This window comes from Mobula birostris, chromosome 13 (assembly GCF_030028105.1).
Source record: "Mobula birostris isolate sMobBir1 chromosome 13, sMobBir1.hap1, whole genome shotgun sequence".
Taxonomy (NCBI): domain Eukaryota; kingdom Metazoa; phylum Chordata; class Chondrichthyes; order Myliobatiformes; family Myliobatidae; genus Mobula; species Mobula birostris.
In genome coordinates, this window is record NC_092382.1 from 80911960 (window position 1) to 81056138 (window position 144179).

Here is a 144179-nt window from a genome sequence, read left to right on the forward strand (position 1 = left end):
ATGGCAGAGGAATTTAATAAGTACTTTGGATCTGTCTTCACTAGGGAAGACACAAGCAATCTCCCAGATGTATGGATGGGCCAAAGACATAAGGTAACAGAGAAACTGAAACAGATTGACATTAGGAAGGAAACTGTGATGCGTAGACTGATGGGACTGAAGGCTAACAAATCCCCAGCTCCAGATGGTCTGCATCCTAGGGTACTAAAGGACGTGGCTCTGGAAATTGCGGATGCATTGGTGACCATTTTCCAATGTTCCTTAGATTCAGGATCAGTTCCTGAGGATTGGCGAATGGCTAATGTTATCCCACTTTTTAAGAAAGGAGGGAGGGAAAAAACAGAGAACTATCGCCCTGTTAGCCTAACATCAGTAGTGGGGAAGATGCTAGAGTCCATTATTAAAGATGAAATAGCGGCTTATCTTGATAGCAGTGATAGGATTGGGCCGAGCCAGCATGGATTTACCAAGGGCAAATCATGCTTGACTAATCTATTGGAGTTTTTCGAGGATGTACCTAGGAAGATAGACGCGGGAGATACAGTGGATGTGGTGTACCTTCACTTTTTGAAGGCATTTGATAAGGTACCACATAGGAGATTGGTGGGTAAAATCAGAGCTCATGGCATTGGGGGGAGGATATTGATAGAGATAGAAATCTGGTTGGCAGATAGAAAGCAAAGGGTAGCAGTGAATGGGTGTTTCTCGGAATGGCAGGTGGTGACTAGTGGGGTGCCACAGGGCTCGGTATTGGGACCACAGCTGTTTACGATTTACGTCAATAGTTTGGAGGAAGGCATTGTGAATAACATCAGCAAGTTTGCTGATGATACTAAGCTGGGTGGCAGTGTGACATGTGATGAGTATGTTAGGAGATTTCAAGGTGACTTGGATAGGCTGGGTGAGTGGGCAGAATCTTGGCAGATGGCGTTTAATGTGAATAAGCGTGAGGTTATTCACTTTGGGAGCAAGAACAGGAAGGCAGATTATTATCTGAACGGTGTAGAGTTAGGTAAGGGAGAAATACAAAGAGATCTAGGAGTACTTGTTCATCAGTCTCTGAAGGTGAATGAGCAAGTGCAGCAGGCAGTGAAGAAGGCTAATGGAATGTTAGCCTTTATTACAAAGGGAATTGAGTACAAGAGCAAGGGAATCCTTTTGCGTTTGTACAGGGCCCTGGTGAGACCATACCTGGAGTATTGTGTGCAGTTTTGGTCTCCAGGGTTAAGGAAGGACATCCTGGCTGTGGAGGAGGTGCAGCATAGGTTCACTAGGTTAATTCCTGGGATGTCCGGACTGTCTTACGCAGAGAGGTTAGAGAGACTGGGCTTGTACACGCTGGAATTAAGGAGATTGAGGGGGGATCTGATTGAGACATATAAGATTATAAAGAGATTGGACAAGATAGAGACAGAAAATATGTGCCAGATGCTGGGGGAGTCCAGTACCAGAGGGCATGGATTAAGAATAAGGGGTGGGTCATTTAGGACAGAGTTGAGGAGGAACTTCTTCTCCCAGAGAGTTGTGGAGGTGTGGAATGCGCTGCCTCAGAAGGCAGTGGAGGCCAATTCTCTGGATGCTTTCAAGAGGGAGCTAGATAGGTATCTTATGGATAGGGGAATCAAGGGTTATGGGGACAAGGCAGGAACCGGGTATTGATAGTAGATGATCAGCCATGATCTCAGAATGGCGGTTCAAGCTCGAAAGGCCGAATGGTCTACTTCTGCACCTATCGTCTATTGTCTATTGTCTATAAATCTGTTCCATCATTCAATCACTGTTGATCCTTTTTCTTGATCTTCTTCTCAACCACAGTTCCTGGTCATTTCCATTGATATCATGTCCAATCAAGAAGCTATTAATCCATGCCTTAAATACGCCCAGCGACCTGGTCTCCACAGCTGCATGTGGCAACAAACTCCACAAATTCATCACCCTTTAGCTAAAGAATTGTCTCCGCATCTCTGTTAAAAAGGGCGACCCTCTGTCCTGTCGCTATACTCTCTTGTCCTAGACTCTCCCGCCATGGGAAACAACGTTTCCACATCTACTCTGTCTAGGCCTTTCAGCCTTCGAAAGGTTTCAACGAGATTCCCCACTTCATCCTTCAGAACTTTAGCAAATCCAGACCGAGAGCTGTCAAACGTTCCACGTATGATAAGCATTTAATTCCTGCAATCATCCTTGCGAAACTGTTCTGGACTCTCTTTAATGCCAGAAAATATTTTCTAAGATGGCCACCCAAACTATTAACAACGCTGAGAGTGAGGCCTCACCAGTGCCTTATAATCCCTCACAATCGCATCCTTGCACTTATATTAAAGTTTTCTTGAAATGAATGCTAACATCGCATTTGCCTTCCTCACCACTGACTCAACCTGCAAGTTAGCCTTCAGGACGTACTGAACAAGGGCTCCTAGGTCCCTCTGCATCTCAGATTCCGGGATTTTCTCCACGTTAAGAAAGTAGTCGAAAGAATGAATCTGATAAGAGTGCACAGTGGAGTAAGGGGATGAGACAGGAACCAGAGGGGGTGATGGGTAATTACGAGGACGGGGAGGAGAAGAGAAGGATGGTAGTAGCTATCTTCTGCTTCTGTACCCTTCCACTCCAGTTCTGATGAAGGGTCTGAGGTCAAAATATCCGGCGTTTATTCTTCTCCACAGATGCTGCATTTATTATCTGCATTTACACAGTTTATTTACAGTTTACAGTCCTGATGTTGACAGTTTACAGATCCTGTAGACCATAGACCATAAGACATAGCAGCAGAATTTGGCCATCTTGCTCATCGAGTCTGCTCCGCCATTCAATCATGGCTGATCCTTTTTTTCTCCTCTTCAGCCCCATTTCCTGGCCTTCTCCCCGTAACATTTGATGCAAATCCAATCAAGAACCTATCAATCTCATCCTTAAATGCACCCAACGACCTGGTTTCCACTGCTGCATGTGCGAACAAATTGAGCAAATTCAGCACCCTTTGACTTAAGAAATGTCTCCGCATCTCCGTTTTGAAAGAGCTCCACTCGATCTTGAGGCTGTACCCTGTTGTCCTCGACTCTCTCACAATGGGAAACATTCTTTCCACATCGACTTTCCATCTCCAATACCAACACAGATAAATAAATAGATAGATAGACAGATATTCATATCTTCACTACTATGAACTCGGTATTTCATTTATCAGCTCTGTCAGAGCAGTTTGTTCTACTCTCAGCCCGTCTGGGTTATTTTTGAAGAAGAGTGATGGTGTAGAATGTGTGCCATGTGAGAAACGACGCTGGGGAGCGTTTCATTGTTGGGGTATCGTCCGGGATCGGTTTCGCTGGATGCCGTGTGATTAGCCTGTATATTGATCAAGTGGGTTGTGTGCTTAAGTCTCTCTTAAACTATTAATCGTAAGAGTGATTGCGATATATGGTTATGGATGATGCAGGGGTGGAACGGAAGTTTGATAAAATGGTGGGCAGAGACTTTGTTCTAGTTTAGAGTCAGGGTCTCGGCCCGAACGTCGACCATACTTCTTCTTATTGATGCTGACTGGCTTACGGCGTTCCACCAGCATTTTGAGTGTGTGACATGGTGATGAAATTAAGTGTCTGCACAAATACGTTTATTTATGGGGTAACTTAGCCCAAGTTCAGAGCGCCGTTCATGAGCGAAGTGAAATACCTGCTCATGTCATTATTCAAATAATTACTAAAAAAATCTATGCTCTTCACACTGCAGTCACGGTGTTTACTACCTTGACACTACAGAACTGGCGGTCATTGGAGAACGTGGCAGCGGCGAGAATAAATCTAGTGTAGAACACGAACGAGTCACGGTACTGAACAGACCGCGACCTACAACTGCTACCAATTATTCAACTCACCGCAACTTTTATATTTAATTTTTCAGCATATCCGCGCTCTCGTCACCGCTAAACAACGTGACAATGAATCCGATAACACAGTGTAAATGCACATCCGTCAAAAGCCTTTGCTTCTCGGTGACAGAGAGGAAACGGATCATCCAGCCGAAGTGTTGCCATCACAAGGTGAACGGGCGCAATTCACACTGAGCCTCTTGCGATCATATCGGGCCTGGTGCAGATTGGGAGAGATTAGGCGGTGCTATACATGGATTTAGCTGATTGCATCGAACAGGCGATGAACAAACAAATCCAAGAGTACAGATGTGCGAACTTCAACTGTAAGTGTACCTGTGGCCAGTGACCTGGTATCAAATTAGTAATGTGTTTACCTGCCCAGGGACTGTCTGCCCAAGCTCCAGTTATCATCTGCAAAATTCTACTTCTAATTATGACGATCGAATGAGCAGGGATAAGATCATCGTTAAATAAACAGCTAAAACTTTTGGATAAGAATTCTACGAAAAAGAAAGTCAACAGCCTTCAGAAGCTAGAGTAAACATTGCACTTGTCCTTCGTATTAGATAAACCAGCTGTGCAGACATGCTTAACGCCACAGAACTCAATCATTCTATTCATAATTTCTATAGAAAATCCAAATTGCCCTATCTCTGCTAAGGGTCAGTCGCAGAGTAATTTGTGGGACTCTAAATCTGAATCAGTATTGTATTCATAGTAATGTATAGGATCTTTCATGCGTTTCTATTTTAAAGCATGATTTTGGTGATTGATGATTGCCACTTTATTATACCTGTGTAAGTAATCAGATTGAAATAAACTGTCGCAGGATCCTGGAACATCCTTCTCTTCGCATTTACCGCTTTTATCGCCGTCAATCTATTGGCCTTTTATTGTGTATCGTTTTTGTGTGTTAAACAACCGGTCTTGTATTGCCACAGAGGGGAATTCGGTTCTTGTGAAAAGGACTCCAATCCTGAGCCAAGCGATCGACGCTTCCTTAGAGTGTACTAAGAAAGAAAGAGTATGGAGAGAGGGAGAGTCTGGGGAGAAAGAGACGGGGGAGATAAAGAATAGGATGGAGAGAGACTGGGGGAAGTGTAGGAGAGAATGACCGATGGAGTTCACAGAGAATGGCGTGACAGAGAGGGAGTGAGAGACATAAAGAGGGAGAGGGAGGGAAATAGAGGGAGGGAGAGAGAGAGAGGAAAAGAGAGGGAGAGGGAGAGGGAGGGGAGAGAGAGAGAGAGAGAGAGAGAGAGAGAGAGAGAGAGAGAGAGAGAGAGAAGGATAGGGAGAGAGACTAATTAACATTTCCCCCCTCGGCAATTCTCGGAGGGGACGGTTTCGTAACTGCCAGCAGGGGGCAAGGGGGCAGAGTCCCCTGGGAGGACGCGGACGGCGACGCAGCGGATTTTATATCTCCTCTGTAGTCAGAGCTGGAGTCACAGCCGGAACTCAGTGCAGCCTGCAACCCGGCCGGACGAGAGTTCGGGGAAGGTTAGGGAGAAAATATCTCCCTCACCGCCCCTGAGCGAATAGTTGGCCCGGTCTGTGGTCGCCTACCGATACACCGCGCATGCGGACCTGCAATATTGTCGCAATGAATGTGATACGTACACACCCTTGCCCTGCAATTTTTTCAATCTGCACGATTGCCTCCCACCCCTCCTCCGACCTGACCCTCACTCCCTCACACCGCGATGATTAACCTTCCCGTCCTCTGCGATTCTAGGAAGGCTACCAGCAGGGGACGGAGAGTCACGGGGAGGACGCGAACAGGGACACAGCCATCTTCCGATCTCGTCTGGAGTCGGAGCTAGGGTCACAGCTGGAACTCAGTGCAACCTGGAGCCCAGCCGGACTGGAGATCGGGAAGATTCGGGAGAAAACATACCCTCCCTGAAAGAAAAGCTGGCCTGCCCCATGATCGCCTTTGTTTTGAAGCAAACCCCTACACTCTCCGTCTCTTTATACTCCCTATTAAAGAAGGACACCTGCCAGTGCCTAGCATCCCGTCCCGGAACAAAATAAGAACACATCAATCTCCTGCCCCGCCTTTCAGACCAACCGCTGGCTACTGACCCGCATGTTAAAGAAGCTGAGAGGACGCAAGGAGGGGGAAGACCCTGGTTTACTATTGAGGTTAGCAACACACATCAAAGTTGCTGGTGAACGCAGCAGGCCAGGCAGCATCACTAGGAAGAAGTACAGTCGACGTTTCGGGCCGTGACCCTTCGTCAAGACTTTGCCTGGCCTGCTGCGTTCACCAGCAACTTTGATGTGCGTTTCTTTAACTTCCACCTTCTGCAGATTTCCTCGTGTTTGTGTCTGTATAGAGGGTCATCGTTCCCTTTTGGGATCCCGGTGGGCTCCCCATCCCCATTCCCATTAGAGAGGCACATGCTGATACCCCCTTGTGAGGATTTCCGGGTCGACTGTGTCCTGAAGACGAAGGGGCTGTTGGGAAAGTATGAAAGGGTCATGTTCCTCCCCTCAGTGGAGTGATCCTACAGCCGGTGTCGAACAGGAAAGGTACAAAATGATTCACTTTAGAAAGACGAATGTGATGGCAGAATGCAGGGTTAATGGCGGAGTTGTTAATTAGAAACAGCTGGTTTTGGGTAAATCCACCTCCGACCTGCAGACGGTGCTTAAAAACCATCTGCACAGAGTCTGGGACAGGTATGTTCCATTCCGAAGGACGAGGACGGCAAGCTCAAAGAACCCTATATGTCGAGTGAGGTCATAATTGTAGTCAAGAAGAAAGAAGAATGTATGGAAATGTTGAGGAGCTCAAATCAGAGTGTTGGAGGATTATAAAGAAGCCAGAAAAGTACTGAAGAAGGGGGTTTGGAAAGATAGAAATTTCTTGGCAAATCTGGTTAAAGAGAATCCCAAGGCATTTTATGCGTTCATCTGGAGCTGGACGATAATTGGAGAGAGGGTGGAACCACACAAAGATAAAGATTAGTGGAAGAGTTTGCTGGGATGCTAAGGACGTGATAGAGGTGTTTAATGAAGACCTTACGTCAGTATTTACCAAGAAGGACATGGAGAAATGAGACATCAATGTTGAGAGTATTGTCTGCTAGGGTATTTGGAAGCATCGGTAGTGCTGCGTCTCTTATACAGCATTAAGTTGGATAGGTCCCACGGTCTCATGGGATATAACCTAGGTTATTGAGGAAAGCAAGAGAAGAGATTGCTGGAGACTTGCTGAAAAGCTATGTACCCCGCCCCCCCACCCCCCATAGTCATAGTCATAGTCATGTCCTGGAGGACAGACGAAAACGTAGTGTTGATCGATCATTCAAAAAGGGAACCACGGATAACCCTGGAAGCTGTAGAGCAGTGAGCTTGGCTTCAATAGTAGGGAGTTACTAGACAGAATTTTTAGAGATAGGAGTTATGAGCATGTGGAAAACCATGGCCTACTGAGAGACAGTCATCTTGGTTTTCTGTGGAGTGAGTTGAGTCGTTATAAACTTAACTGGCATTTTTGATGGGTTGACAAGACTGATTGACGGAAAATCCAGTTCTCCATGTTCTTTGGACGCATTATAGGAAGGTCTTTGACAGGGTACCAGAATGGAGACTCAAACAGAAGATTATGATGTTGAATTGGCTGTTTGGTTTCATAACCAGATTTCTCATTGAAGGTAGTCTGTGATAGTCGAGGCAATTTATTCTAGACGGAGATCTGAGATCAGTGGTGTTCCGCAGAGATCTGAGCCGGAATCTCTGCTGTTCCAGATATAGGGAGGGGGCGGGTATGGGGAGGAGAAATGGCAATTGGTGGTTAACCCGTCTAAATGAGAGATGTTGCACCTTGGCAGGGCAAATATAAATAGGCAGTACACTTTTAAAAGCAAGACCCTTAACAGTGTTGATTAGCAGAAAGATCCTGGCAGTCTAGCCTTTATTAGTTGTGTCATTGAGTTTAAAGGTCATGATGCAACTTCCTACACTATGGTGCTTTACATTCAGTTTTGATCATGCCATTATATATGGAGGTAAAGAATTTGGAAAGAGCGGAGAAGAGTATTTACCGGGATGTTGCCTGGACTGTAGAGGGCACGTACTACAATGCGTGGCTGGCTAAGGCTGAGGTGTTTTAACATAATTTGATAGATGTTTATAAGATTACGAGAGGTACAGGCAGCGCAGACAGCCAGAATTTTGAACCCACTGTTGAAATGTCTAACACCAGAGGCTATGAATTTAATGTGACAGGGGATAATCTCAAAGATGTAAGAGGCAAGCCCTTTTATACACAGATAGGCCGATGGCTGGATTAACCACCTGGGGTGGTCATAGAGACAGATATATTAGATACTTGTAGATTATGAAGACATGTAGTCCTCTTTTATTGTCATTTAGTAATGCATGCATTAAGAAATGATACATTAGTTCCTCCGGTGTGATATCACAAAACACAGGACAAACCAGGACTAAAAAAAGCTAACAAAACCACATAATTATAACACATAGCTACAACAGTGCATAATACCATAACTTGATGAAGAAGTCCGTGAGCACAGTAAAGTTCAAAGTTTCTCAAATGTCCCACACCTCACGCAGACGGGAGAAGGAAGAACTCTCCCTGCCATGCCGACCACAATCCGACTCTGAGTCAACCGAACACTTCGAGCTCTATTCAGATCTCCGACACCGAGTACTGAGTGCCACCTCTGTCCGAGCGATTCGACCTCTTTCTCGTTCGGCAAAAGCAGGCAAAGCCGGGGATTTTGAGGCCTACCCTCCGAAAGATTCCCGACCACAAATTAACGACAGCAGCGGATGGGCGTTTCAGAAATTTCTCCAGATGTTCCTCTGTGCTTTCACGTCCAGAGGGAGATTATGTGTGGAACGGACAGTTAGCTTGTTTGCCGACATTAGCTGTCGCACACGACACACATGCAGACAGACCATGTTGCAACTTTACAAACTGTTGGCTGGACCAGTAGGAATTGCGTGTGCAGCTCTGGTGACACTGCCACAGGAAGAATGCGTATGTTCTGGAGAGGGTAGAGGGAAGTTTCAGCAGGGTATTGCTTGCGTTTTAATATTTCAATTGCAAGAGAATGGATATGATGTGCACATTTTCTGATTTAGAGTCCTGGCCCACAGATCAATTATTAATTTCCCTCCATAGAAGCCGCTTGACACATTCCATGTTCTAGATACCCTCTTGAAATGCCGTGGGATTCATTGTAATTCTACTCGCCAATGACATTACACCAATCTCAATATCTCTCCGAGTCTCGCTTCAAGTTATTTTTTCCTTCTCCTCTTTTCGTCTGCTTTGTGCAGGCATTAGAAATGTCAAGCAGGATAGGGGAATGTTCCTCTTGCGGGATCTGGGAAGGCATCCAGTATCAGCCTCTTACATTCTGCATTGCGGAGTTGGAGCTGGAACCCAATAAAATCCGAATCAATCTAGAATCTGAGTAGGTGATAGGACATTAGAGAGATAAAGATATATTTTTTTTTAAAAAACCTCAGGGGAAGGAGATCATCATATGATCGAATTCAACCTGAACTTTGAGATGCAGAAGCTAATGTTAGATGAACCAGTATTACAGTGGAGCCAAGGGAAGTACAGATCATGAAAGTGGAGTTGACCAGATGTGATTGGCAAATAACTCTGGCAAGGATGGCGACAGGACAGCAATGGCTCCAGTTTATGGAATCAATTGGGAAGGGATAGGATATATGCATCCAAAGAGGAAGACGGACTCAAAAGTTTATCTTGTTAACCGTGGGTAACAAGATAAGTCAAAGTCAGGATAAAATTCGAAGAGACTACACAGAATGGATCAATAGTAGGAAGTTGAGGATTGGGACACATAAAAACACAACACAAGGAAACTAAAAGGTCATTAAGAAGGTAAGATGGAATACGAAAATAAGCTAGCCCCCAGTATTAAACAGGATAGGAAAAGCTGATGTTTCTTTCAGATGTATGAATTATAAAACTGAGCTGAGTGTGGATATCGGACCACTGGAAAATGATGTTGGACAGGTACTAATGATGAACAATGAAATGGCTGATGAACTGAATAAGTATTTTGCTTCAGTCTTCTCTGTGGAAATCACTAGCAGTATGCTGGATGTTCCAGATGTCGGGGTATGCAGTGTGTGAAGTCGGCATAACGATAGGAAAGGGTCTTGGGACATTGAACGGTCTGAGGGTTGATAGGTCTCCTGGGTTAGATGGTGCACACGACAGAGTCCTGAAAGTGGTGGCTGAAGAGATTCTGGAACACTGGTAGTGAGTTTTCAAGGGTCACTAGATTTCGGAATGCTTCTGACAGACTGGAAAGTTATAACTGTCATTCCACTTTTCAGGAAGGGAGGGAGGCAGAAGAAAGGAAGCTATAGGTCAGTTGGTACGAACCAATGGTTAGGAAGATGTTGGAAAATGAGGTAGCTGGATTATGAATAAATGCAATGTGTAGTGTGGGGAGGGAATTGATAGGGCTAATTTCAGTCAACAGGATGACACTGCGGAATTCCTTGTCACAGACTGTGAAGGCCAAGTCTTTTGCATATTTCAGGCAGAGGTTGGTAGATTATTCACTGGTCAGGGCAGATCATCAACCATGGGTATTTGGAGGCACATAATAAAACAGCCCATGTTCAGTATGGTTTCCGCAATGGAAAATCTTGCCTGACAAATTTGTTAGAATTCTTTGTGGTCATGCATTTTGGTAGAGGAACTGAAAGTTTGACTAAATAGGGAGAAAATACAAAAATAACTGAGGTGCAAGGCGACTTGTGCAGGATTCCTAGGTATGTTAAAAATAAAAGAGACATGAGAGCGGATATATAGGACGGCAAGAAAATGAGGCGGGGAATTAATAACGGGAGACAAAGAGATGACTGATGAATTAAATATTTTGCCGCAATCGTCACTGTGGAAGACATTAGCAGTATGTTGTAATGGTGAGGAAAGAAAAGTGGGTGTAGTTTACTGTTGCAAGATAGAAGGTGCTATTAAAGCTGAAGGTCCATAAGTCACTCAGACCAGAGGAACTACATCCAAGGTTTCTGAATGATGCAGCGTTAGAGATTGTAATGGCATTAGAAATGATTTTTCAAAAACCATTCGACTCCGGCATGGTGTCAGAAGACTGGAAAATTACAAATGTTACTCCACCCTTTAAGAAAGGAGGAAGACAGCAGCAAGGAAATTATAGACCTGTTATCCTGAGCTCAGTGGTTGGGAAGATGTTAGAGACAATTGTTAAAGTTTAGGTGATGGAGTACTTGGTGATACAAGGCAAGAAAGCACACAGTCAACATGGACTTCTTCAGGGAAAATCCTACCTGACAAATCTCTTGGATTTAATTGATGAGATTCAAAGTAGGATAAATAAAGGGGATGCAGTAAATTTGTATTTGGATTTTGAGAAGGCCTTTAAGAAGGTGCCACACATGAGGCTGTTTACAATGTTAATTGCCTATGGTATTACAGCAAAGTTGCTGAAATGCTTAGAGAATTGGCTGATTGGTAGGAAGCAGACAGTGGGAATAAAAGGATCATTTTATGGTTGGCTGCCAGTGACTGGTTTTCGCAGGGGTGGGTGTGGGGGGGCACTTTTTTATGCTCTGTATAAATGATTTAGGCGAAGGAATAGATAGATATTTTGCGAAGTTTGCAGATTCTACCAATATTGTGGCAGGGGCAGGTAGTCTTGAGGAAACAGATAGGACTTAGACAGATTTGGAGAATGGACAAGAAAGTAGCAAATGAAATGCAATGTTGGAAAATGCATGGTCATGCAATTTGTTAAAAGGAATAAATGTGTGGACTATTTTCTAAATGGGGACAAAATCCAGGATTCTGAGATGCATCGGGTCTTCGGAGTCCTTCTGCAGAACACCCTGAAGGTTAACGTGCAGGTCGATTCGGTGGTGAGAAAGGCAAACGTCATTTTAGAATTTCTTTCAAGAGGTCTGGAATGAAAGAGCAAGGATGTGATGCTGAACCTTTATGAGACATTGGTGAGGCGTCACTTTGAGTATTGCGAACAGGTTTGGGACCCTTATCGTAGAAAAGGTGTGCTGGTACTGTAGAAGGTCCAGAGGAATTTCATCAGGATGATTCGAGGAATGAAAGGGTGAAAGGGTTATCATACGAACAATGGTTGATGGCTATGGGTCTGTACTGGCTGGAATTCAGAAGAATGATGGGGGATCTCATTTAAACCTTTCGAATGTTGAAAGTCTCAGCAGAGGAGATGTGGAAAAAAAATGTTTCCCATTGTGCGAGAGTCTAGGACAAGAGTGGACAGCCTCAGGATTGGGGGACGCCCTTTAAAATCAGAGATGCAGAGATACTTCTTTTGTCAAAGGGTGGTGAATATGTGGAAATTTTTGCCACATGCAGTGGCGGAGGCCAAGTCCTTGTGTGTATTTAAGGCAGATCATGATAGATTCTTGACTGGACAAGGCATCAGTGGTTACGGGGAAAAGGCCGGGAACTGGGGTTGAAAAGGAGATTAAAAAAAAGGCATCAGCCATGACTGAATGTCGCAGCAGACTCGATGGGCCTCATGACCCAATTCTGTTTCAATGCTTTATGATCTATGTTTTGCATGGTGAATGGCATGACTGGAGCATTTCCGGTTACAGGTCCAATAACTCAAGGTGTTTTTCGCAGTGAATTCAGTGACCCAATTTGCTCAAAAATATTTTGCCCCCTTAGCACCAGCATAAGTTACTTCCTCTGAACTATTGATAATTCGGCTGTATGTGTAGCAACAGAACAAAATGTTAATGAGAAAGAACTCAATGAGCACACTGTGCCTCTGTCCATTCCATTTAGATTGACGATGCTTCTTGCTTTCGGTCCGTGGTGGAAAGCTCCATCTACAGGCAGTGCTCCGAATTACACACAACACGCAGAGAGTGAGTAACAGTGTGATTACTTTGCATCTATGACAGCATCTCCATACACTAGAATAAAACAAAAGATTGATTATGAATCAAGCATTTCTCATCCGTATTGCATTTACGTCATTCATGCCTGTGCAGTGGTATCTGGTGTATGCCGCTGATAGATTAATTAAGCAAAACACCACAGTTACATGGCATTTGGCCCAGTGAAAACATGACGACCTGGGTGCCAAGCAAGCTGGTCCCGACTTCTTGCTTTAGGCGCATATCCATCCAGTCCCGTATTTCGATGATACCGTGAGCAGAATTAGAGTTATTTACCCCATCGGGTATGAACCGCCATTTCATCATGGCTGATGTTTTCCCATCCCAGAACCGAAGGGGTGGGGCACGACATCACCTATCAGCTACTTACAATGCAGTCCCAACACTTCTAACCCGGCGTTTCACAACAATTCACATCTCCATTCACGCACAGACAGGACTAATGATCTCATTACCTCTACGACTCTTAAAGTCTCTCATGAGATTGCTGTAGATTTAAACAACCGACAGAATTTATAAGCCGGAAAACTACCCACCATGGTTTAGAACTGAGGTGCCCTCGCCGATGTGGCGAAATATCTTCTAGACAACACAGCAAGTCCAATTTCCTTTCTTTGCACTGCTTGATAACCCTTTCATTTGTTCTGACAAGGTGCATGACCATACATTCCCTGACACTGTAATTAATATGCCATTTCTTTGCCCCTTCTCCTACTCTGTCTAAGTACTTCTGTAGCTTCTATACTGTCTCAAAGTTACGATCCAAAAGGCCGCCGTTATAAACACTTTTTTCACTATCCCCTGATATCAAATTGAATACTCATCATCCTAAGTCCTTGCTTTTCATTACAGGGTCCATTGCCCTAACATTCATATCACAAGCCCTCCGTATAGTTGATTTCCATCACTTCACACTCACCTGTATTGAGATCATTTGTCCACTCCTCCGTCCAATCTTTTACGTAATCAAGTCCCTCATAACTGTCTGATATACCTCAGTATCAATAGCAGCTCCTACGTTGGTGTCATCTGCAAATTTGGATTAGATTAGATTCAACTTTATTGTCATTGTGCAGAGTACAGATACAAGCCAAAGAAATGCGGTTAGCATCTGACCAGAATTGCAAAGAATAGTTTTATTTACAAAATAACTGCGAATAAAAAGTAAGTGCTACAGCACACAAATGCAATAGTACTGATACAGTACAATATGGGCGCAATACTGCTTAGCGCATGTGATGATGTGAGCTTCAGCAGGGTCACAGCCTCAGGGAAGAAGTTCTTCCTGTACCTGCTGGTGCGGGAACGGAGGCTGCCATAACGCCTACCGGATGCGAGGAGAGTGAAAAGTCCGTGGTTAGGGTGAGATGCATCCTTGATAATGCTTTTCGCCCTGCCCAGGCAGCGTTTATAGTAGATGTTCTCAGTGGTGGGCCATTGGGTGCCGATTTACTGATCAAGACGTGTACTGTCCATCGAAATCATTCACCCCTGTGGCACAGCATATATCACCAACATCCGTCTATCACACATATTCACCTGGATCCATTTATTCCTTCCCAGGCCTTGCCCCACCATCACTCTCCCCGTACTGGCCACCTGCCTTCAACATTCACTCGGGACAGAGTACGTCGACCAGAAATATCGTCAAACGATTTACTTCGATAGCCACTGGTTGAAGCGCTGAGTTCCTCCAAAATTTTGTCCTTTGCATTATATGACCCGTATTAGGGAAGAAGAGCAGGATGTTACACAATATTGACATGCAACCTCAATACAGTCCTAAATAATCGTGCAATGTCATTTCCACTCCTTTACCCAATAACGCTTGGAACGAATACGCTGTATCTTTGACCATGCCATTGGAAGTATTTAGTTGGTAGTGGAAGCTTGTTGCCATTACCAACACCAGCTATAACAATCTGAAGGAACATTGGGACGTGCGCCTCAACTGGCCTCTGACAACCAGATCCAGCGTCTGGCCTTCAGGAGTGCCTTAGCTAATGACCTCGGCGGAGCCATTTCTGCTGGTAGGAGACGGGGCCGTTACTGCCGGCTGAAACACGGTCGCTTCGGGCTCATGGGACTCATAGGCCGTAGTTAGCAGCTCATCCAGGATATATAAAACTCTGTTCTCAAATACCCGCTGCTGTTCCCTCCCATCGGCAGGCTTGGGAGTAATTCAAAGGGAAAATCCGGAATTGGAGCCTCTTTGTTAGTCTTACGTTGATTTCAGTGGTGGTTGGCAATGTCTTCGACGCTGCTGGTACCTAACCGTATCGGTTTCTGCTGTATCATTGGGTTCAGCGGTTTCGTAAAGAGTGAAAGCTTGCTACATGGCAACAGCTGGCGCTCCATATTGTACTGCCCAGGCCTAGGTATCAAGACAGCTAGGACGAAATATCCTTGGTCAGCTCTGACTGAAGGAGGCCTCTGACTCAAACATACCTTTGACTTCTGTCAGTGCTTAAGCCATTTCAACACCTCACTCACTGTACTGTACACCCGACTAACACTCAGGACATTAATTCGACAATTACTGCTTCCTTAAAAATGTGAATACCTGGAAATGTTGCATTCTGTTCCTCATCCAAATTGTGGGTAGAGATTGGAAACAGCCGGGCTCAGAGGATTGGTCTCTGCAACACCCATCGGGTTTAGCTGCATTCTGAAAGAGGGTCTGGTAATTCCTTGTCTTTAAACATAGAGGCCCGAGAAACAGGAACAGGCCACTAGTCCTCTCCACACCACACTGATATACAATGAGACCCAGGCTGGTCCACCTTGTCCCCAACACCACTCCTCAAGGCGCGTGGCGGTTAACTTTACTCCCGTGTCTATCGCCAATATAGCGAAGCCTTTCCCTTCTTCCTCCCTAGGTTGGGGCAATGTCGTCCCAATTTCTTTCGCCGCCCTCTCAACGGCGCTAATTTACCTCGGAGTGAAACTGACATAAAACGTGGAACATTTGCTATCTACATCTTCACCGGAAATTTGGGGAAGGAGCACGAAGCGAGTTCTGCAGGAGTGTCGCCCTCTTGTCGAATCCAGTATCCCCACTGGATTGACACTTTTGGAAAACAAGGAGAGCTGGATAATACGCACGCACGTGACAACAGTTACAGGTCACCTGGCAAAAGACAGGCGCGTGGACTGATCCCGCGCCAGCCCGAGAGCGCGAGGGGATGAAGCTAAGTGGTTGACAGTGGGCGGGGCCGAACGCACGTGCACGAGTGCGATGGGGAGTCTGCAGACTGAGCGGTCTCTCGGTCCGGTACCCTGCTGCCAAGCTGAGCGAGTGTCGTAACTTCAACCCCCCACCACGGATTTCAAACGCAAAACTCATGCAAATATGTTATTAGGCCAATTTCCATTTGCTGTCAGTCAACTGAAAAATCACATGTGCCGTCGTTAGACCACTGTACACTCATTCAATTTTATTGTTTTCCTGTGAACATACTAATAGGAGGAATTGGTTCACTTGTCCCGTCGAACCTGCTGTTCCAAACAATAATCTAATTTCAACGTGATCGATCTGAATTGGCCTTTAACCCTCATTCCCGTGTGCCGTCCTTCTTATGGCTGTCTTGGTCTCGATTTATTAAACATCTTGGCGTGAATATAATTAAAACCATTGCTTCCTCTGGCCATTGTGAGGCGCTAAAGCACTCACAACCAACCCAGACGAAAAAGAAAGAAATATATATATAATCCGAAATTCGGTATTTTGAAAGCGGAGCAGTTGCTGGCTAAACAAATACCGCACCATTGCTCTCACACTGATGTTGCTAGTTCTAGAACAGTTTTTAAGCTGGAAGTAGGGTGTGAAAAGTATCAACCGCGCAAACAAGTTACTGCAGGAAAACAAACACCTCCCCCACCCCCCCCACCCCGCCGACAGAAGAGGCTTAAAACAGAAATGATGCCTTCTTGAAGACTGATTCCAAAGTCAGACAGCAGTTTGACTGGAAATAAAGTCCTTAATCAAATATTTTCACCGTAATTCCCAAAGAATATTCTGGCAGTGTGGGTTTCTACAACAAACCTCCGTGCAAGCAATCAGGCGAGGGAGATTTGGCTGATGTGGGAAGTGCGAGTTGCTGTTGTATGAGGCTCAGAGCTCAGTGTCTGTGCAAGCAGCGGCCCGTCCCACAAGCGCACATTCCAAAGAAATGGGAGAGGGCACTTTGCTGAAACCCAGTCCAACCCAGTTCCACGCTCACTTTCAACTGTGAAAAGGGTTGGTCTAACTTGTATGTAACCCTTTGCGCCACAAGAAAGACCAATAACACCCACAATAAGATGTACAATCACATTAACTAGGCTCTGGAATCTAGAAGGTTAATGTTAACGTTGCTGCGAGTTTACACCATTTTCCCTTAACATATGATTCCAACCACTGTAGATGTTTGTATCAATATTTCTCACTATTCCTTCAAATAAATCAATCTGTGGCACTATCAATTATAAAATCCCACTGCCTGTTATTCTGTTTAGTTACTTTTTAAGGATAGAGAGAGATCGGTGACGGGACCCTGGCCCGTGCGACATTGCAGCTTAATCTGCCGCTGTGAAAGTTACTTTCTGCACGAACACCTTGGAGAGTGTTTGTGAATGGAGGCATCCATGTCATTTGAAGTAATCTGATTCGATAATAATTAACTCCTTAACTTGGTCAGCTGAGGGCTCACTTCTCTCATTGTTCCCTTCCCGATCCCAACGGATTTAAAGCCAAGCCTCGCTCTAAACGCTGAATAATTGTGCAGCATTAGAGACAGCACCTAACTCTGATGTTTGGACTGAACGGCGTTAAATGTGGTCCCGGGTAATCACAGTCTGACTACCGGGTGAGCGACAATCTTCCTGCCCTTGTGTCCTCACCTATTACGGAGAGTTGCGTCTGAGCTGTTGCTCCTGAGGCCATTCGTCTATAAAATGTCCGTCGCTCATTACAGACTTAAAGGGCACGGTGAACCTCGGGAACGCTGAGCTGCGTAGTCTGGCTCACACTTACTCTCACCGGCCCGAGTCAAGCCCGACAGAGTGAGGAGAGGGGATTAGAACAAATGTAGCAACCGTAACCCGGAAAGCAAACAGGCTGTGTTAACTAATCCTCGCGGCCACAGGCAGTTTTTGTCTGGATTTCCTAGTGACATTCCCGCCTAGTTCTTACATTGCAAACAGTGCTGCGGAGTTTCTCTTTTTAACTGAACGAGTCCAGGCTGCAAATTTGGTCCAGCCTGGGTTCGTGAGGGTCTGAGGACCGCCCCGCGCGTAAAAATATCTAACCGAAGCACGTCAAGTTTCAGCTCAAACATCGCTCACCTGCCTCGGTACAGGGAACTGCCTTTCTGCTGATATTAAAACAAACTGTTTTGACAATATACTCCCATTCAACTGGAATCAATTTGGTCAAAGATTGTCAGATCAGTGGAGTTTATTGACATTCGTTTAATAACATCAGCATTAAGAGATGTCAAAGTTGCTGGTGAACGCAACAGGCCAGGCAGCATCTCTAGGAAGAGGTACAGTCGACGTTTCAGGCCGAGACCCTTCGTCAGGACTAACTGAATGACTTAGTAAGAGATAGAAGGCGAATGTACCAAAAGCATTCTTTCCGACTCTATCTACCTGTGACACTACTTCAAATGAAGTGTGGACCCATAATCCCAAATCCATTTTTTTTTCTGTAATACTCCTCAGTCCCTAACTCTTACTTCTGAAACCTACCCTCGTTATTTCTACAGCAGAGCAACAGCTTCCACTTGCCTGCATTAAATTACATCTGCCATTTTCACCTCTGTTTTGTAGTTGTTCCAGATCCTGCTGCAAGCTTTGATAGTCTTCCCCGTTGTCACCTATCACGGTGTCATCGGCAGATTTTCTGGTCCAGTTAACCACATTATAGTCCAGATCATTCTAAAAGATGAGAAACAGCAGTGGCCCCAGCACAGACCCCGCGGCCCTCCACTAGCCACAGGTCTCCACTCAGAGAGGCACCATCTAGTAGCACTCACTGCCTTCCCCCGCGCCGGCCGCCAATTGCATTGCTGAAGTGCATACAGACATCGTCCACTTGCTTGCCTTCATCGACATTCCCGGTAAATTCCTCGTAACCTTGCCGGAAAACTCTCTAAGATTACCCAGTACAGAACGCCACATTGACTATCCCTAATCAGTCCTGCCCATTAAAATCTCACGTGTACGGTCCTTCCATTAATTCTCTCAATACTGATGTAAGCAGCAACGGCCTACAATTTCCTGGTTGCTTTCTGACCCTTTCATAAACAGCGGAAAAATAAAAAAAAAAACTATCCACCAATCCTCCAGTACCTTACCTGTCACTCAGCATAATTTAAATATATATGCTGCGACACCACCAACTTCCGTACTTACATACTTCGCTGTCCGAGTTGTTTCCAATTCGGCTGAGAGACAGGATCCAACATTTCATGTTTCTTAATGACATAATACCCGTGTTCAAATTCTATTAATGAAAAAGCAGTTCTGAGTTTTATTTGAATGGACTGTATCTCCACGAGCTTCAACACTTGGCAATCTACTGGACTGGGCCTCACAAAACCCAACGAGATGTCAGTAGTGATGGACAAGGTTTTGTGTTTTAGGGTGTGGGAAAGCAGCAGGTCAGATGGAGCCCATTGTTGTTGAATGAAGTCACTCGCTTCTGTGGAAGAGTCAGAGCTGGTGAAGTGTTGAGGTGCGGAGGCAGATGTTGGAATGAGGCAGGAACTGAGGGAGGTCAGATGATATAATCCGAGCGTTATTTGGTGTAGGACTGGAAACATGTTTATTTAGGACGTTGGTGACATTGCATTGCTTTTGACACATTGGCCTTCTTGATTTTCTGGTTGACTGCCGATTACCAGTGGTGTTCCACAGGGTTGCGTGTTCGGGCCGCTTCTTTTTACGTTGTACATCAACGATTTGGATTATGGAATGGATGGCTTTGTGGCTAAGTTTTCTGATGCTATAAAGATAGGTGGAGTGGCCCGTAGTGCTGTGGAAACAAAGAGTTTGCAGAGAGACTTGGATAGATTGGGAGAATGGGCAAAGAGGTGGCAAATGAATTACAATGTTGGGAAGTGTATGGTTATGCACTTTGGCAGAAGAAATAAACGGGCAGACCATTATTTAAATGGGGAGAAAAATCAAAGTTCTGAGTTGCAGAGTTGCAACAGGACTTGGGAGTCCTCGTACAGGATACCCTTAAGGTTAACCTCCAGGTTGAGTCGCTGGTGAAGAAGGCGAATGCAATGTTAGCATTCATTTCTAGAAGAATAGAGTATAGGAGCAGGAATGTGACGTTGAGGCTCTATGATGCGCTGGTGAGACCTCACTTGGAGTACTTTGGGCAGTTTTGGGCTCCTTATTTAAGAAAAGATGTGCTGACTTTGGAGATGGTTCAGAGAAGATTCACTGGAAATGATTCCAGGAATGAGAGGGTTAACAAATGAGGAACATTTGTCCGCTCTTGGACTGTATTCCTTGGAGTTTAGAAGAATGAGCGGGGACCTCAAAGAAACATTTCGAATGCATGGACAGAGTGGATGTGGCAAAATTGTTTCCCATGGTGGGGGAGTCTAGTATGAGATGACATGAATTAAGGATTGAAGGGCGCCCATTCAGAACAGAGATGCGAAGAACTTTTTTTTTTTTTTTTTTTTTTTAGCCAGAGGATGGTGAATCTGTGGAATTCGTTGCCCCATGCGGCAGTGGAGGCCTAGTCATTGGATGTACTTAAGGTAGAGGTTGATAGGTATCTGAGTAGCCAGGGCATCAAAGGTTATGGTGAGAAGGCGGGGACTGGGACTAAATGGGAGAATGGATCAGCTCATGATAAAATGGCGGAGCGGACTCCATGGACCGAATGGTCAGCTTCTGCTCCTTTGTCTTATGGTCTTATAGTCTTAATTCAATATTTTGAGTACAGCAGACGGGAATTTTTTTGAAGTTGTTTTAGGCATTGCTCAAGGCGAATTTGGAGTATTATGTGCCGTTATGGTCACCTACCGACAAGAAAGAATAAAGGGAAAGAATACATAGAATTTTACAGTGAAGCTGCTGGTATGGAAGACATGAATTATAAGGAATTATTGGATAGTTTCGGAGTTTATTCCTTGGAAAGTAGAATATTGTGGGACGAATGTTAGATGTAGACAACAAAGATGCGGGGTAGAGTTGGGGTAAATGCAAGCAGACACTTTGCATTGAGTTTGTGTGGACATGCCATCAGAGATCATGGGTTAAGGGTGGAATGTGAAAAGTTTAAGAGGATTACGAGGGAACTCTTCTTCATTCAGAAGAATGTGAGAGTGTAAATGCTGCTGCCGGCACAAATGGTGCATGCGAGTTCGATCTGAAATTTTAAGATAATTTTGGATAGTGGTGCTATGGGTAACTATGGCCCGGGTGCAGGTGGATGGAAGTCTGCATTGCGAGGACTGTGCCGAAGGTCCTGCTTCCATTCTGTACTTTCCTTTGAATCGATAACTCCTTACTCATTGATTTACAATACCGACAACTGTTTGAATAAAATAAGATCCAAAATAAATATCAGAAGTTCAATTGTTCACAGGTTAAATCTCCAAATATAGTCTGACAGCGTGCTTGTGTTTGGAAGTTGTTTCAAACTGCCCGCCCACTGCTCCCGCATACTGCCTTTCGCCAATCTTTCGTACCAACAGTAATACACCAAATGCCGGGCGAACTCAGCATCTCAGGCAAGGTCTATGGAATTGAAGAAGAATTCGACCTTTCGGGCCGACACTCTTCAGTGGAACTGCAAAGGAGGGAAGAAGAGGCCAGGTAATTGATTGATAAGGAAGGTTATTGAAGTCGTTTCAACCTGCCTACTGCATCTGAACACTCCCTTTTGCCGACCGCTCGTAACGATGGTAACACAAATCAATGCTAGAATAACTCAGCCGGTCAGGCAAGATCTATGGAATTGAACAAGAATTCGACCTTTCGGGCCGACGCCCTTCAGAGAAGTGAGAAATAAAGCAGGGAGAATCCAGACTATTGATTGATTAGGAAGATTTGAGTTGTTGTGTGAGATTCGGAGCTCAGTATCTCCGCATGATCAGCTACCTCGCCCGCACATACCTGAGAATAGGGAGAGGCCGTTCTGCTGAAATGGAATGCAGTTTCACTCTTATTCAGGTGTGAACAATTTGTCTTTAATATTGCATTTAACCATTTCTGCTGTAGGGAAGAGAGACAGAAAATTTAAACTTATAAAGAAAATTAACAGGGGTCAGAGCCTGCACTTTATTTTAACTCAGACTCAAATCATCTGCAGTTGTTTAAAGAAATATTTCAACGATTAACTTAAATAAATCAGCCCATTGCGTCCCTAACATTTCGCCAGCAATATTTTAAATCTTGTTGTGAGGTTGAAGTTCAGAGTGAGGGAGTGAGGGCGGAGGGAAAAAGGAGTCAGAAGGAGAGAGAATGGGTGAGCAGGGAGCAGGGAAACGGCAGGATGTCTATGGAAGGTGGAGGAAGGGAAGCTCAAGATGGAAGAGCGTGTGGGAAAGTGCAGAGGGGAAAGTGCAGAGCTGGACTGAGATGAGAGAGGCAGAGGAAAAGAGAGATCGAGATGGCAGAGAGAGGGGAAGTGCAGGAGTGCACGGGAAAGTGAAATGGTTAGAGCGAGGGCTGTGGGAAAGTCTCACAAACCAGCCAGGGAGTTTAGGCCTGTGGCCCTGATATCAGCAGTGGGAAAGTGGGAAAGCACCGTATGTGTGAGTATTTTAATAGAGAGGACTGACTAGGATAGTCAGCATGGCTTTGTGTATTCTAAGCAATTTTTTCGTGCAGTCACGAGGTAAATTTCAAGGAGAGTTGATGAAGGTAATGCAGTGAATGAGGTTTTTATGGATTTTATCAACAGATTTTATGAAAATCCGGCATAACAGATTCATCAACAAAATCCATTAGCTTTGCATTCAAGATGAGGTAATACTTTGGGGTGGACATTGGCATACTGGGACGAGGCAGAGAGTGGTGGCAGATTGTTGCCTTTCTCAATGGAGGCCTGTGACGAGAAGACAGACGCACGTGTTGGTGCTGGATATGGAAGCAATCAAAAGACACTCATGTCGATGGAACACAAACTTACATTCCGTCTGGTTAGCCTCCCTCCTGATGGTGTGAGCATCGATATCTCGAAAATTCGGTAATGCCCCCGTTAACTGCAACATTCCTAATTTTCATTTCTCCTTTCTCTTCCTGCCTGCATACCTGAAACCCCAACTGCTTGCATTGCCAGAAATCAGAAATAAAGCATAACTCGTGTGGAGAATCGAAGGAACGACAGATATGAAGATTTTTTTAATCTATTTATTTTCAGCTAGAGAATAGTAAATCACTGTTATTAATTTCCCAGCCGGCTGTGCAGCTATGCTATTGGGTATAGTTATTAAAGCGAAGGTTAATATGTTTCTGATCAGTTAGGACATCAAGGGTTATAGGACGGAGGCAGCCGGATGGAGTTGTGAGGAATAGTAAATCAGCCACGATTGAATTTTGGAGCAGAATGGTCCGAATGGCCGAATTCTGCTCCAATTATAGGATGATGTGGAAAGTTTAAACACGATGCAGAATAGATTTACCGACATACCTCTCAGGTAAGACAATAAGTCTTATGAGGAAACGTTGAGGCATCTCTGTTTTTTGTCGAATTAATGTTCTGAGCGTTATTTGAAAGGACAGTTTCACCCCCAATTTGCGCGGTTGGCAATAAATTCGACTGGGCCTCACAAATCCAATAAGATTTAAGTATTGATGGACACGTTGCGGGGGTTCAGGTTGGGGAGAAGCAACAGACCAGATGGAGTCCATTGCTGGAAATGAAGTCACCCACTTCTGCAGAAGAAGCAGAAATAGTGGAGGGCTGAGGCGGTGAGGGAGGTTTTGACATGAGGTAGCTACTGAGCGAGGTGAAAGGTACTATATATATTCTAAACGCTATTGGGTACACAAGTGGAAATAACTTTGCTGAATTATTCAGAACATTACTGAGAATGCATTGATTTTGGCACATTGGCTGTCATAAATTAATACTTTTGAGTACAAGAGGTGGGAAAAATGTTGAGCTTGTTTGAGGCATTGTTCAGGCCGAATTCGGAGTATTGTGTGCAATTGTGGTCATCTACCTACAGGGAAGGCTACAGAGTAATAGTACAGAGAAAACTTAACTGGACGTTGTCTGGTATGGAAGACATGAGTTATAAGGTGAGATTGAATAGAATCGGACTTTATTCCTTAGAAATAAGAACACCAAGGAATATTTGTTAGAGGTACACACAAAGATGAGGGATAGTGATAGGGTAAATGCAAGTAGGGATTTTCAGTGTGTTTGGGTGGACTTACAATCAGAGGTCATGTCTTAAGGGTGGAAGGTGAAAAGGATAGGAAAAGGAAAGTTACCTCGCATCCGGAGTTTTTCCGGTTAGTGGACAATTTCCCTCCACGCCCTTCTGACGTAGTGGGGAACCGCATACGAGGCAATTGACAGTAGTGGTTTGCAATTGCCCTCTGCCGGGTGAGATTCCAAAGATATCACCAGCTCATAACCCGGCAAGGATGGAGAGCGTGCAGGAGAGCCGGCTGGATTCAAACTCGGGACCTTTCGACTAATGCCACTACGCCACCAGCCGAGTTAGAAAAGGTTAAGGGTATTACAAATGAACACTTCTTCATTCAGAGGATTATGAGAGTGTAAAAAAATGCTTCTGTGGCAAGTGGTGCATGCGGGCTACATTTCAAACTTGAAGGGAATGTTGGATAGTGGGGGCCTCTGTACAGGTGGATGGGAGTTTGCAGATGAGAGCCATGGGTCGAAGGGCTTGTTTCCATACTGTACGTTTCCATGACTCACTAACTCCTTAATAATTGATTCGTAACACACAGAAACGGATGATTAAACTAAGATCCAATATAAATTTCAGAAGTTAGACTGTTCACAGCTTAGTTCTCCAAAAAATATTCTAACACCGTGGTTATGTTTTGATGCCGTTTCAAACTACTTACTGCTTTATTACACCATTTCGCCAATCTTTCGTAACTATGGTAACGCAAAACAATGCCCGAGAAACTCAGGCAAAATCTGTGGAATGGATCAAGAATTCGACCTTTCGGGCCGACACCCTCAGAGAAATTAGAAATCAAGCAGAAAGAGTCCAGATTATTGATTGATTGGGAAGGTTTGGGTTCTTGCTCTGTGAGAGTCGGAGATCAATGTCCCTGTCTAATCAGTTGCCTGACCCCACAGTTTCCTCATAATAGGGGGTGGCCTTTCTGCTGAAATAAAATGCAATTTCACTCTCATTCAGGTGTGAACGATATGACCTGAATATTGCATTTAACCAATTCTTTTTAACCAATTCTGCTTCAGAAAAGAGTGATGGAATCTTTAACCTTATAAGGAAAACTACCAGGGTCAGAACTTGCACTTATTTTACACTCAGACTTCATTCAACGGCATTTGTTTAAAGAAATCTTTTAAAGATTAATTTAAATTACTCAGCCCATTGCATTCCTAACCTTTTCCGACCAACATGTTTAATGCGGATGTAATGGTGACTTTAAGAGGGAGAGTGAGGGTAAGCGCTATAATGAGACGGAAGGAGAGTGAGTGGGTGAGCAGGGAGAGGGAAAAGGGCAGGGTGTGTGCGAAAGTTGGAGAAAGGGAAGCTCAAGATGGAGAAAGAGGGTAGAGTGGCGAGCTGGACTGAGAGGAGAGAGGTAGCGAAAAAGAGCTTTACAGAGGGCAGAGAGGGGTAGTGTAAGAGAGAGGGAGTCGATGGTAGAGTGCACGGGTTAGTGAGAGGGATAGAGCGAGGAATGTGGGAAAGGCTCAGAAATCATCTGTGGAATCACAGGTCCCTACTCATGACATCAGTGGTAGTAAAGTTTGCAAGCACCGTATGTATCAGTATTTTAATAGACGGGACTGACTAGGGCTAGTCACGGCATTGTATATCCCACACTATGTTATAGAGTTTCCCGAGGAAGTAACGATTTTTTCCCCAGGAAATTCGACAAACGAACTGTATTGGATGATGGCTAAATTGACTTTATCAGGAGAATTTATCAAAGTCCCGCATCGGAGATTTGTCAGGAAAATCCGTGAGCTTTACTTTCAAGATGAGGTATAACATTGGAGTGGACATTGGTGTAGGGGCAGGAGACAGAGAGTGAAGGAAAATGGTTGCCTTTCTAATTGGAGGCCTGTGTCTAGTGGGAAGCTGCACATTTCTGTGCTGGATATTGAAGCAATGAGGCCACACTCACGTTGATGAAACAGCAACTTACACTTCGTCTGGGTAGCTTCTGAACTAATGGTTTAGAGTCTACCCAGACGGAATACCTTGATATATCAGATACCTTGAACTTCCGGTACTGCCCCCTCCCATTTCACATTTCCGCATTCTTATTTCTCTCTCACTCTTTATCTGCCCACCTGCAAACCCAACTACTGGCAGTGCCAACAATTGCAAATCATGTGTAACTCGTCTGGAGAATCGCAGATGGACAGAGATGATTGTGATTTATTCATTTATTAATTGATTAATAAATTTATGATGATTATTATTATAGCCAGAGAGTGGTAAATCTCTTATCATTTTTTTTTTCCAGCCAACTGTGGAATCAACGTTATTGGATTTAGTTTTGAAAGCGAAAGTTCGTATGTTCTTGATCAGTCAGGACTTCAAAGGTTACGGCAAGAAGGCAGCAGCATGGAATTACGAGGAATAGTAATTCAGCCATGATGGAACGGCGGAGCAGAGTGGCGGAAATAGCCTCATTCTGCTGCAATTATAGGAGTATTTGGAGCGTTTAAAGTTGACCCAGAATAGATTTTCCGAGATGCTATTCAGGTATGACAAAAAACCTTTTAAGAAAACGTTGATGGATCTCTGTTTTATGGATCTGGTAAGAAGGATTATGACATATTGCTTGATAGAAGAGTGATAAGTGATAAGAGGTTTTGGGATATTGGACAGCTAGACATTGTCGAGGACGTAAGTGGCTAATACGAAGGGCATAACATTAAAAGAATCGGAAGAGATTATAGTCTGGATGCGAGAAGCAACATTTTGTTACACAGAGATTGCTGCGGTCCTGGAACAGGCTGCCAGGGCTGGTGTTCGGTGCTGAGACATTAGGGACATTTCAAAGACATGTGAGCGAAAGAAAAAAAAATACAGCATTAAGCTGAGGGAGTCGTTTGGTTGATTTTGGAGTCAGCTGAAAGGAAGTTCGTATGCACATGAACTGAAGGCTATTAATATCCTAGCCGGAAGGCTTGCTAGTGCTGCTCGAGGTGGGGTGGGTGGGGGAATTGGTGGTGGGAGGGGGAAGGGTAAATCCAGACTTGCAAGCGATAACAACAAGGCTGCCGCAGAACAGAAAGTGAGCAGATTGTGGAGACAGATGCTAAGGCCTCAGGCAGAATCACGAATTTAATTCACATACATCAACGTTTCTGGTGAACTTTGATGTGTGTTGTTAGAATTTCCAGCATCTGCAGAATTCCTCGTGTCAGGAATTTAATTGTTGATCATCGTGCGAGTAATGTATTCAGCTGCAGATACCTCAATGTAAGAAGTATTGTACTAAAAGGCGGATGAGATCATGGCATGAATGAGCACATGGATTTACTATATTATCGCCATTAGTGGGATGGTTGCAGTATGAGCAGGACTGTCAGCGCAGTATTCCACCGCTCCGCTGTTTAAGATGAAGCAGAGGGGGAAGGAATAAATGAGGAGGGATGGCGTTACTAGTTAAGGAAGATGTCACATCAGGGTGGATTAGAGAACTCACCTAGTGAGGCGTTCAATGTGGAACGTAGTAATAAGAAAGGTACGGCCATGTTAAAGGGGCTTTGGCTTTGGAGCGATGAAGTATGATAGGTGTATTACACGGCATTACAGTCCAGCCAAGCGTCTGTGGGAGTTAGAGGAACAAATGTGAAGAGAAATTGCTCAGAAGTTCAGCAAACGTCAGTTTGTTATAGGAGCTATGGATAAATTTCCAGGTTTTGACTGGGACTCCCAAAGTGTAAAAGGACAAGATGGAATAGACGTTGTCATCTATTTTCTGGAATGTTTTCTTAATCAGTAGATAAAAGTCGCAAATTAGGGAGTGTACGATATTGATTTGCATTTAGGGAAGGAGGAAGGCCAGGTGGCACAATTTTGTATTCGGGAACACGTTGCATCCAGCAGTCCGAAGGACATTAGTTTTAAAGTAAATGTGCAAAAGAAAGCAGTTCGGGTTCGCGGTCTGCGCGCTTAAACCAGCGGACTCGAGGAGAGCCCAGCGTTCTTCCGTTGATTAAGATAGGCTCTAAATTAATCTGTGAAATTTCAGCCCTCTGAGCTTGCTATCAGTTGTGGGAAAGTTATAAAAAGGTATTGTTAGGGACCAAATAATTTAATTGTATCCGCTGCGGCCCCACCAATTTCCGCACTTACGTCCCATGGTGTCTGACCTATTCCCAATCGGAGTCCACAACTCGCCTAAGGGACAGAAAGCAACATTTCCAAGCTTTATGAAATATCATGTAGGCTTATATTTTATTAATTACACAGTAAATGTCAAATTTATATTCTGAGCAGTATTTGAATTCCCCGAAATTGCATAGTTGGCAATAAACTCCACTGGGCCTCAGAGAATCCGATGAGATTCGAGTCGCGATGGACACGTTCTGTGGATTCAGCTTTGGAGAAGCAACCGGTCAGATGGAGTCCAATGTTAGAAAGGAGGTCACTCACCTCGGTCGAAGAGGCGGTAAAGGTGATGAGCTGAGGTGGTGAGGGAGATTTTGAAATGTTGTAGGCAGTGAAGAAGGTCAAAGGTACAATGTATATAATCCAAGCGTTATTGGGTATACGACTGGAAATAACTTTGCAGGATTATTTCTGACTTTACTGAGATTGCATTGTTTTTCGAACATTGGCCTACATAAATCAACACATTGAGCACAGGAAATGGGATTTTTGTTGGTGTAATATAAGGCATTGCTGAGGCTGAATTTGGAGTATTGTGTGTAGTTTTGGTCGCCTACCTACAGGAAAGGATACAGAGTAAGAGTACAGAGAAAAATTACCAAGAGGTTGCCTGGTATGGATGACCTGACTGATAAGGTAACGTTTCAGAGTATTGGACTTGATTCCTTGGAACTTAGAGCACTGAGCGAAGCTTTGAGAGTGGTGCACAAAATTATGGGTGTATAGATATAACCATATAAACGTAGAACAATTACAGCACGGAAACAGGCCATGTCGGCCCTTCTAGTCCGTGCCGAACTCTTACTCTCACCTAGTCCCACCGACCTGCACTCAGCCCATAACCCTCCGTTCCTTTCCTGTCCATTATCTATACAATTTAACTTTAAATGACATCATCGAATCTGCCTCAACCACTTCTTCTGGAAGTTCGTTCCACACAGCTACCACGCTCTGAGTAAAGACGTTCCCCCTTATGTTACCCCTGAACTTTTGCCCTTTAAATCTCAAATCTTGTTTGAATCTCTCCCACTCTCAATGGAAAAAGCCTATCCACTTCAACTCTATCTACCCACCTCATAATTTTAAATACCTCTATCAAGACTTCCCTCAACCTTCTACGCTCCAAAGAATAAAGACCCAAATTGTTCAACCTCTCTCTGTAACTTAGGTGATGAAACCCAGGTAACATTCTAGTAAATTTTCTCTGTACTCTCTCTATTTTGTTAACATCTTTCCTATAATTCGGTGACCAGAACTGTACACAATCCTCCAAATTTGGCTTTACCAATGTGTTGTACAATTTCAACATTACATCCCAACTCCTCTACTTAATGCTCTGATTTATAAAGGCCAGCATACCAAAAGCTTTCTTCACCACCCTATCCACATGAGATTCTACCTTCAGGGAACTATGCACCATTCTTCTTAGATCCGCCTGTTATACTGCATTCTTCAATGCCCTATCATTTACCGTGTATGTCCTATTTTGATTAGTCCTACCATAATGTAGCACCCCACAATTATCAGCATTAAACTCTGTCTGCCATTTTTCAGCCCACTCTTCTAATTGGCCTAAAACTGTCTGCAACTTTGAAATCCTACTTCATTTTCCACAGCTCCACCTATCTTAGTATCATCTGCATACTTACTAATCCAATTTACTACCCCATCATCCAGATCATTAATGTAAACGACAAACAACGTTGTACCCAGTACAGATCCCTGAGGCACACCACTCATCACCGGACTCCAATCTGACAAACAGTTATTCACCACCACAGTCTGGCGTCTCCCATCCAGAAACTGCTGAATCCATTTTACTACTTCAATATAAATACCTAATGATTGAACCTTCCCAACTAACAGTCCATGTGGAACCTTGTCAAAAGCCTTACTGAAGTCCATATAGACAACATCCACTGCTTTACCCTCGTCAACTTTCCTAGCAACGTCTTCAAAAAAATAATTTAAAAAAGAGATTTGTCAAACATGGCCTTCCACGCACATATCCATGTTGTCTACGCCTAATCAGACATTGTCTATCCAGATAATTATATATACAATCTCTAAGAATACTTTCTATCAATTTACCCACAACTGACGTCAAACTCACAGCCTGATAATTGCTAGGTTTACTCTTAGAACCCTTTTTAAACAATGGAACAGCATGAGCAATAAAACAATCCTCCGGCACCATCTCCGTTTCTAATGACATTTGAGATATTTCTGTCAGAGCCCCTGCTATTTCCACACTAACTACTCTCAAGGACCTAGGAAATATCCTGTCAGGTCCCGGAGACTTATCCACTTCTGGTATTCCTTAAAAGCTCCAGTACTTCCTCTGCTTTAATCATCATAGTTTCCATAACTTCCCTACCTGTTTCCCTTATCTTACAGAAGTCAATATTCTTCTCCCCAGTGAATACCGAGGAAAAGAAAATGTTTTGCATGGCCCAAATCTCTTTTGGCTCCACACATGGCTGATTCCGATTCCACCCTGATTCTCTAAGGGACCAATTTAATCCTCCACTATCCTTTTCCTATTAATACAACTGTAGAAACCCTTTGGTTTTATTTTCACCTTACTTGCCAAAGCAACCTCATATCTTCTTTTAGCTTTTCTAATTTCTTTCTTAAGATTCATTTTATATTCTTTATATTTCTGCAGCACCTCATTTACTCCATGCTGCCTATATTTATTGTAGATATCTCTCTTTTTTCCGAACCGTGTTTCCAATATCCCTTGAAATCCATGGCTGTCTCAAACGCTTAACCTTTCCTTTCAACATAACAGGAACATAAAGATTCTGTACCCTCAGAATTGCAACTTTAAATGACCTGCATTACTCTATTACATCCCTCCCAGAAAACAATTTGTCCCAATCCACTCCTTCTAGATCCTTTCGCATCTCCTCAAAGTTAGTCTTTCTCCAATCAAAAATATCAACTCTGGGTCCAGACCTATCCTTCTCCATAATTATATTGAAACTAATGGCATTGTGATCACTGGACCCGAAGTGCTCCCCATCACAAACCTCCGTCATCTGCCCTATCTCATTCCCTAACAGGAGATTCAACACTTCTCCTTCTCTGGTTGGTACCTCTATGTCTGGCTGCAAAAAACAAAAAATCATGCACACATTTTACAAACTCCAAACCATCCAGCCCTTTTACAGTACTTTTACAGTATGGGCTTCCCAGTCTATGTTTGGAAAATTAAAATCTCCCACAATCACAAGCTTGTGTTTACTCCAAATATCTACTATCTCCTTACAAATCTGCTAGGATAAATGCAGGTTGGAATTTTCCACTGAGTTTGGATGCACTAACAATCAGAGTCTTGTGTTAATGGTGGAAGGTTTAAGGGCAACATGAAACAGTTTGCAGTTGGAAGGCGGGGCTGAAGGGCCTGTTTCCATATTATACTGTTCTACAACTCGCTGACTCATTCATCATTAACTGATAACGCAGATATCTGGATTAATGTCCAAATAAATATCATAATTTAAATTCTTCACAGCTGAATTCTCCCAAAATACTTTAACAGCGTGCTTATGTTGTGAAGTCCACTCAAACTGCCCACCTGTTGATCCCACACACTCCCTCTCGCCGATCATCCATAGCTATTGTAATACACAAAATGATGGAGGAACTCAGCAGGTCAGGCAAAGTCTATGGAATTGAATAAAAATTCGACTTTTCGAGCTGAGACGCTTCAGAGAAATTAGAAATGAAGAAGCAACATTGATTGATTAGGAAGGTTTTGGTTGTTGTTTGTGAGATTCGCAGCTCAGTGTCTCTGTCTAATCAGCTGCCTGGACACGCAAATTTCGTTCTGCTGAAATCAAATCCACCGTCACCCTTGTTCAGTTGTGAATACTGTGTCTTTAATACATTAAACCATTTCTACGAAAGTGAAGCCCGACAGAACGTTTAACAGTCTAAAGAAGGTGACCAGGGGCCAGAAGCTGCATAGTTATTTTTAACCCTAATCCAATCATCCGCAGTTGTTTTAAAACATATTTTTTTTTGCCATTTGAACAAATCAGACCGTATCATCCTTAACCTTTGCCACCTTTTAACTGATGTTGCTGTGCGGCTGAGAGTGTGATGGGGAGTGTGGGTGGGGGGAAGGAAGAGGCAGAAGGAGATTGCAAGGGTGAGCATGGAGAGGGGATGGGGCACGGTGTGTGTGGAAGGTGTAGATAGGGAGCTGAAGGTATATGAATATGTGGGCAAGAAGAGGGATTGAGAGTGTGCAGAGTAGAGAGAGAGAGGAGAGGGGTGAGATAAAGAGATATAGACAGTACAGACAGAGCGAAATTGTGAGAGAGGGGGAATAGGAGATAGAATGCACGGGTAAGTGAGAGGTATAGAGCGCAGGATGTGGGAAAGGCTCACAAATCAACCAGAGAATTATAGGCCACACTAATATTTTGAAGCAACGACTTATATTTCGTTTTCGAAACAAAAGAGTGCAACAAGATTTACAAATAAATGACTCCGAATTGCTTTTACATAGAGGAAAAACAAAATGGGCCAGTGACTCAGAATGTGAATCCGGCCCAATGTGATGACAAAATATAAAGCGTGAAGGTTTCTCCTTTTCCGCCGGGTCACCTGTGATATCAATCCACAAATAAGTACAAAAGCCCAGGGCAAATACTGTACCATCATGTTTCACTGTTATCTTAATCATTCGTTGTTAAATATCTCCTATGAAATGTTTATCAGGTATAAGCAAGTCCATAACGTTATGTTGAAAGGAAGTCCGGTCCACATCACTTCAGACATATCCCCCTGTGTAGGGCGCTTTAAATATCATTGATAACAGCACATTTGTGATAGTGATTCTGCAGTATGTCAGTTGTGACGGTTTTATTCGCTACAAATGGCGAGCACTCAGAAGTAAACATATGGCCAATATTTTCTGACAACCAGTGACAGTGTGGTGGGTTATGACTGGGCATTATCACTGGCAGTGTGATGTGCTGACGAGCATTTTTATAAAGATGTGCGTCACGCCCTGGAAGAAGACTTTGTTGCTATTTTAATGGTCTATATGGAGAAGCCGTGTTTGTAGAACATAGAACATAGAATAGTACAGAACAGTACAGGCCATTCGGTCCGCAATGTTGTGCCGACCCTCAAACCCTGCTTCCCATATAACCCCACACACCACCTTAAATTCCTCCATGTACCTGTCCAGTAGTCTCTTAAATTTCCCGAGAGTATCTGCCTCCACCACTGACTCAGGCAGTGCATTCCACGCACCAACCCTCTCTGAGTGAGGAATCTTCCTGTAATATCCCCCTTGAACATCCAACCCCTTACCAGAAAGCCATGTCCTCTTGTATTGAGCAGTGGTGCCCTAGGGAAGAAGTGCTGTCTGCCCACTCTGTCTGTTCCCCTTAATATCTTGTACACCTCTATCATATCTTCTCTCATCCTCTTTCTCTCCAAAGTGTAAAGCCTTAGCTCCCTTAATCTATGATCATAATCCATACTCTCTAAACCAGGCAGCATCCTGGTAAATCTCCTCTGCACCCTTTCCAATGCTTCCACATCCTTCCTATAGTGAGGCGACCAGAACTGGACACAGTACTCCAAGTGTGGCCTAATCAGAGTTTTATAGAGCTGCATCATTACCTCGCGACTCTCAAATGCTATCTCTCGACTTATGAAAGTTAATACCGCATAAGCTTTGTTAACTTCCCTATATAACTGTAAGGCAACATTCGTTTAGTTTATAGCTGGAGATTTCCGATGCGTCGGAATGTGAGCCGTCCAATGAGCGGGGTGTGCTTTTCTGTTGTGTACTGACGCCGTTGTGAGCCGGGGCCTTTTGTTCGGCGGGAGACGAAGAGAGAAGACGCAGGGGACAACCAGTGTCAGATAGGACCCGGTGGGAGACCATTTGTTCGAAATGGATTGCGAGCGACGATCGGAAGGTGGTGAGAGTTTCCACGCAGACCGAAGTCCAGTGCGTGAGTGACAGAAAAGTTCAAGATGAACTCCAACGTGTTCACATTTGACTGGTCAATTATAATACGCCCTTTTTCTTTCTTTATTTCATTTCTTTAACGACCCTTTAGTTAAGTAACATTAAGTAAATATGATTCCTTTAATCACATGCAGTGTGTTGACTGTTATTTCTTGGCACTGATATACAGCAGCGTAGCAAATTACACCGTACCCACACAAACCAGGGTTTGGGGTGGCAGAGCCATCACACGGGATTGACGGGAGCAGAGTGCGTATTTCGTAGACTTAAACAGACAAATAAACAGGGTCGGTCAGCGATACTGTTATCGTTTTATGGGTCAGGGTTTTATATGTAGTTTAAACTTTGTCCATCGTGAGACTCGAGTAGCAATGGAATTACCAGTATACTGAGAGAATGTTCTGAATAAGAAATGGTATTCGCTATGCGAGAGACCGGGTGACCGAATAAGCTGTGATAATTACATTGCAGTATTGATGGAACTGGACAAGCAATGACATTTTCTATGTTGCCGGTGGTATGTCAGAGAAAGCACTGATAACACCAGCGAGGTCTGTGATGGCCCTGCAGGACAGTGACAGATTTTCTCATTGCTGTAATGGACCCATTGGAAGGAGGAACATACGGCACTCATCTCCTCACGTCGCACAGAAATCATAAAACCATCTGTCTCGTATCTCTTGTGTTTCTCAATCTATGGTGAAGTATCATTATGTTCTTTGGAAACGTCCTTCTCATTTGAACAATGTATCTGTATGAACTATTGCTATTTTAAACGAACATGAACCGCCATAACAGAAAACGAACAGATATTTTTGGGAGTATTCGACAGACATCTCACCGCCACTACTACTCCACTGCCCCTCAGTGATCATATTGGTTATTGTACCAGAGAAAGTGTCAGACCTGGTGCGAAAACACTCAGAGGATGCGCAATTCAAAAAAAAAAAAACGTTAATAACTTCTTAACGTTTACCTTTGACGCGTAAGGAGATGTGCAGAAGAATGGGAAAATATTGAATTTTGGGAGAGAAGGAACTATGCTATTGCGTCAGATCGTGAGATCATAAATTGGGAACAGATGTACGGGGAAATGCACTTAATTAATATAGAGATTGTTAATGGAGAACTTGTATTGGGCTTTTCATAGATTTGACTCAATGGAGAAGGAAAGGAATGATAGGATATGGAGACATGGCTCATAATAAATATGAAAACCCTACTCATGAGGAAGACGGAAGCGAACTTTACGAAGCAAGGGTCAGAGAAGGCTCGAGTATTACAAGGCATCTAGGAAGGGAGCTGGAAATGGACGTAATATTGCTCGAAGGGAATAGCAGAAGGCATTGGTGAGTAGGATGAAGGAAACAATCAGGAGTTACAGACACACATGAGAATAGGGAGGACTGTTCATGGATAAAACCGGGAACGTGCTGGAGTAACAGGGGAGAAGCAGCTGTCAGTAATGAATAAGTTGCTTCAGTATTCACACATGGGAGGGGCATTAACCGCGAGAAAGCCAACTTATATAGTGTTTAAAGCAGGGGTAAATAGGTTCTGATTAGACAGGACATCAAAGGGGACGGGAAGAAGCTGGCAGAATGGAGTTGTGGGAATGGTAAATCAGTCATGATGGAATTTTGGAGCAGAATTGTCCGAATTTTCTAATTCTGCATCAGTTAGAGGAGGACTTGGAAGTTTTAAAGACAATGCAGAATAGATTTACCGAGATGCTACTCAGGTAAGAGATCAAGTCTAATGAGGAAACGTTGAGGGTTCTCTGGATTTTGGATTTTGTGCGAAGGAATATGGCAGAATTCATGATAGAAGAGTATAAGGTGTAAGCGGTATTGAGGGATTGTGCAGCAAGACATTATCTTGGGAGTAAGTGGCTAATAGGAGGGACATAACATAAAAATAATCGGAGGAAGTTATAGCGCGCTGTGACATGTAACCTTTTTTTTCCACGCAGAGAATGCTTCGAGCCTGGTGTTCGGTGCTGAGACATTAGCGATATTTCAGACATGCATGAGTGAAAGCAAAATAGAGGACTAACCTATGGGAGTCATTATGTTGAGCTTGGAGTATGTTCTAAGGAAGGTGGTTTGCACCTGAACTGAAAGGGGACTGATATCCTTGCGGGAACAGGACTGCTCCAGAGCAGAGAGTGGAGAGATTGTAGAGACAGATGTTGTTATGACGATAGTCAAAGTCAGGAATGAAAAGGTTCAGCATGGGTCGACAACTGTGCTCAGCTGCAGATATTCCAATACAAAAAGCATTGCATGAAAGCCAGCTGAGCTCAGGGCTCGTGTAACTACTATATTTAACCATTAAGAAGCAGAGGGGGACGCATTAAATGAGATTGTAGGACACTACATAACACCCATCAGTCTGATTGATTTAGAGGATGACATTTGAAGAGAAAATACAGAAAATTGCAGGAAGCATAGGTTGTGATAACAGCTGATTTTAACTTTCCAATTTTTGACTGCGACTTCCATAGTGTAAAAGAACTAGATGGAATATTGGTTGTGAAATATATTGTGGATAGTTTTTTTTTTTAAGCACCAGATAAAAGTCCCAAACGAACGACTGGACGATACTTGATCTGCATTTAATGAACGAGATAGGGCCGGTGGCAGAAGTTTTTCTAGCGGAACACTTTTGTATACAGTAGTCCGCAGGCCATTAGTTTGAAAGTACCTAAGCATAAAACAGGCCTTCTTCTTGGATTGCGATTTTAGATTGGACATAATCTAATCTTGCTGGTGTCAGAAACGATTTTGCAAGTGTCGATTGGGACAGGCCGTTTTCTGTCAAAGGTGTACGTGGTTGGTGGGAGTTCTTCAAAAGTGAAATTTTGAGAGAACAAAGTTTGTACGGACCTGTCACAATAAAGAGTAAACCTAACAGGTGTCGAGAACTTGGAATTTCAAATGATATGGAGGCTCAAGTGAAGAAAAAAACAGGAGATGAATTGCAGGTGCAATGAGGTGCTTATCGAGTGCAGGGAATGCAAGAGAACACTTTAGAAAGAGAGCAGAAGAGTCAAGAAAGGATGATTTTGCCCTAGTTCAATCGTAAGGAACGCTGCACATAGTTTCAGAGCAAAAGGATTTCAAGAGACACAATTAGACCACTGGAAGGTGAGAATTGGACAATAGCGAATCCAAATGTGGTGCCAAAAGCGCTAACTTTTTTGCATCTGCATTTATCTAGGAGTCGGATGCAGTTTATTGAGGTAAAACAAAACTGAATCAACTTCCCGGACTCTATACAGATTACAAAGGTGGAGACGTTTGGAGGAGGCACATTAGAGTGGATAAATCACCCGAACCTGACAAGGTGTTCCGTCGGACCTCGCGAAAGGAAAAACTTGCAGCAACCCCAGCAGAGATATTTACATCATTCTTAAACCAGATAACTGGAGGATAGGAAATGATGTCCCGTTTCTTTAAAAAAGGCTCTAAAAATAATCTATAATTTTATTGTCTTGTGAGCCTGACATCATTAGTGGGAAAGTTATTGGAAGGTATTTTCATGGGCCAGATACATGAGTTTCTTTTCAGATATTGACTGATTAACAATAGTCCACATAGCTTCGTTTGTGGCAAATCCTGTCAAAGAAGTTACCAGGAATGTTGTTGAAGAAAACATATAAGCTGCTGTCGACATGGAATTTTGCAAGACATTTGACAGTTTCCCGCAATGTTGAGTCATTCTGCTATGAAAATGAGGTAGTAAATTTATGAGACATTTGCTTTGTGAAAGGAACCAGAGATTGGTAGCAGTTGGTTGCCTCTCTAACTGGATACCTGTGACAAGCGGAGAACTGCACAGACCGGTGCTGGTTCCTTTGCTGTTTACATCTGTATCAACGATCTGGATGACAATGTGCTAAATTGCATCAGGAAATTTGTGGATGCTGCCAAGACAGGGAGAATGATAGACAGAGAGGAATAGTATCATGGTGTGTGGTCGAATATAGAGCAGCTGGGAACAAATTGGTTAAGGGTAATACTGCCGTAAAGAAAGCTGTTGGCATATTATCCATCATAACTCAAAGTACATAATACAGGTGATAAAATGTCATCTTCAGGTTGGATAAGATATGGCTGAGGCCTAATATGAAGTTCTATGCAGTCTGGTAACCTTCTGACAGGGAATATGTACGTAGATACGTGAGGAGAAAATTTACAAGGATCTAGCCCGACAGGTGTACCTGAGATAGAAGGAAATCGGTAATAAGTTTTGACTTCAATCCTTGATGCGGAGAAAATAAAAAGGAGACTGCTTTCATTACTCTCCATATCTACACCCATCTTAACTTTATATACCTCTATCCACTCATTCTTCTACGCTCCAGGGAATGAAGTCCTAACCTATTCAACCTTTCTCTGCAGCTCAGTTTCTCAAGTTCCGGTAACATCCTTGTAAATCTTCTCTGCACTCTTTCAACCTTAGTAATATCCTTCCTGTAATTTGGTGACCAAATCTGCACACAATACTCTAAATTCGACCTCACCAATGCCTTATACAACCTCACCATAACATTCCAACTCTTATACTCAATACTTTGAATTATTAATGCCTTTGAGATAGGGTTGTAAGCTCTCTTTACAACCCTATCTACCTGTAACACCACTTTTAGGGAATTTTGTATCTGTATTCCCCGGTCCCTCTGTTCTACTGCACTCCTCAGTGCCCTACCATTTACCTTGTGATTTCTAATTTGGTTTGCCCTTCAAAAGTGCCATACCTCACACTGGTCTCTATTAAACTCCATCTTCCACTTTTCAACCCATTTTTCCAGCTGGTCCAAATTCCTCTGCAAGCTTTGAAAACCTTCCTCACTGTCCACTACACCTTCAATCCTTGTATCAACAGCAAATGATACTTTAGATGTGTGGGTATGCTGACTGAAGTAGGCAATTTAATTATCTCGGCCGAAGGGCCGGTTTCTGTGCTGTTCTTTCCTAAGGGACCATGATTACCTGACCACTGATTCATAACACAGAAACGGGTTGATTATATGAAAATCCGAAATGACTATAGTTTGCTTTATTCACCGAGAATATTCTAACAGTGTGGATAATTCTGTAGCATCTCAGCAGGTCCTGTAACAACAGCTAAACGAATAACATATAGAGGTTTCGTGCCGTCACACTTCAGTGCAACTGGAATGTGCGGGTTGTTTTTCTGTGAGAATCTGAGCTAAGAGTCTGTCTATAAGCAGTCACATTCCTCAGAATAAGAAGTGGACGTTCTGTTAAAATCAAATCGAACTGGTTCGACATTCCAATGTGAACAAAGTAATTTAAATTATGCTTAGCGACAGGTAAGGTACCGGAGGATTTGAGTTCGCTTACGAAAGGCTCAGAGACACAGCCAAGTAATTACACGCCAGTGCTCCTGACATCAGTGGTGGAAAAGTTATTGGAAAGACCGAATTTGTGAGAATTTCAATAAACAGAATGGATTGGGTATAACTTTGTGTATTCATGGCAATCTTATAGAGTGTTTCGAAGAGGTTACGAATAATACTATTCGGAACGTTGATGAAAGCAAGGCAGTGCACGTTGTTTATCTGTACTTTATCAAGAAATTCAACAAGGGAGGTTTGTCAATAAAATCCTCGTCATTCATGATGAGGTGGTAAATTGGAGTGGACATTGAAGTTGTGGGAGATGGTGGATAGTGCTATTGAATGGTTGCCTCCCTGACTAGAGGCCCGTGTATAGTGGAGAGCAAGAGGGGTCGGTGTTGGATGCATTGTTTGTTATCTACACGAATGCTCTGGATGATAATGTGGTTAATTGGATCTGTATATTTGCCAATGACACTAAGATTGGAGGTGTAGCCAACAGCCAGGAAGACCATCAGAACTTTCAGCAGGATCTGTACTAGGTGGGAAAATCTGCTAAAAATAGCAGAAGTAAAATTAATGCAAGCAAGTGTAGGGTATTGCACTTCGGTTCGACCAACTAAGGTAGGTCTCACGCATTAGAAGGTAGGGCACTGAGGTGTGCCGTAAAGCGAAGTGATTTAGGATTACAGGTTCAGAATTATTCGAAAATGGCGACATAGGTAGATAGGGTCGTAAGATAAGCTTTTGTCACACTGGCCTTCATAAATCATATTATTGAGTATAGGAGATGGGATGTTATGCTGAAGTTATATTACACATTGGCGTGGCCTAATTTGGAATATTGTGTGCAGTTTTGTTCCCCTACCTATAGGAATTATGCAACTACGGTTAAAATAGTACAGTGGAAATTTAAAAGGATTTTTCTGCGATTGTAGTACCTGGGTAAAACGGAAAGTTGGAAGAGGTTAGTTTTTTATTCCTTGGAAAGAATAAGATCTAAAGGAGATTTGATAGAGGTATACTAAATTGTGAGTGGTGTAGATGGGGTAAATGGGGAAAAAGAAATAGGGGAGTGGAGAGAGAGGTATCGAGAGAGCGGATTAAAGAGAGTGAAGAGAATGGAGTGAGAGGGAGAGAGAAAGTGCAGAGGGGTATGCAGCGGTTGAAAGAGGGGTGCAGGACGAGAGTTGGAGTGCGACAGGATAGTGCGAGGGGCTCGAGCAGGGAGTGAAAGCCAGGTAGAAGTGCAGGAGTGTGCAGACGGAGCTTACGGAGTGGCGGAGTGGGGTAGATGGTATGCAGATGGAGAACACAAATATGATGACTGTTTTAGTCATCTTCTCCCTCTCCTGCCCTTCTCTTTTCACACTGCTCCTTACCTAGTCTCTGACTGCTCTGCTCTCTCCCCTCGCCGTGCACCAGGACAAGGATGGTGATGATCGATGCTGACCAGTCCGAAGCCTTGGCCCTCAATGCCAGTTTGCCCAGAAAGCCAGCCAGCTACTCATCTTCCCTTTGATGGGGCCTGGTTATGACACCTCTACAGCTCTACAGCCTGAAAGGGTAGGTGCTCCATTCCATCCCGGGTGCCATTTTAAAACCACGCGTCACTTCTACCCTGCTAACCATTTTAAATTGGGATATCAATCCTTTCCCGACTCCCATTTGTAATCAGGACACAATTCCTTCTTGGTGATCACTTTCAATTAGTACGTCATTCCATCCCAGTCGGACATTTTAATGTAGGTGCAAGTCAGTGAAGAGAATACTTCAGAATGAAAGCAGAGGTGTCATCGAAGGCCTGCTGTTGCCTTAGCAGACAAGTTGAAGGAGAATCCTAAGGGATGCTACAGGTATATTCAGAGCAAAGGGATTTCAGGGTCAAAATGGGTTCTCTGGATTATCTCAATGGAAGTATAACTAATCCATATCTGTATTTACTCAGCAAACAGAATCAGAGAGTATAGAAACACCGTTTTCTCAGAATCTATACAGATTACAGAGAAGGATGTGTCTGCTGTCCTCAGGCAAATTCCCTGGGCCTGGAGAGGTGTTCACTCGGATACTACGGGAGAAAGAAGTTGCCGGATCCCTAGCAGAGATGTTTAAATCATCCTTAGGCCAGAGGGCTGGATGATAGCCAATGCTGTTCAGCTGTTTAAGAGCGGCTTTAAAATAATCCAAGAAATTATAGGCCTCCGAGTTTGACATCAATAGAGAGAAGGTTATTGGAATGTATTCTAGCGGTCCAGAAGTATAAGTGTTTGGATAGATAATGGCTGATTAAGGATAATCAGCAATTCTTCGTAAGTGGTAAGTCGTGTCAAGGAAGGTACCAGGAGTGTGGATGAGGGCACGGCAGTGGATGTTGTATACATGGATCTTAGCAAGGCATTTGACAAGGTCCTTCATGGAAGATTTGGTCTCTCGGCTTTGAAAATGAGGTAGTAAATTTGATGAGACCTTTGGTTTGAGGATGAAGCCAGAAAGTGGTAACAGATGGTTGCCTCACTGATTGGAGACCTATGAGTAGGGGCGTACTGCAGGGATTTGGATATTTTAAACTCTATGCGGAATAGATTTACCGAAATGCTACTTAATTAAGAGAAAAAAAAGATATAAGGAAACGATAAGGGATCACTGGTTTCTGTCCCTGGAGAGGACTATGATAAATTTCTTGATAGATGACTATAAGGTAATAAGAGGTATTGAGAGATTGGACAGCCAGAGATGATCGAGGGCTTAAGTGGTTAATAGGAGACTCGTGAGTGAAAGAAAAAAATAAAGGGTTAAACGGAGAGAATGGTTTCGTTGACCTTGGAGTCGACTGCAAAGAAATGAATGTACTAGTCGCTTTAGCGGGAAGGTTTACTAGGGCTGCTCGAGGTGGGTGGGCGGGGGTGGTGGGAGATGGGAGGGTAAATCTAGACATTCAAATGATAGGAACAAGACTACCGCGGAACAGAGAGTGGAGAGGTTGTGGAGACAGAAGCTGTGAAGGCCTCAGACAAAATCAGCAATTTAGATGTTCAGCATGGTTCGAATAATGTCCTCAGCTGCAAATTATACAATGTATTGTATGAAAGGCGAGAGAGCTCAGGGCCTGAATAAGCACGTCGAATCGCTATATTTTCGACGTTAGTGAGAGGGTTGGAAGAGGAGCAGGCCTGGCAGTGGAGTACTCCACCTCTCCGTTGTTTTAGATAAAGTGCATGGGGAAGCATTGAATGAGAAGAGGTGGTGTTAATAGATAAGAAAGCTGTCACAGGCTCGTTGTGTCATAACGGGGGCGCTGGGAGCAGATGCAAAAGCAAGACACAGACACTGAAGTACCAGGAGCAGGATTAGGTGTGAAAAGAAAATGGGGGAAGTGGGGAAGAAACGACGCTGGATGAGACTAAGATACAGGGCCTAGTCTAGGAAAACGGGATATGGATTCAGAACAAGGAACTTGGAACCCGGCTTGAACTCCGAGCTGGAGACTATACAAGGACCCAGAACCTGGATCTTGACTCGGGCTCGGACCCCGGAACTAGGCGAGGACATTACATGTCTACAGAACAGGACGTGGAACTCCTGAAAAGGACGTGGAACTCCTTCACAGGACGAGGCACATGGACAGTACAAGAACTCAAAGCCTTGACTTGGACAGGACAAGGTTCCTGGATGTGGCTTGGACAGGACGAGGTACTCCTGAGCTGAGCGAGGCACAAGGACAGGACAAGACCCCAAAGTCTTGACTTGGTCTTGGGAGACAGGAACACAGAACACAGAGCCTTGCTCTTGGGAGCCAGGAACGCAGAACACAGAAACTTGGTCTTGGGAGACAGGAGCGCAGAACACAGAGCCTTGCTCTTGGGAGCCAGGAATGCAGAACACAGAAACTTGGTCTTGGGAGACAGGAGCGCAGAAGACAGGGACTTGGTCTTGGGAGACAGGAACTCAGAACACAGAGCCTTGGTCTTCAGAGGCAGGTACATGGAACACAGAGCCGGGACCCCTCCTTGGGAACGGGACGTAGGGCTGGGACTCATACACAGACCACAAAGAGACATTTCCTAACACAAGGGGGAAGTGGGGAAGAAGCGACTAAGATACAGGACCTAGTCTAGGACGAGACTAGGGAAACGGGATCAGGACAAGGAACAAGGAACTTGGAACCTGGCTTGAACTCCGAGCCGGAGAATAGACAAGGACCCGGAACCTGGGTCTTGCCTCGGGCTCGGACCCCGGAACTAGGCGAGGACATGACGTGGCTACAGAACAGGACGTGGAATTCCAGAACAGGACGTGGAACTCCTTCACAGGACGAGGCACATGGACAGTACGAGAACTCAAAGCCTTGACTTGGACAGGACGAGGTTCTTGGACGTGTCTTGGAGAGGACGAGGTTCCTGGACGTAGCTTGGAGAGGACGTGGTACTTCTCGGCTGGGCGAGGCACAAGGACAGGACGAGGTACTCCTGAGCTAAGCGAGGCAGAAAGACAGGACGAGACCCCAAAACCTTGACTTGGTCTTGGGAGACAGGCACGCAGAACACAGAGCCTTGGTCTTGGGAGATAGGAACGCAGAACACAGAGCCTTCGTCTTAGAGGCAGGTACATGAAACACAGAGCCGGGACCCCTCCTTGGGAACAGGACGTAGGGCCGGGAATCATACACAGACCACAGAGAGACATTTCTAAACACAAAGTAGCGGCAAACGGCCGGACCCACGTAGCGAAGGCGTGGGCACAGTGACTGTTCCTAACAAAAGGTAGCGGCAAACGGCCGGAACTACCTAACAAAGTCGTGGACACAGAGACGGTTCCCAACTCAACGATAGACAGTTCTTTATCTTGACACAGCAAGGCTCTGGTTACGCTCCGGTGGTAGAACTTGACAAGGTTGCAGGGCAAGGCTCCAGACACACGTTGCCGGACAAGGCTCCGGGCAAGGTTTCAGGCAGAAGGTGAAAGGGAAGGGAAGGGAAGGGAACAGTCCAGCAAATGAAGCGGAACCCAAGAGCTGTTTATGTAGCAATCCCAAAACCAGAATTATGTGCCTCAATTAAAGCACACAACAGGACAAGGGAAAACCGGATAACCTAGAATATGGATCGATGGAACGGACCGTGAAACTGAATGCGGACTTCACGGACCGGACCATGAGAGGTTGGACTGGAAAACTAACCTAGTGAACCGTTCTATGTGGAACGGAGTAACAAGAAAGGTATATCCATGTTAAAGGGTATTTGGCTTTGGAGAGATTGCGTTTGATGTTTATGTTACAGGTCATTAAGCTTATCTACAGTCCACAGTCCGAAGGAGTTAGAGAAATATATTTGAAGAGAGATCGAAGAGAATATCAGAAAACATAACTTAGTTATATTAAGGTGATTTTAAACTTCCAAATTTTATTTCAGACTCCCACAGTAAAAAAGGACAAGATGGAGTAGAGGTTGTCAAAAATCTACTGGAAATTTCTCATAAAGAAGTCGATAAATTTCCTGAACGATACCTGATCTGTATTTACAGAATAAGAGAGGGCAGGTGGCAGAAGTTCGTGTAGGGAAGATTTTCATCTGGTCGTCCTAAGGACATCAGTTTCAAAGTAAATAGGCAATTAAAAAATGCGGTTGTGCTTTGCGATGCTTAGGTTTTTTTCACTGTTGCTTCCCTTAGTGACCGAGCTATTCCCAAAATATATCCACAATTCTCTTAAGGGAGCTGAAGCAACATTTCCATGTTTTTTTTTTATGTGCTCACTGTTTATTAATTAAAGAGTATTGGTCGAATCTATTTTCTAGAAGTTATTTGAAACTACAGTCCCTCCCCGAATTGGCGCAGTTGGCAATAAACTCCTCTGGGGCTCAGAAAATCCAATGAGGTTCCTGAATTGATGATCACATTGTTGGGATTCGGATTGGGGAGAAGCAACAGGTCAGATGGAGTCTAATGTAGGAAATGAGTTCACGCAGTTCTGTAGAAGAGGCAGAATTGGTGGAGGATTGAGTTGGTGAGGGAGGTTTTGAAATGAGGTAGCTACTGGGTGATAGCAAAGTAAAATGTATATAATCAAAGCTTTATTGGGTATACGAATGTTAATAACTTTCCTACATTATTTAGGGCTTCACTGAGATTGTATTGCTTTTGGCACGTTGGTCTTCATAAACTAATACTTTGAATACAGGAGATGGGAAACATGTTTGAACCTATATGAGGCATTTCTGAGGCCGAATTAGGAGCATTCTGTGCATCTTGGTCACCTACCTACAGGAAGATTACAGTAAAGAGAAGAGAGAAAAATTACTGGAAATTTGCCCAGAATGGAGGACATGAGCCATGAGGAAATTTTGAACAGGATCGGAATTTATTTTTTGGAAATCAGAACAATGAGGGACGATTTGATAGAGGTACACACAAAGATGAGTGGTAGTTATAGGGTAAATGCAAGTAGGTATTTGCATTGAGATTTGGAGGACTTACGATCAGAGCTCAAGTGTTAAGCGTGGAAAGTGAAAAGTTTAATGGGAACATGAAGGAATACTTCTTCATACAGAGGTTTGTGAGACTGTAACAAAAGCTGCCTGAACAAGTGGTACAGGCCTGCATGTTCGTCAGGACAGGGAGTGGCCTTTCCGCTGAAATTAAATCCACTCTCACTCTCATTCACCTGTGAACACTTCCTTTAACATTGCAATTAACTGCTTCTGCTGCAGGAAAGAGCGTTATAACTTTTAACCTCAGAAAGAAAATTTCTCAGAGTGAGAATATGCATTTTCTTTTAAACTCAGACTCCAATCTCCTGCAGTTATTTAAAAAAATATATATTTTTAAGATTCATTTAAGTAAATCAGGCAATTGCATTTCTAAACCTTTGCCAGTAACATATTAAATGAAGTTTATGTGAGGTTGAGGGGAAGAAGGAATCATAAGGAGAGTGGAGGGGTAAGCAGGGCGGCCGGAAAAAGCAGAGTGTTTATGGAAGGAGGAGAATTGGAAGCTCAAGTTCTAAGAGTGTGTGGGAGGAAGAGGGTAGAGTGGAGATATGGACTGAGAAGAGAGAGGTAGTGTTAAAGAGAGAGGGAAAGGGTGCGAGACAGAGGCTGGAAGGGAGAGAGCACGGTAGAGTGAAAGGGAGAGAGTGAGGGATGAGACTTTCTTTTTTTTTTACTGTGCCCAAGGTCTGTTCTTCATCAAAATACGGAATTGCTTTGCACTGTTGTAACTATATGTTAAAATTATGTGTTTATTGTCAGTTTTCTTTTAGTCTTGGTTCGTCTTGTGTTTCTGTGATAACATTCTGGAGGAAAAATTGTATCATTTTTTAATGCATGCATTACTAAATGACAATAAAAGAGGACTGCGTGTCCTCATGATCTAATCTAATGTAATCTAAGGCTCCAGACATAGGTTGCAGGGCCAGGCTCCAGATACAGGTTGCAGGGTAAGGCTCCGAGCAAGGCTTCAGGCAAGTCTTCGGGCAGAAGATGAAAGGGAAGGGAAGGGAACAGTCCAGCAAATGAAACTGAACCCAGGAGCTGTTTATGTAGAAAGCCCAAAACCAGAATCATGTGCCTCAATTAAAGCACACAACAGGACAAGGGAAAACCGGATAACCTGGAACATGGATCGATGGAACGGACCGTGAAACTGAATGTGGACTTCACGAACCGGACCATGAGAGGTTGGACTGGAAAACTCACATAGTGAGCCTTTCTATGTGGAACGGAGTAACAAGAGTGTTGTGCCCATGTTAAAGGGTCTTTGAGTTTGGAGCTATAGCGTTTGATGTTTATGTTACAGGTCATTAAGCCTATCTGCAGTCTACAGTCCAAGGGAGTTAGAGGAATACATTTCAAGAGAGATCACAGAGAATATCAGAAAACATAACTTAGTTTTAAAAGGTGATTTTAAACTTAGAAGTATTATTTCAGACTCCCACAGTAAAAAAAGGGCAAGATGGAGTAGAGATTGTCAAATATATACTGGATAGTTCTCATAAAGAAATCGGAAAATGTCCCGAACGATACCTGATCTATATTTAGAGAATGAGAGAGGGCAGGTGTCAGAAGTTTGAGTAGGGAACATTTTAAATCTGGTTGTCCTAAGAACATCAGTTTCAAAGAAAATAGGCAAAAAAATTCCGGTTGTGGTTTGGGATTGCTTAGGTTTTTTACTCTTGCTTCCCTTAGTGATCGAATTATTCCCAAAATCTGTCCACAATTCGCCTAAGGGACCTAAAGCAAAATTTCCATGTTTTTATGTGATAGCCCGTGTGCTCATTTTTTTTATTAATGAAAGAGTATTTGTAGACTCTATTTTCCGAGCCTTATTTGAAACGAAAGTACCTCCCCGAACTTGCCGAGTTGGCAATAAACTCATCTGGGCCTCAGAAAATCCAGTGAGATTCGTGATTGGATCGACACGTTGGTCGGGTTCAGATTGTGGAGAAGCAACAGGTCGGATGTAGTCTATTGTTGGAAATGAGTTCACCCAGTTCAGTAGGAGAGGCAGAATTGGTGGAGGATTGAGGTGGTGAGGGAGGTTTTTAAATGAGATAGCTACTGGGTCATATCAAAGTAAAATGTATATAATCCAAGCTTTATCGGGTATACGAATGGTAATAACTTTCCTACATTATTTAGGGCTTCACTGAGATTGTATTGCTTTTGGCACATTGCCCTTCATAAACTAATACTTTGAATATAGGAGCTGGGAAATGTGTTTGAAACTGTATGAGACATTGCTGAGGCCGAATTAGGAGCATTCTGTGTACTTTGGTCACCAACCTACAGGAAGGATACATCAAAGAATACAGATAAAAAATTCTAGGAATTTGCCCGGAATGGAGGACATGAGCCATGACTAAATTTTGAATCGGATCGAAATTTATTCCTTGGAATTAAGATCAATGAGGGATGAGTTGATAGAGCTGCACAGAAAGATGAGGGGTAGTTATAGGGTAAATGCAAGGAGGGTTTTCAGTGGGTTTGGGTGGACTTACAATCAGAACTCAAGTGTTAAGTGGGGAAGGTGAAAAGTTTAATGGGAACATGAAAGAAAACTTGTTCATACAGAGTGTTGTAAGATTGTAAAAATAGCTGCCTGAAGAAACGGTACAGGCCCGCATGTCCGACAGAATAGGGAGTGGCCTTTCTGCTGAAATTAACTCCACTCTCACTCTCATTCACCTGCGAACACTGTCTTTAACATTGCAAATAACTACCTCTGCTGCAGGGAAGAGCGTTATAACTTTTAACCTGATAAAGAAAATTTCTCAGAGTGAGAATATGCATTTTATTTTAAACTGAGACTCCAATCACCAGCAGTTGCTTTTAAAATTATTTTTACGGTTCACTTAAATAAATCGGGCAACTGCATTCATAACTCTTTGCCAGTAACATATTAAATGAAGTTTTTGTGAGGTTGAGGGGAAGAAGGAATCAAAAGGAGAGTGGAGGGGTAAGCAGGACGACGGAAAAGGCATAGTGTTTATCGAAGCTGGAGAATAGGAAGTTCAAGTTCTTAGAGTGTGTGGGAGGAATAGGGGATAGTGGAGAGATGGACTAAGAAGAAAGAAGTAGTGTTAAAGAGAGAGGGAAAGGGTGAGAGACAGAGGCTGGAAGGGAGACAGCACGGTTGAGTGAGAGGGAGATCGCGAGGGATGCGGGAAAGGCTCAGAAATAAATCATGGAATCCTAGGCCGGTGCTCCTGACATCAGTAGTGGGAACGCTTTGGAGCACCGTATGTATGAGTATTTTAACGGACAGGACAGTCTAGAGATAGTCAGCATGGTTTTGTGTATCCCACGACATGCTATAGAGTTACTTGAAGAAGTAACGGAGAATGTTTCCAAGAGAGTTCATGAAGGAACTGCAGAGGATGATACCTAAATGGACATTTTCAAGAGATTTTATCAAAGATCCGCATCGGAGTTTTGTCAAGAAAATCCACGAGCTTTGCATTGAAGATGAGGTAGTCCATTAGAGTAACCATTGGCGTAGTAGCAGGAGGCAGAGAGTGGTGGCAGATGGTTGCCTTTCTCAGTAGAGGCCTGTGACTGTTGGAGAGCAGCACGTTTCGGTGCTGGGCATGGTAGCACTGAGGCCATGTCCATGTTGCTGGAGCAACAAATTTTGTTCCGTGTGGGTAACCTCAGACATGATTGTATGAGCATGAATATCTCGAACTTCCTGTAACGACCCCTTCCATTTCACCATTCTCAATTCACATTTCGCTTTTTCACTTTTTCTGCTTACGTTCAAACCCAACTGCTGGCGGTGCCAAAAATCGGAAATAAAGCACATCTCATCTGGAGAATCGCAGACGGACAGAGATGATTGTGATTTTTATTCAATTACTGCTACAACGAGAAAGTGGTAAATCTTTGTTATCATTTCTCAGCCCACTGTCAAATCCAAGCTATTGCATTTAGGCTGGAAAGTGGAGGCTAATATGTTCTCGATCAGTCAGAACTTCAAATTTAATTGTTCAGCATAGTGCGACTAATGTACACAGCAGCAAATACATCAATGTAAGAATTGTGCCATATGGCAGAAAAGAGCACGTGGATTTACAATATTTTCACCATTAGTGAGACGGGTGCAGTAGGAGCAGGACTGGCAGCTCAGGATTCCACCGTTCCGCTGTCAAAATGAAGCAGAGGGGGAAAGAATGAATGAGGAGGGGTGGCGTTACTAGTTAAGGAAGATGTCACATCAGGCTGGACTGGTGGAAGGCCGTAATAAGTAAGGTATGCCCATGCTGAATGGACTTTAGCTTTGGAGCGATGGTGTATGATACGTGTATTACAGGCCATTACAGCCCATCCTACAGACCGAGGGATTTAGAGGAACAAATTTGATGAGAAATTGCAGAGAATTCCAGGAAACATCAGTTTGTTATGGAAGCTCACTGTTTATTCTTTTCTAGAGATGCTGCCTGTCATGTTGACTTCCTTCAGCATTTTGTGCGTTGGTCTGGATTTATAACAGATGTAAGGTCTCCACTCTTTAAGTATTTGCGACATTGCCAGAATCTGTATTTGAATTGAGTAAGATCACGTTATTACTTTTTTTCTCTTTCCTTCTGCTCTTCGTCCGATCTTTCAGGAAACGTTTTATTTATTGGTGCTTATTTTATAAAATTTCCAACTGTAGTACAATATAATATCTCCAGAGAAACAACACCAATTGCATTCTAACAAATTGTAATCAACTGTCGTCACGATAACTGCACGATAGATGCACACTTAAGGTAAAAGCGGATGAACGGGGTGAGCAGTGATTCTGGATTTGAGCTTGTCAGCACAGCTGCAGAACAGTAACATCTGGAGTAATTATGCCCCTTGGTTCTTCGCTCTATCGCTCAGGGCCTCAATGCCAACACAGCCTATGTCGACAACAACCAAAACGAGTAATGTGCTGAATAGAGGGCTGTAGTTTCTTGATCCGATCGATATCAGCTATTACCTGATTGCAACGATCAGTTGGATAAATTGGATAAATTTCCATCTGAAGCTTGTACATAGAGGAGAAATTTAAAATGTGGATGCAGGAGGAATGTATTTCAGTGCATGACCAGTTTTCCCCCTGATGTCCTCACGTCGCTCACTTGAGACTGCACAAGCGACAACATTATCGACCGGATGAGTGAAGACGCCGTCATCCTGGCCAGTAGTGTATATTAATTTTAGCTCAGTGATGGTTCAAGAGAAGCAGTGTTAACATCGGCGTGGTCAGTGACGTGTTAGTAAAAGCGCAGACTATGCTGTTTATTAAAAGGAAGTGTATCTTTGAACAATAAGCCAGGCCCATATTTCTTTGGGTCTGGAACATTACAGTCAAACTGTCTGCTTCATTTCTGCTACCGTCCAATCCCAAACCAGGTCTTAACTCTGCAGTAGCTCAGACAAATGACCACGAGTGCGCTAAGTGGAGATTCACATCGGCCTGTCTTTCATATTACTGCCCATCTGCAGAGACAGCTTTAGCCTGTTCCTTGCAATGTTGGGTCTCATTCAAGCATTAGTCACAAAATATTAGGAAACCTGTTGGAAGAAATGTCCTGTTTTTATCGCACACAAACATACAACTTACGTATTTTGTAACTCCGCACGTGCCGAACAATAACATTTTAACCACATCTCATTTGACAGTCATTCATCTGCTCAGTAATGTGCAATAATTCTCCCTTGTTGTTCCACACGGTCTGGTTAAAACAAAAAAAGCATAATCTCTGCATTCAGCACGTTTCCTAAATGTGTAAGTGTGTCAAACGTATGTTTACATGTATATGGGGATTTTCACAATTACAGTGACTATTTTATTCCTGATGTGGGACATCAGAGAAAAGACATATCTGTCCTGTGAACATGTTAGACCGTGAGGCAGAGGAACCGGATTAGACCCCCTGTCCTATCGACTCTGCTCCGCCATTTACTCATGGTTGACCCTTTTTTCCTCCTCTTCAACCCGAGTTCCCAGCCTTCGCCCATAATCCTTGATGTCATGCCAATCGAGACCCTACCAATCCGTGACTTAAATAAACCCAACGACGAGGAAGTCTCGATTTTCCTATGTCCAGCGCTGGTTTGCCTTATCGGAACCTACAGAATACAGGCTGAACCGAATTTCATTTAGATGTGTAAAAAACAAAATATGCCGATGACTTGGAATTGGAACACGGCCCAATGTGATGATAAAAAAAATAAAGGGATGTACAGGGATATTGTTATAGTTTTATGGGCTCATGGTCTGTCATGTAGTTTTCGCTGCGTCCACCGTGAGACTGGACAGACAATGAACTTACCAGTACACTGAATAAGCAGTGGCATTCTCTGTGTGAGGGATTGTGGGACCGAAAGAGCTCTGATAATAACATTATGGTGCCTGGCCTGCTGTTCAGGGCTGAGAAATTAGGGACGTTTCGTAGGCGCGTGAGTGAAAGTAAGATAGAGGACTAAGGTCAGGGAATCATTAGGTTGATCTTGGAGTAGGTTCCAAGGAAGGTGGTTTACACTTGAACTGAAAAGGGACTGATATCCTAGCGGGAAGGTTTCCTACGGCTGCTGGCAGGGGTGGGGCGGGGTACACAGGTGAGGGCTAAACTGGACCTGACACTGGATGGGAACAGGACTGCCCCAGAACAGGGAGTGGAGGGGTTGTGGAGACAGATGTTGTAAAAACCACACACAAAGGCAGGAATGAAAAAGTCCAGCAGGGGCCGACTCGTGCTCTCACCTGAAGATATTTGAATGCACGAAGCATTGTATGAAAGGCAAATGAGCACAGGGCCGGAATAGGCAAGTGGAATTACTATACTTTAGCCATGAGTGAGACGCTTACGGTAGATGCAGGACTGCCAGCTCAGTATTTCGCCGCCCCGTTGTTTAACACGAAAGAGTTGGGGGGTGTGTTGGGGGTGGGGGCGTAGTAAATGAGGAGTGGTGGGTTACTAGTCAAGGAAAATATCATAGTCAGGCCGGACTGGAGAAATCAGCTGGTAAGACGCTCTATGTACAACGTAGTAAGAAGAAAGGTATTCCCTTTGGAGCGATGGTGCACGATGGGTGTGTTACAGGGCATTAAACACCATCAAACAGTCCGATAGAATTGGAGGGTCACATTTGAAGAGAAATGGCCGAAAACCTCACGAAACATAAGGTTGCAATAACAGCTGGTTTGAACTTTCCACGTTTTAACTGGGAAACTGGGAACCCATGGTGTGAAAGGAATAGACGGAATAGAGGTTGTGAATAGATGTTCTGGATACTTTCTTAAGCAGTAGATAAAAACCTGAAATGACGAAGACTGCGATTCTTGATCTTCTCTGAGGGAACGAGAGAGGACCGGTGGCAGAAGGTTGCCTCGGGGATCACTTTGCATCCACTAGTCCGCAGGCCATTAGTTTGAAGTAAAACATGCAAAAACAGGCCTGGTTCTCGGGCTGCGATTTTAGATTGGAGACAGAAAGAATCTTGTTGGTATCAGAGAGGATTTTGCAAGTGTCCCCTGGGACATTCTATGGTAAGTGGAAGGTCTTCAAAAGTGAAATTTCGAGAGCGCAAAGTTTGCACGGGCCCGTCAGAATGAATGCTAAACATAACAGTGCCGGGAACCTGGAATTTCAAGTGATATGGAGGCCCAAGTGAAGAAAAGAAATGAGGTGAATTGCAGGTTCAGTAATGTGTTTATGGGGGTGTAGGAAATGCAAGAGAACGTTTATCAAAAAGAAGAGGAGGGTGAGAGAATGATATGATTTTGTCCGAGTTGAATAGTAAGGACTGCTGCACGTATCTCAAGAGCAAAAGTATTTCAAGAAACGTAATTAGTCTTCTTGAACTAGGACCATAGCTAATCCACTTGTGGTGCCAGACGAGCTAATGTTTTGCACCTGTATTTATCCAGGAAACCGATACAGTCTATTGAGGAAAGAAACATTGAATCATCTTCGTGGACTCTACAGAGATTGCCGAGGAGAAGGCCTTTGCTGTCTTCAGGCAGATTAGATTGGATAAATCCCCAGAACCGGTCAAGTTGTTCTTTCGGGCACAGCGAAAGGATGAACTTGCAGGAACTCTAGCAGAGATATATACATTATTCTTAAACCAGGCATAGCCAAAGTTGTTCCTTTGTATAAGAAAGGCTCTAAAAATAATCCATGAAATAATAGTCTTGTGAGCCGGACATCATTCGTGGGAAGGTTGTTGGAAGGTAGTTTAACGGGCGGAATATACGATCTTCCTTTTAGATATCCACTGATTAACGATAGTCCGCATGGTTTCATTAGTGGTAAATCGTGTCAAAGATCTTACCTGGAAAGTTGATGAAGAAAAAATATAAGGTGTTGTCGACATGGAATTTTTCAAGACATTTGATAGTTTACGGTGAGGTTCAGTCGCTCCGCTCTGAAAATCAAGTAGTAAATTTATGCGCCATTTTCTTTGTGAAAGGAACCACGGAATGGTAGCAGATGGTTGCCTCTCCAACTGGATACCTGTGAGTAGCGGAGTTCTACAGAGACCGGTGCTGGTTCCTTTGACGTTTACATCTGTATTAACGATCTGGATGATGATGTGCCTCAGACAGAATCAGTAATTTAAATCACACACATCAAAGTTTCTGGTGAACTTTGACGTGTGTTGCTAGAATTTCCAGCATCTGCAGAATTCCTCGTGTCAGGAATTTAATTGTTGATCATGGTGCGAGTAATGTACTCAGCTGCAGATACCTCAATGTAAGAAGTATTGTATTAAAAGGCGGATCAGACCATGGCATGAACGAGCACGTGGATTTACTATATTATCGCCATTAGTGGGATGGTTGCAGTATGAGCCGGACTGGCAGCGCAGTATTCCACCGCTCCGCTGTTTAAGATGAAGCAGAGGGGGAAGGAATAAATGAGGAGGGATGGCGTTATTAGTTAAGGAAGATGTCACATCAGGGTGGATTAGAGAACTCACCTAGTGAGGCGTTCAATGTGGAACGTAGTAGTAAGAAAGGTATGGCCATGTTAAAGGGGCTTTGGCTTTGGAGCGATGAAGTATGATAGATGTATTACACGGCATTACAGCCCAGCCAAGTGTCCGTGGGACTTAGAGGAACAAATGTGAAGAGAAATTGCTCAGAATTTCAGCAAACGTCAGTTTGTTATAGGAGCTAGGGTTGAATTTCCAGGTTTTGACTGGGACTCCGAAAGTGTAAAAGGACAAGATGTAATAGACGTTGCCATCTATTTTCTGGAATGTTTTCTTAATCAGTAGATAAAAGTCCCAAATGAGGGAGTGTGCGATATTGATTTGCATTTAGGGAAGGAGGAAGGCCAGGTGGCACCATTTTGTATAGGGGAACACGATGCATCCAGTAGTCCGAAGGACATTAGCTTTAAAGTAAATGTGCAAAAGAAAAGCAGTTCGGGTCCGCGGTCTGCGTGCTTAAACCAGCGGACTCGAGGAGAGCCCAGTGTTCTTCCGTTGCTTAATATACGCTCTAAATTAATCTGTGAAATTTCAGCCCTCTGAGCTTGCTGTCAGTCGTGGGAAAGTTATTAGAAGATATTGTAAGAGACCAAAGAACTTAATTGTATCCGCTGCGGCCCCACCAATTTCCGCACTTACGTCCCATGGTGTCTGACCTATTCCCAATCGGAGTCCGCAACTCGCCTAAGAAACAGAAAGCAACATTTCCAAGCTTTATGAAATATCATGTAGGCTCATATTTTATTAATTACACAGTAATTGTCGAATTTATATTCTGAGCGGTATTTGACATCCCCGAAATTGCATAGTTGGCAATAAACTGCACTGGGCCTCAGAGAATCCGATGAGATTCGAGCAGCGATGGACACGTTCTGTGGATTCAGCTTGGGAGAAGCAACCGGTCAGATGGAGTCCAATGTTAGAAAGGAGGTCACTCACCTCGGTCGAAGAGGTGGTAATGGTGAAGAGCTGAGGTGGTGAGGGAGATTTTGAAATGTTGTAGGCAGTGAAGAAGGTCAAAGGTACAATGTATATAATCCAAGCGTTATTGGGTATACGACTGGAAATAACTTTGCAGGATTATTTCTGACTTTACTGAGATTGCATTGTTTTTCGAACATTGGCCTACATAAATCAATACATTGAGCACAGGAAATGGGATTTTTGTTGGTGTAGTATAAGGCATTGCTGAGGCTGAATTTGGAGTATTGTGTGTAGTTTTGGTCGCCTACCTACAGGAAAGGATACAGAGTAAGAGTACAGAGAAAAATTACCAACAGGTTGCCTGGTATGGATGACCTGACTGATAAGGTAACGTTTCAGAGTATTGGACTTCATTCCTTGGAACTTGGAGCACTGAGCGAAGCTTTGAGAGTGGTGCACAAAATTATGGGGGTATAGATATAACCATATAAACATACAACAATTACAGCACGGAAACAGGCCATGTCGGCCCTTCTAGTCCATGCCGAACTCTTACTCTCACCTAGTCCCACCGACCTGAACGCAGCCTATAACCCTCCATTCCTTTCCTGTCCATTATCTATACAATTTAACTTTAAATGACATCATCGAATCTGCCTCAACCACTTCTGCTGGAAGTTCGTTCCACACAGCGACCACGCTCTGAGTAAAGACGTTCCCCCTTATGTTACCCCTGAACTTTTGCCCTTTAATCTCAAATCTTGTTTGAATCTCCCCCACTCTCAATGGAAAAAGCCTATCCACTTCAACTCTATCTACCCCCCTCATAATTTTAAATACCTCTATCAAGACCTCCCTCAACCTTCTACGCTCCAAAGAATAAAGACCCAACTTGCTCAACCTCTGTCTGTAACTTAGGTGATGAAACCCAGGTAACATTCTAGTAAATCTTCTCTGTACTCTCTCTACTTTGTTGACATATTTCCTATAATTCGGTGGCCAGAACTGTACACAATCCTCCAAATTCGGTCTTACCAATGCATTGTACAATTTCAACATTACATCCCAACTCCTATACTTAATGCTCTGATTTATAAAGGTCATCATCCCAAAAGCTTTCTTTATCACCCTATCCACATGAGATTCTACCTTCAGGGAACTATGCACCGTTATTCCTAGATCCCCCTGTTATACTGCATTCTTCAGTGCCCTATCATTTACCGTGCATGTCCTATTTTGATTAGTCCTACCATAATGTAGCACCTCACAATTATCAGCATTAAACTCTGTCTGCCATTTTTCAGCCCACTCTTCTAACCGGCCTAAATCTGTCTGCAAGCTTTGAAACCCAACTTCATTTTCCACAGCTCCACCTATCTTAGTATCATCTGCATACTTACTAATCCAATTTACTACCCATCATCCAGATCATTAATGTAAACGACAAACAACGTTGTACCCAGTACAGATTCCCTGAGGCACACCACTCGTCACCGGACTCCAATCTGACAAACAGTTATTCACCACTACAGTCTGGCGTCTCCCATCCAGAAACAGCTGAATCCATTTTACTACTTCAATATAAATACCTAATGATTGAACCTTCCCAACTAACAGTCCATGTGGAACCTTGTCAAAAGCCTTACTGAAGTCCATATAGAAAACATCCACTGCTTTACCCTCGTCAACTTTCCTAACAAGGTCTTCAAAAAAATAATTTTTAAAAGTGATTTGTCAAACATGGCCTTCCACGCACAAATCCATGTTGTCTAATCCTAATCAGACGTTGTCTATCCAGATAATTATATATACCATCTCTAAGAATACTTTCCATCAATTTACCCACAACTGACGTCAATCTCACAGCCTGATAATTGCTAGGTTTACTCTTAGAACCCTTTTTAAACAATGGATAACATGAGCAATAAAACAATCCTCCGGCACCATCTCCGTTTCTAATGACATTTAAGATATTTCTGTCAGAGCCTCTGCTCTTTCCACACTAGCTACTCCCAAGGACCTAGGAAATATCCTGTCAGGACCCGGAGACTTATCCACTTTTGTTATTCCTTAAAAGCTCCAGTATCTCCTCTGCTTTAATCATCATGGTTTCCATAACTTCCCTACCTGTTTCCCTTATCTTACACAAGTCAATATTCTTCTCCCCACTGAACACCGAGGAAATGAAATTGTTTTGCATGGCCCAAATCTCTTTTGGCTCCACACATAGCTGTCCACTCTGATTCTCTAAGGGACCAACTTAATCCCCCACTATCTTTTTCCTATTAATACAACTGTAGAAACCCTTTGGTTTTAATTTCACCTTACTTGCCAAAGCAACCTCATATCTTCTTTTAGCTTTTCTAATTTCTTTCTTAGGATTCTTTTTATATTCTTTATATTTCTGCAGCACCTCCTTTACTCCATGCTGCCTATATTTATTGTAGATATCTCTCTTTTTCCGAACCGTGTTTCCAATATCCCTTGAAAACCATGGCTGTCTCAAACGCTTAACCTTTCCTTTCAACATAACAGGAACATAAAGATTCTGTACCCTCAGAATTGCACCTTTAAATGACCTCCATTACTCTATTACATCCCTCCCATAAAACAATTTGTCCCAATCCACTCCTTCTAAATCCTTTCGCATCTCCTCAAAGTTAGTCTTTCTCCAATCAAAAATATCAACCCTGGGTCCAGACCTATCCTTCTCCATAATTATATTGAAACTAATGGCATTGCGATCACTGGACCCGAAGTGCTCCCCAACACAAACCTCCGTCATCTGCCCTATCTCATTCCCTAACAGGAGATTCAACACTTCTCCTTCTCTGGTTGGTACCTCTATGTATGGCTGCAAAAAACAAAAAAAATCATGCACACATTTTACAAACTCCAAACCGTCCAGCCCTTTTACAGTACTTTTACAGTATGGGCTTCCCAGTCTATGTTTGGAAAATTAAAATCTCCCACAATCACAACCTTGTGTTTACTCCAAATATCTACTATCTCCTTACAAATCTGCTAGGATAAATGCAGGTTGAAATTTTCCACTGAGTTTGGATGCACTAACAATCAGAGTCATGTGTTAATGGTGGAAGGTTTAAGGGCAACATGAAGCAGTTTGCAGTTGGAAGGCGGGGCTGAAGGGCCTGTTTCCATATTATACTGTTCATCATTGATTGATAACGCAGATATCTGGATTAATGTCCAAATAAATATCATAAGTTAAATTCTTCACAGCTGAATTCTCCCAAAATACTTTAACAGCGTGCTTATGTTGTGAAGTCCACTCAAACTGCCCACCTGTTGATTCCACATACTCCCTCTCGCCGATCATCCATAGCTATTGTAATACACAAAATGATGGAGGAACTCAGCAGGTCAGGCAAAGTCTATGGAATTGAATAAAAATTCGACTTTTCGAGCCGAGACGCTTCAGAGAAATTAGAAATGAAGAAGCAACATTGATTGATTAAGAAGGTTTTGGTTGTTGTTCTGTGAGATTCGCAGCTCAGTGTCTCCGTGTAATCAGCTGCCTGGACACGCAAATATCGTTCTGCTGAAATCAAATCCACCGTCACCCTTGTTCAGTTGTGAATACTGTGTCTTTAATACATTAAACCATTTCTACTAAAGTGAAGACCGATAGAACCTTTAACAGTCTAAAGAAGGTGACCAGGGGCCAGAAGCTGCATAGTTATTTTTAACCCTAATGCAATCATCCGCAGTTGCTTTAAAACATTTTTTTTTTGCCATTTGAACAAATCAGACCGTATCATCCTTAACCTTTCCCACCTTTTAACTGATGTTGCCGTGCGGCTGAGAGTGCGATGGGGAGTGCGGGTGAGGGGAAGGAAGAGGCAGAAGGAGAGTGCATAGGTAAGCATGGAGAGGGGATGGGGCACGGTGTGTGTGAAAGGTGCAGATAGGGAAGCTGAAGGTGCATGAATATGTGGGCAAGAAGAGGGATCGAGAGTGTGCAGAGTAGAGAGAGAGAGGAGAGGGGAGAGATAAAGAGATATAGACAGTACAGACAGAGCGAAATTGTGAGAGAGGGGGAATAGGAGGTAGAGTGCACGGGTAAGTGAGAGGTATAGAGCGTGGGATGTTGGAAAGTCTCACAAATCAACCAGAGAATTATAGGCCACACTAATATTTTGAAGCAACGACTTATATTTCGTCTTCGAAACAAAGGAGTGCAGCAAGATTTACAAATAAATGACTCCGAATTGCTTTTACATATACGAAAAACAAAATGGGCCAGTGACTCGGAATGTAAACCCGGCCCAATGCCATGAAAAAAAATAAAGCGTGAACGTTTCTCCTTTTCCGCCGGGTCACCTGTGATATCAATACACAAAAAGTACAAAAGCCCAGGGCGAATACTGTACCATCATGTTTCACTGTTATCTTAATCATTCGTTGGTAAATATCTCCTCTGAAATGTTTATCAGGTATAAGCAAGTCCCCATAACGTTATGTTGAAAGGAAATCCGGTCCACATCACTTCAGACATATCCCCCTGTGCAGGGCGCTTTAAATATCATTGATAACAGCACATTTGTGATAGTGATTCTGCAGTATGTCAGTTGTGACGGTTTTATTTGCTACAAATGGTGAGCACTGAGAAGTAAACATATGGCCAATATTTTCTGACAACCAGTGACAGTGTGGTGGGTTATGACTGGGCATTATCACTGGCAGTGTGATGTGCTGACGAACATTAATGGTCTATAAAGAGAAGCCGTGTTTGTAGAACATAGAACATAGAATAGTACAGAACTGTACAGGCCATTTGGCCCACAATGTTGTGCCGACCCTAAAACCCTGCTTCCCATATAACCCCACACCCCACCTTAAATTCCTCCATTTACCTGTCTAGTAGTCTCTTAAATTTCCCGTGAGTATCTCCCTCCACCACTGACTCAGGCAGTGCATTCCACGCACCAACCCTCTCTGAGTGAGAAATCTTCCTCTAATATCTCCCTTGAACTTCCAACCCCTTACCAGAAAGCCATGTCCTCTTGTATTGAGCAGTGGTGCCCTAGGGAAGAGGTGCTGTCTGCCCACTCTATCTGCTCCCCTTAATATCTTGTACACCTCTATCATGTCTCCTCTCATTCTCTTTCTGTCCAAAGTGTAAAGCCCTAGTTCCCTTAATCTATGATCATAATCCATACTCTCTAAACCAGGCAGCATCCTGGTAAATCTCCTCTGTACCCTTTCCAATGCTTCCACATCCTTCCTATAGTGAGGCGACCAGAACTGGACACAGTACTCCAAGTGTGGCCTAATCAGAGTTTTATAGAGCTGCATCATTACCTCACAACTCTCAAATCACTCTCAGCGCGTGAGTGACAGAAAAGTTCAAGATGAACTCCAACGTGTTCACATTTGACTGGTTAATTATAATACGCCCTTTATCTTTCTTTATTTCATTTCTTTAATGACCCTTTAGTTAAGTAACATTAAGTAAATATGATTCCTTTAATCACATGCAGCGTGTTGACTGTTATTTCTTGGCAGTGATATACAACAGCGTAGCAAATTACACCGCACCCACACAAACCAGGGTTTGGGGTGGCAGAGCCATCTCACGGGATTGACGGGAGCAGAGTGTGTATTTCGTAGACTTAAACAGACAAAGAAACAGGGTCGGTCAGCGATATTGTTATCGTTTTATGGGTCACGGTTTTATATGTAGTTTAAACTTTGTCCATCGTGAGACTCGAGTAGCAATGGAATTACCAGTATACTGAGAGAATGTTCTGAATAAGAAGTGGTATTCTCTGTGCGAGAGACCGGGTGACGGAATAAGCTGCGATAATTACATTGCAGTATTGATGGAACTGGACAAGCAATGACATTTTCTATGTTGCCGGTGGCATGTCAGAGAAAGCACTGATAACACCAGCGAGGTCTATGATGGGCCTGTAGGACAGTGACAAATTTTCTCATTGCAGTAATGGACACATTCGAAGGAGGAAAATAGGGCACTCATCTCCTCACGACGCACAGAAATCATAAAAGCATCTGTCACATATCTCTTGTGTTTCTCAATCTATGGTGAAGTATCATTATGTTCTTTGGAAACTTCCTTCTCATTTGAAAAATATATCTGTATGAATTATTGTTATTTTAAACGAACATGAACCGCCATCACAGAAAAAGAACAGATATTTTTGGGAGTACTCGACAGACATCTCACCGCCACTACTACTCCACTGCCCCTCCGTGATCATATTGGTTATTGTACCAGAGAAAGTGTCAGACCTGGTGTGAAAACACTCTGAGGATGTGCAATTCAAAAAAAAAAAACATTAATAACTTCTTAACGTTTACCTTTGACGTGTAAGGAGATGTGCAGAAGAATGGGAAAATATTGAATTTGGGGAGGGAAGGAACTATGCTATTGCGTAAGATGGTGAGATCATAAATTGGGAAGAGATGTACGGGGAAATGCACTAAATTAATATAGAGATTGTTAATGGAGAACTTGTATTGGGCTTTTCATAGATTTGACTCAATGGAGAAGGAAAGGAATGATAGGATATGGAGACATGGCTCATAATAAATATGAAAACCCTACTCAAGAGGAAGACGGAAGCACACTTTACGAAGCAAGGGTCAGAGAAGGCTCGAGTATTACAAGGCATCTAGGAAGGGAGCTGGAAATTGACCTAATATTGCGCGAAGGGAATGGCAGAAGGCGTTGCTGAGTAGGATGAAGGAAACAATCAGGAGGTATAGACGCACATGAGAATAGAGAGGACTGATCATGGATAAAACCGGGAACGTGCTGGAGTAACAGTGGAGAAACAGCTGTCAGTAATGAATAATTTGCTTCAGTATTCACACATGGGACGGGCATTAACCGCTGGGAAAACCAACCTGTATAGTGTTTAAAGCAGGGGTAAATAGGTTCTGATTAGACAGGACATCAAAGGGGACGGGAAGAAGCTGGCAGAATGGAGTTGTGGGAATGGTAAATCAGTCATGATGGAATTTTGGAGCAGAATGGTCCGAATTTCCTAATTCTGCATCAATTAGAGGAGGACTTGGAAGTTTTAAAGACAATGCAGAATAGATTTACCGAGATGCTACTCAGGTAAGAGATCAAGTCTAATGAGGAAACGTTGAGGATTCTCTGGATTTTGGATTTTGTGCGAAGGAATATGGCAGAATTCATGATAGAAGAGTATAAGGTGTAAGCGGTATTGAGGGATTGTGCAGCAAGACATTATCCTGGGAGTAACTGGCTAATAGGAGGGACATAACATTAAGATAACCGGAGGAAGTTATAGCGCGCTGTGAGATGTAACCTTTTTTTTCCGTACAGAGAATGCTTCGAGCCTGGTGTTCGGTGCTGAGACATTAGCGATATTTCAGACATGCATGAGTGAAAGCAAAATAGAGGACTAACCTATGGGAGTCATTATGTTCAACTTGGAGTATGTTCTAAGGAAGCTGGTTTGCACCTGAACTGAAAGGGGACTGATATCCTTGTGGGAACAGGACTGCCCCAGAGCACAGAGTGGAGAGATTGTAGAGACAGATGCTGTTATGACGATAGTCAAAGTCAGGAATGAAAAGGTTCAGCATGGGCGAACTGTGCTCAGCTGCAGATATTCCAATACAAAAAGCATTGCATGAAAGCCAGCTGAGCCCAAGGCATGAATAAGCTCGTGTAACTACTATATTTAACCATTAAGAAGCAGAGGGGTACGCATTAAATGAGATTGTAGGGCACTACATAACACCCATCAGTCCGATGGATTTAGAGGATGACATTTGAAGAGAAAATGCAGAAAATTGCAGGAAACATAGGTTGTGATAACAGCTGATATTAACTTTCCAATTTTTGACTGCGGCTTCCAAAAGACCTAGATGGAATATTGGTTGTGAAATATATTGTGGATAGTTTTTTTTTTTTAAGCACCAGATGAAAGTCCCAAATGAACGACTGGACGATACTTGATCTGCATTTAATGAACGAGACAGGGCAGGTGGCAGAAGTTTTTCTAGCAGAACACTTTGTATCCAGTAGTCCGCAGGCCATTAGTTTGAAAGTATCTAAGCAAAAAACAGGCCTTGTTCTTGGATTGCGATTTTAGATTGGGCATACTCCAATCTTGCTGTTGTCAGAAACGATTTTGCAAGTGTCGACTGGGACAGGCCATTTTCTGTCAAAGGTGTACGTGGTAGGTGGGAGTTCTTCAAAAGTAAAATTTTGAGAGAACAAAGTTTGTACGGGCCTATCACAATAAAGAGTAAACCTAACAGGTGTCGAGAACTTGGAATTTCAAGTGATATGGAGGCTCAAGTAAAGAAAAAACAGGAGATGAATTACAGGTGCAATGAGGTGCTTATCGGGTGAAGGGAATGCAAGAGAACTCCTTGGAAAGAGAGCAGAAGAGTCAAGAAAGGATGATTTTGCCCTAGTTCAATCGTAAGGAATGCTGCACAAAGTTTCAGAGCAAAAGTATTTCAAGAGACATAACTAGACCACTGGAAGGTGAGAATTGGACAATAGCGAATCCAAATGTGGTGCCAAAAGCGCTAATTTTTTTGCGTCTGTATTTATCTAGGAGTCGGATGCAGTTTATCGAGGTAAAACAAAACTGAATCAACTTCCCGGACTCTATACAGATTACAAAGGTGGAGACGTTTGGATGAGGCACATTAGAGTGGATAAATCACCCGAACCTGACAAAGTGTTCCTTCGGACCTCGCGAAAGGAAAAACTTGCAGGAACCCTAGCAGAGGTATTTACACCATTCTTAAACAAGATAACTGGAGGATAGCAAATGTTGTTCCGTTTCTTTAAGAAATGCTCTAAAAATAATCTATAAATTTATTGTCTTGTGAGCCTGACATCATTAGTGGGAAAGTTATTGGAAGGCATTTTAATGGGCCGGATACATGAGTTTCTTTTTAGATATTGACTGATTAACGATAGTCCAATTAGCTTCGTTTGTCGCAAGTCGTGTCAAAGTTACCAGGAATGTTGTTGAAGAAAAAATATAGGCTGCTGTCGACGTGGAATTTTGCAAGACATTTGACAGTTTCCCGCAATGTTGAGTCATTCTGCTATGAAAATGAGGTAGTAAATTTATGAGACATTTGCTTTGTGAAAGGAACCAGAGATTGGTAGCAGTTGATTCCCTCCCTAACTGGATACCTATGACAAGCGGAGAACTGCACAGACCGGTGCTGGTTCCTTTGCTGTTTACATCTGTATCAACGATCTGGATGATAATGTGCTAAATTGCATCAGGAAATTTGTGGATGCTGCCAAGACAGGGAGAATGATAGACAGAGAGGAATAGTATCATGGTAAATGGTCGAATATAGAGCAGCTGGGAACAAATTGGTTAAGGGTAATACTGCCGTAAAGAAAGCTGTTGGCATATTATCCGTCAGAAATCAAAGTACATAATACAGGTGATAAAATGTCATCTTCAGGTTGGATAAGATATGGCTGAGGCCACACATGAATTATTATGCAGTATGGTAAACTTCCTACAGGGAATATGTACGTAACTACGTTGAAAAGGGTGCAGAGAAAATTTACAAGGACTTTGGCCTGACTGGTGGACCTGAGATACAAGGAAATCGATCATGAGTTTTGACTTCAATCCCTGATGCGTAGAAAATTAAAATGAGACTTTTTCCATTACTCTCTATATCTACACCCATCTTAATTTTATATACCTCTATCGCTTCTTTCTTCTATGCTCCAGGGAATAAAGTCCTAACCAATTCAACCTTTCTCAGTAGCGCAGTTTCTCAAGTCCCGGCAACATCCTTGTAAACCTTTTCTGGACTCTTTCAATCTTAATAATATCCTTCCTGTAATTTGGTGACCAAAACTGCAAACAATACTCTAAACCTGGCCTTACCAATGCATTATACAACCTCACCATGACATTCCAACTCTCATACTCAATACTTTGAATTATAAAGGACTTTGAGATAAGGTCGGAAGCTCTCTTTACGACCCTATCTATCTGTGACCCAATTTTTAGGGAACTTTGTATCTGTATTCCCCGGTCCCTCTGTTCTACAGCACTCCTCAGTGCCCAACCATTTACCTTGTATTTTCTACTTTGGTTTGTCCTTCAAAAGTGCCATACCTCACACTGGTCTGTATTAAACTTCATCTGCCATTTTTCAGCCCATTTTTCCAGCTGGTCCAAATCCCTCTGCAAGCTTTGAAATCCTTCCTCACTCTCCACTACACCTTCAATCTTTGTATCATCAGCAAATGATACTTTAGATGTGTGGGTATGGAGGGCTATGCCGACTGAAGTAGGCAATTTAAATATCTCGGCCGAAGGGCCTGTTTCTGTGCTGTTCCTTCCTAAGGGACCATGACTACCTGATCATTGATTCATAACACAGAAACAAGTTGATTGTATCGAAATCCGAAATGACTATAGTTTGATTTATTCACCGAGAATATTCTAACAGCGTGGATAATTTTAGAGGATCTCAGCAGGTTCCGCAACAGCAACTAAACGAATAACATATAGAGGTTTCGTGCCGTCACACTTTAGTGCAACTGGAATGTGAGGGTTGTTTTTCTGTGAGAATCTGATCTAATAGTCTGTCTACAAGCAGTCACATTCCTCAGAATAAGGAGTTGACGTTCTGTTAAAATGAAATCGAACTGGTTCGACATTCCAATGTGACCAAAGTAATTTAAATTATGCTTAGCGACAGGTAAGGTACCGGAGGATTTGAGTTCGCTTACGAAAGGCTCAGAGACTCAGCCAAGTAATTACAAGCCAGTGCTCCTGACATCAGTTGTGGGAAAGTTCTTTGAAAGGCCGAATTTGTGACAATTTCAATAAACAGATTGGATTGGGTATAACTTTGTGTATTCCTGGCAATCTTATAGAGTGTTTCGAAGAGGTTACGAATAATACTATTCGGAACTTTGATGAAAGCAAGGCAGGGTACATTGTTTATCTGTACTTTATCAAGAAATTCAACAAGTTGCCGCGTGGCAGGTTTGTCAATAAAATCCTCGTCATTCAAGATGAGGTGGCAAATTGGAGTGGACATTAAAGTTGTCGGAGATAACTAATAGTGCTATTGAATGGTTGCCTCCCTGACGAGAGGCCCGTGTATAGTGGAGAGCAAGAGGGATCCATGATTGTTATCTATCGGAAAGATCTGGATGATAATGTGGTTAATTGGATCTGTAGATTTGCCGATGACACTAAGATTGGAGGTGTACCAACAGCCAGGAAGACCATCAGAACTTTCAGCAGGATCTGTACTAGGTGGGAAAATCTGCTAAAAATAACAGAAGTAAAATTAATGCAAGCAAGTGTAGGGTATTGCACTTCGGTTCGACCAACTAAGGTGGGTCTCACGCATTAGAAAGTAGGGCACTGAGGTGTGCCGTAAAGCGAAGTGATTTAGGATTACAGGTTCAGAATTAATCGAATATTGCGGCAAAGCATATAGGGTCGTAAGATAAGCTTTTGGCACACTGGCCTTCATAAGTCAAATTATTGAGTATAGGAGATGGGATGTTATGCTGAAGTCATATTACACATTGGCGTGGCCTAATTTGGAATATTGGTTGCCGTTTTGTTCACCTACCTACAGGAAACATGCAACTATGGTTAAAATAGTACAGTGAAATTTAAAAGGATTTTGGCGCGATTGGAGTATCTGGGTAAACGGAAAGTTGGAATAGGTTAGTTTTTTATTCCTTGGAAAGAATAAGATCTAAAGGAGATTTGATAGAGATATACTAAATTGTGAGCGGTGTAGGTAGGGTAAATTGAATAGGGGAGTGGAGAGAGAGGTATCGATGAGGGTGAGAGAGGGGATTAAAGAGAGGGAAGAGAATGGAGTGAGAGGGAGAGAGAAAGTATAGAGGGGTATGCAGCGGTTGAAAGAGGGGTGCAGGACGAGAGTTGGAGTGCGACAGGATAGTGTGAGGGGCTCGAGCAGGGAGCGAAAGCGAGGGAGAAGTGCAAGAGTGTGCAAACGAAGCTTACGGAGTGGTAAACTGGGAGAGATGGCATGCAGATGGAGAACGCAGTGTGATGACTGTTTTAATCATCTTCTTCCTCTCCTGCCCTTCTCTTTTCACACTGCACCTTACCTACACTCTGACTGTTCTCCCCTCTCCACTCGCCGTGCCCCAGGACAAGGATGGTGATGATCGACGCTGACCAGTCCGAAGGCTTGGCCCTCAACACCAGTTTGTCCAGAAAGCCAGCCAGCTACTCATCTTCCCTTTGATGCGGCCTGGTTATGACACCTTTCCAGCTCTATAGCCTGTAAGGCTTAGTGCTCCATTCCATCCCGGGTGCCATTTTAAAGCCACGCGTCACTTCTACCCTGCTAACCATTTTAAATTGGGATATCAATCCTTTCCCGACTCCCATTTGTAATCAGGGCACAATTCCTTCCCTGGTGATCACTTTCAATTAGTACGTCATTCCATCCCAGTTGGACATTTTAACGTAGGTGCAAGTCAGTGAAGAGAATACTTCAGAATGAAAACAGAGGTGTCATCGAAGGCCTGCTGTTGCCTTAGCAGACAAGTTGAAGGTGAATCCTAACGGATGCTACAGGTATGTTCAGAGCAAAGGGATTTCAGGGTCAGACTGGGTTCTCTGGAATATCACAATGAGAGTATAGCCAATCCATATGTGGAGACAAAACGGATGATTATTTTTTGTACATCTCTATTTACTCAGCAAACAGAGTCAGAGTCTATAGAAACACCGTTTTCACCGAATCTATACAGTTTACAGAGAAAGATGTGTCTGCTATCCTCAGGCAAATTCCCTGGGCCTGGAGAGGTGTTCACTAGGACACTACGGGAGACAGAAGTTGCCGGATCCCTAGCAGAGATGTTTAAATCATCCTTAGGCCAGAGGGCTGGATGATAGCCTATGCTGCTCAGCTGTTTAAGAGCGGCTTTAAAATAATCCATGAAATTATAGGCCTCTGAGCTTGACATCAGTAGAGAGAAGGTTATTGGGAGGTATTCTAGCGGACCAGAAGTATGAGTGTTTGGATAGATAATGGCTGATTAAGAATACTCAGCAATTCTTCGTAAGTGGTAAGTTGTGTCAAGGAAGGTACCAGGAGTGTGGATGAGGGCACGGCAGTGGATGTTGTATACATGGATCTTAGCAAGACATTTGACAAAGTTCTGCATGGGAGATTGGTCTCTCGACTTTGAAAATGAGGTAGTAAATTTGATGAGACCTTTGATTTGAGGATGAAGCCAGAAAGTGGTAACAGATGGTTGCCTCCCTGATTGGAGACGTATGAGTAGTGGCGTACTGCAGGGATTTGGAAATTTTAAACACTATGCGGAATAGATTTACCGAAATGCTACTTAATTAAGAGAAAAAAAAATATGAGGAAACGATAAGGGATCACTGGTTTCTGTCCCTGGAGAGGTCTATGATAAATTTCTTGATAGAAGACTATAAGGTAACAGGAGGTATTGAGAGATTGGACAGCCAGAGATGATCGAGGTCTTAAGTGGTTAATAGGAGACACGTGAGTGAAAGAAAAAAGTAAAGGGTTAAACGGAGACAATGGTTTCGTTGATCTTGGAGTCGACTGCAAAGAAATGAAGGTACTAGTCGCTTTAGCGGGAAGGTTTACTACGGCTGCTCGAGGTGCGTGGGCGGGGGTGGTGGGAGGTGGGAGGGTAAAACTAGACATTGAAATGATGGGAACAAGACTACCGTGGAACAGAGAGTGGAGAGGTTGTGGAGACAGAAGCTGTGAAGGCCTCAGACAGAATCAGCAATTTAGATGTTGAGCATGTTTCGAATAATGTCCTCAGCTGCAAATTATACAATGTATTGTATGAACGGCGAAAGAGCCCAGGGCATGAATAAGCACGTCGAATCGCTATATTTTTGACGTTAGTGAAAGGGTTGGAAGAGGAGCAGGCCTGGCAGCGGAGTACCTCACCTCTCCGTTGTTTTAGATAAAGCGGATGGGGAAGCATTGAATGAGAAAAGGTGGTGTTAATAGTTAAGAAAGCTGTCACAGTCCCGTTGTGTCATAACGGGGGCGCTGGGAGCAGACGCAAAAGCAAGACACAGACAGAGAAGTACGAGGAACAGGATTAGATATGCAAAGAAAACGAGGGAAGTGGGGAAGAAACGACGCTGGTCGAGACTAAGATACAGGACCTACTCTAGGACGAGACTAGGGAAACGGGATCAGGACAAGGAACAAGGAACTTGTAACCTGGCTTGAACTCCGAGCCGGAGACTAGACAAGGACCCAGAACCTGAGTCTTGACTCGGGCTCGGACCCCGGAACTAGGCGAGGACATGACGTGGCTACAGAACAGGACGTGGAACCACCTTCACAGGACGAAGCACATGGACAGTACGAGAACTCAAAGCCTTGACTTGGACAGGATGAGGTTCTTGGACGTGGCTTGTACAGGACGAGGTTCCTGGACGTAGCTTGGAGAGGCCGAGGTTCCTGTACCTGGCTTGGACAGGACGAGGTAGTTCTGAGCTGAGCGAGGCACAAAGACAGGACGAGACCCCAAAACCTTGACTTGGTTTTGGGAGACAGGAACGCAGAACACAGAGCCTTGGTCTTGGGAGACAGGAATGCAGAACACAGAGCTTTCGCCTTCAGAGGCAGGTACATGAAACACAGAGCCGGGACCCCTCCTTGGGAACAGGACGTAGGGCCGGGAATCATACACAGACCACAGAGAGACATTTCTGGACACAAGGTAGCGGCAAACGGTCGGACCCAGCTAGCGAAGGCGTGGACACAGTGACTGTTCCATAACAAAAGGTAGCGGCAAACGGCCGGAACTACCTAACAAAGTCGTGGACACAGAGACGGTTCCCAACTCAACGATAGACAGTTCTTTATCTTGACACAGCAAGGCTCTGGTTACGCTCCGGTGGTAGAATCTTTGGCTTTGGAGAGATTGCATTTGATGTTTATGTTACAGGTCATTAAGCTTATCTACAGTCCACAGTCCGAAGGAGTTAGAGAAATATACTTGAAACTAAGAAAACATAACTTAGTTATATAAGGTGATTTTAAACTTCCAAGTTTTATTTCAGACTCCCACAGTAAAAAAGGACAAGATGGAGTAGAGGTTGTCAAAAATCTACTGGAAATTTCTCATAAAGAAGTCGATAAATTTCCTGAACGATACCTGATCTGTATTTACAGAATGACAGAGGGCAGGTGGCAGAAGTTCGCGCAGGGAAGATTTTGCATCTGGTCGTCCTAAGAACATCAGTTTGAAATTAAATAGACAATTAAAAAATGCGGTTGTGCTTTGCAATGCTTAGGTTTTTTTCACTGTTGCTTCCCTTAGTGACCGAGCTATTCCCAAAATATGTCCACAATTCGCTTAAGGGAGCTGAAGCAACATTTCCATGTTTTTTGTTTTATGTGCTCACTGTTTATTAATTAAAGAGTATTTGTCGAATCTATTTTCTAGACGTTATTTGAAACTACAGTACCTCCCTGAATTGGCGCAGTTGGCAATAAACTCCTCTGGGGCTCAGAAAATCCAATGAGGTTCCTGAATTGATCGACACGTTGGTCGGGTTCAGATTGCGGAGAAGCAACAGGTCAGATGTAGTCTATTGTTGGAAATGAGTTCAAACAGTTCGGTAGAAGAGGCAGAATTGGTGGAGGATTGAGGTGGTGAGGGAGGTTTTGAAACGAGGTAGCTACTGGGTGATAGCAGATTAAAATGTATATAATCGAAGCTTTATTGGGTATACGAATGTTAATAACTTTCCTACATTATTTAGGGCTTCACTGAGATTGTATTGCTTTTGGCACGTTGGTCTTCATAAACTAATACTTTGAATACAGGAGATGGGAAACATGTTTGAACCTATATGAGGCATTCCTGAGGCCGAATTAGGAGCATTCTGTGCATCTTGGTCACCTACCTGCAGGAAGATTACAGTAAAGAGAAGAGAGAAAAAATACTGGAAATTTGCCCAGAATGGAGGACATGAGCCATGAGGAAATTTTGAATAGGATCAGAATTTATTTTTTGGAAATCAGAACAATGAGGGACGATTTAATAGAGGTACACATAAAGATGAGTGGTAGTTATAGGGTAAATGCAAGTAGGTATTTGCATTGAGTTTTGGGGGACTTACGATCAGAGCTCAAGTGTTAAGCGTGGAAAGTGAAAAGTTTAATGGGAACATGAAGGAATACTTCTTCATGCAGAGGTTTGTGAGACTGTAACAACAGCTGCCTGAACAAGTGGTACAGGCCTGCATGTTCGTCAGGACAGGGAGTGGCCTTTCCGCTGAAATTAAATCCACTCTCACTATCATTCACCTGTGAACACTGTCTTTAACATTGCAATTAACTGATTCTGCTGTAGGAAAGAGCATTATAACTTTTAACCTCATAAAGAAAATTTCTCAGAGTGAGAATATGCATTTTCTTTTAAACTCAGACTCCAATCTCCTGCAGTTATTTAAAAAAAATATATTTTTAAGATTCATTTAAATAAATCAGGCAATTGCATTACTAACCCTTTGCCAGTAACATATTAAGTGAAGTTTATGTGAGGTTGAGGGGAAGAAGGAATCATAAGGAGAGTGGAGGGGTAAGCAGGGCGGCCGGAAAAAGCAGAGTGTTTATGGAAGGAGGAGAATTGGAAGCTCAAGTTCTAAGAGTGTGTGGGAGGAAGAGGGTAGAGCGGAGATATGGACTGAGAAGAGAGAGGTAGTGTTGAAGAGAGAGGTGGTGTTAAAGAGAGAGGGAAAGGATGAGAGACAGAGGCTGCAAGGGAGAGAGCACGGTAGAGTGAGAGGGAGAGAGTGAGGGATGAGACTTTTTTTTACTCTGCCCAAGGTCTGTTCTTCATCAAAATACGGAATTGCTTTGCACTGTTGTAACTGTATGTTATAATTATGTGTTTTTTGTCAGTTTTCTTTTAGACTTGGTTCGTCTTGTGTTTCTGTGATAACATTCTGGAGGAAAAATTGTATCATTTTTAATGCATGCATAACTAAATGGCAATAAAAGAGGACTGCGTGTCCTCATGATCTAATCCAATGTAATCTAAGGCTCCAGACATAGTTTGCAGGGTCAGGCTCCAGATACAGGTTGCCGGGCAAGGCTCCAGGCAAGGCTTCAGGCAGAAGGTGAAAGGGAAGGGAAGGGAAGGGAACAGTCCAGCAACTGAAGCGGAACCCAGGAGCTGTTTATGTAGAAAGCCCAAAACCAGAATCATGTGCCTCAATGTCCTGTTTTTATCGCACACAAACATACAACTTACGTATTTTGTAACTCTGCACGTGCCGAACAATAACATTTTAACCACATCTCATTTGACAGTAATTAATCTGTTCAGTAATGTGCAATAATTCTCCCTTGTTGTTCCACACGGTCTGGTTAAAACAAAAAAAAGCATAATCTCTGCATTCAGCACATGTTTCCTAAATGTGTAAGTGTGTCAAACGTATGTTTACATGTATACGGGGATTTTCACAATTACAGTGACTATTTTATTTCTGATGTGGGACATCAGAGAAAAGACATATCTGTCCTGTGAACATGTTAGACCGTCAGGCAGTGGAATCGGATTAGACCCCCTGTCCTATCGACTCTGCTCCGCCATTTACTCATGGCTGACCCTTTTTTCCCTCCTCTTTAACTCGAGTTCCCGGCCTTCGCCCATAATCCTTGATGCCATGACAATCGAGACCCTACCAATCCCTGACTAAAATGAACCCAACGACGAGGAAGTCTCGATTTTCCTGTGTCCAGCGCTGGTTTGCCTTATCGGAACCTACTGAATACAGGCTGAACCGAATTTCATTTAGATATGTAAAAAACAAAATATGCCGATGACTTGGAATTGGAACACGGCCCAATGTGATGATAAAAAAATAAAGGGATATACAGGGATATTGTTATGGTTTTATAGGCTCATGGTCTGTCATGTAGTTTTCACTGCGTCCACCGTGAGACTGGACAGACAATGAACTTACCAGTACACTGAATAAGCAGTGGCATTCTCTGTGTGAGGGATTGTGGGACCGAATGAGCTCTGATAATAACATTACGGTGCGTGGGCTGCTGTTCGTTGCTGAGAAATTAGGGGCGTTTCATAGGCGCGTGAGTGAAAGTAAAATAGAGGACTAAGGTCAGGGAATCATTAGTTTGCTCTTGGAATAGGTTTCAAGGAAGGTGGTTTACACTTGAACTGAAAAGGGATTGATATCCCAGCGGAAAGGTTTCCTACGGCTGCTGGCAGGGGTGGGGCGGGGTGCACAGGTGAGGGCTAAACTGGACCTGACACTGGATGGGAACAGGACTGCCCCAGAACAGAGAGTGGAGGGGTTGTGGAGACAGATGTTGTAAAAACCACACACAAAGTCAGGAATGAAAAGGTCCAGTATGGGCCGACTGGTGATCTCACCTGAAGATATTTCAATGCCCGAAGCATTGTATGAAAGGCAAATGAGCACAGGGCCGGAATAGGCAAGTGGAATTACTATACTTTAGCCATGAGTGAGACGCTTACGGTAGATGCAGGACTGCCAGCTCAGTATTTCGCCGCCCCGTTGTTTAACACGAAAGAGTGGGGGGGGGGTGTTGGGGGTGGGGGCGTAGTAAATGAGGAGTGGTGGGTTACTAGTCAAGGAAAATATCATTGTCAGGCCGGACTGGAGAACTCAGCTGGTAAGACGCTCTATGTACAACGTAGTAAGAAGAAAGGTATTCCCTTTGGAGCGATGGTGCACGATGGGTGTGTTACAGGGCATTAAACACCGTCAAACAGTCCGATAGAATTAGAGGGTCACATTTGAAGAGAAATGGGCGAAAACCTCACGAAACATAAGGTTGCAATAACAGCTGGTTTGAACTTTCCCCGTTTTAACTGGGAAACTGGGAACCCATGGTGTGAAAGGAATAGACGGAATAGAGGTTGTGAATAGATGTTCTGGATAGTTTCTTAAACAGTAGATAAAAACCAGAAATGACGAAGACTGCGATTCTTGATCTTCTCTGAGGGAACGAGAGAGGACCGGTGGCAGAAGGTTGCCACGGGGATCACTTTGCATCCACTAGTCCGCAGGCCATTAGTTTGAAGTTAAACATGCAAAAAGAGGCCTGGTTCTCGGGCTGCGATTTTAGATTGGAGACAGAAAGAATCTTGTTGGTATCAGAGAGGATTTTGCAAGTGTCCCCTGCGACATTCTATGGTAAGTGGAGGGTCTTCAAAAGTGAAATTTCGAGAGCGCAAGGTTTGCACGGGCCCGTCAGAATAAATGGTAAACATAACAGTGCCGGGAACCTGGAACTTCAAGTGATATGGAGGCCCAAGTGAAGAAAGGAAATGAGGTGAATTGCAGGTTCAGTAATGTGTTTATGGGGGTGTAGGAAATGCAAGAGAACGTTTATCAAAGAGAGGAGGAAGGTGAGAGAATTATATGATTTTGTCCGAGTTGAATGGTAAGGACTGCTGCACATATCTTAAGAGCAAAAGGATTTCAAGAAACGTAATTAGTCTTCTGGAACGAGGACCATAGCTAATGCACATGTGGTGCCAAATGAGCTGATGTTTTGCATCTGTATTTATCCAGGAAACCGATACAGTCTATTGAGGAAAGAAACATTGAATCATCTTCGTGGACTCTACAGAGATTGCCGAGGAGAAGGCCTTTGCTGTCTTCAGGCAGATTAGAGTGGATAAATCCCCAGAACCGGCCAAGCGAAAGGATGAACTTCCAGGAACTCTAGCAGAGATATATACATCATTCTTAAACCAGGCATAGCCAATGTTGTTCCTTTGTATAAGAAAGGCTCTAAAAATAATCCATGAAATAATAGTCTTGTGAGCCGGACATCATTCGTGGGAAGGTTGTTGGAAGGTAGTTTAACGGGCGGAATATATGATTTTCCTTTTAGATATCCACTGATTAACGATAGTCCGCATGGCTTCATTAGTGGTAAATCGTGTCAAAGATCTTACCTGGAAAGTTGATGAAGAAAAAATATAAGGTGTTGTCGACATGGAATTTTTCAAGACATTTGATAGTTTCCGGTGAGGTTCAGTCGCTCCGCTCTGAAAATCAGGTAGTAAATTTATGCGCCATTTTCTTTGTGAAAGGAACCACGGAATGGTAGCACATGGTTGCCTCTCCAACTGGATACCTGTGAGTAGTGGAGTTCTACAGAGACCGGTGCTGGTTCCTTTGACGTTTACATCTGTATTAACGATCTGGATGATGATGTGCCTCAGACAGAATCAGTAATTTAAATCACACACATCAAAGTTTCTGGTGAACTTTGACGTGTGTTGCTAGAATTTCTAGCATCTGCAGAATTCCTCGTGTCAGAAATTTAATTGTTGATCATGGTGCGAGTAATGTACTCAGCTGCAGGTACCTCAATGTAAGAAGTATTGTATTAAAAGGCGGATGAGACCATGGCATGAATGAGCACGTGGATTTACTATATTATCGCCATTAGTGGGATGGTTGCAGTATGAGCAGGACTGGCAGCGCAGTATTCCACCGCTCCGCTGTTTAAGATGAAGCAGAGGGGGAAGGAATAAATGAGGAGGGATGGCGTTACTAGTTAAGGAAAATGTCACATCAGGGTGGATTAGAGAACTCACCTAGTGAGGCGTTCAATGTGGAACGTAGTAATAAGAAAGGTATGGCCATGTTAAAGGGGCTTTGGCTTTGGAGCGATGAAGTATGATAGATGTATTACACGGTATCACAGCCCAGCCAAGTGTCCGTAGGACTTAGAGGAAGAAATGTGAAGAGAAATTGCTCAGAATTTCAGCAACTGTCAGTTTGTTATAGGAGCTAGGGTTAAATTTCCAGGTTTTGACTGGGACTCCCAAAGTGTAAAAGGACAAGATGGAATAGACGTTGCCATCTATTTTCTGGAATGTTTTCTTAATCAGTAGATAAAAGTCCCAAATGAGGGAGTGTGAGATATTGATTTGCATTTAGGGAAGGAGGAAGGCCAGGTGGCACAATTTTGTATATGCATCCAGTAGTCCGAAGGACATTAGCTTTAAAGTAAATGTGCAAAAGAAAAGCAGTTCGGGTCCGCGGTCTGCGTGCTTAAACCAGCGGACTCGAGGAGAGCCCAGCGTTCTTCCATTGCTTAAGATAGGCTCTAAATTAATCTGTGAAATTTCAGCCCTCTGAGCTTGCTATCAGTCGTGGGAAAGTTATTAAAAGTTATTGTAAGGGACCAAAGAACTTAATTGTATCCGCTGCGGCCCCACCAATTTCCGCATTTACGTCCCATGGTGTCTGACCTATTCCCAATCGGAGTCCACAACTCGCCTAAGAAACAGAAAGCAACATTTCCAAGCTTTATGAAATATCATGTAGGCTCATATTTTATTAATTACACAGTAATTGTCGAATTTATATTCTGAGCAGTATTTGACCTCCCCGAAATTGCATATTTGGCAATAAACTGCACTGGGCCTCAAAGAATCCGATGAGATTCGAGCAGCGATGGACACGTTCTGTGGATTCAGCTTGGGAGAAGCAGCCGGTCAGATGGAGTCCAATGTTAGAAAGGAGGTCACTCACCTCGGTCGAAAAGGCAGTAATGGTGAAGAGCTGAGGTGGTGAGGGAGATTTTGAAATGTTGTAGGCAGTGAAGAAGGTCAAAGGTACAATGTATATAATCCAAGCGTTATTGGGTATACGACCGGAAATAACTTTGCAGGATTATTTCTGACTTTACTGAGATTGCATTGTTTTTCGAACATTGGCCTACATAAATCAATACATTGAGCACAGGAAATGGGATTTTTGTTGGTGTAGTATAAGGCATTGCTGAGGCTGAATTTGGAATATTGTGTGTAGTTTTGGTCGCGTACCTACAGGAAAGGATACAGAGTAAGAGTACAGAGAAAAATTACCAACAGGTTGCCTGGAATGGATGACCTGACTGATAAGGTAACGTTTCAGAGTATTGGACTTCATTCCTTGGAACTTCGAGCACTGAGCGAAGCTTTGAGAGTGGTGCACAAAATTATGGGGGTATAGATATAACCATATAAACATACAACAATTACAGCACGGAAACAGGCCATGTCGGCCCTTCTAGTCCATGCCGAACTCTTACTCTCACCTAGTCCCACCGACCTGCACTCAGCCTATAACCCTCCATTCCTTTCCTGTCCATTATCTATACAATTTAACTTTAAATGACATCATCGAATCTGCCTCAACCACTTCTGTTGGAAGTTCGTTCCACACAGCGACCACGCTCTGAGTAAAGACATTCCCCCTTATGTTACCCCTGAACTTCTGCCCTTTAAATCTCAAATCTTGTTTGAATCTCCCCCACTCTCAATGGAAAAAGCCTACCCACTTCAACTCTATCTACCCACCTCATAATCTTAAATACCTCTATCAAGACCTCCCTCAACCTTCTACGCTCCAAAGAATAAAGACCCAACTTGTTCAACCTCTCTCTGTAACTTAGGTGATGAAACTCAGGTAAGATCCTAGTAAATCTTCTCTGTACTCTCTCTATTTTGTTGACATCTTTCCTATAATTCGGTGACCAGAACTGTGCACAATGCTCCAAATTTGGCCTTACCAATGTGTTGTACAATTTCAACATTACATCCCAACTCCTATACTTAATGCTCTGATTTATAAATGCCAGCATACCAAAAGCTTTCTTCACCACCCTATCCACATGAGATTCTACCTTCAGGGAACTATGCACCATTATTCCTAGATCCCCCTGTTATACTGCATTCTTCAATGCCCTATCATTTACCGTGTATGTCCTATTTTGATTAGTCCTACCATAATGTAGCACCTCACAATTATCAGCATTAAACTCTGTCTGCCATTTTTCAGCCCACTCTTCTAACTGGCCTAAATCTGTCTGCAAGCTTTGAAACCCAACTTCATTTTCCACAGCTCCACCTATCATCTGCATACTTACTAATCCAATTTACTACCCATCATCCAGATCATTAATGTATACGACAAACAACGTTGTACCCAGTACAGATCCCTGAGGCACACCCCTCATCACCGGACTCCAATCTGACAAACAGTTATTCACCACTACAGTCTGGCGTCTCCCATCCAGAAACTGCTGAATCCATTTTACTTCTTCAATATAAATACCTAATGATTGAACCTTCCCAACTAACAGTCCATGTGGAACCTTGTCAAAAGCCTTACTGAAGTCCATATAGACAACATCCACTGCTTTACCCTCGTCAACTTTCCTAGCAACGTCTTCAAAAAAATAATTTTAAAAAAGTGATTTGTCAAACATGACCTTCCACGCACAAATCCATGTTGTCTACTCCTAATCAGACGTTGTCTATCCAGATAATTATATATACCATCTCTAAGAATACTTTCTATCAATTTACCCACAACTGACGTCAAACTCACAGCCTGATAATTGCTAGGTTTACTCTTAGAACCCTTTGTAAACAATGGAACAACATGAGCAATAAAACAATCCTCCGGCACCATCTCCGTTTCTAATGACATTTGAGATATTTCTGTCAGAGCCTCTGCTCTTTCCACACTAACTACTCTCAAGGACCTAGGAAATATCCTGTCAGGACCCGGAGACTTATCCACTTTTAGTATTCCTTAAAAGCTCCAGTACTTCCTCTGCTTTAATCATCATAGTTTCCATAACTTCCCTACCTGTTTGCCTTATCTTGCACAAGTCAATATTCTTCTCCCCAGTGAATACCGAGGGAAAAAAATGTTTTGCATGGCCCAAATCTCTTTTGACTCCACACATAGCTGTCCACTCTGATTCTCTAAGGGACCAATTTAATCCCCCACTACCCTTTTGCTATTAATACCACTGTAGAAACCCTTTGGTTTTATTTTCACCTTACTTGCCAAAGCAACCTCATATCTTCTTTTAGCTTTTCTAATTTCTTTCCTAAGATTCTTTTTATATTCTTTATATTTCTGCAGCACCTCATTTACTCCATGCTGCCTATTTTTATTGTAGATATCTCTCTTTTTCCGAACCGTGTTTCCAATATTCCTTGAAAACCATGGCTGTCTCAAACGCTTAACCTTTCCTTTCAACATAACAGGAACGTAAAGATTCTGTACCCTCAGAATTGCACCTTTAAATGACTTCCATTACTCTATTACATCCCTCCCATAAAACAATTTGTCCCAATCAACTCCTTCTAAATCCTTTCGCATCTCCTCAAAGTTAGTCTTTCTCCAATCAAAAATATCAACCCTGGGTCCAGACCTATCCTTCTCCATAATTATATTGAAACTAATGGCATTGTGATCACTGGACCCGAAGTGCTCCCCAACACAAACCTCCGTCATCTGCCCTATCTCATTCCCTAACAGGAGATTCAACACTTCTCCTTCTCTGGTTGGTACCTCTGTGTATGGCCGCAAAAGAAAAATCCTGCACACATTTTACAAACTCCAAACCATCCAGCCCTTTTACAGTACTTTTACAGTATGGGCTTCCCAGTCTATGTTTGGAAAATTAAAATCTCCCACAATCACAACCTTGTGTTTACTCCAAATATCTACTATCTCCTTACAAATCTGCTAGGATAAATGCAGGTTGGAATTTTCCACTGAGTTTGGATGCACTAACAATCAGAGTCATGTGTTAATGGTGGAAGGTTTAAGGGCAACATGAAGCAGTTTGCAGTTGGAAGGCGGGGCTGAAGGGCCTGTTTCCATATTATACTGTTCTACAACTCGCTGACTCATTCATCATTGATTGATAACGCAGATGTCTGGATTAATGTCCAAATAAATATCATAAGTTAAATTCTTCACAGCTGAATTCTCCCAAAATACTTTAACAGCGTGCTTATGTTGTGAAGTCCACTCAAACTTCCCACCTGTTGATCCCACACACTCCCTCTCGCCGATCATCCATAGCTATTGTAATACACAAAATGATGGAGGAACTCAGCAGGTCAGGCAAAGTCTGTGGAATTGAATAAAAATTCGACTTTTCAGGCTGAGACCCTTCAGAGAAATTAGAAATGAAGCAGCAACATTGATTGATTAGGAAGGTTTTGGTTGCTGTTCTGTGAGATTCGCAGTTCAGTGTCTCTGTCTAATCAGCTGCCTGGACACGCAAATGTCGTTCTGGTGAAATCAAATCCACCGTCACCCTTGTTCAGTTGTGAATACTGTGTCTTTAATACATTAAACCATTTCTACTAAAGTGAAGACCGATAGAACCTTTAACAGTCTAAAGAAGGTTACCAGGGCACAGAAGCTGCATAGTTATTTTTAACCCTAATCCAATCATCCGCAGTTGTTTTAAAACATTTTTTTTTTGCCATTTGAACAAATCAGACCGTATCACCCTTAACCTTTGCCACCTTTTAACTGATGTTGCTGTGCGGCTGAGAGTGCGATGGGGAGTGCGGGTGAGGGGAAGGAAGAGGCAGAAGGAGAGTGCATGGGTGAGCATGGAGAGGGGATGGGGCACGGTGTGTATGAAAGGTGCAGATAGGGAAGCTGAAGGTGCATGAATATGTGGGCAAGAAGAGGGATCGAGAGTGTGCAGAGTAGAGAGAGAGAGAGGAGAGGCGAGAGATAAAGAGATATAGACAGTACAGACAGAGCGAAATTGTGAGAGAGGGGGAATAGGAGGTAGAGTGCACAGGTAAGTGAGAGGTATAGAGCGTGGGATGTTGGAAAGACTCACAAATCAACCAGAGAATTATAGGCTACACTAATATTTTGAAGCAACGACTTATATTTCGTCTTCGAAACAAAAGAGTGTAACAGGATTTACAAATAAATGACTCCGAATTGCTTTTACATATACGAAAAACAAAATGGACCAGTGACTCGGAAGGTAAACCCGGCCCAATGTGATGACAAAAAATAAAGCCTGAACGTTTATCCCTGACCGCCGGGTCACCTGTGATATCAATACACAAATAAGTACAAATGCCCAGGGCGAATACAGTACCATCATGTTTCACTGTTATCTTATTCATTCGTTGCTAAATATCTCCTCTGAAATGTTTATCAGGTATAAGCAAGTCCATAACGTTATGTTGAAAGGAAATCCTGTCCACATCACTTCAGACATATCACCCTGTGCAGGGCGCTTTAAATATCATTGATAACAGCACATTTGTGATAGTGATTCTGCAGTATGTCAGTTGTGACGGTTTTATTTGTACAAATGGCAAGCACTGAGAAGTAAACATATGGCCAATATTTTCTGACAACCAGTGACAGTGTGGTGGGTTATGACTGGGCATTATCACTGGCAGTGTGATGTGCTGACGAGCATTTTTATAAAGATGTGTGTCACGCCCTGGAAGGAGACTTTATTGCTATTGTAATGGTCTATATGGAGAAACCGTGTTTGTAGAACATAGAACATAGAATAGTACAGAACAGTACAGGCCATTCGGCCCACAATGTTGTGCCGACCGTTAAACCCTGCTTCCCATATAACCCCACACTCCACCTCAAATTCCTCCATGTACCTGTCTAGTAGTCTCTTAAATTTCCCGAGAGTATCTCCCTCCACCACTGACTCAGGCAGTGCATTCCACACACCAAGCCTCTCTGAGTGAGAAATCTTCCTCTAATATCTCCCTTGAACTTCCAACCCCTTACCAGAAAGCCATGTCCTCTTGTATTGAGCAGTGCTGCCCTAGGGAAGAGGTGCTGTCTGCCCACTCTATCTGTTCCTCTAATACCTTGTACACCTCTATCATTTCTCCTCTTATCCTCTATCTCTCCAAAGTGTAAAGCCCTAGCTCCCTTAATCTATGATCATAATCCATACTCTCTGAACCAGGCAGCATCCTGGTAAATCTCCTCTGTACCCTTTCCAATGCTTCCACATCCTTCCTATAGTGAGGCGACCAGAACTGGACACAGTACTCCAAGTGTGGCCTAATCAGAGTTTTATAGAGCTGCATCATTACCTCGCAACTCTCAAATGCTATCTCTCGACTTATGAAAGTTAATACCGCATAAGCTTTGTTAACTTCCCTATCTAACTGTAAGGCAACATTCGTTTAGTTTATAGCTGGAGATTTCCGATGCGTCGGAATGTGAGCCGTCCAATGAGCGGGGTGTGCTTTTCTGTTGTGCACTGACGCCGTTGTGAGCCGGGGCCTTTTGTTCGGCGGGAGACGAAGAGAGAAGACGTAGGGGAGAACCAGTGTCGGATAGGACCCGGTGGAAACCATTTGTTCGAAATGGATTGCGAGCGACGATCGGAAGGTGGTGAGAGCTTCCACGCAGACAGAAGTCCAACGCGTGAGTGACAGAAAAGTTCAAGATGAACTCCAACGTGTTCACATTTGACTGGTTAATTATAATACGCCCTTTTTCTTTCTTTATATCATTTCTTTAATGACCCTTTAGTTAAGTAACATTAAGTAAATATGATTCCATTAATCACATGCAGTGTGTTGACTGTTATTTCTTGGCACTGATATACAACAGCGTAGCAAATTACACCGTACCCACACAAACCAGGGTTTGGGGTGGCAGAGCCATCTCACGGGATTGACGGGAGCAGAGTGCGTATTTCGTAGACTTAGACAAAGAAACAGGGTCGGTCAGCGATATTGTTATCGTTTTATGGGTCACAGTTTTATATGTAGTTTACACTTTGTCCATCGTGAGACTCAAGTAGCAATGGAATTACCAGTATACTGAGAGAATGTTCAGAATAAGAAGTGGTATTCTCTGTGCGAGAGACCGGGTGACCGAATAAGCTGTGATAATTACATTGCAGTATTGATGGAACTGGACAAGCAATGACATTTTCTATGTTGCCGGTGGCATGTCAGAGAAAGCACTGATAACACCAGCGAGGTCTATGATGGCCCTGTCGGACAGTGACAGATTTTCTCATTGCTGTAATGGACCCTTTGGAAAGAGGAAAATAGGGCACTCATCTCCTCACGATGCACAGAAATCATAAAAGCATCTGTCTCATATCTCTTGTGTTTCTCAATCTATGGTGAAGTATCATTACGTTCTTTGGAAACGTCCTTCTCATTTGAACAACATATTTGTATGAATTATTGTTATTTTAAACGAGCATGAACCGCCATAACGGAAAAAGAACAGATATTTTTGGGAGTACTCGACAGGCATCTCACCGCCACGACTACTCCACTGCCCCTCAGTGATCATATTGGTTATTGTACCAGAGAAAGTGTCAGACCTGGTGCGAAAACACTCAGAGGATGCGCAATTCCAAAAAAAAAAAAGCATTAATAACTCCTTAACGTTTACCTTTGACGCGTAAGGAGATGTGCAGAAGAATGGGAAAATATTGAATTTGGGGAGGGAAGGAACTATGCGATTGCGTAAGATGGTGAGATCATAAATTGGGAAGAGATGTACGGGGAAATGCACTAAATTAATATAGAGATTGTTAATGGAGAACTTGTATTGGGCTTTTCATAGATTTGACTCAATGGAGAAGGAAAGGAATGATAGGATATGGAGACATGGCTCATAATAAATATGAAAACCCTACTCGGGAGGAAGACGGAAGCGCACTTTACGAAGCAAGGGTCAGAGAAGGCTCGAGTATTACAAGGCATCTAGGAAGGGAGCTGGAAATGGACCTAATATTGCGCGAAGGGAATAGCAGAAGGCGTTGCTGAGTAGGATGAAGGAAACAATCAGGAGGTATAGACGCACATGAGAATAGGGAGGACTGATCATGGATAAAACCGGGAACGTGCTGGAGTAACAGGGGAGCAGCAGCTGTCAGTAATGAATAATTTGCTTCAGTATTCACACATGGGAGGGGCATTAACCGCTCGGAAAGCCAACTTGTATAGTGTTTAAAGCAGGGGTAAATAGGTTCTGATTAGACAGGACATCAAAGGGGACGGGAAGAAGCAGGCAGAATGGAGTTGTGGGAATGGTAAATCAGTCATGATGGAATTTTGGAGCAGAATGGTCCGAGTTTTCTAATTCTGCATCAATTAGAGGAGGACTTGGAAGTTTTAAAGACAATGCAGAATAGATTTACCGAGATGCTACTCAGGTAAGAGATCAAGTCTAATGAGGAAACGTTGAGGGTTCTCTGGATTTTGGATTTTGTGCGAAGGAAAATGGCAGATTTCATGATAGAAGAGTATAAGGTGTAAGCGGTATTGAGGGATTGTGCAGCAAGACATTATCTTGGGAGTAAGTGGCTAATAGGAGGGACATAACAATAAGATAATCGGAGGAAGTTATAGCGCGCTGTGAGATGTAACCTTTTTTTTCTGCACAGAGAATGCTTCGAGCCTGGTGTTCGGTGCTGAGACATTAGCGTTATTTCAGATATGCATGAGTGAAAGCAAAATAGAGGACTAACCTACGGGAGTCATTATGTTGAACTTGGAGTATGTTCTAAGGAAGGTGGTTTGCACCTGAACTGAAAGGGGACTGATATCCTTGCGGGAACAGGACTGCCCCAGAGCAGAGAGTGGAGAGATTGTAGAGACAGATGTTGTTATGACGATAGTCAAAGTCAGGAATGAAAAGGGTCAGCATGGGTCGACAACTGTGCTCAGCTGCAGATATTCCAATACAAAAAGCATTGCATGAAAGCCAGCTGAGCTCAGGGCTCGTGTAACTACTATATTTAATCATTAAGAAGCAAAGGGGACGCATTAAATGAGATTGTAGGGCACTACATAAGAACCATCAGTCCGATTGATTTAGAAGATGACATTTGAAGAGAAATTGCAGAAAATTGCAGGAAACATAGGTTGTGATAACAGCTGATTTTAACTTCCCAATTTTTGACTGCGACTTCCATAGTGTAAAAAAAACTAGATGGAATATTGGTTGTGAGATATATTGTGGAAAGTTTTTATTTTTTAAGCACCAGATAAAAGTCCCAAATGAACGACTGGACGATACTTGATCTGCATTTAATGAATGAGACAGGGTAGGTGGCAGAAGATTTTCTAGCGGAACACTTTGCATCCAGTAGTCCGCAGGCCATTAGTTTGAAAGTATCTAAGCAAAAAACAGGCCTTGTTCTTGGATTGCGATTTTAGATTGGACATATTTTAATCTTGCTGTTGTCAGAAACGATTTTGCAAGCGTCGACTGGGACAGGCCGTTTTCTGTCAAAGGTGTATGTGGTGGGTGGGAGTTCTTCAAAAGTAAAATTTTGAGAGAACAAAGTTTGTACGGACCTGTCACAATAAAGAGTAAACCTAACAGGTGTCGAGAACTTGGAATTTCAAGTGATATGGAGGCTGAAGTGAAGAAAAAACAGGAGATGAATTACAGGTGCAATGAGGTGCTTATCGAGTGCAGGGAATGCAAGAGAACACTTTAGAAAGAAAGCAGAAGAGTTAAGAAAGGATGATTTTGCCCTAGTTCAATCGTAAGGAATGCTGCACATAGTTTCAGAGCAAAAGGATTTCAAGAGACACAATTAGACCATTGGAAGGTGAGATTTGGACAATAGCGAATCCAAATGTGGTGCTAAAAGCGCTCATTTTATTTGCATCCGTATTTATCTAGGAGTCGGATGCAGTTTATCGAGGTAAAACAAAACTGAATCAACTTCCCGGACTCTATACAGATTACAAAGGTGGAGACGTTTGGATGAGGCACATTAGAGTGGATAAATCACCCGAAGCTGACAAGGTGACCCTTCGGACCTCGCGAAAGGAAAAACTTGCAGGAACCCTAGCAGAGATATTTACATCATTCTTAAACAAGATAACTGCAGGGTAGCAAATGTTGTTCCGTTTGTTTAAGAAATGCTCTAAAAATAACCTATAATTTTATTGTCTTGTGAGCCTGACATCACTAGTGGGAAAGTTATTGGAAGGTATTTTAATGGGCCGGATACATGAGTTTCTTTTTAGATATTGACTGATTAACGATAGACCATATAGCTTCGTTTGTGGCAAATCGTGTCAAAGAAGTTACCAGGAATGTTGTTGAAGAAAAAAATATAGGCTGCTGTCGACGTGGAATTTTGCAAGACATTTGACAGTTTCCCGCAATGTTGAGTCATTCTGCTATGAAAATGAGGTAGTAAATTTATGAGACATTTGCTTTGTGAAAGGAACCAGAGATTGGTAGCAGTTGGTTGCCTCTCTAACTGGATACCTGTGAAAAGCAGAGAACTGCACAGACCGGTGCTGGTTCCTTTGCTGTTTACATCTGTATCAACGATCTGGATGATAATGTGCTAAATCGCATCAGGAAATTTGTGGATGCTGCCAAGACAGGGAGAATGATAGACAGAGAGGAATAGTATCATGGTGTGTGGTCGAATATAGAGCAGCTGGGAACAAATTGGTTCAGGGTAATACTGCCGAAAAGAAAGCTGTTGGCATATTATCCATCATAAATCAAAGTACATAATACAGCTGAAAAAATGTCATCTTCAGGTTGGATAAGATATGGCTGAGGCCACACATGAATTATTATGAAGTATGGTAAACTTCCTACAGGGAATATGTACGTAAATACGTTGAACAGGGTGCAGAGAAAATTTACAAGGACTTTGGCCCGACAGGTAGACCTGAGATACAATGAAATCGATCATGAGTTTTGACTTCAATCCCTGATGCGTAGAAAATTAAAATGAGACTGCTTTCATTACTCTCTATATCTACACCCATCTTAACTTTATATACCTCTATCGCTTCTTTCTTCCTTGCTCCAGGGAATAAAGTCCTAACCAATTCAACCTTTCTCAGTAGCGCAGTTTCTCAAGTCCCAGCAACATCCTTGTAAACCTTTTCTGCACTCTTTCAACCTTAGTAATATGCTTCTTGTAATTTGGTGACCAAAACTGCAAACAATACTCTAAACCTGGCCTTAGCAATGCATTATACAACCTCACCATAACATTCCAACTCTCATACTCAATACTTTGAATTATTAAGGGCTAAGAGAGTTGTAAAAGAGCGCCTGAAGGCTTTGTGTGTCAATGCAAGGAGCATTCGTAATAAGGTGGATGAATTGAAAGTGCAGATTGTTATTAATGATTATGATATAGTTGGGATCACACAGACATGGCTCCAGGGTGATCAGGGATGGGAGCTCAACGTTCAGGGATATTCAATATTCAGGAGGGATAGACATGAAGGAAGGGGAGGTGGGGTGGCGTTGCTGGTTAAAGAAGAGATTAACGCAATAGAAAGGAAGGACATAGGCCGGGAAGATGTGGAATCGATATGGGTAGAGCTGCGTAACACCAAAGGGCAGAAGATGCTGGTGGGAGTTGTGTACAGGCCACCTAACAGTAGTAGTGAGGTCGGAGATGGTATTAAACAGGAAATTAGAAATGTGTGCAATAAAGGAACAGCAGTTATAGTGGGTGACTTCAATCTACATGTAGATTGGGGGAACCAAATTGGTAAAGGTGCTGAGGAAGAGGATTTCTTGGAATGTATGCGGGATGGTTTTTTGAACCAACATGTCGAGGAACCAACTAGAGAGCAGGTTATTCTGGACTGGGTTTTGAGCAATGAGGAAGGGTTAATTAGCAATCTTGTCGTGAGAGGCCCCTTGGGTAAGGGTGACCATAATATGGTGGAATTCTTCATTAAGATGGAGAGTGACAGAGTTAATTCAGAAACAAAGGTTCTGAACTTAAAGAGGGGTAACTTTGAAGGTATGAGACGTGAATTAGCTAAGATAGACTGGCAAATGACACTTAAAGGATTGACGGTGGATATGCAATGGCAAGCATTTAAAGGTTGCATGGATGAACTGCAACAAATGTTCATCCCAGTTTGGCAAAAGAATAAATCAAGGAAGGTAGTGCACCCGTGGCTGACAAGAGAAATTAGGGATAGTATCAATTCCAAAGAAGCAGCATACAAATTAGCCAGAGAAAGTGGCTCACCTGAGGACTGGGAGAAATTCAGAGTTCAGCAGAGGAGGACAAAGGGCTTAATTAGGAAGGGGAAAAAAGATTATGAGAGAAAACTGGCAGGGAACATAAAAACTGATTGTAAAAGCTTTTATAGGTATGTAAAAAGGAAAAGACTGGTAAAGACAAATGTAGGTCCCCTACAGACAGAAACAGGTGAATTGATTATGGGGAGCAAGGACATGGCAGACCAATTGAATAATTACTTTGGTTCTGTCTTCACTAAGGAGGACATAAATAATCTTCCAGAAATAGTAGGGGACAGAGGTTCCAGTGAGATGGAGGAACTGAGCGAAATACTTGTTAGTAAGGAAGTGGTGTTAGGTAAATTGAAGGGATTGAAGGCAGATAAATCCCCAGGGCCAGATGGTCTGCATCCTAGAGTGCTTAAGGAAGTAGCCCAAGAAATAGTGAATGCATTAGTGATAATTTTTCAAAACTCGTTAGATTCTGGACTAGTTCCTGAGGACTGGAGGGTGGCTAATGTAACCCCACTTTTTAAAAAAGGAGGGAGAGAGAAACCGGGGAATTATAGACCAGTTAGCCTAACGTCAGTGGTGGGGAAACTGCTGGAGTCAGTTATCAAAGATGTGATAACAGCACATTTGGAAAGCGGTGAAATCATCGGACAAAGTCAACATGGATTTGTGAAGGGAAAATCATGTCTGACGAATCTCATTGAATTTTTTGAGGATGTAACTAGTAGAGTGGATAGGGAGGAATCAGTGGATGTGGTATATTTGGATTTTCAAAAGGCTTTTGACAAGGTCCCACACAGGAGATTAGTGTGCAAACTTAAAGCACATGGTATTGGGGGTAAGGTATTGATGTGGATGGAGAATTGGTTAGCAGACAGGAAGCAAAGAGTGGGAATAAACGGGACCTTTTCAGACTGGCAGGCGGTGACTAGTGGGGTACCGCAAGGCTCAGTGCTGGGACCCCAGTTGTTTACAATATATATTAATGACTTGGATGAGGGAATTAAATGCAGCATCTCCAAGTTTGCAGATGACACGAAGCTGGGTGGCAGTGTTAGCTGTGAGGAGGATGCTAAGAGGATGCAGGGTGACTTGGATAGGTTGGGTGAGTGGGCAAATTCATGGCAGATGCAATTTAATGTGGATAAATGTGAAGTTATCCACTTTGGTGGCAAAAATAGGAAAACAGTTTATTATCTGAATGGTGGCCGATTAGGAAAAGGGGAGGTGCAACGTGACCTGGGTGTCATTATACACCAGTCATTGAAAGTGGGCATGCAGGTACAGCAGGCGGTGAAAAATGCATTATACAACCTCACCATAACATTCCAACTCTCATACTCAATACTTTGAATTATAAAGGCCTTTGAGATAAGGTTGGAAGCTCTCTTTACGACCCTATTTATCTGTGACACCACTTTTAGGGAACTTTGTATCTGTATTCCCCGGTCCCTCTGTTCTACAGCACTCCTCAGTGCCCTACCATTTACCTTGTATTTTCTACTTTGGTTTGTCCTTCAAAAGTGCCATACCTCACACTGGTCTGTATTAAACTTCATCTGCCATTTTTCAGCCCATTTTTCCAGTTAGTCCAAATCCCTCTGCAAGCTTTGAAATTCTTCCTCACTCTCCAGTACACCTTCAATCTTTGTATCATCAGCAAAGGATACTTTAGATGTGTGGGTATGGAGGGCTATGCCGACTGAAGTAGGCAATTTAAATATCTCGGCCGAAGGGCCGGTTTCTGTGCTGTTCTTTCCTAAGGGACCATGACTACCTGACCACTGATTCATAACACAGAATCAGGTTGATTATATCGAAATCCGAAATGACTATAGCTTGATTTATTCACCGAGAATATTCTAACAGCGTGGATAATTTTGTAGCATCTCAGCAGGTCCCGCAACAACAACAAAACGAATAACATATAGAGGTTTCGTGCCGTCACACTTTAGTGCAGCTGGAATGTGAGGGTTGTTTTTCTGTGAGAATCTGATCTAAGAGTCTGGCTACAAGCAGTCACATTCCTCAGAATAAGGAGTGTACGTTCTGTTAAAATGAAATCGAACTGGTTTGACATTCCAATGTGACCAAAGTAATTTAAATTATGCTTAGCGACAGGTAAGGTACTGGAGGATTTGAGTTCGCTTACGAAAGGCCCAGAGACTCAGCCAAGTAATTACAAGCCAGTGCTCCTGACATCAGTGGTGGGAAAGTTATTTGAAAGACCGAATTTGTGAGAATTTCAATGAACAGAATGGATTGGGTATAACTTTGTGTATTCATGGCAATCTTATAGAGTGTTTCGAAGAGGTTACGAATAATACTATTCGGAACTTTGATGAAAGCAAGGCAGTGCACGTTGTTTATCTGTACTTTATCAAGAAATTCAACAAGTTGCCGCGTGGGAAGTTTGTCAACAAAATCCTCGTTATTCAAGATGAGGTGGTAAATTGGAGTGGAGATTGAAATTGTGGGAGATGGTGGATAGTGCTATTGAATGGTTGCCTCCCTGACTAGAGGCCCGTGTATAGTGGAGTGCCAGAGGGATCGGTGTTGGATGCAGTGTTTGTTACCTATAGGAATGCTCTGGATGATAATGTAATTAATTGGATCTGTAGATTTGCCGATGACACTAAGATTGGAGGTGTAGCCAACAGCCAGGAAGTCCATCAGAACTTTCAGCAGAATCTGTACTAGGTGGAAAAATCTGCTAAAAATAGCAGAAGTAAAATTAATGCAGGCAAATGTAGGGTATTGCACTTCGGTTCGACCAACAAAGGTAGGTCTCACACATTAGAAAGTAGGGCACTGAGGTGTGCCGTAAAGCAAAGTGATTTAGGATTACAGGTTCAGAATTAATCGAAAATTGCGGCAGAGGTAGATAGGGTCGTAAGATAAGCTTTTGGCACACTGGCCTTCATAAGTCAAATTATTGAGTATAGGAGATGGGATGTTATGCTGAAGTCATATTACACATCGGCGTGGCCTAATTTGGAATATTGTGTGCCGTTTTGTTCCCCTACCTACAGGAAACATGCAACTATGGTTAAAATAGTACAATGAAATTTAAAAGGATTTTGGCGGGATTGGAGTACCTGGGTAAAACAGAAATTTGGAATAGATTAGTTTTTTTATTCCTTGGAAAGAATAAGATCTAAAGGAGATTTGATAGAGGTATACTAAATTGTGAGCGGTGTAGGTAGGGTAAATGGAATAGGGGAGTGGACAGAGAGGTATCGATGAGGGCGAGAGAGGGGATTAAAGAGAGGGAAGACAATGGAGCGAGAGCGAGAGAGGAAGTATAGAGGGGTATGCAGCCGTTGAAAGAGGGGTGCAGGACGAGAGTTGGAGTGCGACAGGATAGTGTGAGGGGCTCGAGCAGGGAGCGAAAGCGAAGGAGACGTGCAAGAGTGTGCTAACGAAGCTTACGGAGTGGCAGAGTCGGGGAGATGGTATGCAGATGGAGAACACAAGTGTGATGGACTGTTTTAATCATCTTCTCCCTCTCCTGCCCTTCTCTTTTCACACTGCACCTTACCAAGAGTCTGACTGCTCTCCCCTCTCCACTCGCCGTGCCCCAGGACAAGGATGGTGATGATTGACGCTGACCAGTCCGAAGGCTTGGCCCTCAACACCAGTTTGTCCAGATAGCCAGCCACCTACTCATCTTCCCTTTGATGCGGTCTGGTTATGACACCTTTCCAGCTCTATGGCCTGTAAGGGTCAGTGATCCATTCCATCCCGGGTGCCATTTTAAAGCCACGCATCACTTCTACCCTGCTAACCATTTTAAATTGGGATATCAATCCTTTTCCGACTCCCATTTGTAATCAGGACACAATTCCTTCCCTGGTGATCATTTTCAATTAGAATGTCATTCCATCCCAGTCGGACATTTTAACGTAGTTGCAAGTCAGTGAAGAGAATACTTCAGAATGAAAGCAGAAGTGTCATCGAAGGCCTGCTGTTGCCTTAGCAGACAAGTTGAAGGAGAATCCTAACGGATGCTACAGGTATGTTCAGAGCAAAGGGATTTCAGGGTCAGAATGGGTTCTCTGGAATATCACAATGAGAGTATAGCCAATCCATATGTGGAGACAAAACGGATGATTATTTTTTGTACATCTGTATTTACTCAGCAAACAGAGACAGAGTCTATAGAAACACCGTTTTCACAGGATCTATACAGATTACAGAGAAGGATGTGCCTACTGTCCTCAGGCAAATTCCCTGGGCCTGGAGAGGTGTTCACTAGGACACTACGGGAGAAAGAAGTTGCCGGATCCCTAGCAGAGATGTTTAAATCATCCTTAGGCCAGAGGGCTGGATGATAGCCAATGCTGTTCAGCTGTTTAAGAGCGGCTTTAAAATAATCCAAGAAATTATAGGCCTCTGAGCTTGACATCAGTAGAGAGAAGGTTATTGGGAGGTATTCTAGCGGACCAGAAGTATGAGTGTTTGGATAGATAATGTCTGATTAAGGATACCCAGCAATTCTTCGTAAGTGGTAAGTCGTGTCAAGGAAGGTACCAGGAGTGTGAATGAGGGCACGGCAGTGGATGTTGTATACATGGATCTTAGCAAGGCATTTGACAAGGTCCTTCATGGAAGATTTGGTCTCTCGGCTTTGAGAACGAGGTAGTAAATTTGATGAGACCATTGGTTTGAGGATGAAGCCAGAAAGTGGTAACAGATGGTTGCCTCACTGATTGGAGACCTATGAGTAGTGGCGTACTGCAGGGATTTGGAAATTTTAAACACTATGCAGAAGAGATTTACCGAAATGCTACTTAATTAAGAGAAAAAAAAATATGACGAAACGATAAGGGATCTCTGGTTTCTGCCTCTGGAGAGGACTATGATAAATTTCTTGATAGAAGACTGTAGGGTAATAGGAGGTATTGAGAGATTGATCGCCAGAGATGATCGAGGGCTTAAGTGGTTAATAGGAGACACGTGAGTGAAAGAAAAAAGTAAAGGGTTAAACGGAGAGAATGGTTTCGGTGATCTTGGAGTCGACTGCAAAGAAATGAAGGTACTAGTTGCTTTAGCGGGAAGGTTTACTAGGGCTGCTCGAGGTGGGTGGGCGGGGGTGGTGGGAGGTGGGAGGGTAAAACTAGACATTGAAATGTTGGGAACAAGACTACCGCGGAACAGAGAGTGGAGAGGTTGTGGAGACAGAAGCTGTGAAGGCCTCAGACAAAATCAACAATTTAGATGTTGAGCATGGTTCGAATAATGTCCTCAGCTGCAAATTATACAATGTATTGTATGAACGGCGAAAGAGCCCAGGGCATGATTAAGCACGTCGAATCGCCATATATTCGACGTTAGTGAGAGGGTTGGAGGAGGAGCAGGCCTGGCAGCGGAGTACTCCACCTCTCAGTTGTTTTAGATAAAGCGGATGAGGAAGCATTGAATGAGAAGAGGTGGCGTTAATAGTTAAGAAAGCTGTCACAGTCCCATTGTGTCATAACGGGGGCGCTGGGAGCAGACGCAAAAGCAAGACACAGACACGGAAGTATCAGGAACAGGATAAGGAATGCAAAGAAAACGGGGGAAGTGGGGAAGAAATGACGCTGGACGAGACTAAGATACAGGACCTAGTCTAGGACGAGACTAGGGAAACGGGATCAGGACAAGGAAAAAGGAACTTGGAACGTGGCTGGAACTCCGAGCAGGAGACTAGACAAGGGCCCAGAACCTGGGTCTTGACTCGGGCTCGGACCCCGGAACTAGGCGAGGACATGACGTGGCTACAGAACCTGGACGTGGAATTCCAGAACAGGACGTGGAACTCCTTCACAGGACGAGGCACATTGACAGTACGAGAACTCAAAGCCTTGACTTGGACAGGACGAGGTTCCCAACTCAACGATAGACAGTTCCTTATATTGACACAGCAAAGCTCCGGTTACGCTTCGGTGGTGGAACTTGACAAGGTTGCCGGGCAAGGCTCCGGGCAAGGCTTCAGGCAGAAGGTGAAAGGGAAGGGAAGGGAAGGGAACAGTCCAGCAACTGCAGCGGAACCCAGGAGCTGTTTATGTAGCATGCCCAAAACCAGAATCATGTGCCTCAATTAAAGCACACAACAGGACAAGGGAAAACCAGATAACCTGGAATATGGATCGATGGAACGGACCGTGAAACTGAATGCGGACTTCACGGACCGGACCATGAGAGGTTGGAGTGGAAAACTAACCTAGTGACCCGCTCTATGTGGAATGGAGTAACAAGAAAAGTATGTCCATGTTGAAGGATCTTTGGCTTTGGAGAGATTGCGTTTGATGTTTATGTTACAGGTCATTAAGCAGTCCACAGTCCGAAGGAGTTAGAGAAATATACTTGAAACTAAGAAAACATAACTTAGTTATATAACGTGATTTTAAACTTCCAACTTTTATTTCAGACTCCCACAGTAAAAAAGGACAAGATGGAGTAGAGGTTGTCAAAAATCTACTGGAAATTTCTCATAAAGAAGTCGATAAATGTCCTGAACGATAACTTATCTGTATTTACAGAATGAGAGAGGGCAGGTGGCAGAAGTTCGTGCAGGGAAGATTTTGCATCTGGTCGTCCTAAGGACATCAGTTTCAAAGTAAATAGGCAATTAAAAACTGCGGTTGTGCTTTGCGATGCTTAGGGTTTTTTTCACTGTTGCTTCCCTTAGTGACCGAGCTATTCCCAAAATATGTCCACAATTCACTTAAGGGAGCTAAAGCAACATTTCCATGTTTTTTTTTTTTATGTGCTCACTGTTTATTAATTGAAGAATATTTGTCGAATCTATTTTCTAGACGTTATTTGAAACTACAGTACCTCCCCGAGTTGGCGCAGTTGGCAATAAACTCCTCTGGGGCTCAGAAAATCCAATGAGGTTCCTGAATTGATGGACAAGTTGTAGGGATTCAGATTGGGGAGAAGCAACAGGTCAGATGGAGTCTAATGTAGGAAATGAGTTCACCCAGTTCTGTAGAAGAGGCAGAATTGGTGGAGGATTGAGGTGGTGAGGGAGGTGTTGAAATGAGGTAGCTACTGGGTGATAGCAAAGCTAAATGTATATAAACGAAGCTTTATCGGGTATACGAATGGTAATAACTTTCCTACGTTATTTAGGGCTTCACTGAGATTACATTGATTTTGGCACATTGGTCTTCATAAACTAATACTTTGAATACAGGAGATGGGAAACATGTTTGAACCTGTATGAGGCATTTCTGAGGCCGAATTAGGAGCATCCTGTGCATCTTGGTCACCTACCTACAGGAAGTTTACAGTAACGAGAAGAGAGAAAAATTACTGGAAATTTGCCCAGAATGGAGGACATGAGCCATGAGGAAATTTTGAATAGGATCGGAATTTATTTTTTGGAAATCAGAACAATGAGGGACGATTTGATAGAGGTACATGCAAAGATGAGTGGTAGTTATAGGGTAAATGCAAATAGGTATTTGCATTGAGTTTTGGGGGGCTTACAATCAGAGCTCAAGTGTTAAGTGGGGAAGGTGAAAAGTTTAATGGGAACATGAAAGAAAACTTGTTCATACAGAGGGTTGTAAGATTGTAAAAATAGCTGCCTGAAGAAACGGTACAGGCCCGCATGTCCGACAGAATAGGGAGTGGCCTTTCTGCTGAAATTAACTCCACTCTCACTCTCATTCACCTGCGAACACTGTCTTTAACATTGCAATTAACTACCTCTGCTGCAGGGAAAAGCATTATAACTTTTAACCTTATAAAGAAAATTTCTCAGAGTGAGAATATGCATTTTCTTTTTCTTTTTAAATCTTTTTATTGACTAAGTATACAAAAAGGTAAGCCATATAGGCACTAATACACTGTTAGAATATAATAAAATTACAGGAAATATTAATACAAAAAAAAATACAAACAATGTTATTTAAACATAATACCAAGGTAACATAACAGTATACTAATTTTTATATATATCAATAGAGAAAAGGAAAAAAAAAACCAAAAAAAACCCACCGTGCAACTAACTAAAAGTAAAGCAAAGCAATGGGCTAACTTGAAACCAAATAGAGTTAAACAACTTAAAATCACCTCCTCAATCCCGACCTCAATTAAAAACAGTAAAAAAAAAACAAGAAGGGTATATATTACATTAAATGAAAATATCGAATAAAAGATCTCCAAGTCTGTTCAAATTTAAATGAAGAGTCATAAAGATTGCTTCTAAGACCAATGGAAGACCGATGGAACCTTTAACAGTCTGAAGAAGGTTACCAGGGCACAGAAGCTGCATAGTTATTTTTAACCCTAATCCAATCATCCACAGTTGTTTTAAAACATTTTTTTTTTGCCATTTGAACAAATCAGACCGTATCATCCTTAACCTTTGCCACCTTTTAACTGATGTTGATGTGCGGCTGAGAGTGTGATGGGGAGTGCGGGTGAGGGGAAGGAAGAGGCAGAAGGAGAGTGCATGGGTGAGCATGGAGAGGGGATGGGGCACGGTGTGTGTGAAAGGTGCAGACAGGGAAGCTGAAGCTGGATGAATATGTGGGCAAGAAGAGGGATCGAGAGTGTGCAGAGTGGAGAGAGAGAGGAGAGGGGAGACATAAAGAGATATAGACAGTACAGACAGAGCGAAATTGTGAGAGAGGGGGAATAGGAGGTAGAGTGCACGGGTAAGTGAGAGGTATAGAGCGTAGGATGTGGGAAAGTCTCACAAATCAACCAAATAATTATAGGCCACGCTAATATTTTGAAACAACGACTTATATTTCGTCTTCGAAACAAAAGAGTGTAACAATATTTACAAATAAATGACTCCGAATTGCTTTTACATATACCAAAAACAAAATGGACCAGTGACTCGGAATGTAAAGCCGGCCCAATGTGATGACAAAAAATAAAGCCTGAACGTTTACCCCTGACCGCTGGGTCACCTGTGATATCAATCCACAAATAAGTACAAAAGTCCAGGGCGAATACTGTAGCATCATGTTTCACTGTTATCTTATTCATTCGTTGGTAAATATCTCCTCTGAAATGTTTATCAGGTACAAGCAAGTCCCCATAACGTTCTGTTGAAAGGAAATCCGGTCCACATCACTTCAGACATATCCCCCTGTGCAGGGCGCTTTAAATATCATTGATAACAGCACATTTGTGATAGTGATTCTGCAGTATGTCAGTTGTGCCGGTTTTATTTGCTACAAATGGCGAGCACTGAGAAGTAAACATATGGCCAATATTTTCTGACAACCAGTGACAGTGTGGTGGGTTATGACTGGCCATTATCACTGGCAGTGTGATGTGCTGACGAACATTTTTATAAAGATGTGCGTCACGCCCTGGAAGGAGACTTTATTGCTATTGTAATGGCCTATATGGAGAAGTCGTGTTTGTAGAACATAGAACATAGAATAGTACAGAACAGTACAGGCCATTCGGCCCACAATGTTGTGCCGACCCTTAAACCCTGCTTCCCATATAAGCCCACACCCCACCTTAAATTCCTCCATGTACCTGTCTAGTAGTCTCTTAAATTTCCCGAGAGTATCTCCCTCCACCACTGACTCAGGCAGTGCATTCCACGCACTAACCCTCTCTGACTGAGAAATCTTCCTCTAATATCTCCCTTGAACTTGCAACCCCTTACCAGAAAGCCATGTCCTCTTGTATTGAGCAGTGCTGCCCTAGGGAAGAGGTACTGTCTGCCCACTCTATCTGGTCCCCTTAATATCTTGTACAGCTCTATCATATCTCCTCTCATCCTCTTTCTCTCCAAAGTGTAAAGCCCTAGCTCCCTTAATCTATGATCATAATCCATACTCTCTAAACCAGGCAGCATCCTGGTAAATCTCCTCTGTACCCTTTCCAATGCTTCCACATCCTTCCTATAGTGAGGCGACCAGAACTGGACACAGTACTCCAAGTGTGGTCTAATCAGAGTTTTATAGAACGGCATCATTACCTCGCAACTCTCAAATGCTATCTCTCGACTTATGAAAGTTAATACCGCATAAGCTTTGTTAACTTCCCTATCTAACTGTAAGGCAACATTCGTTTAGTTTATAGCTGGAGATTTCCGATGCGTCGGAATGTGAGCCGTCCAATGAGCGGGGTGTGCTTTTCTGTGGTGTACTGACGCCGTTGTGAGCCGGGGCCTTTTGTTCGGCGGGAGACGAAGAGAGAAGACGTAGGGGAGAACCAGTGTCGGATAGGACCCGGTGGAAACCATTTGTTCGAAATGGATTGCGAGCGACGATCGGAAGATGGTGAGAGCTTCCACGCAGACCGAAGACCAGCGCGTGAGTGACAGAAAAGTTCAAGATGAACTCCAACGTGTTCACATTTGACTGGTTAATTATAATACGTCCTTTTTCTTTCTTTATTTCGTTTCTTTAATGACCCTTTAGTTAAGTAACATTAAGTAAATATGATTCCTTTAATCACATGCAGTGTGTTGACTGTTATTTCTTGGCACTGATATACAACAGCGTAGCAAATTACACCGAACCCACACAAACCAGGGTTTGGGGTGGCAGAGCCATCTCACGGGATTGACGGGAGCAGAGTGTGTATTTCGTAGACTGAAACAGACAAAGAAACAGGGTCGGTCAGCGATATTGTTATCGTTTTATGGGTCACGGTTTTATATGTAGTTTAAACTTTGTCCATCGTGAGAGTCGAGTAGCAATGGAATTACCAGTATACTGAGAGAATGTTCAGAATAAGAAGTGGTATTCTCTGTGCGAGAGACCGGGTGACCGAATAAGCTGTGATAATTACATTGCAGTATTGACGGAACTGGACAAGCAATGACATTTTCTATGTTGTCGGTGGCATGTCAGAGAAAGCACTGATAACACCAGCGAGGTCTATGATGGCCCTGTAGGACAGTGACAGATTTTCTCATTGCTGTAATGGACCCATTGGAAAGAGGAAAATACGGCACTCATCTCCTCACGACGCACAGAAATCATAAAAGCATCTGTCTCATACCTCTTGTGTTTCTCAATCTATGGTGAAGTATCATTATGTTCTTTGGAAACGTCCTTCTCATTTGAACAATATATCTGTATGAATTATTGTTATTTTAAACGAACATGAACCGCCATAACAGAAAAGGAACAGATATTTTTGGGAGTATTCGACAGACATCTCACCGCCACTACTACTCCACTGCCCCTCAGTGATCATATTGGTTATTGTACCAGAGAAAGTGTCAGACCTGGTGCGAAAACACTCAGAGGATGCGCAATTCCAAAAAAAAAAACATTAATAACTCCTTAACGTTTACCTTTGACGCGTAAGGAGATGTGCAGAAGAATGGGAAAATATTGAATTTGGGGAGGGAAGGAACTATGCGATTGCGTAAACTCGTGAGATCATAAAATGGGAACAGATGTACGGGGAAATGCACTAAATTAATATAGAGATTGTTAATGGAGAACTTGTATTGGGCTTTTCATAGATTTGACTCAATGGAGAAGTAAAGGAATGATAGGATATGGAGACATGGCTCATAATAAATATGAAAACCCTACTCAAGAGGAAGACGGAAGCGCACTTTATGAAGCAAGGGTCAGAGAAGGCTCGAGTATTACAAGGCATCTGGGAAGGGAGCTGGAAATGGACCTAATATTGCGCGAAGGGAATAGCAGAAGGCGTTGCTGAGTAGGATGAAGGAAACAATCAGGAGGTATAGACGCACATGAGAATAGGGAGGACTGATCATGGATAAAACCGGGAACGTGCTGGAGTTTCAGGGGAGCAGCAGCTGTCAGTAATGAATAATTTGCTTCAGTATTCACACATGGGAGGGGCATTAACCGCTCGGAAAGCCAACTTGTATACTGTTTGAAGCAGGGGTACATAGGTTCTGATTAGACTGGACATCAAAGGGGACGGGAAGAAGCTGGCAGGATGGAGTTGTGGGAATGGTAAATCAGTCATGATGGAATTTTGGAGCAGAATGGTCCGAATTTCCTAATTCTGCATCAATTAGAGGAGGACTTGGAAGTTTTAAAGACAATGCAGAATAGATTTACCGAGATGCTACTCAGGTAAGAGATCAAGTCTAATGAGGAAACGTTGAGGGTTCTCTGGATTTTGGATTTTGTGCGAAGGAATATGGCAGATTTCATGATAGAAGAGTATAAGGTGTAAGCGGTATTGAGGGATTGTGCAGCAAGTCATTATCTTGGGAGTAAGTGGCTAATAGGAGGGACATAACATTAAGATAATCGGAGGAAATTATAGCGCGCTGTGAGATGTAACCTTTTTTTTCTCCACACAGAATGTGCTTCGAGCCTGGTGTTCGGTGCTGAGACATTAGCGATATTTCAGACATGCATGAGTGAAAGCAAAATAGAGGACTAACCTATGGGAGTCATTATGTTGAGCTTGGAGTATGTTCTAAGGAAGGTGGTTTGCACCTGAACTGAAAGGGGACTGATATCCTTGCGCGAACAGGACTGCCCCAGAGCAGAGAGTGGAGAGATTGTAGAGACAGATGTTGTTATGACGATAGTCAAAGTCAGGAATGAAAACGTTCAGCATGGGTCGACAACTGTGCTCAGCTGCAGATATTCCAATACAAAAAGCATTGCATGAAAGCCAGCTGAGCTCAGGGCTCGTGTAACTACTATATTTAACCATTAAGAAGCAAAGGGGACGCATTAAATGAGATTGTAGGGCACTACATAACAACCATCAGTCCGATTGATTTAGAAGATGACATTTGAAGAGAAATTGCAGAAAATTGCAGGAAACATAGGTTGTGATAACAGCTGATTTTCACTTCCCAATTTTTGACTGCGACTTCCATAGTGTAAAAAAACTAGATGGAATACTGGTTGTGAGATATATTGTGGAAAGTTTTTATTTTTTAAGCACCAGATAAAAGTCCCAAATGAACGACTGGACGATACTTGATCTGCATTTAATGAACGAGACAGGGTAGGTGGCAGAAGTTTTTCTAGCGGAACACTTTGTATCCAGTAGTCCGCAGGCCATTAGTTTGAAAGTATCTAAGCAAAAAACAGGCCTTGTTCTTGGATTGCGATTTTAGATTGGACATATTTTAATCTTGCTGGTGTCAGAAACGATTTTGCAAGTGTCGACTGGGACAGGCCGTTTTCCGTCAAAGGTGTACGTGGTAGGTGGGAGTTCTTCAAAAGTAAAATTTTGAGAGAACAAAGTTTGTACGGACCTGTCACAATAAAGAGTAAACCTAACAGGTGTCGAGAACTTGGAATTTCAAGTGATATGGAGGCTGAAGTGAAGGAATAACAGGAGGTGAATTACAGGTGCAATGAGGTGCTTATCGAGTGCAGGGAATGCAAGAGAACACTTTAGAAAGAGAGCAGAAGAGTCAAGAAAGGATGATTTTGCCCTAGTTCAATCGTAAGGAATGCTGCACGTAGTTTCAGAGCAAAAGGATTTCAAGAGACATAATTAGACCATTGGAAGGTGAGAATTGGGCAATAGCGAATCCAAATGTGGTGCCAAAAGCGCTAATTTTTTTGCATCCGTACTTATCTAGGAGTCGGATGCAGTTTATCGAGGTAAAACAAAACTGAATCAACTTCCCGGACTCTATACAGATTACAAAGGTGGAGACGTTTGGATGAGGCACATTAGAGTGGATAAATCACCCGAACCCGACAAGGTGTTCCTTCGGACCTCGCGAAAGGAAAACCTTGCAGGAACCCTAGCAGAGATATTTACATCATCCTTAAACAAGATAACTGGAGGATAGCAAATGTTGTTCCGTTTGTTTAAAAAATGCTCTAAAAATAATCTATAATTTTATTGTCTTGTGAGCCTGACATCATTAGTGGGAAAGTTGTTGGAAGGTATTTTAATGGGCCGGATCCATGAGTTTCTTTTTAGATATTGACTGATTAACGATAGACCATATAGCTTCGTTTGTGGCAAATCATGTCAAAGAAGTTACCAGGAATGTTGTTGAAGAAAAAATATAGGCTGCTGTCGACGTGGAATTTTGCAAGACATTTGACAGTTTCCCGCAATGTTGAGTCATTCTGCTATGAAAATGAGGTAGTAAATTTATGAGACATTTGCTTTGTGAAAGGAACCAGAGATTGGTAGCAGTTGGTTGCCTCTCTAACTGGATACCTGTGAAAAGCAGAGAACTGCACAGACCGGTGCTGGTTCCTTTGCTGTTTACATCTGTATCAACGATCTGGATGATAATGTGCTAAGTTGCATCAGGAAATTTGTGGATGCTGCCAAGACAGGGAGAATGATAGACAGAGAGGAATAGTATCACGGTGTGTGGTCGAATATAGACCAGCTGGGAACAAATTGGTTAAGGGTAATAGTGCCGTAAAGAAAGCCGTTGGCATATTATCCGTCATAAATCAAAGTACATAATACAGGTGATAAAATGTAGTCTTCAGGTTGGATAAGATATGGCTGAGGCCACACATGAATTATTATGAAGTATGGTAAACTTCCTACAGAGAATATGTACGTAAATACGTTGAAAAGGGTGTAGAGAAAATTTACAAGGACTTTGGCCCGACAAGTGGACCTGAGATACAAGGAAATCGATCATGAGTTTTGACTTCAATCCCTGATGCATAGAAAATTAAAATGAGACTGCTTTCATTACTCTCTATATCTACACCCATCTTAATTTTATATACCTCTGTCGCTTCTTTCTTCTATGCTCCAGGAAATAAAGTCCTAACCAATTCAACCTTTCTCAGTAGCTCAGTTTGTCAAGTTCCGGCAACATCCTTGTAAACCTTTTCTGCACACTTTCAACCTTAGTAATATGCTTCCTGTAATTTGGTGACCAAAAATGCAAACAATACTCTAAACCTGGCCTTACCAATGCATTATACAACCTCACCATAACATTCCAACTCTCATACTCAATACTTTGAATTATAAAGGCCTTTGGGATAAGGTCGGAAGCTCTCTTTACGACCCTATTTATCTGTGACACCACTTTTAGGGAACTTTGTATCTGTATTCCCCGGTCCCTCTGTTCTACAGCACTCCTCAGTGCCCTACCATTTACCTTGCATTTTCTACTTTGGTTTGTCCTTCAAAAGTGCCATACCTCACACTGGTCTGTATTAAACTTCATCTGCCATTTTTCAGCCCATTTTTCCAGTTAGTCCAAATCCCTCTGCAAGCTTTGAAATTCTTCCTCACTCTCCAGTACACCTTCAATCTTTGTATCATCAGCAAAGGATACTTTAGATGTGTGGGTATGGAGGGCTATGCCGACTGAAGTAGGCAATTTAAATATCTCGGCCGAAGGGGCGGTTTCTGTGCTGTTCTTTCCTAAGGGACCATGACTACCTGACCACTGATTCATAACACAGAAACAGGTTGATTATATCGAAATCCGAAATGACTATAGTTTGATTAATTCACCGAGAATATTCTAACAGCGTGGATAATTTTGTAGCATCTCAGCAGGTCCCGCAACAACAACAAAACGAATAACATATAGAGGTTTCGTGCCGTCACACTTTAGTGCAACTGGAATGTGAGGGTTGTTTTTCTGTGAGAATCTGATCTAAGAGTCTGTCTACAAGCAGTCACATTCCTCAGAATAAGGAGTGTACGTTCTGTTAAAATGAAATCGAACTGGTTCGACATTCCAATGTGACCAAAGTAATTTAAATTATGCTTAGCGACAGGTAAGGTACCGGAGAATTTGAGTTCGCTTACGAAAGGCTCAGAGACTCAGCCAAGTAATTACAAGCCAGTGCTCCTGACATCAGTGGTGGGAAAGTTATTTGAAAGACCGAATTTGTGAGAATTTCAATAAACAGAATGGATTGGGTATAACTTTGTGTATTCATGGCAATCTTATAGAGTGTTTCGAAGAGGTTACGAATAATACTATTCAGAACTTTGATGAAAGCAAGGCAGGGTACATTGTTTATCTGTACTTTATCAAGAAATTCAACAAGTTGCCGCGTGGGAAGTTTGTCAACAAAATCCTCGTTATTCAAGATGAGGTAGTAAATTGGAGTGGACATTGAAATTGTGGGAGATGGTGGATAGTGCTATTGACTGGTTGCCTCCCTGACTAGAGACCCGTGTATAGTGGAGCGCCAGAAGGATCGGTGTTGGATGCATTATTTGTTACCTATAGGAATGCTCTGGATGATAATGTAATTAATTGGATCTGTAGATTTGCCGATGACACTAAGATAGGAGGTGTAGCCAACAGCCAGGAAGTCCATCAGGACTTTCAGCAGGATCTGTTCTAGGTGGGAAAATCTGCTAAAAATAGCAGAAGTAAAATTAATGCAGGCAAATGTAGGGTATTGCACTTCGGTTCGACCAACTAAGGTAGGTCTCACACATTAGGAAGTAGGGCACTGAGGTGTGTCGTAAAGCGAAGTGATTTAGGATTACAGGTTCAGAATTAATCGAAAATTGAGGCATAGGTAGATAGGGTCGTAAGATAAGCTTTTGGCACACTGGCCTTCATAAGTCAAATTATTGAGTAGAGGAGGTGGGATGTTATGCTGAAGTCGTATTACACATTGGCGTGGCCTAATTTGGAATATTGTGTGCAGTTTTGTTCACCTACCTACAGGAAACATGCAACTATGGTTAAAATAGTACAGTGAAATTTAAAAGGATTTTGGCGGGATTGGAGTACCTGGGTAAAACAGAAAGTTGGAATAGATTAGTTTTTTATTCCTTGGAAAGAATAAGATCTAAAGGAGATTTGATAGAGGTATACTAAATTGTGAGCGGTGTAGGTAGGGTAAATGGAATAGGGGAATGGAGAGAGAGGTATCGATGAGGGCGAGAGAGGGGATTAAACAGAGGGAAGAGAATGGAGGGAGAGGGAGAGAGAAATTATAGAGGGGTATGCAGCTGTTGAAAGAGGGGTGTAGGACGAGAGTTGGAGTGCGACAGGATAGTGTGAGGGGCTCGAGCAGGGAGCGAAAGCGAGGGAGACGTGCAAGAGTGTGCTAACGAAGCTTACCTAGTGGCAGAGTCGGGGATATGGTATGCAGATGGAGAACACAAGTGTGATGACTGTTTTAATCATCTTCTCCCTCTCCTGCCCTTCTCTTTTCACACTGCACCTTACCTAGACTCTGACTGCTCTCCCCTCTCCACTTGCTGTGCCCCAGGACAAGGATGATGATGATTGACGCTGACCAGTCCGAAGGCTTGGCCCTCAACACCAATTTGTCCAGAAAGCCAGCCAGCTACTCATCTTCCCTTTGATGCGGCCTGGTTATGATATCTTTCCAGCTCTATAGCCTGTAAGGGTCAGTGCTCCATTCCATCCCGGGTGCCATTTTAAAGCCACGCGTCACTTCTACCCTGCTAACCATTTTAAATTGGGATATAAATCCTTTTCCGACTCCCATTTGTAATCAGTGCACAATTCCTTCCCTGGTGATCACTTTCAATTAGTACGTCATTCCATCCCAGTTGGACATTTTAACGTAGGTGCAAGTCAGTGAAGAGAATACTTCAGAATGAAAGCAGAAGTGTCATCGAAGGCCTGCTGTTGCCTTAGCAGACAAGTTGAAGGAGAATTCTGACGGATGCTACAGGTATGTTCAGAGCAAAGGGATTTCAGGGTCAGAATGGGTTCTCTGGAATATCACAATGAGAGTATAGCCAATCCATATGTGGAGACAAAACGGATGATTATTTTTTGTACATCTGTATTTACTCAGCAAACAGAGACAGAGTCTATAGAAACACCGTTTTCACAGGATCTATACAGATTACAGAGAAGGATGTGTCTACTTTCCTCAGGCAAATTCCCTGGGCCTGGAGAGGTGTTCACTAGGACACTATGGGAGAAAGAAGTTGCCGGATCCCTCGCAGAGATGTTTAAATCATCCTTAGGTCAGAGGGCTGGATGATAGCCAATGCTGTTCAGCTGTTTAAGAGCGGCTTTAAAATAATCCAAGAAATTATAGGCCTCTGAGCTTGACATCAGTAGAGAGAAGGTTATTGGGAGGTATTCTAGCGGACCAGAAGTATGAGTGTTTGGATAGATAATGGCTGATTAAGGGTACTCAGCAATTCTTCGTAAGCGGTAAGTCGTGTCAAGGAAGGTACCAGGAGTGTGGATGAGGGCACGGCAGTGGATGTTGTATACATGGATCTTAGCAAGGCATTTGACAAGGTCCTTCATGGAAGATTTGGTCTCTCGGCTTTGAAAATGAGGCCAGAAAGTGGTAAAAGATGGTTGCCTACCTGTTGGAGACCTATGACCTCAGACAAAATCAACAATTTAGATGTTGAGCATGGTTCGAATAATGTCCTCAGCTGCAAATTATACAATGTATTGTATGAACGGCGAAAGAGCCCAGGGCATGATTAAGCACATCGAATCGCTATATTTTCGACGTTAGTGAGAGGGTTGGAGGAGGAGCAGGCCTGGCAGCGGAGTACTCCACCTCTCAGTTGTTTTAGATAAAGCGGATGGGGAAGCATTGAATGAGAGGAGGTGGCGTTAATAGTTAAGAAAGCTGTCACAGTCCCGTTGTGTCATAACGCGGGTGCTGGGAGCAGACGCAAAAGCAAGACACAGACACAGAAGTATCAGGAACAGGATTAGGTATGCAAAGAAAATGGGGGAAGTTGGGAAGAAACGACGCTGGACGAGACTAAGATACAGGACCTACTCTAGGACGAGACTAGGGAAACGGGATCAGGACAAGGAAAAAGGAACTTGGAACGTGGCTGGAACTCCGAGCAGGAGACTAGACAAGGACCCGGAACCTGGGTCTTGACTCGGGCTCGGACCCCGGAACTAGGCGAGGACATGACGTGGCTACAGAACAGGACGTGGAATTCCAGAACAGGACGTGGAACTCCTTCACAGGACGAGGCACATGGACAGTACGAGAACTCAAAGCCTTGACTTGGACAGGACGAGGTTCCCAACTCAACGATAGACAGTTCCTTATATTGACACAGCAAAGCTCTGGTTACGCTCCGGTGGTGGAACTTGACAAGGTTGCCGGGCAAGGCTCCGGGCAAGGCATCAGGCAGAACGTGAAAGGAAAGGGAAGGGAAGGGAACAGTCCAGCAACTGCAGCGGAACCCAGGAGCTGTTTATGTAGCATGCCCAAAACCAGAATTATGTGCCTCAATTAAAGCACACAACAGGACAAGGGAAAACCGGATAACCCGGAATATGGATCGATGGAACGGACCGTGAAACTGAATACGGACTTCACAGACCGGACCATGAGAGGTTGGGCTGGAAAACTAACCTAGTGAACCGTCCTATTTGGAACGGAGTAACAAGAAAGGTATGTCCATGTTAAAGGGTCTTTGGCTTTGGAGAGATTGCGTTTGATGTTTATGTTACAGGTCATTAAGCTTATCTACAGTCCACAGTCCGAAGGAGTTAGAGAAATATATTTGTAGAGAGATCGAAGAGAATATCAGAAAACATAACTTAGTTATATCAGGTGATTTTAAACTTCCAAGTATTATTTCAGACTCCCACAGTAAAAAAGGACAAGATGGAGTAGAGGTTGTCAAAAATCTTCTGGAAATTTCTCATAAAGAAGTCGATAAATGTCCTGAACGATACCTGATCTGTATTTACAGAATGAGAGAGGGCAGGTGGCAGAAGTTCGTGCAGGGAAGATTTTGCACCTGGTCGTCCTAAGGACATCAGTTTCAAAGTAAATAGGCAATTAAAAAATGCGGTTGTGCTTTGCGATGCTTAGGTTTTTTTCACTGTTGCTTCCCTTAGTGACCGAGCTATTCCCAAAATATGCCCACAATTCGCTTAAGGGAGCTAAGGCAACATTTCCATGTTTTTTTTTTTTATGTGCTCACTGTTTATTAATTAAAGAGTATTTGTCGAATCTATTTTATAGACGTTATTTGAAACTACAGTACCTCCCCGAGTTGGCGCAGTTGGCAATAAACTCCTCTGGGGCTCAGAAAATCCAATGAGGTTCCTGAATTGATGGACAAGTTGTAGGGATTCAGATTGGGGAGAAGCAACAGGTCAGATGGAGTCTAATGTAGGAAATGAGTTCACCCAGTTCTATAGAAGAGGCAGAATTGGTGGAGGATTGAGGTGGTGAGGGAGGTGTTGAAATGAGGTAGCTACTGGGTGATAGCAAAGTAAAATTTATATAATCGAAGCTTTATCGGGTATCGAATGGTAATAACTTTCCTACGTTATTTAGGACTTCACTGAGATTACATTGCTTTTGACACATTGGTCTTCATAAACTAATACTTTGAATACAGGAGATGGGAAACATGTTTGAACCTATATGAGGCATTTCTGAGGCCGAATTAGGAGCATCCTGTGCATCTTGGTCACCTACCTACAGGAAGTTTACAGTAACGAGAAGAGAGAAAAATTACTGGAAATTTGCCCAGAATGGAGGACATGAGCCATGAGGAAATTTTGAATAGGATCGGAATTTATATCTTGGAAATCAGAACAATGAGGGACGATTTGATAGAGGTACATGCAAAGATGAGTGGTAGTTATAGGGTAAATGCAAGTAGGTATTTGCATTGAGTTTTGGGGGACTTGCAATCAGAGCTCAAGTGTTAAGTGGGAAGGTGAAAAGTTTAATGGGAACATGAAAGAAAACTTGTTCATACAGAGGGTTGTAAGATTATAAAAATAGCTGCCTGAAGAAACGGTACAGGCCCGCATGTCCGACAGAATAGGGAGTGGCCTTTCTGCTGAAATTAACTCCACTCTCACTCTCATTCACCTGTGAACACCGTCTTTAACATTGCAATTAACTACCTCTGCTGCAGGGAAAAGCGTTATAACTTTTAACCCTATAAAGAAAATTTCTCTGAGTGAGAATATGCATTTTATTTTAAACTCAGACTCCAATCTCCAGCAGTTCTTTTTAAAAATATTTTTACGGTCCATTTAAATAAATCAGGCAACTGCATTCGTAACTCTTTGCCAGTAACATATTAAATGAAGTTTATGCGAGGTTGAGGAGAAGAAGGAATCAAAAGGAGAGTGGAAGGGTAAGCAGGGCGGCCGGAAAAGGCATAGTGTTTATAGAAGCTGGAGAATGGGAAGCTCAAGTTCTTAGAGTGTGTGGGAGGAATAGGGGATAGTGGAGAGTTGGACTGAGAAGAAAGAAGTAGTGTTAAAGAGAGAGGGAAAGGGTGAGAGACAGAGGCTGGAAGGGAGAGAGTACGGTTGAGTGAGAGGGAGAGCGCGAGGGATGCGGGAAAGGCTCAGAAATAAATCATGGAATCCTAGGCCGGTGCTCCTGACATCAGTAGTGGGAACGCTTTGGAGCACCGTATGCATGAGTATTTTAATAGACAGGACAGTCTAGAGATACTCAGCATGGTTTTGTGTATCCCACGAAATGCTATAGAGTTTCTTGAAGAAGGAACGAAGAATGTTTCCAAGAGAGTTCATGAAGGCACTGCAGAGGATGATACCTAAATGGACATTTTCAAGAGATTTTATCAAAGATCCGCATCGGAGTTTTGTCAAGAAAATCCACGAGCTTTGCATCCAAGATGAAGTAGTACATTAGAGTAAACATTGGCGTAGTAACAGGAGGCAGAGAGTGGTGGCAGATGGTTGCCTTTCTCAGCAGAGTCCTGTCACTGTTGGAGAGCAGCACGTTTCGGTGCTGGGCATGGTAGCACTGAGGCCTTGTCCATGCTGCTGGAGCAACAAATTTTGTTCCGTGTGGGTAACCTCAGACATTATGGTATGAGCATGAATACCTCGAACTTCCTGTAACGACCCCTTCCATTTCACTATTCCCCATTCTCATTTCCCTTTTTCACTGTTTCTGCTTACGTTCAAACCCAACTGCTGGCGGTGCCAAAAATCGGAAATAAAGCGCATCTCGTCTGGAGAATCGCAGACGGGCAGAGATGATTGTGATTTTTATTCAATTACTGCTACAACGAGAAAGTGGTAAATCTCTGTTATTATTTGTCAGCCCACTGTCAGATCCAAGCTATTGGATTTAGGATTGAAAGCGGAGGCTAATATGTTCTCGATCAGTCAGAACTTCACATTTAATTGTTGAGCATAGTGCGATTAATGTACACAGCAGCAAATACATCAGTGTAAGAATTGTGCCATATGGCAGAAAAGAGCACGTGGATTTACAATATTTTCGCCATTAGTGAGACGGGTGCAGTAGGAGCAGGACTGGCAGCTCAGGATTCCACCGCTCCGCTGTCAAAATGAAGCAGAGGGGGAAAGAATAAATGAGGAGGGGTGGCGTTACTAGTTAAGGAAGATGTCACATCAGGCTGGACTGGTGCAAGGCTGTAATAAGTAAGGTATGCCCATGCTGAATGGACTTTAGCTTTGGAGCGATGGTGTATGATACGTGTATTACAGGCCATTACAGCCCATCCTACAGACCGAGGGATTTAGAGGAAGAAATTTGATGAGAAATTGCGGAGAATTCCAGGAAACATCAGTTTGTTATGGAAGCTGACTGTTTATTCTTTTCTAGAGATGCTGCCTGTCATGTTGACTTCCTTCAGCATTTTGTGCGTTGGTCTGGATTTATAACACATGTAAGGTCTCTAGTCTTTAAGTATTTGCGACATTGCCAGAATCTGTATTTGAATTGAGTAAGATCACGTTATTTCTTTTTTTTTCTTTGCTTCTGCTCTTCGTCCGATCTTTCAGGAAACGTTTTATTTATTGGTGCTTATTTTATAAAATTTCCAACTGTATTACAATATAATATCTCCAGAGAAACGACACCAATTGCATTCTAACAAATTGTAATCAACTGTCGTCACGATAACTGCACGATAGATGCACACTTAAGGTAAAAGCGGATGAACGGGGTGAGCAGTGATTCTGGATTTGAGCTTCTCAGCACAGCTGCAGAACAGTAACATCTGGAGTAATTATGCCCTTCGGTTCTTCGCTCTATCGCTCAGGGTTGCAATGCCATCACAGCCTATGTCGACAACAACCAAAACGAGTAATGTGCAGAATAGAGGGCTGTAGTTTCTTGATCCGATCGATATCAGCTATTACCTGATTGCAACGATCAGTAAAGGCGTTGGATAAATTTCCATCTGAAGCTTGTACATGGAGGAGAAATTTAAAATGTGGATGCCGGAGAAATGTATTTCAGTGCATGACTAGTTTTCGCCCTGATGTCCTCACGTTGCTCACTTGAGACTGCACAAGCGACAACATTATCGGCCGGATGAGTGAAGACGCCATCATCCTGGCCAGCAGTGTATATTAATTTTAGCTCAGTGATGGTTCAAGAGAAGCAGTGTTAACATCGGCGTGGTCAGTGACGTGTTAGTAAAAGCGCAGACTATGCTGTTTATTAAAAGGAAGAGTATCTTTGAACAATAAGCCAGGCCCATATTTCTTTGGGTCTGGAACATTACAGTCAAACTGTCTGCTTCATTTCTGCTATCGTCCAATCCCAAACCAGGTCTTAACTCTGCAGTAGCTCAGACAAATGACCACGAGTGCGCCAAATGGAGGTTCTGTGCACACACTTCGGCCTGTCTTTCATATTACCGCTTATCTGCAGAAACAGCTTTAGCCTGTTCCTTGCAATGTTGGGTCTCATTCGAGCATTATTCACAAAATATTACGAAACCTGTTCGAAGAAATGTCCTGTTTTTATCGCACACAAACATACAACTTACGTATTTTGTAACTCTGCACGTGCCGAACGATAACATTTTAACTACATCTTATTTGACAGTAATTAATCTGTTCAGTAATGTGCAATAATTCTTCCTTGTTGTTCCACACGGTCTGGTTAAAACAAACAAAAAAAACCATAATCTCTGCATTCAGCATGTTTCCTAAATGTGTAAGTATGTCAAACGTATGTTTACATGTATACGGAGATTTTCACAATTACAGTGACTATTTTATTCCTGGTGTAGGACATCAGAGAAAAAACATATCTGTCCTGTGAACATGTTAGACCGTGAGGCAGAGGAACCGGATTAGACCCCCTGTCCTATCGACTCTGCTCCGCCATTTACTCATGGTTGACCCTTTTTTCCTCCTCTTCAACCCGAGTTCCCGGCCTTCGCCCATAATCCTTGATGTCATGCCAATCGAGAACCTACCAATCCCTGACTTAAATAAACCCAACGACGAAGAAGTCTCGATTTTCCTGTGTCCACCGCTGGTTTGCCTTATCGGAACCTACTACATATAGGCTGAACCAAATTTCATTTAGATATGTAAAAAACAAAATATGCCGATGACGTGGAATGCGAACACGGCCCAATGTGATGATAAAAAAATAAAGGGATATATAGAGATATTGTTATGGTTTTATGGGCTCATGGTCTGTCATGCAGTTTGCGCTGCGTCCACCGTGAGACTGGACAGACAATGAACTTACCAGTATACTGAATAAAACAGTGGCATTCTCTGTGAGAGGGATTGTGGGACCGAATGAGCTCAGATAATAACATTACGGTGCCAGGGCTGCAGGGTAATCATTTCTCCCTAACTGCCGTGTCACTCCAGATTTCTGTCCGGAAATAATAACAAAAGCCCAGCGCCAATACTATTATGTTCCACTGTTATTTTGGTCACCCGTTGGTAAATATCTCCTCTGAAAATTTGAGCAGATAAAAGCAAGTCCATAACGATACGTTGAACTGAAAAAACTGTCCACGATACTTCACAAGTCTCTCGCTGTGCAGGCGCTATAAATATAATTGATAATTGCACATTTGAAGCATTGATTCTGCGGTATGTAAGCGGTGGCATCTTTAGTTGTCGCAGAAGAGCGGGCACTGAGAAGTAAATATATGATCAATATTTTCTGACATCCAGTGACAGTGTGCTCGGTGATGACTGGTCATTATCTATGACAGTGTGATTGTGCTGAGGAACATTTTTATACAGAGGGATTTAACACCCTAAGAAAGGTTTCACTGCTAACGTAGTGGCTTTTCTGTAGAAGCAGTCTTTGGTTGAAATTTAAAGATTTCGGATGCATTGGAATGTGAACCGTCCAACGGGGCTGGGTGGGTTCTGTTGTGTTCTGACGTCGGAATGAGCTGGGGCCTTTTGTCCAGTGGGAGACGAAGTGAGAAGACACTGGGGAGAACAAATCCTCGGGTAGGACCCGGTGGGAGACCCGTTTGTTCGAAATGGTTTGCGAGCGAATACCGGAAGATGCTGTGTGCTTCCAGGCAGAGCGAGGGCCCAGAGCGTGAGTTCAGGATGAGATCCAACTTGTGTACATTTGGCTGGTTAATTACAGTGGGCCGATTTCCTTTATTTCTTTCTTTGCCTTAATGACTCTTCAGTTAATTAACATTCATAAAGATAATTCCTTTAATCGTATGCAGTGTGTTGTCTGTTATAACGTGATGCTGAGTGGCAACAGGGTAGTATATTACACAGCACACACAGAAAGCGGAGTTTGGGGTGACAGAGCCATTTGAATCTCACGGGTCAGGCGGGAGCAGTGAGTGTATTTCCGGGAATCACGCAGACTCGGAAATCAGGAGATTTCAGGGATATTGTTATAGTTTTATGGGGCCATGCTCTGACATGTAGTTTTCACTGCGTCCTCCGTGAGACTGGACAGACAATGAACTTTCCAGTACACTGAATAAGCAGTGGTATTCTCTGTGTGAGAGGTTGTGGGACCGAATGAGCTCTGATAATAACATTACGGTGCCTGGGCTGCTGTTCGGGGCTGAGAAATTAGGGACGTTTCGTAGGCGCGTGAGTGAAGGTAAAATAGAGGACTAAGGTCAGGGAATCATTAGGTTGATCTTGGAGTAGGTTCCAAGGAAGGTGGTTTCAATTGAACTGAAAAGGGACTGATATCCGAGCGGGAAGGTTTCCTACGGCTGCTGGCAGGGGTGGGGCGGGGTGCACAGGTGAGGGTTAAACTAGACCTGACACTGGATGGGAACAGGACTGCCCCAGAACAGGGAGTGGAGGGGTTGTGGAGACAGATGTTGTAAAAACCACACACAAAGTCAGGAATGAAAAGGTCCAGCATGGGCCGACTGGTGATCTTACCTGAAGATATTTCAATGCACGAAGCATTGTATGAAAGGCAAATGAGCCCAGGGCCGGAATAGGCAAGTGGAATTACTATACTTTAGCCATGAGTGAGACGCTTACGGTAGAAGCAGGACTGCCAGCTCAGTATTTCGCCGCCCCGTTGTTTAACACGAAAGAGTGGGGGGGGGGGGTGTTGGGGGCGGGGGCGTAGTAAATGAGGAGTGGTGGGTTACTAGTCAAGGAAAATATCATAGTCAAGTCGGACTGGATAACTCATCTGGTTAGACGCTCTATGTACGACGTAGTAAGAAGAAAGGAATGCCCATGGAAAAGAGGCTCTGCCTTTGGAGCGATGGTGCACGATGGGGTGTTGCAGGGCATTAAACACCATCAAACGGTCCGATAGAATGAGAGGGTCACATTTGAAGAGAAATGGCTGAAAACCTCACGAAACATAAGGTTGTAATAACAGCTGGTTTGAACTTTCCAAGTTTTAACTGGGAAACTGGGAACCCATGGTGTGAAAGGAATAGATGGAATAGAGGTTATGAATAGATGTTCTGGATAGTTTCTTAAGCAGTAGATAAAAACCCGAAATGACGAAGACTGCGATTCTTGATCTTCTCTGAGGGAACGAGAGTGGACCGGTGGCAGAAGGTTGCCTCGGGGATCACTTTGCTTCCACTAGTCCGCAGGCCATTAGTTTGAAGTTAAGCAGGCAAAAACAGGCCTGGTTCTCGGGCTGCGATTTTAGATTGGAGACAGAAACAATCTTGTTGGTATCAGAGAGGATTTTGTAAGTGTCCTCTGGGACATTCTATGCTAAGTGGAAGGTCTTCAAAAGTGAAATTTCGACAGCGCAAAGTTTGCACGGGCCCGTCAGAATAAATGGTAAACATAACGGTGTCGGCAACCTGGAATTTCAAGTGATATGGAGGCCCAAGTGAAGAAAGGAAATGAGGTGAATTGCAGGTTCAGTAATGTGTTTATGGGGGTGTAGGAAATGCAAGAGAACGTTTATCAAAGAGAGGAGGAGGGTGAGAGAATGATATGACTTTGTCCGAGTTGAATCGAAAGGAATGCTGCACATATCTGAAGAACAAAAGGATTTCAAGAAATGTAATTAGTCTTCTGGAACGAGGACCATAGCTAATGCACATGTGGTGCCAGATGAGCTGATGTTTTGCATCTGTATTTATCCAGGAAACCGATACAGTCTATTGAGGAAAGCAACATTGAATCATCTTCGTGGACTCTACAGAGATTGCCGAGGAGAAAGCCTTTGCTGTCTTGAGGCAGATTCCAGTGGATAAATCCCCAGAACCGGTCAAGGTGTTCTTTCAGGCCCAGCGAAAGGATGAACTTGCAGGATACCTGTGAGTAGCGGAGTTCTACAGAGACCGGTGCTGGTTCCTTGACGTTTACATCTGTATTAACGATCTGGATGATGATGTGCCTCAGACAGAATCAGTAATTTCAATCACACACATCAAAGTTTCTGGTGAACTTTGATGTGTGTTGCTAGAATTTCCAGCATCTGCAGAATTTCTCGTGTCAGGAATTTAATTGTTGATCATGGTGTGAGTAATGTACTCAGCTGCAGATACCTCAATGTAAGAAGTATTGTATTGAAAGGCGGATGAGACCATGGCATGAATGAGCACGTGGATTTACTATATTATCGCCATTAGTGGGATGGTTGCAGTATGAGCAGGACTGGCAGCGCAGTATTCCACCGCTCCGTTGTTTAAGATGAAGCAGAGGGGGAAGGAATATATGCGGAGGGATGGCGTTACTAGTTAAGGAAGATGTCACATCAGGTTGGATTAGAGAATTCACCTGGTGAGGCGTCCAATGTGGAACGTAGTAATAAGAAAGGTATGGCCATGTTAAAGGGGCTTTGGCTTTGGAGCGATGAAGTATGATAGATGTATTACACGGCATTACAGCCCAGCCAAGTGTCCGTGGGAGTTAAAGGAACAAATGTGAAGAGAAATTGCTCAGAATTTCAGCAAACGTCAGTTTGTTATAGAAGCTAGGCTTAAATTTCCAGGTTTTGACTGGTACTCCCAAACAGTAAAAGGACAAGATGGAATAGACGTTGTCATCTATTTTCTGGAATGTTTTCTTAATCAGTACATAAAAGTCCCAAGTGCGGGAGTGTGCGATATTGATTTGCATTTAGGGAAGGAGGGAGGCCAGGTGGCACCATTTTGTATAGGGGAACACGTTGCATCCAGTAGTCCGAAGGAAATTAGCTTTAAAGTAAATGTGCAAAAGAAAAACAGATCGGGTCCGCGGTCTGCGTGCTTAAACCAGCGGACTCGAGGAGAGCCCAGCGTTCTTCCGTTGCTTAAGATAGGTTCTAAATTAATCTGTGAAATTTCAGCCCTCTGAGCATGCTATCAGTCGTGGGAAAGTTATTAAAAGATATTGTAAGGGACCAAAGAATTTAATTGTATCGTCTGCCAATTTCCGCACTTACCTCTCACGGTGTCTGACCTATTCCTAATCGGAGTCTACAATTCGCCTAAGAAACAGAAAGAAACATTTCCAAGCTTTATGAAATATCATGTAGGCTCATATTTTATTAATTACACAGTAATTGTCGAATTTATATTCTGAGCAGTATTTGAGCTCCCCGAAATTGCACAGTTGGCAATAAACTGCACTGGGCCTCAGAGAATCCGATGAGATTCGAGCAGCGATGGTCACTTTCTGTGGATTCAGCTTGGGAGAAGCAGCCGGTCAGCTGGAGTCCAATGTTAGAAAGGAGGTCACTCACCTCGGTCGAAGAGGCGGAAATGCTGAAGAGCTGAGGTGGTGAGGGAGATTTTGAAATGTTGTAGGCAGTGAAGAAGGTTCAAAGGTACAATGTATATAATCCAAGCGTTATTGGGTATACGACTGGAAATAACTTTGCAAGATTATTTCTGACTTTACTGAGATTGCATTGTTTTTCGAACATTGGCCTACATAAATCAATACATTGAGCACAGGAAATGGGATTTTTGTTGGTGTGGTATAAGGCATTGCTGAGGCTGAATTTGGAGTATTGTGTGTAGTTTTGGTCGCCTACCTACAGGAAAGGATACGGAGTAAGAGTACAGAGAAAAACTACCAAGGGGTTGCCTGGTATGGACGACCTGACTGATAAGGTAACGGGTATGACTGATAACGGGTATGACTGATAATTATGGGGGTATAGATATAACCATATAAACATACAACAATTACAGCACAGAAACAGGCCATGTCGGCCCTTCTAGTCCATGCCGAACTCTTACTCTCACCTAGTCCCACCGACCTGCACTCAGCCTATAACCCTCCATTCCTTTCCTGTCCATTATCTATACAATTTAACTTTAAATGACATCATCGAATCTGCCTCAACCACTTCTGCTGGAAGTTCGTTCCACACAGCTACCACGCTCTGAGTAAAGACGTTCCCCCTTATGTTACCCCTGAACTTCTGCCCTTTAAATAACAAATCTTGTTTGAATCGCCCCCACTCTCATTGGAAAAAGCCTATCCACTTCAACTCTATCTACCCCCCTCATAATTTTAAATACCTCTATCAAGACCTCCCTCAACCTTCTACGCTCCAAAGAATAAAGACCCAACTTGTTCAACCTCTCTCTGTAACTTAGGTGATGAAACCCAGGTAACATTCTAGTAAATCTTCTCTGTACTCTCTCTATTTTCTTGACATGTTTCCTCTAATTCGGTGACCAGAACTGTACACAATCCTCGAAATTTGGCCTTACCAATGCATTGTACAATTTCAACATTACATCCCAACTCCTATACTTAATGCTCTGATTTATAAAGGCCAGCATACCAAAAGCTTTCTTCACCACCCTATCCACATGAGATTCTACCTTCAGGGAACTATGCACCATTATTCCTAGATCCCCCTGTTATACTGCATTCTTCAATGCCCTATCATTTACCGTGTATGTCCTATTTTGATTAGTCCTACCATAATGTAGCACCTCACAATTATCAGCATTAAACTCTGTCTGCCATTTTTCAGCCCACTCTTCTAACTGGCCTAAATCTGTCTGCAAGCTTTGAAACCCAACTTCATTTTCCACAGCTCCACCTATCATCTGCATACTTACTAATTTAATTTACTACCCCATCATCCAGATCATTAATGTAAACGACAAACAACGTTGTACCCAGTACAGATCCCTGAGGACACCACTCATCACCGGACTCCAATCTGACAAACAGTTATTCACCACTACAGTCTGGCGTCTCCCATCCAGAAACTGCTGAATCCATTTTACTTCTTCAATATAAATACCTAATGATTCAATCTTCCCAACTAACAGTCCATGTGGAACCTTGTCAAAACATAGAATAGTACAGACAGTACAGGCCATTCGGCCCGCAATGTTGTGCCGACCCTTAAACCCTGCTTCCTATATAACCCCACACCCCACCTTAAATTTCTCCATGTACCTGTCCAGTAGTCTCTTAAATTTCCCGAGAGTATCTCCCTCCACCACTGATTCAGGCAGTGCATTCCGCGCACCAACCCTCTCTGAGTGAGAAATCTTCCTCTAATATCCCCCTTGAACTTCCAACCCCTTACCAGAAAGCCATGTCCTCTTGTATTGAGCAGTGCTGCCCTAGGGAAGAGGTGCTGTCTGCCCACTCTATCTGCTCCTCTTAATATCTTGTACAGCTCTATCATATCTCCTCTCATCCTCTTTCTCTCCAAAGTGTAAAACCCTAGCTCCCTTAATCTATGATCATAATCCATACACTCTAAACCAGGCAGCATCCTGGTAAATCTCCTCTGTAACTTTTCCAATGCTTCCACATCCTTCCTACAGTGAGGCGACCAGAACTGGACACAGTACTCCAAGTGTGGCCTAATCAGAGTTTTACAGAGCTGCATCATTACCTCGGGACTCTCAAATGCTATCTCTCGACTTATGAAAGTTAATACCGCATAAGCTTTGTTAACTTCCCTATATAACTGTAAGGCAACTTTCGTTTAGTTTATAGCTGCAGATTTCCGATGCGTCGGAATGTGAGCCGTCCAATGAGCGGGGTGTGCTTTTCTGTTGTGTACTGACGCCGTTGTGAGCCGGGGCCTTTTGTTCGGCGGGAGACGAAGAGAGAAGACGCAGGGGAGAACCAGTGTCGGATAGGGCCCGGTGGGAGACCATCTGTTCGAAATGTATTGCGAGCGACGATCGGAAGGTGGTGAGAGCTTCCACGCAGACCGAAGTCCAGCGCGTGAGTGACAGGAAAGTTCAAGATGAACTCCAACGTGTTGACATTTGACTGGTTAATTATAATACGCCCTTTTTCTTTCTTTATTTCATTTCTTTAATGACCCTTTAGTTAAGTAACATTAAGTAAATATGATTCCTTTAATCACATGCAGTGTATTGACTGTTATTTCTTGGCACTGATATACAACAGCGTAGCAAATTACACCGCACCCACACAAACCAGGGTTTGGGGTGGCAGAGCCATCTCACGGGATTGACGGGAGCAGAGTGTGTATTTCGTAGACTTAAACAGACAACGAAACAGGGTCGGTCAGCGATATTGTTATCGTTTTATGGGTCACGGTTTTATATGTAGTTTAAACTTTATCCATCGTGAGAGTCGAGTAGCAATGGAATTACCAGTATACTGAGAGAATGTTCAGAATAAGAAGTGGTATTCTCTGTGCGAGAGACCGGGTGACCGAATAAGCTGTGATAATTACATTGCAGTATTGATGGAACTGGACAAGCAATGACATTTTCTATGTTGTCGGTGGCATGTCAGAGAAAGCACTGATAACACCAGCGAGGTCTGTGATGGCCCTGTAGGACAGTGACAGATTCTCTCATTGCTGTAATGGACCCATTGGAAGGAGGAAAATACGGCACTCATCTCCTCACGTCGCACAGAAGTCATAAAAGCATCTGTCTCATATGTCTTGTGTTTCTCAATCTGTGGTGAAGTATCATTATGTTCTTTGGAATCTTCCTTCTCATTTGAACAATATATTTGTATGAATTATTGTTATTTTAAACGAACATGAACCGCCATAACAGAAAAAGAACAGATATTTTTGGGAGTACTCGACAGGCATCTCACCGCCACGACTACTCCACTGCCCCTATTGTACCAGAGAAAGTGTCAGACCTGGTGCGAAAACACTCAGAGGATGTGCAATATCAAAAAAAAAACATTAATAACTTCTTAACGTTTACCTTTGACGTGTAAGGAGATGTGCAGAAGAATGGGAAAATATTGAATTTGGGGAGGGAAGGGACTATGCTATTGCGTAAAATGGTGAGATCATAAATTGGGAACAGATGTATGGGGAAATGCACTAAATTAATATAGACATTGTTAATGGAGAACTTGTATTGGGCTATGGGAGCAGACAGCTGAATGGCTCGGCCGAAGAGCATGGTTTTGTTCTGTCCTTTTAGACAATGCAGACAGCCTATTGGAGCCTGCCGCTGGATCTGGGCTGACTGGCTGAAAACGGCAGTTGGAATCTAATGCAGGCAAGTGCAAGGTGTTGACCGTCGCTGGCCTAAGCAGGGTGGGTCTCACACAGGAAGAGGTAGGGAACTGAGGTGTGCGGGAAAGCAAAGGGATGAGGGATTACATGTCCGTAATTCGTTGAAAGTAGAGTCACAGGTAGATATAGTCGTAATGAAAGTGTCTGCACACTGGCCTTCATAAGTCAAAGTATTGAGTGCAGGACTTGGGATGTTATGGTGAAGTCGTATAAGACACCAGTAAGGTCTAATATGGAATATTGTATGCAGTTTCGTTTGCCTACCTACAGGAAACGTGGAATTGTTGTTTAAAGATTACAGCCAAAATTTAAAACGGGCGATTGCAGTACATGGGCAAACAGGTCAGGTTCAATAGGCTTGGACTTCGTTACTGGAGATTCGCAGATTGCTTGTAGATTTGATGTAGTGAGGGGAATAGACAGGGTAAAATGGGTGGAGGGATGTGTGAGAGCGGGTTTAATGGGAGCGAGAGAGGGAATTGGGGAGAAGGGAGAGGAGGGAGTGAGTGGAGAACGGTTGTGCAGAGGGGGCACGTATATATTCCCAAACCAAAAGCCGTGGATGAACCAAGAGGTACAACGTCTACTGAAGGCCAGACCCGTGGCGTTCATGTCCGGCCACCCAGGTCCGCACCGAAAAAGCACGTATGACTTTCAGAGGTAATTTAAAGGGCACAGAGGTACTTTCGAAATGGCTTCAGGCAACATCGGATGCACAGCAACTCTGGAAGGGTTTGTACGTCATTATTTCCTATAAAGCGAAACCCAACAGCATGAATGGCAGCGATGCTTCACTATCGGATGAACCCAACACCTCCTGTGCCGGCTTTGAAAGGATTAATGTAACTGCAGCTGTTAATATCCCCGATGGCACTGTGACCTCGGTCTCGGAGGCCGATATTAGGCTGTATTTAAAGAGGGCAAACCTTCGCAAGGAGGGAGACCCAACGGAATACCTGGAAATGTTAGGAAAACGTGTGCCAACTAACTGGCGAGAGCATTAAAGGACATTGTCCAACTTTCACTGCTGCGGCGGGGGGAGGGGGATTTCCCACTTGCTCCGAAGGGCCAACAATTATACCAGTGCCTAAGAAGGGTAGTATGAACTGCTTTGATGTGTATCGCACAGAAGCACTCACATCTACAGTGAGGAAATAGCTTAAGAGGTTGTTTTTGACTGGACTGAACTCTTGCATGGGCAAGAACCTGAAGCCATTGCAATTTGCCTATCGTCACAATCGGTCAACAGCAGGTGGAATCTCAATGGCTCTTCACAAGGCCTTCTACTTGGACATTACAAACAATTATGACAGGAAGCTGTTCATCGACTACTGCTCAGCATTTAACACCATCATTCCCACAATCCTGACTGCTAACTTACAAAATCTGAGCGTCTGTACCTCCCGCTGAAATTGAATCCTCAACTTCCTAACTGGAAGACCACAATCTGTACGGATTGGTGATAATATCTCCTCCTCGTTAATGATCAACACTGGAGTACCTCAGGGGGCTGTGTGTGTTAACCCACTGCTGTACTCTCTCTGTACCCATGACTGTGTGTCTAGGCATAGTTCAAATAGACCTATCAATTTGCTGAGGATACAACCATGGTTGGTAGAATCTCTGATGGAGGTGAGTGTGCATACAGGAGCGAGATATACCAACTGGTGGAGTGCTGACGCAGCAACAACCTTGCACTCAGCATTAGGAGACCGAAAGTTCTGATTGCGGACATCCGGAATGGAAACACGAAGGAATGAAGACCAATCCTCATAGAGGGGTCAGAAGTAGACAGAATGAGTAGTTTCAAGTTCCTGGGTGTCAAGACGGCTCGGGACCTAAGCCGGCCCAGTACATCGATGTAGCTTAAACAAGGCAAGACAGCGACTATACTTCATCAGGTGGGTGACAGATTTGGTATATTAACCTTTGTATACTGTTCGGGTCAAATTTGACCAGTTTTGACATTCGACAGCAGTAAAAACACCCTAATTTGCATTTTTAGCCGAAATTCGATGACTTTTCTTAAAGTGACCCAACATGCGCAAAAATGAAAATAATTTTAAAAAATTAAACACGGGGAATCTGCAGATGCTGGAAATTCAAGCAACACAAACAAAATGCTGGTGGAATGCAGCAGGCCAGGCAGCATCTCTAGGAAGAAGTACAGTCAACGTTTCGAGCTGAGACCTTCGTCAGGACTAACTGAAAGAAGGGATGGTAAGAAATTTGAAAGAGGGAGGGAAAGGGGGAGATCTTAAATGATAGGAGAAGACAGGAGGGGAGGGATAAAACTAAAAGCTGGAAAGTTGATTGGCAAAAGGCATACAAGGCTGGAGAAGGGAGAGGATCATGGGACCGGAGGCCTAGGGAAAAAGAAAGGGAGAGGGGAGCACAAGAAGAAGATGGAGAAAGGTCAAGGAGTTATTGTGAGGGGGACTCAGAGAGGAGGGGGAAGGGAGGAAAATAAGCAAATAAAGAGGCAAAGAAACAAATCAATAAATAAGGGATGTGGTAAGAGGGGGAGAAGGGGCATTAGCGGAAGTTAGAGAAGCCAATGTTCATGCCATCGGGTTGGAGGCTACCCAGACGGAATTTAAGGTGCTGTTCCTCCAACCTCTGTGTGATTTCAACTTGACAGTAGAGGAGGCCGTGGATAGACGTATCAGAATGGGAATGGGACCTGTAATTAAAATCTGTGGCCAGTGGGAAATCCTGCTTTCTCTGGCGGACAGAGCGCAGGTGTTTAGCGAAACAGTCTCTCAGTCTCTTCGGGACTCACTAATATATAGAAGACAGCACCGTGAGCACCGGACGCAGTATATCACCGTAACCGACTCACAGGTGAAGTGTCGACTTACAGGCGAATGACTGTCTGGGGCCCTGAATGGTCACCCGCAACGGGATCTCACGACCAAGCAGATCTTTCTCTCTTCCCCCTCCCTTTTCTGCTTTCTGCAGGGATTGCTCCCTACGCGACTCCCTTGTCCATTCGCCCCCCTCCATCCCTTCCTACCGATCTCCCTCCCTGCACTTATCCTTGTAAGCGGAACAAATGCAACACATGCCCTTACACCATCCTCCCGCACCATTCAGGGTCCCAGACGTGTATCCCTATATTGACAAATACGGAGATATGTGTGTCAGGGATAGACAGAAAGGGAGAAAGAGACGAAAAAGAAAGAGAGATAGGGAGAGAGAGGGCAGTGGATACAGAGGGAGAGAGAACATAGATGATATAGTGAGAGGCTGGAGGAAGAGTGGGAGAGAGAAGAGAGGTAACCTTGAGAGCGGAAGTCTGTGCATTAGGCAGAAAAAGCAAAGCGTGAAACGGAGAAAGAGAAGGGGAAATAACAAGCAACACACATCAAAGTTGCTGGTGAACGCAGCAGGCCAGGCGGCATCTCTACGATCCTCCCCCTCCTGTCTTCTCCTATCATTTTGAATCTCCCCCTCCCCCTCCAGCTTTCAAATCTCTTACTCACTCTTCCTTCAGTTCGTCCTGACGAAGGGTCTCGGCCTGAAACGTCGACTGTACCTCTTCCTAGAGATGCTGCCTGGCCTGCTGCGTTCACCAGCAACTTTGATGTGTGTTGCTTGAATTTCCAGCATCTGCAGAATTCCTGTTGTTAGGGGAAATAACAATATGTGGAGTGTAATCACTCTCTTATCTAGAGACTAGTGTTTTGCTACAGAGACGGTGACTGGTCCACATTGGCTCTGTGTTGACTTGCTGTATTAAGTGTGCGCTTGTCCGGAGCCTGTACATAACGAGAGATGACACGAGATATTGACATCCACAAGAGCCAATGCTTGAGAAGAAAAACAACTCATGAGTTTAAGGACTCCAATCGGAAATGTTACATCCTCTAGTGTAGCTACCTTGTGCAAACAGAAGCTCATTAATTCATCTGGACACACTGCATCAAGAACAACATCAAGAATGAGTCTAGAGAGCATCTGAAGCCGCCACCTACTTTGCCTACTGGGTAGTTAGTTGATGAAGCCTCTCGCTATTCTCCGCAAAGCTTCCAACTCAACATGAATCACACATGCAAATATAGGAAGCCATCTGCTAGCTCGGTGCTTTGATCACCCCCGCATTTATAAAGTTAGACGGAGCTGCATCTGGCTTGTTAGCAACAAAATGACCCTCGGTGTGTGTTCCAAGAAGACTATAAGGCCCTAAGACATGGAAGCAGAATTAGTCCATTCGCCTGTCAACTCTGCTCCGTCAATCTATCATGCCTGATGCAAGATCCCACTCAGCTGCATAAATCTGCCTTCTCGCCATAACATTTCATGCCCTGACTAATGAGGAAACTATCAATGTTTCCTTTAAATATATCCACGGACTTGGCCTGCACATTTGTTTTTGGCAGAGCATTGCACAGATTCACAGCTCTCTGGCTAAGCAACATCATTCTTCCTTTTGCTCTAAAATGATTCCCTCAAACTTCAGGCTGTGTCCTCTTTTTCTGGAGACTCCTACCATGTGAAACACCGTTTCCACATCCACCTAAACTAGTACTTTCAACATTATGTAGGTTTCCATGCGATCAATCTGCATTCTTCTAAATTCCGCTGATTACAGGCACAAAGGTGCAACACCCTCGCATGTTCACCCTTCCTTCCCGGAATAATCCTCGTGATCCTCCTCTGTTCTCTCCCCAATGAGAACACATCCCTTCTGGGATATGGGTGGCAGCGCTCCAAGTGCGGACTGACCTGTGTCTCACACGTCGTCAGCAATATCTCCTGTTTTTTTTTTTTATATATATATTCTATTCCCCTTGAAATAAATAGAAGCATTACAATTGTTTTCTTTACCATAAACTCAATCAGTAATTTGACCTTCTCGGAGATTGGCAAGGGTTTCTTAAATCCCTTTGCACCTCTCATGTTTGAATTTTCTCTGAATTTAGATATCAGTCTGCACTTTTCTTCCTTTAACCATTCGATACTTTTCGATCTCTCTCTCTCTCTATCCCTGTATCTATCTGTCCATCTATCTATATGCTGCCACAAAGCCAGTAGTTTTAACTCATATTGAATAACAGTGATAATAAACGGTATTCTGATTCTGATTGTTAATGTTTACTCCAATGGACAGAAGACTGTTCCTCCACAGGAAGTCTTCCTGCATTCTCTGAGACCAAAGCTACCCACAATACACCGGGTACATCAGCAAAAACAACACGTGAAATTGGAAAGGACATGCCCGGAAAAATAGAGCAGTGGCCTATAGACCTTCATCTACAGATTAAGTCAGCAATTGTTCCCCACTTGCATGGTGGCACAACTGCTCAATCTGGAATTAATCTCTCTTCATTTAATAATGACAGTCGTCTGCACCGCAGTGGACGTATTATATTTAACATTACGGTATTCCATCTACACTTTCTCACGCAGTCTTTCAAGTGATCCATCACCCCTTATGGCCTCCCAAGACCTGCTTGGCACTCACAGCTACACACTGATGAGTATGGGCAGAAACCACGGGAAGTGGGCATGTGCCCCTCCCCCGTTAAAGGACTTTCATTGTTGGGACCTGAGCACCACTGCCGTGATTTCCCACTGTTCACAGCTTGCCAGCGTGGCAATGATTACATCAATCCCACTCTACATTGTATGGATATTAACCGAGACTCCGCCTTTAATCTCAACCACATCTCCAACACGGTGTTATGTCTGATACTGAGTTCCTTTGGATGGGATGAAGACGAAGTGCGAGGCAAAGCGAAGGATGGGTCTCTATATACCAGACCAATATCGAGGGGTATGTGTAAGAGATTAGATTAGATTATGAGGACATAAAGTCCTCTTTAATTGTTATTTCGTCATGCATGCATTAAGAAATGATACAATGTTCCTCCAGAATGATATCACAGAAACACAAATCAAGACTGAAAAACTGACAAAAAACCATGTAATTATAACATATTGTTACAACAGTGCAAAGCAATATCGTAACTGTATAAAGAACAGACCACGGGCACGGTAAAAAAAAAAAGTCTCAAAGTCCCTCGAATGTCCCATCATCTCAGGCAGACGGTAGAAGGAAGAAAATAAAAACTCTCCCTCCAGCGCCGCAAACTTGCCGATGCAGCACCCTGGAAGCACCCGACCATAGCCGACTCTTGAGTCCGTCCGAAAACTTCGAGCCTCCGATCAGCCCTCCGACACAGAGCACCGAGCGCCATCTCTGCCGAGTGCTTCGACCCCAGCCCCGACAACAGGCAATAGGCAAAGCCGAGGATCTGGGGCATTCCCCTCCGGAGATTCTCGATCGCACACTAGCAGCGGCAGCGAAGCAGGCATTTCAGAAGTTTCTCCGTGATTCTCACGTCTGTTTGATAGACAGAAGAGAGAGAGAGAGAGAGAGAGAGAGGGGGGGGGGGGAGGGAGAGAGAGGTACAGAAAGAGAGAGAGGGGGATAGAGAGATACAGAAAGAGCGAAAAGGTGACAGAAAGACAGAGAGAACAAGAGTGCATAGCTGAAATACTAAGAGTTTCAGAGGCTGCAGGAAGAATGAGCAAGGGAACAGATTATTGAGAGCGAGATGGTGGATTGTGTGCCTTAGACAGATACAGTAAAGCGTAAAGCCTAGAGAGAAAGGGAAAGAACAGTAGATGCAGTATAGTCTCTTGACTCTCATACCTAGAGACCGCAGTTTCACTGCAGAGACAATGAGTAGTCCGCATTACATCTGTGTTGCAATGATGCACTAGGTGTGTGCTTGTCCGGAGCCTCTGTTTACTGAGAGATGACACTGGATATTGACATCCACAACAGCAAATCAGCAAGTACATGACAAGGAAATCAACTCCTGCATTGGCTGTTCTGGATAGCAACAGCCCGTATCATCTTGCCGTATATAGAGGCTCCGGACAGGTTCACACCCAGTACAGCAAGTCAGCAAGTTAACAAACGAGGTAAGTCTGTCTACTTATCGTTTTTGCAGCAGAACTTTACTTTCTGGATATTAGGGACAGGGGATTATACTGCAAATATCTCTCTCTCTCTCTCTCTCTCTCTCTCTCTCTCTCTCTCTCTCTCTCTCTCTCTCTCTCTGTCTCTCTCTCTGCTTGTCTCTCCCTGTCGATCTCACTCCCTTTTGTTTGACTGTATTTATGTCCTTCCCAGCCTCCTTAACGCACACACACCCGACCTCTCTGTCTGCCTTACGGACCCTTTCCTGCTCTTCCTCCACCCCCTCCACCCCATACTCTTCCTCTTCGTTCAGTCTCTATCTCACTAATTCAGCTCTGCTCTCTCTCTCTCTCTTTTCCAATCTCTCCCTCTAGCGTTGTCGCTGTTTCTCACCCCCATCCCTCGGCCATTGGAGAATTCTTACCCACCTCCCACCCTACCTGCCGTACCGTCTTCATTCCACCAAAATAAACTCGGTATTGGGCGGACCACGGTGCTAGAGATTTGGGTGGGATTAAAGGCCAAGACTCGGTGAATGATTACACAACAAACAGTGGGATTAAATTAATCTCTGGCGGGTTGGCAGACTGGGAGTCTCGGGAAATTACGTTCAGTGGTGCTCTGATCGCAAAGACCAGGCCATTAACTGAGGCTCGTGAGGTGTGGTCACTGGTCCTATTTCCGTGATGTCTGACCACACTCTCCAAGGTGTAGCTATGAGTCAGTGGGTGACGATAGCAGATACATAAACATAAGCCCATCTGGCTTGGTGCCGAAAACTGAGTCATTACTAAATGAACAGAGACCTGTTGACAGTGATGTCCAGAGTGTGTAGCTGTGCCAGCACGTCACAGACCATCCTGGAGTAACAAATCCCGAACTCACTGCTGGTCTTTATACCTAGGCAGCCTGATTACTGAAGTGAGCAAAGTTCATTCCAGTTGAAGGCGCCATTGTTGCAGATACACCAGAGTACTGCTGACAGTTTTGGTCTTCCAAAGTGCAGGGACAATCCCCTGTGGAAGGATACTGGTCTGTCCTTTTAAGGAGGAATTAACAATCAGAATCAGAATCAGGTTTATATTCTCTGAGATACTGCGTGATTGTGAAATTTGTGTTTTTGTGGCAGCAGCACAGTGCAAAGGCAGAAAGAATGGCAAAAAATAAATAAAAATGGTTGGATAGATTTACATATAGATAGATAGACAGATAGACCGATATATAAATAGATAGATCGATTCATTCATTCATTCGTAGTTTGAGATAAATGGACAGATAGATAGATAGATAGTCGAACAGTTAGCTATAGAGATTGAAGCGTATCCAATTGACAAGCACTCAGCAGGTTGGAGACAGGGAGCATATTTTCCTTGCTTCAAGTGTTTTGGATCAGGGTTGCCAAACACACTCCGAATGATGTAAAATATCACGGATATATGAGCGATATGTTTTGCTTGTTGCAACAGTGCAACATGAAGACAGAAAGGTTGTAAATTAGAATAAATAAACATTTCACTCGGGCACCAGCTGTAGGAAGAGGAAGTGGTGACATTTTAGTTCCAGTGAGCTTCACTAGAACTGAGGAGAGAGAGGAAAGCAGTGAGCTTGGGCATTGGAGAATGTGGATCAGCTTTGTAGGAACAAAATAAGTCTCTCATTTCCGCTGAGATTGGATCATCTCATGCGGCAGGGAAATTATTTTATCTCAAATACGGAGATTCAGGGAAAAAAAAAACTTGCTATGAAGCCCATATAAAAGGGTATCCCCGTCCCGCAGTTTCTTTCCCAATAGCCCACCTCTTCCAGCACCCATCCTTTTCCGCCTCTCTCCGCCCCTTCTCTCGCCCTTCTTCATCCCCTTCCCCACAGTGCTGTGTGCCCTTATTTTTCTAGTGTGGAGGAGATTAACTAAGACGTTCGACCCGATGGGAATTATATCCCGTGTATCAGATATTTCAATAGAGCACAATATAGATCCAAGATGCGAGTAAGCGGTTCGGCAGGATTGTGTAGAGACCAGTTTTTAACTATATATATTTGCTGGGGGTTCTGGAACCTGGAATACGCCGCAGAGTGTGTTAGGTGGAACGGTGCGTGGATGTTGAGACCATCGTAGTCCCTAGCATCGGGACCAACACACTGAAGTTGTGGCTTTGTAGCCTGGTATTAAGTACTAAAATGGTTTCAGTGTGTTGAAGGGTTGCTTGCTATACAACCAAGTGAACGGTCTTAATGCATTGGCAAATTCTGGGCAGTGACTGATTCTATTTCCCACAGTGTGATCATGCTGTCTCTATTTCTGCTGGTTGCCGCACTTGTCATCGAGGAGGGGTTGGGTGACAGGTAAGGTCTAAGCCAAGTTCCATTCCGTCCGCAACCCTACATCTGTCGGTCTGCCCGATTCCGTGCCCAGCTCCGCACCCTCCTCAGCCACGTCGCCGTCCCTGTCCCGGCTCTGTCCGTGTCCTGGTTGCCTCGCCTTCTTCCCCAATCCCACGTCCCTGCACCAGCTCCGCCCCGCGTAAATCCCTTTCTCTCTGCTACGTACCCCGGGACAAGAACGACAACAGAGGATAAGGATTGAACACTTGCGCTCAGTCACGTCAGTAACAGGAGACGCGTTGTAACATGCACTACAAGAGCTCCTAACCGAGCTCCTTTGATTAAAAAAAAAAGAAAATAAAACAATCGCAGTCAAAAGCCGAAAAAGGAGAGTTACTCTCGCACGTCCGACGACCAACCAATTCAACACGTCATTGAGGGGCTGCATACGTCTTTGCCACATGATCGCAATCGACCTGATATAGTCCCACCACTCCTCAGCCGCGTTTCCCTCGGCGCGACCTCGTGTTTTCAGTCCCAATCTCTCCCAGCCACATTCACTTTCTCAACTCAACACCTCTGTCCAGCTGCACTTGCTGTGTAGACTCTCTGGCATTCCATACGTCCACACTCACTAATCCTCTGTCCTAGCCCATCTTCCGCGCATCTCTCCTGAGGACCCCTTCTGCCCCGTGCTGTTTACAGAGTCCCCTGTGGCATTCAAGCTCTGCCTACTTTACTGATAACCGCAGCATTTTCTATCGTAGCTGTACCCAGCGCCGCATCATACCTTTGCCCTGCTTTGCTCTCCAGCACAGCATACCTCACCAACCCAAACTCCTTCCCAACAACCCGCCTCCCACTTGTCCAGTGCACCCCTCTCTCAGTGTCGCTTCCTCTTACACTGGTGGTTTTTGGTCTGTGAGACTCCGTTGGCTCACTTCTGATGGTCCATTGCCCTGCGAACTGTGTGGGATGACTTATTCCTGTGCTGCAACTGAGCTGTTTAATTCTCTCAATGCGTTTCTGCTTCCAGTCATTGTCTGGATTCGGATGTCCTGTGCACCACTGCGGATTATCAGGTAACGTGTTCGCGAACATCACTGTTCCCTCCCTGCTTCAGACCGAGCCACCGTCTCTCCTTCAGTCGGATCTGTTCATTTATCGGATAACCCATCTCATCTCCAGGCAGCCACCTAGTCGCCTATCATAGCTCAGCGTCTTCATCTGTGTATCCAATTAGCAGCCGGCGTCTTGCATAAATCACACTCTTCAGGAACAGCCATGAGCATGCTCCTTCTCGTCACGTTGCATCATGACCTGGGGTGAATCACATACGATCTTTCGTCACTGGTTCGGAACCCTGGAAGTCCTTACCCCTCATACAGTGGTATCTGTAGCAACAGAAGGACAACAGACAATTAACCCCCACTTTGGCCTGGGAGGGAATGTGTGAAGGGTAAAGCAACAATTATAGGAAGGTTGCGCATTCTTTGGAGCGGGTATAGAAGCGCTCTACTAGATTACTCTACCTGGTTAGAGGGGAATGAAAGCATACGGACAGTGAGAAGGGAAGGGATATTAGTTCACTTAGCCATTTGATTACGAATTTAATAGACGAGATGCAATACGGTGATCCGAGGGACCCGTTCCTGTGCTCTGGTGTTCTATGTTATATGTTCTATGCTATATAGAACCATAGAACTATAGAACACTACAGCACAGAAAAAAGGTCATTCGTCCCTTTTAGTGGTGTGGCTTTGCTAGTCAGGAAAATGTTACAGCAGTGCTCAGGCAGGACAGATTAGAGGGCTTGTCTACCAAGGCATTTGGGTGGAACTGAGAAACAGGAAAGGTATGAACAAGTTGATGGGGTTGTATTCTAGACCACCCAATAGTCAGCGAGAGTTGGAGGAGCAAATCTGCAGAGAGATAGCAGACAACGGCAGGAAACATAAAGTTGTGATAGTAGAGGATTTAAATTTTACACATATTGCTTGGGACCCCAATACTGGTAAAGGTCTAGACGGGTTCGAGTTTGTAAAATGTGTTCAGGAATTTTTTTTTCTAGTTAATATATAGAGGCAACAACTAGAGAGAATACAATATTAGATTTCCTATTAGGAAACGAGTTAGGACAGGTGACAGAAGTGTGTGTAGGGGAATACTTTGGTTCCAGTGATCATAACACAATTAGTTTCAACTTGATCATGGATGAAGGTAGATCTGGTCCTCGCGTTGAGGTTCTAAACTGGAAAAAGGCAAAATTTGAAGAAATGGGAAAGGATCTAAAAGGCGTGGATTGGGACAGGTTGTTCTCTGCCAAGGATGTGATTGGTAAGTGGGAGGCCTTCAAAGGTGAAATTTTGAGAGTGCAGAGTTTGTATGTTCCTGTCTGGATTAAAGGCAAAGTGAATAAGTGTAAGGAACCTTGGTTCTCAAAGGATATCGGAACTCTGATAAAGATGAAGATGGAGATGTATGACATGTACAGGAAACAAGGAGGAAGTAAGGTGCTTGAGGAGTATAAAAAGTGCAAAAATAAACTTAAGAAAGAAATCAGGAGAGCTAAAAGAAGACATGAGGTTGCCTTGGCAGTCAAAGTGAAGGACAATCCAAAGAGCTTTTACAGGTATATTAAGAGTAAAAGGATAGTAAGGGATAAAATTGGTCCTCTTGAAGATCAGAGTGGTCGGCTGTGTATGGAACCAAAAGAAATGGGGGAGATCTTAAGTCAGTTTTTGCGTCTGTATTTACTACGAAAACTGGCATGAAGTCTATGGAATTGAGAAATCAAGTAGTGAGATCATGGAATCTATTCAGATTGAAGAGGGGGAGATGCTTGATATCTTGAGTCAAATCAGAGTAGATAAATCCCCAGGACCTGACAGAGTATTCCCTCGGACCTTGAAGGAGACTAGTGTTGAAATTGCAGGGGCCCTGGCAGATATATTTAAAATATCGGTATCTACCGGAGAGGTACCGAAGGATTTGAGGATGGTTCATGTGGTTCCTTTGTTTAAAAAATGCTGTAAAGATAATCCGGGAAATTATAGGCCAGTAGTAGGTAAATTATTGGAAGGAGTACTAAGAGATAGGATCTACAAGTATTTGGGTAGACAGGGACTTATCAGGGAGCGTCAACATGGCTTTATGCGTGGTAGGTCATGTTTAACAAATCTGTTGGAATTTTTCGAGGAGGTTCCCAGGAAAGTGTATGTTGTCTACATGACCTTTGACGAGGTCCCGCATGGGAGGTTAGTTAGGAAGATACATTCGCTAGGTATACATGGAAATGTAGTAAATTGGATTAGACATTGACTCAATGGAAGAAGTCAGAGAGTGGTAGTGGAGGATTGCTTCTCTGAGTGGAGGCCTGTGACTAGTAGTGTGACTCAGGGATCAGTGCTGGGTCTATTGTTATTTATTATCTATATCAATGACCTGGATGATAATAGGGTAAATTGGGTCAGCAAATTTGCTGATGATACAAAGATTGGTGGTGTAGTGCACAGTGAGGAAGGTTTTCAAAACGTCCAGAGGGATTTGGGACAGCTGAAAAAATGGGCTATAAAAATGGCAGATGGAGTTTAATACAGACAAGTGTGAGGTATTGCACTTTGGAAGGACAAACCAAGGTAGAACATACAAGGTAAATGTTAGGGCAATGAGGAGTGCAGTAGAACAGAGGGATCTGGGAACACAGATACAAAATTTCCTAAAAGTGGCATCACGGGTAGATAGGGTCGTAAAGAGAGCTTTTGGTACATTGGCCTTTATAAATCAAAGTATTGAGTATAAGAGTTGGAATGTTATAGTGAAGTTGCACAAGGCATTGGTGAGGCCGAATTTTGAGTATTGTGTGCACTTTTGGTTACCAAATTACAGGAAGGATATAAATAAGATTGAAAGAGTGCAGTGAAGGTTTACAAGGACGTTGCCAGGACTTGAGAAACTGAATTACAGAGAAAGGTTGAATAGATAGAGGTATATAAAATTATGATGGGTATAGATAGAGTGAAGGCAAGCAGGTTTTTTTCCCACTGAGGCTAGGGGAGAATAAAAAGAAAAAAAACACAGGACATGGGTTAAGGATGAAGGGGGAGCAGTTTAAAGAGAACATTAAGAGAGGCTTCTTCGCACAGAGAGTGGTGGGAGTGTGGAATGAGCTGCCAGATAAAGTGGTAAATGCGGACTCACTTTGAACATTTAAGAAAAACTTGGACAGGTGCATGGATGAGAGGTGCATGGAGGGATATGGTCCAGGTACAGGTTAGTGGACCTAGGCAGAAAAAAAAAATGGTTCGGCACAGCCAGGAAAGGCCAAAAGTCCTGTTTCTGTTTTATGTTTTATGGTTCTATGGTTCTAGTCTGTGCCGAAACTTCATTGCGCTGCTGCCATTGACCTGCATCCAGTCCATAACCCTCCGGAGCTCTTTGATCCATGTATCTGTCCAAATTATTCTTCAAACTTAAGAGTGAGCCCGCATTTACCACGTCAGCTGGCAGCTCGTTCCACACTCCCACCACTCCCTGAGTGAAGACGTTCCCCCTAATGTTCTCTTAAAACCTTTCCCCTTTCACCCTAATGCCATGTCCTCTCGTATTTATCTCTCCTAATATAACTGGAAAGACCCTAATCGCATTTACTCTATCTATACCCCTCATAATTTTGTAAACCTGTATCAAATCTCCCCTCATTCTTCTGCTCTCCAAGCAGTAAAGTGCTAACCTGTTCAATCTTTCCCTCTAACTCAACTCCTGAAGACCCGGCATATCCTACTAAACCTGTTCTGCACTCTTTCAATCTTACTGATATCCTTCCTATTGTTAGGTGACCATAACTGCACAGAATACTCCAAACTTGGCCTCACCAATGTCTTATACAACCTCACCAAAACATCCTAACTCCTATATTCAATACTTTGATTTATGAATGACAGGATGCCAAAAGCCTTCTTTACTACCCTGTCGACCTGTGACGCCACTTTAAGGGAATTATGTATCTGAACTCCCAGATCCCTTTGTTCCTCCGCACTCCTCAGTGCCCTATAATTTACTGTGTATGTCCTACCTTGATTTGTGCTTCCAAAATGCAACACCTCACACTTGTCTGCATTAACTTCCATCTGCCATTTTCTGGCCCATTTTTGCTGTTGATCCAGATCCCTCTGCAAGTTTGAAAGCCTTCCTCGCTGTCCACAATGCCTCGAATCTTAGAGTCACCAGCAAACTTGCTGATTCATTATAATCTGGATCACTGATATAGAAAACGAATAACAATAGTCTCAGCACAGATCCCTAAGGCACACCACTAGTTACAGGTCTCCAGTCTGCGAAGCGATCATCCACTTCCACTCTCTGTCTTCTCCCACACAGCCAATTTCGAATCCAAATTAAATATTGAAACATACAGTAAATCCGGCGTTTGCATCGGCGCCCAATATACTCTAATGTTGAGTGGCGGGCAGTTTGCAAGGCTCGGCACACTTCTGCTGCCGCCTTCGGAGGCCCACAAATTTCTAAGCCTGACACGTACGTCCACGGAATGTACAAGGCCCACCGGAGCACCCGAACTAACCCACGCGATTACAGAGAGAACAGCGATACTCTTTACAGCCGGGAGTGCAGTGATGGTCGTGTGCATAGAGCTATAAATCTCTACGCTAGTCGCTACATTACGCTACCGCCCTGCCGGAAGTCCCAGAAGAGACTGATGCAACACACACAAAATGGTGGTGGAACTCAGCAGGCCAGGCAGTATCTATCATAGATGCTGCCTGGCCTGCTGCGTTCCACCAGTATTTTGTGTGTGCTGCTTGAATTTCCAGCATATGCAGATTTTCTAGTGTTTGCGTTTTTAAAGGGACTGATGTCACAGGTGCGGAGTACCTGGTGTACCTGCTCAGAGTTACTTGTGGCACGTTGAGCCCTTCGCCTCGTCAGTGCCGTGTGGCTGTACTATTTACCGTGAGATTATGGTGCCACTTCACTGTCTGCTAATCTTGCTTCCCACCCCTCTCCGAGCCCCACACCATAGCCCCAGACTTCCAACTCCGCACACTAACAATAGCATCGTATATCGACAGATCCGGCGTTACAAGGAATCGGTCTGGGTTGGAACACACGTGGATATTAGCATCAGCCTCAAAATTGGCACTTCCATGCACATCCTAATCGACTATACAACGCGGGGCAACTCCGCAGGTAGGTTGGGAGTGTCGGTGGGTTGGGATGTCAGGAAAGAAGTGGTGACTGTCACAGCCCAGCTGTTACGCAGCTGTCCGCTCTGCATCTTCACCATTGCAGGGCGACCCAGTCTATGTGGCAGCGAGCAGCTGCATACCGCTCCCCCTCGCGATGTGCCTGCACAGTCATGTGGAAGTCTTTATCAAGTAATCGATCAGTTGAAAACAGCGGCATTTTTTTTTCCAGAAGGTTAAGGCCTGAGCCATAATCCATGATGTAGCACCATATTCCAACAGAGTGTTTGTGAATGTGGAACGGTTATGGTAGATCAGAAAATCGGAGAGGATTGAAATCACAGCCGTGAATAAATTTCAGTTTAATAAAGAGAAAATTACAGTATCACCGAACATAAGAGTACAACGTGGCACAGACCCTCCGGGGCACGATGATGTCCTGACATTTTATCCAGCGTGAGATCAATCTAACCCTCTGTCCTGCGTAGCCTCCCTTTTAATTTCTCATTCGTGTGCCCATTTTGGAGTTTCTTCAATTCTCCGAAAGTATCTGTCTCATTCTACGCCCTTGGCCGCGCGTTCCACACACCCACCATTCTCCACGTACAGGAACCTGCATCATATTTCACATATATACCCCTCCAATCTGCTCCCTAGTGCTAGTCCTTATTACGCTCGGAAAAAGTCCAAGTCGTTTTCGTCGTCGTTGTCGTCTTCTTCTTCTTCTTCTTCTTCTTCTTCTTCTTCTTCTTCTTCTTCTTCTTCTTCTTCTTCTTCTTCTTCTTCTTCTTCTTCTTCTTCTTCTCCTCCTCCTCTTCCTCTTCCTCTTCTTCTTCTTCTTCTTTTTCTTCTTCTTCTTCTTCTTCTCTTCTTCTTGTCCTCCTCCTCCTCTTCTTCTTCTTCTTCTTCTTCCTCTTCCTTCTCTTCTTTCTCTTCCTTCTCCCTCTTCTCCTTCTTCTTATTCTTCTTCGTCTTCTTTTTCTTCTTCTTCTTCTTCTTCTTCTTCTTCTTCTTCTGCTTCTTCCTAGTTGCCCAAACAGGTTCACAGGTCACTGACAGGAGCACGGAGAAACCTTTTTCCTGGGTTTTTACAACTACCTTTCAGCCATGATTCAGTGATGGCCACAACATCATAACTGACAATTAGCAACTATGGAACAATATCATCTACCTTGTTTCTTATACTCTGTGAACTGAGATATAGCACTTTCAGTGCCGTATTTGTTATCGCTTTTGATTGTGCATTCCCAGTGCACTGATGCTCACCCTGCTGACTGCAATTTTGGCTTTTCATCTGCTGCTCTTCCTCAGAGTCTGACAGCACGCTTAAAAACAAAACATCCGTCCTACCGTGAGTCCATTCATCAAGGTCCCACACGCTGTCAAATTAGATTAAATCCTCCCGAACAGTTCCATCAAATGGGTCCACGAGAATATTGCCCCTCCCTGCGACAAGTGCAACTTTTCACTTTTCTACAGGTCATTAATTCCCCAGATGAAATCCCAAATGTAAAAAATAGCGAGCCCAATAGACTCCCAATTGGAACACAACTGGGTGCCTGCATTCAACAAGAAACGGCTACTTTAGTTCCACTCTTTGCGTCCGACCAAGTAGCTACTGTTCTATCCATGCTAGAATGTTTCCTGTAATACCACGGGCTCGTAGTTTGTTCACCAGCCTCATGAGTGGCATCTTGTCAAAGGGCTTCAGAAAATCTATGTACACTGCATCTTCGAATTCTCCTTTGACTACTCTGCTTATTATTTTTCAATTATTTATGCAAATTGGCATAGGAACAAGAAGATCTGATCGCAGTTCAAGGATTAGTGTGGGAGCAGTGGGTTTGAATTCATGGGAAATTGACACCAGTATTGGGGAAGAATGGAGATGTGCCTATGGGACGGGCTCCACCTGAAACGTGATATGACCTGGATACATAATTAGGGCTGTGGACATGGCTTTAAACTAAATTGCAAGAGGGTGTGTTCAACAATTTGGATAAGTATGCATAAAGTAATAAAAAGAAAAGTGTCGATAAAATAAGTAAATGCAAAAGATAAAAAAGGGAAAAGTATGGAGTATCGAACAGTCAAGCCCAAAAGAGAAAATGATTAAAATATCAGTGTCAGGGCAATTCATTGGAATTCCCGCAGTATTCGAAATAAGGTCAATGAACTTGCGGCACAGAACCAAGGGGTACTATTTAGTGTCTGTCACAGAGACGGCTGCAAGGTGATGAGGATAGGGTATTAAATATCCAAGTATATAAGGTAATACGGATGGATAGACAGAAAAGTACGGGAGGTGGGATAGCGCTCCTATTCAAAGATGAGTTCAGGGCTATAGTAAGAGCCAATGCAAGATTTGAGGAGCAGAATATTGGATCCATCTGGGAAGTGATTAAGAAAGGGAAAACATCACTCGTGGGAGTTGTCTGTCGGTCACCGAATAATAACATTACAGTGGCAGAGCAATAAACAGAGAAATATCTGAGGCATGTAAGAACGGACAGCAGTTATCATGGGGGTATTTTACTTGCACGTAGATTGAGCAAGTGATTGGGCGAGGCAGTCCTGAGGAAGATTTCACAGAGTGCAACCTTAATGGTTTTCTTGCACAATACCAGACAATGAAAAACAAAAGAACAGAAAGAGTGTTACTCTTACTCACTCATCTTTCAGTTAGTCCTGACGAAGGGTCTCTGCCTGAAACGTCGATTGCATCTCTTTCAATAGATGCTGCCTGGCTCGCTGCGTTCACCAGAATTTTTTATGTGCGTTGCTTGATATTCTAGCATCTGTAGATTTCCTCGTGTTTGCGATAGAAAAAATATTGTGTTTTTTTTGATAATTTTATAAATCGGAAAAGGTTAGCTAAAGTGAATGGATGTCCCCTGGATGTTGGGAAGCGGGAATTGATGTCGGGTAATCAGGAAATACCCGAGGCTTGGAATGACCATTCTGTGCCTGTCTTCACCGTTGAGCACACATCCAATATACCAAAGAGAGCTGTTATGGATGAGATAGGAGGTAAGGACCTCGATATAACCGATGGCAAGAAAGAGGTGGTGCTGAACAAACTTGATCAGGGTCCCTCGGAACTGAAAAAAATGGTAGAAGTTATAGTAGATGCTTACCAAAATGTACTGGACTCTGAGCAGCTTCCCGTAAAACGGAAGACGGCAAATGTCACGTCACCATTAAAAAAAAAGGATATAGGCAAAAGGCATGTAACTATAGGCCAGTTAGATTAACATCCGTAGCTGTGAAAATGTTTGAAGCCATCATTAGCAAAGAAATAGCGAAACATCTGGAAATAGATGGATCCATCAGGCAGACGCGGCATAGATTCAGGGAAGGTAGGCTTCGCTTGAGAAACTTACTGGAGTTATTTCATAATTTAACGAGCCCAGTGGATAGAGGGGGACAGATGGACGTTATTCACTAGGAGTTCCGGAAGGCGTTTAATAAGGTAAAACATGAAAGACATACATGGGATAACGATGCATAGAGTTGGGGTGCTATATTAGCATGGATAGAGGGTTGATTAACTCAGAGGAAAACAGAGAGTCGGTATACGTAGATATTACTCTGTTTGGCAATCAGTTGTTTGCAGTTTGCCGCAGGGGTCGGTGCAACTGTTCAGGATGTACATGAGCGATCTGGAAGAGGGGAACGAGAGCAGTGTGTCTACGTATGTTGATAATACTACACTGAGAGGAAAATACAATTGTGCAGAAGATACGGAGAGTCTGCAGAGAGATATAGATAGCTTCTGTGAGTCGGCAAGGGTCTGGCTGGCGGCCTACAATTTTGCTAAATGCGAAGTCATCCAATTTGCAAGGGAAAATGGAAGAGCAGATTATTATTTAAATGTAAAAAAAATGCAGCATGCTGCTGTGCAGAGGGACTTAGGAGTGATCGGGCATGAATCAGAGAAGGTTGGAGTGCAGGTGAAACAGGCTATCAAGAAGGCAAAAGGAATGCTGGTCTTCATTGCAAGAGGGATTCAATTTAAGAGCTAGGAGGCCATTCTGCAACTGTACAGGGTATGATCAGCTTCACCTGGAGTACCGTGTGCAGGTTTAGTCTCCTTATTTGAGGAGGAATATACCGGAGTTGAGCGCCCTGCAGAGGAGATTCCACAGATTGAATCCAGAGATGAGAGGGGTGAGACGATGAGACGAGATTGAGTTGCCTGGGACTCTACTAGCTGGAATTATAAAAGCGGCTAAATTAATCCTCTATAAGATAAACAACAGGAATTCTGCAGATGCTGGAAATTCAAGCAACACACATAAAAGTTGCTGGTGAACGCAGCACCTTTTATGTGTGTTGCTCTATAAGATAAAGGCGGGATGGTTGTTTGCACTGATAAGCGAGAGTACAACGAAGGGATATAGCCTCAAATTCGTCGGAATAATTTAGAACAAGATGAAGAGGAAATGTTTTTCCCAGAAAGTGGAGAATCTGTGGAATTCTCAGCACAATGGAGGCGCGGAGTCTACCTCAGTAAATATTCTTTAAAACAAGTTTGGATAGATTTTTATATAGTAGGGGAATTAATTGTTATTGGAGAAAGACAGGTAGGTGGAGATGAGTCCATGACCTCATTGAATAGCGGAGCGGGCTCGACCATCAGAGGCCGACACCTGCTGCTATTTCTTATCTCTTTATGTTCAAAGAATCCAACAGATTTTTAGGCAAGATTTTCCATTGAGAAAACTATTTTCTGACTAAGGCGTTTTTTTTTCATGTGCCTTAAAGTACCCAGAGACTTTATCCTTATTAATCGACTCCAACGTCTTGACATGCCCTGAGGTCAAAGTAATCGCCTACAGATTCCTTTCTTAAGCCTCTCTCTCCCTTTTTGAAGAGTGGTTACGATTTGCCATTTTACAGTCTTCCGCAACCATTGCAAACTTTACTTATTCTAGTACTATATCATTACTAATTCCTCCACAATCTCTTCAGCCACCTTTTTCAGAACCCTAAAGTATGCACCATCTGGTCTAGACGATTTATCTACCTTCAGCATTTTCAGCTTCACCAAACCCTATTCTCTGTCAATGGCAACTTCACGCACCTCATGACGCCTGACAAATGGAGCATCTAGCAAAGTGCTACTGTCTTCCACAGTGACAGTAGAGACTTTGTACATCTCCCATCAGGTATTTTTCACCATTGCAGTTCCTGAGTTCTATCCACAATGATTCAACACCTTCCGACCATATGTTACTCCTTTCAATTCTACTTGCAGATATTCGCTGCCCCCTCTGCGTTTCTGTCTCTCCTCTGGATACAATCTGTAACTTGGACATTTAGTTCACAGCTGTCATCTTCTTTCAATCATGATTCATTATGTCCATAACATAAGACCAGAGGACCATAAAGCATCGGAGCAGAATTAGGCTATGTGGCCCATCGAATCTGCTCGGGTATTCAAGAATGGGTGATCCTTTCATTTGTCTCCTCCTCTACACCAGTTCCCGGCCTTCTTCCCATAACCTTTGACGTCATGTCCGGTCAAGAACTTATTAATCTCTTCCTTAAATACACACCGTCAGCTGAGCTCCATAGTCTGCTGGTAACAAATTTCACAGATCCGCCACCCTATAGTTAAAGAAATCTCTCCGACTCTCTGCTTTGAAAGCGCTCTCCTCTAATGAGGTTGTGCCCTGTAATTCTAGACTCTCCCAACATGGGAAATATCTTTACAACGTCATTAGGACCAATCATCGTAAGTCTTACACAGTGAGCAGTACGACACTGAGGAACAAAGTCATCTGGCAACACGGTTCTTAATTTATTGAAACTGGTGTCACAAGTTGATAGGGTGGAGTGCCTGAACTGTGCTACCGCTTTCTATTGAAATTCCTGTTTGAGATTCTAATGAAAGGAATACATATTTACAACTTCCTTTATCACCCCCCAGGATATCTGATGCATAGCAATGGAATATTTCTCCTTTCATTCACCAGAGATGGAAATATTACAATGTACTTGATGATTCCCGAAGAACATTGGGAAAACCCTCCAACACCAACGAACCCACAAGTGAGGACCATCTGCTACCTGATCAGACGTCATATTGTGTCCGGCCCGCAGGCCGAGGGCGGAATGTGGTCGGGAACTGGATGAGGATGCTTTCACTGTAGGATGATGGTTAATTGATTGCATGTGTTTCCGCTACTGAAGTTAGGGACAAGATTGGGGTTCGAGGAAAGCTAGCGTCGGCCCATGTGTGGGATAATCAATGTTTTCCAGTCCGGTGAGGAATTCTGCACCACATAACGCTTTTGCTATTCATTATTAAGGGAAAGGATTTTGGTTCAATGAAAGGCAAACGATAAAGGACGCCGAATTCAGCACCGTTACCTTATGGGGAAATTACACCTGACAAATTAGTTGGAATTCTTTAAACAGGCAGGTTTAACAAAGGCGAGTCAGTGGCCAGACCAGGGTCAGTGGCTGTAGTGAACCAGAATGGTGGGGCCGTTGGGGGGTTCGGTCTCATCTGGAATATCCCGGGATGCCGAAGAGGCGAGAAGGAAACGTGTCGCCGTTCAGTAGAGTGGGATGTATGTGAAAGAAACCGGAGGGGATCTCTGATATAACCTTACATCTGACTGAATGGCAGTGCAGCGTCGATAGATGGGTGTGTATCGGAATGTTTCTGTTGCAATTTCTACGATGTTTTTATCTTGCAGGCATTTATAACTCGTTTCCCAACAATGGACGTTTTTGTCCGTAGGATTCGTCAGAGTTTCCTGAAACGGGCATATTACTTCAATCGTACGCTCACTGAGCAGAAAGCCAATTTCAACAACTCCTTCTTCTTCGTAGCTTTCTGCAAAAGGTAGGTCATACACCGAGGCGTATAGTTGAGTATGTTGTGCAGCTAATGCATAACGGGGCACAGAACATTCTCTCCTCGCCGTTTGGCAGAAGGGAGGGTGAGCTTCTCAAATTTTCCTGGCAGAGTTCTGAACAATTGTGCTGACTTCATTTTTTGTGATTCGGGAATTCAAAATACTTCGAAATATCATCCTCAATAAACTCTTGTCAGTGACTAAGAGAGGCGAAATGACATCTAATCTGTCGTCGATAACCAGAAGATGTGGGAGCTTTTGTGCCATTCAGCGCTTCGGTTCTGTCCACCGATAATGG